This window comes from Stegostoma tigrinum, chromosome 16, assembly GCF_030684315.1.
Source record: "Stegostoma tigrinum isolate sSteTig4 chromosome 16, sSteTig4.hap1, whole genome shotgun sequence".
In the NCBI taxonomy this organism is placed as follows: domain Eukaryota; kingdom Metazoa; phylum Chordata; class Chondrichthyes; order Orectolobiformes; family Stegostomatidae; genus Stegostoma; species Stegostoma tigrinum.
In genome coordinates this window covers 27,997,360-28,141,538 of record NC_081369.1, presented here as the reverse complement: position 1 = coordinate 28,141,538, position 144,179 = coordinate 27,997,360, and the positions used below count along the sequence as shown (strand labels likewise).

At 40.2% G+C, this 144,179-nt stretch overlaps 3 protein-coding genes across 9 annotated transcripts; 2 read left to right on the top strand and 1 right to left on the bottom strand.

Annotated features, from left to right (window-relative positions):
- Positions 1–31,694: 31,694 nt before the first annotated feature.
- On the bottom strand, positions 31,695–56,909 carry LOC125459888 (nuclear receptor coactivator 5-like). 4 transcript variants are annotated; one of them, XM_048546870.2, is made up of 12 exons: positions 56,835–56,909; positions 55,904–55,961; positions 53,620–53,684; positions 53,241–53,288; positions 50,686–50,757; positions 45,270–45,346; positions 40,617–40,746; positions 37,361–37,560; positions 35,843–36,124; positions 35,220–35,285; positions 34,841–35,032; positions 31,695–32,530 (listed from the first exon to the last, which is right to left on the bottom strand). In XM_048546870.2, exons 3-12 carry the CDS (start codon positions 53,676–53,678, stop codon positions 32,490–32,492), a joined length of 1,167 nt encoding a protein of 388 aa, XP_048402827.1. In that variant the 5' UTR covers positions 53,679–53,684; positions 55,904–55,961; positions 56,835–56,909; the 3' UTR covers positions 31,695–32,489. The 4 variants fall into 4 exon arrangements, with proteins under 4 accessions (XP_048402827.1, XP_048402828.1, XP_048402829.1 ...); XM_048546871.2 differs by having other exon boundaries at positions 56,807–56,885; XM_048546872.1 differs by lacking the exon at positions 56,835–56,909 and adding an exon at positions 56,257–56,800.
- Positions 56,910–56,965: 56 nt separating this feature from the next.
- Positions 56,966–70,339, top strand: cnep1r1 (CTD nuclear envelope phosphatase 1 regulatory subunit 1). The gene is made up of 6 exons (XM_048546874.2): positions 56,966–57,147; positions 57,276–57,347; positions 57,989–58,062; positions 59,276–59,385; positions 66,105–66,159; positions 69,348–70,339. The coding sequence occupies exons 1-6, from the start codon at positions 57,123–57,125 to the stop codon at positions 69,387–69,389; spliced, it is 378 nt and encodes a 125-aa protein (XP_048402831.1). The 5' UTR covers positions 56,966–57,122; the 3' UTR covers positions 69,390–70,339.
- A 6,231-nt stretch (positions 70,340–76,570) lies between these two features.
- heatr3 (HEAT repeat containing 3) lies at positions 76,571–121,654 on the top strand. Of its 4 annotated transcripts, none has more exons than XM_059651671.1 (15): positions 76,571–76,674; positions 85,556–85,728; positions 87,086–87,173; positions 89,722–89,834; positions 90,680–90,789; positions 106,064–106,204; positions 107,031–107,320; positions 108,704–108,794; positions 116,413–116,558; positions 118,693–118,775; positions 118,864–119,000; positions 120,240–120,328; positions 120,524–120,670; positions 121,045–121,221; positions 121,418–121,654. In XM_059651671.1, exons 3-15 carry the CDS (start codon positions 87,126–87,128, stop codon positions 121,529–121,531), a joined length of 1,686 nt encoding a protein of 561 aa, XP_059507654.1. In that variant the 5' UTR covers positions 76,571–76,674; positions 85,556–85,728; positions 87,086–87,125; the 3' UTR covers positions 121,532–121,654. The 4 variants fall into 4 exon arrangements, with proteins under 4 accessions (XP_059507654.1, XP_059507653.1, XP_048402825.2 ...); XM_059651670.1 differs by lacking the exon at positions 76,571–76,674 and adding an exon at positions 81,085–81,185; XM_048546868.2 differs by lacking the exon at positions 76,571–76,674 and adding an exon at positions 81,100–81,316 and having other exon boundaries at positions 120,527–120,670.
- The last annotated feature ends 22,525 nt before the right edge of the window (positions 121,655–144,179 follow it).

Sequence of the window (144,179 nt, the reverse complement as noted above, 5' to 3'; positions counted from 1 at the left end):
TGGTTTGTTTGCAGGCAAAGGGACCTCTGACAAGTGAGAGACCTTTAAAAGTGTGATTGCTAGAGTTCAATGTCTATACATTCTTGTGAGGGTAAAGGGCAAGGTTGGCAGGAATAGGGAACTCTGCATGACAAGAGTTATTGAGGCTTTGACCAGAAAAATGAAGGAGGCATGGCCCGGGCACAGGCAGCTGGGATCAAAGGAATCCCTGGAGGTATATAGGGGATACAGGAGTTTACTACAGAAGAAAATCAGGAGGGCAAAAAGGGGACACAAGATAGATTTGGCTGAAAAAATTAGGGAAAATCTGAAGAGATTCTTTAAAAAGAAAAGGAATAGCAAGAGTGAGAATAGGACCATTCAATGACCAAAGGGGATATGTATGTGTTGAACTGCAGGAGATGGCCGAGACCCCAAATGAATATTTCTCCTCCGTGTTTACCACAGACAAAGACAAGACGACTTGGGAACTTGAAGTTAGTGGAGATATCTTGGGGACAGTCCATATTGCAGGAGAGCAGGTGTTGGAAGTATTAGAATGTATGAAGATGGATAAATCTCGTGGTCCTCATCAGATATACCCAAGAAGGCTAAGAGGTTAAGAGAAGAAATCGCGGGGGCCTCAGCTGATATATTTGCATCATCGTTAAGCACAGGTGAGGTTTCTGAAGACTGAAGGGTAGCAAATGTTGTGCCCTTATCTAAAAAGGGCTGGGAGAAAAAGCCGAGGAATTATAGACCAGTAATTTTAACCTCTGTGGTAGATAGGTTACTTGAGAAAATTCTGAAGGATAAGATATTCGTGTATTTGGAAAAATACAGTTTGATTAGCAGTAGTCAGCATGGCTTAGTGCGTGGGAGATTATGCCTCACAAATTTGTTACAGTTCTTTGATGAAGTGACCAGGAAGGTTGATGAGGGTAGGGCGGTAGACGTACTCTATATGGATTTCAGTAAGGCCGATGATAAAGTTCCACATGGTATGCTGCTCTGGAAGGTTAGAGCACATGTAATCCAGGAAGAGCTGGCAATTGGATACACAGTTGGCTTGATGTTTGGAAGCAGAGTGTAATAGGGGAAGGGTGCTTGTTGGACTGCAGGCCTGTGAATAGTGGTGTGCCTTAGGGGTTGGTGCTGGACCCATTGCTGCTTGTTACCTATAGTTAATAATTTGGATGAGAATGTACAAAGCATGATTAGTAAGTTTGCGGATGACTCTAAAATAGGCAGCATCATGGTCAGTGAGGGACGTTATCAGAAATTGCAACAAGATCTCATTTAGCTGGGGAAGTGTGCCAAGAAATCACAAACGGCGTTTAATATAGATAATTGTGAGATGATGCATTTTGGAAAGTCAAATCAAGGTGGGAGCTTCACAGTAAATGGTAGGGCCTTTAGGAGTGTAATGGAACAGAGGGACCTTGGCATTCAGTTGCATGGTTCTCTGAAAGTAGAGTCACAGGTAGACAGGGCAGGGAAGAAGGCTTTTGACACACTGGCCTTCATCAGTCAAGGCATTGAGTATCAAAATTGGGAATTCATGTTGCAATTGTACAGGATGCTGATGAGACTGCACTTGGAGGATTCTGTTCAGTTTTGGTTACCTTGCTATAGGAAGGATACTACTAAACTGGAAAGAGTGCAGAGGAGATTTACAAAGATGTTACAAGGACTCATGCATGGACCAGTTTGGGCTAAATTTATAGGGAGTGGTTGGAGAAGGTAGGACATTTTTTCCTTGGTGCATAAGAGACTGAAGGGGAAATCTTATAGAAGTGTATAAGATCATGAGAGGCTTGGATAGGGTGAATGCAGTCAGACTTTTTCCCAGGGTCGGTGAATGAAGGACTGGAGGGCTCAGTTTAAGGTAAGAGGGGAAAGAATCCATGGGAACCTGAGGGGCAACATTTTTACACAGAGGATGGTACACATATGGAATGAGCTGCCAGCGGAAGTGGTAGAGGCGGGTACATTCACATTTAAAAGGCATTTGGATGAATACATGGATAGGAAAGGTGTAGAAGGTAATGGGCCAAGTGCAGAGAAGTGGGGTTAACATGGATGGACATTTTGGTCAGCATGGACCAGTTTGGGCTAAAGGGCCTGTCCCCATGCTGTAGGACTCTTATGACTCAACTCTACAAGTGTCTTTTAAATGTTGTAACTCTAACTGGCATCTACCACTTCCTCTGGCAGTTCATGCCATACATGCGCCACCCTCTGTGTGAAAAAGTTGCCCCTTCGGACCCTTTCAAGTTTTTCTCCTGTCATCTAAAATCATGCCCCCTTGTTTTGAAATTCCTTACCCATCGGTAACAGGATTGCTATGTCATTTTGCATCAGTAATTCCTTTTGGAAAATATCAGTCCCATTGCTAACAGTCACAGCAGCTTTCAAAATGGAAATGGAAGAAATGGTAAAGCCCAAATGGTCAGCTGAATTGTTTGGATGCCCAGACAAGTTCTAATACCAGTTCTTAAGTTTGAGAGTTGCTTTGCCATGGATGATTTTGTGCTTCATGAGTGTTGTTCAAGTTCAACACATGCAGGCAAATAAAGAATTTTCAATTACAATCCTGACTTGTACTTGTACATCGTGGACAGGCATAGACGAGGCAGAAGATGAACTATTCAATGCAGAATTCCTATTTTCTGACCTGTTTATATAGCCATTCTATTTATATGGCTGGTCGAGTTAAATTTCTGGTCAATAGTAACCCTGTAGGATATTGATAGTGGAGGATTCACTGAAGATCAGGTAATGTTGATCAGATTCCCTTTTGTTAGACATGGTCATTGCCTGGCACAGTATGAGAGGAACATGACTTGCCACTTATCAGTCTCAGCCTGGATTTTGACCAGACCTTGCTGCGTGTTAGACATGGACATGTAAAGTACGTTAGAACATGTCAGGAAGGACATACTAGCCCTGGAGCGTGTCCAGTGGAGATTCACACGGATGATCCCTGGAATGGTAGGTTTAACGTATGATGAACGGCTAAGGATCCTGGGATTGTACTCATTAGAGTTCAGAAGGTTGAGGGGAGATCTAATGGAAACTTACAAGATAATGTATGGTTTAGAAGGGGTGGACACTAGGAAGTTGTTTCCGTTAGGCGGGGAGACTAGGACCCGTGGGCATAGCCTTAAAATTAGAGGGAGTGAATTTAAAACTGAAATGAGACGACATTTCTTCAGCCAGAGAGTGGTGTGCTTGTGGAATTCATTGCCGCAGAGTGCAGTGGAGGCCGGGACGTTGGATGCCTTCAAGGCAGAGATCGACAAATTCTTGATCTCAGAAGGAATCAAGGGCTACGGGGAGAGTGCAGGGAACATAGAACATAGAACATAGAACATTACAGCACAGTACAGGCCCTTCGGCCCTCGATGTTGTGCCGACCTGTCATACCGATCTCAAGCCCATCTAACCTACACTATTCCATGTATGTCCATATGCTTGTCCAAGTGGTGTTGAAATGCCCATCAGCCATGATTTAAATGGCGGAGTGGACTTGATGGGCTGAATGGCCTTACTTCCACTCCTATGTCTTATGGTCTTATGGCCTTATGGTCTTAACTCATGAATGATGTTGAACATTGTGCAATCTTTAGCGAACATGCCCATTTGTGACCTTATGATGAAGAAAAAATTGATGAAGTAGCTGAAGATGGTCGGACCTAACACAGTACCCTGCAGGATGTCCTTGAACTGAGTGCCCACCATCAACCACAACTATCTTTGTTGAGCTATGTATGACTTCAACCAGGAGAGAGTTTTCCCCCGATTCCATTGACTGTGGTTTCACTAGAGTTCCTTTGGTGCCACAGTCAGTCAAATGCCCTTGAAATTCAGAGCAGTCACTATTACCTCATCCCTGGAGTTCAGCTCTTTTAGTCATGCTGGGGCCAGGCTGTAATGAGGTCAAGTGCTGAGTGACCCTGGCAGAATCCAAACTGAGTGTCAGTGAGCAGATTATTCCTTTGCACGTGCTGCTTGATGGCATTGTAAATAACTCCTTCCATAATTTTTCTGGTCATCAAGAGGAGACTGATACAGCAGTAGTTGCTTACATTTGTGCTGTATTTTGTGGATAGGACGTAATGGACAATTTTGCACATTGCTGGGTAAATGCCAATGTTGTTGCTGGATGAGAATGGCTTGGCTAGGAACACAGCTGGTTGGGAAAACAAGTCTTCGGTACTACTGCCAGAACATGGTCAGGCCCATATCATTTGCCATATCCTGCACCATCAGCAATTTCACATGGAGTGAAATTTAATTGGTTGAAGACTAGCATCTGTGATGCTGGGGACATCAGGAAGAAGCTGAAATAAATCATCCAGTTCAGCACTTCTGGCTGAAGATGGGTTGAAATGCTTCAGTCTTATCTTTTGCACTGATGTGAGGGGCGTTCCCATTATTGAGGCTGGGGTTATTGGTGAAGACTCCTCCCCGTTTAGTTATTGAATTGTTCACCACCATTTCCAACTGGATGACAACATGGAGTACTAATTCATCAGCCAAGATCTGGAGCAATAATAGTAACTAGCAGGAGGTTTCTTTACTGGTGTTTGGTCTGATGCCATAAAACTGGGCTCTGAAGTTCATGTTGTGGATTCCCATGGCAACTCCTTCCTGTCTACATGCCACTGTACTTCCACCTCTGCTGGGACTGTCTTGTTGATGGGACAGGACATATCCAGTGATGGTGATGTCTGGGATATTGTTTGTAAGGTTTAATTCTGAGAGTATCACAGTGACAGGCTGTTGTTTGACTACTTTGTGAGCTAGCCTTCCGAATGGTTGCTCAATTTTCTCGATGTTAGTCAGGTGGTCTTTACAGAGTCAACCGGGCTGAGGTTGTGCTTGTTATTTGTGATGCCTAGTTCAATGTTAGGTTGGTTCTCCAGTTACATATGTTTCTTTAGGTTTTCTAGTTGTTTGATACAACAGAATGGCTGCTGGACCAAAAGAAAATGATGATATACACTGAGAAGGACTCCTAATAGCTCAGGAGTAAGATCTCTACATTTGTGAAAGTGGAAACAAAGGCTGTCATTCAAATAAATGAGGCTATTAAATAAAGACCATAGAATAGTCTTATTATAGAACTAAAAGCTGAAGTTGTCATAACCAGAAGTTTTGATTTATTGTAAATAGCTATTTGCTCTTAGTAACTGATTGCATGACCATGGGAGACAAATAATACAAAAAAGATCAAACAGGAATTAAATGTGGAGGTGATTAGGTTATTTAATGTGGTTCTGCATTCAAGGAGTTTTGTTTTAGGGTTAGGTTTCTGCTTAGAACAAGCTTGCTGCAGGAACCATCTCTTTCAAATAGAATTCTCTTGACATTTTGTGCACTATCTATAAGAGTTTCAAACTTGTTCACTGATGGTTTCCGAACAGTGAGTTTACTTGTGATATTGCCAAGCTGAGAAGAAAGACAGAGTTTTTGTTGCAAAACTCCAGAGTTAAAGAATTTTGGAACCAGAGTTAAAGAACTTTGGAACCAGGGTATTCTGCACCATAAGGCCTTTGTGATTCTGTGAAATATGTATCATTAACACAATCTGAGATGATGTAAGTATTTTCAGAACAGAAATTCTGCTCAAAACAAATCTGCAAAATCAAATCAACTTCGATACATTGTCCTGAGTTAGTTCAGACATCTTGAGAGAATCACAAAGATTTGACATTGTAGTTAGTGACAAGCAAACTCAGACTGATTTTGTGCTGTACCAAGTTGTCAATATCTGTGAACCAAACCTTTTCCCTGAAGTGTTGTTGGGTGTTGACAAATGACAATGATGCTGTTCACATGCTATTATCAATAATACATTCTTCAATGATCCTGGAAGGTCAATACCTTTATTGCATATGTGATCAGATGTAGTTGTAACAGAGAAGTTCATTTCAAACATTGTGAAGACCTTATAGTGTTTGATAGTTTCACTTGTGGATGGTCTTTGTTTCCATAGTTTTGTGATTCCATCGCCATCTTACATAGTTGTAATGCCTCAGCTTGTTTTGTTGCTGCTATGATGCAAACTAATTTTCACACCTTTAGAACTGCTATTAGGCTTACGCAGTTAAGATGTGTTTGGCAATCATTTCTTCACAACTCGTCCAACTGACGGTTGGCAACACATGTATAATAGTCCTCTAGGTTGAGCTTGTCTGGCTGATAATTGGCGAGGAACTTGTACTCTTGTAGTTTGAACATCTAATACTCTTGCTCAGTGTTGATTCCTATGTGGACTGTTAAACAAGCATATGAGTGGTCCATGATAGTTTCCGACTTCAAACTTGCTTCCATATAAAGAGAGATGAAAATGTAAGACATCCCATGCCATTGAGGGTGCTCGATTTTCTGTTTGTGCACAACATTACTCTACAGGTTTTAGCAATTAGCTTACCATTGCAATGATTAATGGGTTGTCCTTCTGCAACAGAATACACTGAAGCCAACCATGTTTGTACCTATTACCAGTTGGATGGCTTTCTCAGGGTCAAAATAGGCATTTGTACAATTTGCTGAAAACCATTATTTGATACGAAATACAGTCTGTTTATGTGATGTGGTCCTCTCCACATAATGGTCTCTTTTGTTAGACCATATTGACAGTAAGACAGTACAATGAACTCAGGAATGAAATAAATATGGAACAAAATCAGTACCAGTAGATTCTGGACTTGCTGTAATATTTGTAAAATGCAAAATATTTCCAATGGCTTCAACTGTCCATGGATTTAGTGATATGTCTCCACTATATAACAGAATTTGATGCTGCTTTTATTAAACAGGCTTTGTTCAAGATGAGGTTACAGTCTCTAAGGCTGTAGGGATGTTCCTTTTCAATTTGCTCATTGACATGAAAAGTTATTCATTGCTGTTGATGGGTGACTGGAGGCACATTGGCATCTACATACAATTTACATGTAACACCTTTTCATTTACCAATACTAATGAAGCAGTCAGCATAAAATCCAAGAATGTTTTGATTTGCTTGTGTCACAGCATGCACATTCAGATCTGTTGCTGTGTGAAAACTGATAAGCATGTAACATCAAATACAGCATTTATTCTAATGTCTTTGAATGAGCTTAGCACTTCTAAAAGTCTCATGAATTTGCATTGGTTTGTTACTTTGGTAAGTGAACATGTTCATGTTCACTTATTTGCAGAGAATAGAGCAATCCTGAAGTTTGTTGAGTGTTTGTTTTCACATGACATTGATAGATGCTCCTGGGTCTCTGAGACCAGCTACATCTCAACAGCCAGTGGTCATTCACATGTGGCTGGTTGCTGTGTCCAAAAAAATAGATCAGGTTCATCCACTCCAGCTTCGGATATATTCTTGCACCCCATTTTGCTGATGAATGGCAAACATGAACAAAGCAGTTGCGCTTTTTAACAATCTTTGCATTGTTTGTTGATAGCAAGATACTGTTCCGTGTGGACAGTAATTTGGACATGTCACAACTTGGTAAAACTGCAGTTGTTACTTTGCAGGTGGTTTCCTAGCATATGAGCCCTGGGTTGTGTTCACTGGAGTTGAACTTGAAGTTTGCTAGTTCCTTTGGCAGCCTCAGCTTTAGTAGCTCTGGCATTTAGAGTGATAGAAGTCTTGCAAACATTAACAGCTGTGGCAGTTTCCGGTCTATCCAAAGTGCTTTCTTGCCATATTTGGCTGGAGAGCTAACCTTTGGAGTTTTTTGTGTGTTTTTTGCGAGCCCATTTAACATGGTCAGCAGCATCAAAACCTAGTTTCTGACTGCCTCAAGTGCATGCAATATTGGTCAATTCACTTGTTTGTATCTTCCATCATGCATCAGAAGGTAACTGTTTAGTAAGTTGTATTTTCTGGAGTGTGAAACGTTAGTGCATTATTATCATGACTCAGCTTTGGATGCTTTGATAGAAAAACACTGGAAATCCTGCTGGTGCAAACTAGTAAGCGATTATTGACTATTTACGGAGACAGACTGTAGCAGGACTCCATCAGAACTTCCTTCTGTGAGGTTCTATTTGCATGTGATCTGGCATGACATGACATAATTGATGATGACTTGAGCTATTAGCATAATAGCTACTTACCACTTATACGGCAGATAGTACATTTGTAACTGACTATAGTTAAATTGTTCAGGCATAAGTATCACAAAAATTTCTTCTAATTCATCACTGCTATAGTGAAGAAGTAAAAACTTCTGTCTTTTGTCATGTGTGATTTGAGAGCCTAAAATTACACTTTTGAAAAATGTGATAGCGCATATGCCAATGTGGGGATACAGATGAAGGCTCCAAATGTACATCAAAAGCTGGTAGATTGAGTATATACCATGTCACATTCATCAGTGGCAGTGATGAAGCTCCTTCTAAGAGCTTTTCTGCTTGTGTACATCTAACACCATCTGACTGTCTCTGTAAGTCTGCAGTTTAAATTGCTGTCTAGAACTTTAAAATGTTGTTTTCTTTGTGAAAGATAGGGAAACCCACCAAATAAAATTCATACTTGGAAGGAATGTTATCCTTGTTGCCAATGTGAAGCTCTTTGGCCATAAAACAGCCAGGCACAGTAGAATTAAAATTTGCTCAAGCGTAATGATTTTCAAAACTAAACTCCTTCAGCAGACCCTAACAGACTCCCTCTACTGGTGCAAATGTATTTAGAACCTTCAAGTGAAGAAAATGTACATTGCGCTTTTCAATATATTGTACACCACAGAGTGCTATGCCCATTCATCTTTAGTTGCTTCATCAATGACCTTTCCTCTGTCATATAGTCATGTGCAGAGATGTTTCCTGAAGATTGCACAGTTTTCAGCTCCGTTCACATTTCCTCAGACAATGAAACAATCCTTGCTTGCTTGTAGCAGAGCTTACCCCATCTCACCCCCAACTACCATCACAAACACCCAACTCACACCACCTCACACTCACACGACACCCCCTCCCCACACACACTGAGTGGCACCAGACCTCCTTCCCTAAAGACTTCCCCAGACCCAAAACACTTCATCAATCTGACCCCGACCTAAAACCCAGTGCAAAACCTGATACCATCTCACCAAACTTCAATTACAACACCCCTGAATCTCCATGGGCCCACTTCCCTAACTCAACAGCTGTCAAGCAGCGGTGAGAGATTATGTTATCTTACCCAAAGAATCATTTACGTTCAGAAGTCAGAGCTTCATGCCCTGCAATTCAACAGTGACGTCCACTCAGGTACAGGCCAATTCTCAACCTGGTGACCTTTGGGCACACAGCAATGCATATCCAAGAAGGAAATAGGATCCTGAATATAGTATCCCTTTCTTGCCTTCCCTGCCACCACTTTGCCTCATCATCAAGGCATTTGGATTCAAGGCATGATACAGCCTGAGGGGCAGGTTATTATTTTGAATGATTGGTTGCAGGCTCCTCTCAGTTATTATCGTTAGTGCTGCCATTCTTCAAGGATAGTTTCAGAGTGTTTTGTAGTGTTTTCTACATCCTCCTCTAGAAAGTTGGCCTTTTGAGAGTTGAGGAAACTGGATCTGACAGAGGAAATATTTTCAACCATCCAGATACAGAGTCTAGTCCATCCTATTTGGTTTTGATATTTAACTATATGATGGTCAAACTAGCTTCAAGGAGGACACAAGTGTTTGTTCAATTGTCCACCAATAAAATTCAGAGAATGCAACAGAGGTATTGTTCGTGAAATTTCTCTCATGCTCTTACGCATTGCTAATACGCAGTTTCACATAGCCATTACAATACAGGAATTTATTATGTTTAAGATTTGTCTTTGGATCTAGGCCTTGAGCTGTTGGAATGCTGTCCTAATCAGGAAGCGATTCAAGGATCTGTTGAAGTTTCTTGTACACCCAAATCTCTGAACAATTCGGAGTCTCGCAGTTTACTGAATGAAACACTCCAGTCAGGCCAATGAATGCAGAATAAAGAGTTCCTAGTGTTGTTCTTGAGATTTTTCTCAGACTTGCCTGACAATAAAGGCCATGTCAGACATTCCTCGAGAAGCTCTAAGCTACATTCTGTCTCTGGCAGCTTTCCTCAGTCACAGGAAGTCAGCAATTCAGGAGAATGCTTGCCAAGATTTTCCCTGCTATGAGCCACAAGGAAACATTTCAATAGTTTCCACTGCATGACATATCTCCCAGTCTGAAGGTAGTTACAACCCACACATTCCTGAATTGAAGGCAAGTTCTTTTTTTCAGCCACACTTACCTGGTCTGCGCTACATTTGACTCCCCACCCAAAGCAATGTGATTGACTCTTAAACTTCCTCTGAAATGGCCTGAACAAGCCAGTCAGTTCAAATTCAGTTAAGGATGGGTAATGAATGCTGGCCCAGTCTGTGTGTAGCCAACATCCTATGTCCAAATAGTAAAGCAAAAATGGCCCTGATGGTTTTAAAAGTCTTTCCATGTCTTGGTGATCAGAGTCTTCTTGATTTTTTTGACCTTCCTATTCCCACAACTTCCCTTTATTTTTCTCCAGATTTGTCTTTGGACATCAACCTTGAGCTGTTTGAAAGCTGATTCTTTGACTTGCATTGTTCTGCCTGCCAATGAAGGTCACTTGTTTTTGCTAGAAGAGATAACATGCTCTTGCATGTTTTTTTACCAAACCAATCCAGGTGATGATGATGCTCAAACCCAATGGGCCGAGCACAGGTTTCTCATACATCTGACTTTATTTCATCGCACTGTTCATAAACTGCAGCTTTGTTGCAATCTTCGCAGACGATGGCTTTCCAGGGAAACTTTGGCATCCCACCGTGAAATGTCGGCTGGGGACATGAGTTCCAATTGTATTAGTGGTCACCTTATGCCTATCACATTGAAGGGAACAGTGGCCTTTAATTTCTTTATATCAGGGTTGTTCCAGGCATCAATCAGAGACCATTGAAGAATTTCACAAGCGTCAATATTTCATTGCATCAAGATAATGACAGATACAGTGTTCAGGTGAGCTAACAAATTTGTTTCATTCAGCGCAGATAATGATAATCCAGCCGAGAGAGCAAGAAGGTTTGCAAGTATAGCTGGATTCTTTAAAGTGAAAGGGGTTAGTGTTTGCATGCATGTAGCTATCAAAGGTCCATGGGGACAGCCAGGACCATTTGTGAGCAGGTTTCCATTCCATCAATGTTCAGCATGTCTGTGACTGTTGCAAGAGAATTATACAGCTGTGTGACCACTGTCCTGGGAATAGACACTCTGCCCTTCAGGGCTTTTGATCGTTGGCTTCTTGGAGACAAGGGGCACCCACTAAAGGGATCACTAATGACTCCAATGAGACGTCCTTGCATAGAGGCCACAATGCGCTACAATAAGTGGCAGACATCCACCAGAGCCATCAATGTACAAACTATCGGTCTACACAAATGATATTCTGACATTTTGACCATACTGGTGACTAGTCACAATTTTCACAGCATCTGTCTCACTCATCGTACTAATCTGCACTATTATTAAGGTCCTAGTTGATGGCAATAGTAGGACAAGTTAAATCCCAGTATAAGATCCAAACATTTGGCTACTTTAATTTCACAGATACCTTTTCAAATGAGGTAAAGTATTCTCCACCTCTACTGTCAGCAAATGTAGGGATTAAACACAGTTTTTTATTTGAACTAAATCCTTGATTGGAATTTGAATCATCCTTTGAACTATAATTTTACATTTCTCCCTGTACTCTAAGCTTTTATCTTGCCAAGTCATGCCTGATTTACCTCCCTTTTCACGGTTCAGGGTTTAACCTTAATCAAAAATTTCACATAATCCACTGTTACACTTTCTATTACAGAAAAAAAATTAGGAACAGTCAAAGTCATGTTGAAATTTGATGCAAGGTAGTACACCACAATTTTTTTTTGATGCACAATTCTTGTTTTTAAAAATTCACAGATCCCTTTAAAATGCAACAAAGTTTGCCCTGCAAAGAGCATCCAATTTGATATGTTCCCATTTGGTGGTAATTCTGGAGTAGTCAGACCCCCGAGAATGCCAAAGCCCTGGGGTGATGGACTTTATTGTTTTTCTTACTTTTTGGTTTCTGTGGAGGTCAGACATTGAACAACTTCACAAGAGGCTGTTGCTGTATTTTTAATGATAAGCATAAAATGAAAAGAATGACACACACAACATTGCATTAGACAAGATCTAATTGAAACTGAGACATTGCAAATATCAGAAAGAAAGATTAACCCTTAATCCCAACAACAGCCGTCCAGATATTAAACCTTAGTGAATAATTAATAATAATTCCAGAACCAGAGGACGCAGTTTAAAAATAAGGGGGAGGTCATTTAGGGCTGAGTTGAGGAAAAACCTCTTCACCCAGAGAGTGGTGGATATATGGAATGCTCTGCCCCAGAAGGAAGTGGAGGCCAACTCTCTGGATACTTTCAAGAAAAAGATGGATAGAGCTCTTAAAGATAATGGAATCAAGGGTTATGGGGATAAGGCAGGAACAGGATACTGATTGTGGATGATCAGCCATGATCATAATGAATGGTAGTGCTGGCCCGAAGGGCCAAATGGCCTACTCCAGCACCTATTGTCTATTGCCTATTGTCTATTAACCCTGTTTCCATGCTAAAGCTCCTTGTTTAGCTTGTATGTCATTTATCAGTTTCTTCTCAGCCAACTTCTGCGCTCATCTAATTATTTTCTTTGGTTAATGTCTCTTCACAGGATTCCTAAACAAGCTGCAAGCTTAACTTACTATCGGAGGTGAGTCCTTCAAACACATGTCTTTAACAGCCTTATAGACTATCTTTCCACTCTAATACTTCCACAGACTTCTCCTCTGGAGTTTCTTCTAAGTAACTCAGGGCACTTGTTCTTAGCCCTGACTATTTGGATTACTAATAACAACACATCTGCTATTAATGACTTCTTCTTTTTGAATCAATCTCCTGCTATTTGTCTATCTGTCTGACTCCCTCTCCAGGTTCTAAATCTTCAAGTCAGCAAAATTTATTCACAATTATCTCCCCAGGAGCTTGATAGTAATTTAGCTAAAATCACATGATTTCTTAGAAATGTTATCCTTAGCTCACTGTTCAAAAATGACTTTCTGAAGTCCAAACAAAAACCCAATCTTCACAGAAATAGAAACTAAAATTCATTTACTTCAGTATAAGCTTTCACCACATCCTTCATGGATGCACAAATGAAGTCAGAACAGCAAGTATGCATCATGTCATAATCAAAGTAAAATTGATCCAACTAAAAATGGATTGCACAACCATTCTTGTGAGCCCATGTGTGACTAATATCTTTTCTTAATTTATTTATGGGTCCTACACTGTGGTGCCACCCTCCACTGCACCCATCCACCCCCAATCTTCCCCTCAACTTTCCAGGAGATAGGTTACAGATTCCAATGCCCTTCAGCCTGGGATGGCCTTGACAGGCATCCTCCAGTGTCTGACCAGAAGGACCATGCTGGGGTTGGTGGGGGTGAGGTGTCTTCCTGAAAGCCACAGGCATATCATCTGTCACTGCAGCACCCTACGGCATTGGCAAAGAACAGGGTGGCCCCATTAGGAGCACCCTGAGAGGTGTGTTTTGATTAGGACAGTCACTGCTCATCTATCCTGGGGAGATCCAATTGTCGCTCCTTGCCTTTCTCAGAGGAAGCAGCTCTTGGTGCCTTGAAGCTGCTCCTCTCCCAAATCTTACTTTAGCTTTGGGCTTAGAGGCCAGAGGCAAGACAATAGAAAGCAGGTCAGAATACATAACCAGTATTCCCTCAGTGAGCTGAGCTACTAGTTTGGCCAACGAGAGACTGAAAGCCTTTCTTCAGTGCCTCAGTGGAGGAAGCCACATAACCTGAAGACCAAGTGGTCACAGACTTACAGTTTTTGGACTCTTTCCCCACCAGTGCTGTTGTGCTTTGGAATTTCTGTCATCTCTTCACTTTATGTCCTGCACGGACAAAAGACAACTCCAGAGGCAGGCTTGAGGCTCAGCTTTTAAACCATGTCCAGCACTCTTCTGGTTGAGAGCGGCTGCACTAATTCATCTCCAACAGCTGTTCCTGCAATGTGCTTACACCAACATGTGTAACTCTTTCCAGTGACATGAGGATATGCACAAAGGGCTGTTCATCTGCAGTTATGCTGGATGCTGCACAAGAATGTAAGAGTGCTCCCTTCCCCTCCTCAGAGAATAACATTGGGTCCTCAGGGCTGGTGACTGCTATTGCTGAAGTTTCATCTTTAGAGGAAGCCAACAGCAATGTTGAAGAACACAATAATCATTTAAGATTAATGCACGTACATTTGCCATGGGAAAATGCTAACCAGATTTTAACCCTCAGCTCCTTCTAATTAAGAAATTTATCTTCAAAGTAAGTAAGCTGACAAATAAACTCAGAGATGCTCCTTTCCCGCCTCCTTCCCAAATTTCCCTCTATAACACCTCCCTGCACACCCTCAACATAATTTTCCAGGAGAGAGCTTTTCGGCCTTTGGAATCTCACTGCCCAGGGGATATCCTCCAGCCCCTCTCCATGACCAATGTCTTGCACTTCAGAATATCTGACTCTATCCCAAGAAATTGCTGATGCCATGCAGTGCAGCAAGTCTGCTTCACATTGACTTCTGCATGTAACCCAGACATGAGTCAATCTCACATTTGGCATACACCACTCCCTTCCACCCTGTATTACGGGTTAATCTGCAGAATAGTTGCATCCTCACTCATTGCCAATTGTAAGTAGTCACTAGCTGTTTACAGCACTGCATTCAGGTCCTTTGTATAACTCCATGGCTGCCTCTCTTTGAACTACATTTAGGTTCTTTGTTCTATCTAGGAGGTATTTTCATGCCATCCCTTGGCATGAGACCCTCCAGCCTGGACAACAATTCACAGGAAGTCATTGTGGAACTCTAGGAATTGAAAAGCGGCTCTCTGATGTTTCCTCTTCCATGACAAAGGTCCTGAATGTGATGCTGTTGGCACAATTGTCAGAAAAATGTAACAACATGCTCTTATCAACTGCTGCTCCAAAACTTCCAATGGATTTAATAGTCTTCTTTCAATGTAGTTATCCCCACACAAGCAGCGCAGTAGGTGTGAGGGAGTTGTGTATTTCCAGGTCCTGCTCCCGCAGCCCACCACAGTTCATAATATCCAGCCCAATGTCTGAGATTCTCCAATCAAGTTTACCACTCCTGCCATGGCATTGAGGTGGTCCTGGTCCAAGGCCCAGTGGTATCCTAATTGGCAACCCCCATGTAGTCTTTGTCAAAGCAACCCACATTTGCTTCTCCAAAGCCTCGCTTCTGCTGTCAAGCTTTATGAAAGCGCCATCACACTGTTCTACCTTTTACTTATTCAGTAATAACCAGAGAATCTCCTCCAGTGACTTTCCTTGTACAGTTTTCCACCTAGCCCAAACACTTCCCTGTACTAACCTTTCTGAAATCCTCCAAGGACCTGGACTTGGCTCCTCTGGTTCCATTTGCATGTTCTGCCCCCAGACCTAACAAAAACACCGTATTAGTTTCCACATGTTTACTGATGACACCTAGCTCTACCTCACCATCATCTCCATTGACGCTTCCACAGACTCTGTTTTGTTGTACTGCTTGTCCAACATCTGGGTCTGGATTATTCACAATTTCACCTAATTAAACATTGAGAAGTCTGAAACATTATCTTTGCTCCCTGCCATTGGCTCTTGTCCCTTGCCACTCATCCAATTTCCCTCCTTTACCATTGGCTCAGGCAGAACTAGGTTTTCCACATCTTCTGCATCCTATTTGAGACAAGCTGAGCTTCCAAACCCATGTTGTCTCTGTCACAAACACTGTCAACTTCTCTTTCCGTTATATCATTCACCTTCACCTCTACCTCAGTTGATCTGCTGCAGAAATCTTTACACATTCATCTATTATGATAATCTTGACCATTTCAATGCACCCCACCCTCTGTAAACTTAAATTCATTCAAAAAATGTCTGCTCGTCTTTTAAATTACAACAAGTCCCATTCATCAACACTATCGTGCCAATTAACGCACAAACGTCACTGCCAATTTTTTTGTCGCATGTTCGTTGAGGCATTCTGCTATGGAATAAAAGCTATATAAGTGCAACTTGTTATCAGACTGAAACATGTGGCTTCTAACTCTTCACCAGCATTTGTAATCGTTAATATGTAGCAAAAACATCTTTCCATTGAACAAATGTAATACCCTCTTCCCTTCATATTTCAAATGATTGTTTGCCCTGTGTCCCAGTTTCTGTTATTTTCTTTCTAGTTGCTCACAGACAGAGATCAAAGGATGGTTGAATGCCAAGAATTGGAAGTACCTTTACAATATGTGAACAATTTCATTTGACAAACTATGTCTTAACTACAATTTTACTGTTACAAATTTTCTTTAGCATATTAAACATAATTCATCCATTTTTTTGTTTCAAATCAAAAGCTTGTAAGAAGACACTTTGCTCAAAAAAAATCAAAAAGATTTCCCTGGAACAAATAGTAAATAAAATTCTGACATGTGGCAGCCACTTCAACACTTGGCTGAAGCTCAGTACAAAAAGGAGGTTTCATTTCCAAAGAGTACTTGGATGTTTAACTCTTTAAAATGTTTTACACATTTAACAATAACAACAATTGAAATAAAGATTTTAGATTGTGCCAATCTGAAGGTACCAAGGCTCCAAAATGCTGAATTCTAGTTATTTATCGCAATAGGAATTGTCCTAAATCTTCACTTGGTGATCTCTCCTCATCCCCAACTGGAATTGCAGGAATTTTGATCCAGCTGTAGAATCTTACCCTTAAACAATTTGGGTAATGCGAGTAGGGATGGAGGTGATAGTGATGTATCACATTGTATTTATCACTCCGGAGGTTTCCTACTGATATTGAATAACCTTATTTCACCACACAGAATCATTTTGTCTACCTAAAAATGTCTCTTTGCATTGAAAACCATGACTTGAATTTCATCTGTATCTGATCACAGATACTCATAATCAAGGAACAAGTCAATTACATGCCCTGAAAGATTGTGGAATTTAGGGGTGAATGATTTACGTGTATAAGTAGAATATACTCGAGTCTCCTCAATCTTTTGCTGCTGTGCCAGCTATTGATATGATCATCTGTTCATAATACTGACTTGGTCTACATTTCCTGCATTTATGATTGCTCTGAGGGTTTGTTAAAATTACAGTCAGAATTACAGGCACAACAGGAAACAAAAATTGTTTTTCTGCTCTTTGTTGCATTCTTTGAGGTTTCTTTAAAAAATCCTCATTGGTACTTGCATCAGATTTTCTGTTTATTTTAAATACATTTTCATGGCATATATAAAAGTTAAATTAAAGCATTCATAAGCTTCCCAATTGTAAGCTGTTTAACATGCTGCACCTAATATTAATGAACAATGGTTGGGTGAGTTGAACAATGCATCTTAAGGTGAAAAAGAAAATTGAGAATGAGAAAAATACAAATAGGAATAGTGTAATTGTTTTCGGGCAAATAGTCCCAGACATGCGTGGAAATGTATGCACGATATGTCAGGCTCCACATCGAAAAAGAGAAATGACCATCTATACCCACAAATAATCCTTACGACGCTGCAAATGAATTGAACAGATTTTTTAGGTGATTCAAACAGAATGAATATGAGGACCACGTGACTTTTTTGTGAATGAGAAGGATCACTAGTTGCCATCAGCAAATGAGAGGTAAAGATTTAATTCATGTGAGTGAAACTATAGAAAGCATCCAGTCCACAAAAATTCTTGAAGAATGTGCTTCTCATTTGGCAGTTCCTTTCTCTCTGGTTTTTTAGAAATTGTTTGATACCCACATTGTTCCTTGCTGTTGGAAATCAGCTACATCATTCCGATTGCGAAGTAACAGCCTGTCAACCTGAATAATTTCTAACCAGTTGCTCTTACATTGATAGTCATGAAATGTTTCGACGGCTTTGTGTCAAAGCATCTTTCAGATCCTCTTGTTCAACACATTGATCAATTACAGTTTGCCTATGAATCTAGTAGGACAATGAGCAATAATGTTCTGATGCTGATCAATTTGATCAAACACCACTTTGATAGATTAGGCAACAATGTTTGTGTTCCCTTTGTTGATTTCTTTTCAGCTTTTAATACCATGCAACAACTCAAGCTTTTTAAGAAATTGGAAAACCTTGATGCCAATCCTACTCCCTACTTCGGATCAGGGATATTCTTCATGACAGGACCCAACAGGTGTTATTCTCTAAAATTCACTCAAAACATGTCAATAAATGCTGAATCTGCTAGTTTTATATCTTCTACATAGGTGATTGTTGATCAGAATACAACAACATAATGATCCTGAAATATATATTAATATTGCATCTGTGAGTCTCTAAAAGGGTACTGAATTGTTGGAAATAATTAAATAATTAAACAATAATTAAATACCAAATATTGGAACCTGGTGAAGATGTTTGTAAAATGGTGCAAGAACAATTCTCTTAAAATAAAAAGTAAGACAAAAGAACTACTGATTGATGAAAATATTAGTTAAAAAATTGTTCCATTAAAGATTTGTGATGCGAATAGTGAACATAAGAACATAAGATCCAGGGTAGGTGTAAGCAATTCAGCCCCTAAAGCCTGCTACATCTTTAGATACATTCATGACTGCGCCTCCACTTTTCTAACTGCTCCTAATAACATCCAACCAATTACTAATCAAAAATCTGTCTGTCAACTCCTTAAGTTCACCCAATGTCCTGGCATCCACTGCATTCTAGGGTAGTGAATGCCACGGATTCGACTCACTTTGAGAGAAGTAATTTTTCCTCATCTCTATTTTAAATATGCTACACCTTATCCTAAAACAATGACTTCTTGTTGTGGATAGCCCCACATGAGGAAACATCCGTCCTACGTCTCCTTTGTCAATCCCCTTTTACATCTTATACACCTCAATTAGATCTCTCATTCTTCTAAACTCCTGAGATTATAGGCCATAACTGATCAACCTGTCTTCATAAGACAAATTTGCTATTTTTGGAATCAATCAAGTGACCCTCCTCGGATCTGCCTCCAATGCAACTACATCCCTCCTCAAGAAAGGGGACCATAATTATACACAATACTCCAGCTACAGAGTTAATGATGCCTTGTACAGTTGCAGCAATACTTTCCCATTTTAACTCAATTCTTTCAGCAAAACTGAAAGAGCTAAAAGCACACAATCTTTACAAAAGTCATTGATAAGTTGAATTTCAGGGAACAGCATAAATATGTGATTGGCAAAGACATTCACAATTATATTACCTCAGAAAATTAAAATCCTTTTGAGTAAATGCCACAAATCATAGCGTTCTCACTTCATGGCTATAGTTGAGCATCCTATCCTTTTTTTGTATGGACTGTGTCTCGTTACTTTTAAGTTTTTTAAAATAACTATGGACTGATACGAAAAGAACTACTTTTAAAAAAGTTGATTTGTGAGGGTCCATCTTGTTTTGTAAAGTGGGTAACCTGATACTCATGGCGAGCATCATCGAAGGATATTTGAACAAGCAGTAAGTAAAGCTTTTAAAATCTCTCTTGGTAGTATTGTCTTAGGAACAAATGCACTCTCAGACACATAGAGATGACTGATTTAGTCAGGATGGGTATATGATGAGCATTTGTTTCTTGATAAAAACCCTTTCTTGAAGAATGTTGACAAAAAAAAGTGTCATGACCAATGAGAGCCACCCTTTATCTCAGTATTACTGTCGGATACGTTCAAGGAATAGGTTACATCCTGTCAGATGCAGGATACATCAGTTTTTGAACACATTTGTTTCTTTTTCCATTAGAACCTTTAACAGGTATTGCATGAATAGAAGAGAATATATACGCATGATGGAATCACTGACTGATTCCTTCACTGTACTGAAATGGTTTTCAAACATCTTAATGAGAATTAGACCTCCTATTATGTGCAATTTTCAACTTTTTTGTTGTTACACATTTACATATAATGTTGTAATTAATGAACAATTAAATTCTATCTGAAATTAAATTTTATATGGACAGTTAGATGAAAATAAGTTGAATTGAATTAAGGCATCTCAAATAATAAGCATCCAGTCCTTGAATACTTATGCTCTTGTGCTCTAATTTTCTTCAACCTATTTGATCTGTCTGCAGGTTTTGCCGTTGTTAACAATGTGTAGCAGTGATGAGAAGGCTTGAGTACCAGTCATTGTAGCTGGAGTGAAGAGCTGCCTGCCATCTTTCTTCACATGAGTAGTCTGGGAACTTACTGATATTCTGTGGTGAAGGATGAACTACAGATGTGTCTCCATAAAGGAGGCACTTATCTTAGCCAACAGATAATGTTTGTCACATTTCTGGAACAATAAACTGGTTACATTAATTTTTAGTTATATTAATGGGATGAAACAAAGATAGGTAAGATTGATACGTCATGGATACACAGGGCATCTGCGTTCTGCTCACAAAAGGACCCTGAACTACCTGTTGCCTACCACTTCAAATCACCACCCTGCTCCCTGGCCAACATCTCTGTCTCTGGCTTGTTGCAGTGTTCCAGTTTAGCCCAATGCAAGCTGGAGAATCAACAACTCATTTTCCACTTGGGGTCCCTACAGCCCTCCAAACTCAGTATTGAGTTCAACAATTTTAGGGCCTAAGGTCTTCCATGTCCCAGTGCCCTACCCCACACACCAGGCCTAGTTACCGCATAGCCTGCCATTACACAGTACCTATTGTTAGTCACGAACAGTCCCCATTAACAACTATTCACCCTCCCAGCCTGATCGTTAGCAACTCCTTTTTCTGTCCAACTGTATTTCTCTTTCTTTGGGCACTATCCTATCCTTTACTCCCTACCCCACCCAACTCCCTGTTTTCTGCATATAAACTGACCTTTTCCCAGCCACCATCAGTTCTGAGGAAGGGTCACCACACCCAAAACGTTAACTCTGCTTTCTCTTTCACAGATGCTGCCAGACCTGCTGAGCTTTTCCAGCAACTTTGTTATTGTTCCTGAGTAAACTAGGTCAGGCTCCAAGTACCTTCTGTCTAAAGTGTCTAAGACTACTTTAATGTCCTGACGTTCCATCTGGAAGCTGTACTATATATTTCAGTGTGGATAGATCCAGCTTAGGTCAGGTTGATTGTTTTTATACCCATGCCCTTATACAACAAACCACACCATCTTTCACCGTTGATTGTGATTGTTTTATTTGCTTCCACTCTACCTAATGTGATGAAGGCTTCCAAGATATTATCATAATTTGAGAAGGTACATTCTAAAGTAAAGTGAAATTGATTTTTGCCTTTTAATCCTGTGAAGGTGATTTGTTTATTTTAAGGGAATTCATTCTCTTTCAGCAGTGGATAAAACCAGCATTTCCAATAAATGCGAATTAAGCGAAATGACTGGATAAGATACCTTGCCAATTTCAGCCCAAGTTGCAATGTGCCGCTTGCATGGATCAACGTAGGAATATACATTATAATTTGATCAGTTTGCCAGGGTTGAAAAATATATTTATCTGGATATAAACTTTAAACTCCACTTTTTGAAACTGCAGAAAGATCACTTACAATGTTATTTTTGTTTCCTAATGCTATGAGGTGTGATAAAATCCAGTTGCCTTGGAAATAACTCTCACTTAGAGTTCTGCTGCACCTATAGTATATGAGTTGAAAATACATAAAGCAAGATTCTGCCTATATTCACAAATTTTAAAAGATCATATAAAATGCAGGTGCCTTGGAAACTTAGAACTAGGCGATTGACTGGTACAAAAGATGTTGGAAATATTAGACTATTTTACTGATAGTCTAACACCATGAGAACTGACACCACTTATTTAGGACATCTTTTGTGGCTGAGAACTTGTTTTTTACAGATGTGCTCAGAATTCATAACTCTTTAGAATGGTAAGAAAGATGGAAATATGAATTCTTTTACCTATTATTATTTAATTTGCCTATTTGGAATGCCTTCAAAAAAGTCTTCTTTATGCAGCAAGGTCTATTTAAGTTTTTAAATGTCTGTAAATCAAAATAAACTTGTAAATCTTTTTTTTCAAATCTCTGGGATTTAGGGGGTCCACAGTATGTTATAATTCACTGTTACTCAAGTCTATTTACGTAATTTGTTTCTTTGAATGTTTAATTTTTTGAATGTGCAACATTTTGTAAACATATCCAAGCTGCCTGCCATCTGATTTCGCTGTCTTTTGTACAGGTATTCCAGAATTTATTGCAGAATCAGACATTGAAGGGGAAACATATTTGCTGTTGGCTCTTCAGAAATTATGCATTCCTTCCTTGAAATGGGCCACTTTTATTGAGGGCACAGTGTAGGCACTGGGACAATGGACGAAGAGTCATGCACCATGTCCACTTGCTGACCAAGAAGACAAACATCCACACCAGAGAGTGTGTAGGCAGAGGATGTCTCAGAAATAAAGAATCTCTACAGTGTGGAAGCAGGCTATTCGGCCCATAGAGTCCATACTGACCCTCCCAGCAGTGGAAAAATCCACCAAGCCTGCACAAGTCGAGACATGATAGGCAATTTAGCATGGCCAATCCATCTAATGTGCACATGTTTAAACTGTGGGAGAAAACCAGAGCACCCAGAGGGAACCCACACAGACAGTCAACCCGAAGGTGGAATCAAACCCGGGTCCCTAGCATTGTGAGGTAGTAGTGCTAACCACTGAGCCAGTGTGTCACCCAGTATATCTTGGAAATGATATTGGACAAGTTGTGCTTCAGGAGACAATGCCACAACAAGAAATTGATCAGACATTTTGTGCTGTCTTGAAGAATGACCTGAAACTGACCTCAAAATGCCACACTGCCTTGACTGTGCCAGTGATAGTCACCTTTGCCCTGATTTATTTTGCACATGAGTCATTTCAACCTAGAGCTGATGACATTTCGAATATTTCTCAGACTACTACAAGGGCCTGGTAAGGTAACCAGGGATGTGAAGCTATTTATCATAGAGCGTCTGGTATGTACCTTCCCAATAGCACTGTGGTTGCATTGAAACTCTGAGGACTGCAGCAGTTCAAGAAGACAGCTCTAACCACCTTCTCACAGAGCAATTAGGGACGGATAATAATTTCTACTACTAAAAAATATCACTACTCCTCACCTACCAATGCCCAAAATCAACAAATGAATAAGGAAAAGGTCCCGGCTTTCATCTTTCAGGTATTTTAGTCTCTGGTTTGGGAAACCAGAGGAACTGGACTGTTGTTTCTTAGCAGACACTGGCTAAAATCTGTCTTCAAATCAGTCAAATTTGGTAAAGCAAATTTGAATTGGCCTGATTCCACTCACTATGTTGAACCTGGTCCTGACATAAAGGTTGAAGAAATATCAGACCATTTTTGTTTTGTTCATCACCAGCACGATACCGATGATGTCTATGTAACTCACGGAGTTGCTGAAGTTGCTGCTCCCAAAGTTGCAGGGTCCTCCCCTCCTAAAGATTCTGAGCAGCATCCTTCCCCACAGCAGCCATAGTCTCACAGCCTCCCCTTCCTCACAAGCCATTATATTTAACTTTACCATCACAGTTGCACCAAAACTCTGGTTACTCAGAGTTGTCATTCTCCACCCTGCACTCTAACTGCCATGCCACATTGCTGTGAGGTATTCACCTCCATCCCGTCGGCTTCAACCCCTTCCGGAATCTTGGATGCAACTGTCAACTCACTTCCGTCACCATGGAAACCAGCACATCCATCAGAGGAGAAAAGGTTTTTGGTCAAATAAATTAACTCTCTCCATAGTTTAAGCTGTCAGCTGATGACATCACCTTTTGTCAGCCCCCACATGTAACATATCAGTGAGCATGTGTTTGGCCAGCACTGATTATCATGGGATTGGAAAGGTGGCTGCACTGTGAACTATTCCTGCTTTGTCAGGCCTCAGGATATGGGTATTCTGCAACATTGTGGGCCAGATTTCCCAAAAGAAATAAATTAAAGTTGCAAAGAAAATATGTGCTGAGCTGTCTTGTGACATATATAATGAGAACTCGAGACAGCCTTTGACCTGCATCCAGGGAATGTTTTATTTTAAAATAGCACATGACATCAGCCACGCAGATGGAGGGGAAGAGGAGTGGAAGAGCAATAGTCATCGATGATTTGATATTATAAGGGAACTTTGATTAAGAAAGGATTACATAATAAATTTGCTTAAAAAGTAAACCTTCAGGGAATAGTGACGATATTATTGTTGGATTTTCTGTTAATTTTTAAGAAGATATGGCTCAGTCTGTAACTAGGATCCTCTATCTAAACAAGGGCAATTATGTTGGTATGAGGAAGAAGCTTGCTGCAGTGGATCATAAAATTACATTAAAGATTTGACGGTAAATAGGCAATGATTCAGATTTAAAGAATTAATACATGGTTTTTTAAAAAATGCATTTCTCCAAGGCACAAATAGTGAATAGGAAAAGTTAGAGAGCCCATTGCTAACAAGGGAAGGTAAAGATCGTGTTCACTGACAGGAGAAGGCTTCAAAAGTTGTCAAGAAAATTGTCTTACGGAAGAGACAGTTGAGAGAACTTTAGAATTCCCAAAGGACGACTGAGAAATTTTGAAGGGAGAATAGAATGTGTAAAATAGCAAGAAATATTTTTTAAAATTGTAAAAGTTTCTGTAGGTATGCAAAACAGAAATGTTTCAAAAAGAGGTTGTGAGCACATGGAATTCACTATCGCACAAAGCTGTTGGGGCCAGTTTGTTATATTCAAGAGGGAGCTGGCCATAACCCTTGTGGCAAAAGGGTTCATGGGATATGGAGAGAAAGTGGGAGTGAGATACTGAAACTGCATGATCAGCCATGATCATATTGAATGATGGGGCAGGGTCAAAGGCCAACGGCCTACTCGTGCACTTATTTTATATGCTTCTGTTTCTAAGGTAAATGCAGGTCCATTACAGTCAGGGGCAGGTCAATGTAGAATAACAAATAGAGAAGTGGCAGACAAGCTAAATAAATGTTTTGTCACGTATTGAAAGACTTGGCTACAGAGATAGTGGATGCATTGGTGATCATCTTTTAAAAATTTATTAATTCTGCTATGTCCCCACAGGATGTAAGTTGAAATATAATCCCGTTACTTAAGAAGGAGGGAAGAGAGACAAGTCAACAACAGACCTGTTAACCTGACATCAGAAGTTAGGAAAACACTAGAACCTATCACTAAGCATGTAATTACTGGATATGTAGACAATAGTTGTCTGATTGGGTCATTCTCAGGATGATAGGCTGTGACTAGTGGGACACCAGCTGTTCACAACCTACATCAATGATTTGGGTGTGGTGGGGGCTGCAGTTGTAATGTCTTCAAATTTGTAGATGATACAAATTTTGGTGACAAAATTAGTTGTGAAGAGAATGCAAGGAGGCTTCAAGGGGATTTAGACAGGGTGAGTGAGTGGATAAGAGCATCACAAATGGAATTTAATCATAAATTTAAGAAACAAAAACAGAAATTCTGGAGACCTCAGGAGATCTGGCAGTATCTGTGGAGAGAAAGCGGAGTTAACTCATTTCTGAAACATTTCCAAGCCTTTGTAACAAAAGGATTAGAGCACAGGAGGCAATAATCCTTGCTTCAGTTGTATAAAAGCTGGTGAGACAGCAGTATTGTGTGATGTTCTGGTCCCCCCTTGAGGTTTGGTGAATGGGAAATTTTGTACAACCAATTTATTAGAATTCTCTGAAGGAGTAATATGTGCTGTGGATTAAAGGGTTCCTGTTGATGTGTTATACTTGGTCTTCCAGAAGGTGTTTGAAAAGGTGCCAGATAAGAAGTTCTTGGGCAAGATAAGGGAACCCAAGGGACATGACTTCAGAAGAAAAGGGATGACATAAGAACTGAGATGCTGAATTTTTGCCCTCAGAGGATGTTGAATTTTTGGAATTCTCTACTACTGCGGAAGCTCAGTCATTAAGTCTGTTTAAATCAGAGATTAATAGATTTCTAGATATTAATTGCATTAAGAGTTATGAGAGTAGCATGAAAACATTGCATTGAAATAAATGATTTGCCGTGATGTAGATTGTGGAGCAGGCTCAAGGGGCTCTATGACCTATTCCTGCTCTTTTGTTCCTATGTCCAAGTAAACAACATGTTACAACATTCCATTAAACTAGTAAATTAAAATTTTCATGTGATACATCAGTGGTTTCAAATAAAAGGGTAGGATTTAACAATTCTAGAATTAACTTGTACTCTACATGTAAAATCCTGGCGGAATGTGACAGATCATTAAGTTTCTTCCTGCATGGATCCGTCATCTCTTCTTTGTGACCAGGGTGAGACATGATGGTCCTGACGCTGTTCAGAAGACCAGGTGGACCATGAATCTTTTCCTCTAACAGATGTGCAGGTATCCAGGGTGATGGAGGTCTGTTGGCAGCAGCATCCAAGATTAGGTTGATAAAGAAAGAATGAAACGTTACATCAATGAGGGATGGCAGCGACTGTGGAGGGAGAATATTAAGGAGGGTGAGACCTCTGATTTGAAGAGTAACCATTGTGTTGTAAGCCTCTGTGTAATGTTAAACATTACAGACTGTGAGGAAGGGGAGGTCTGTGATGCTGTGGCAGTTGTGGGGAGGGTTATGCTCAGAATCTTTGGGAGGTGAAAAACCTCCACTTCTGAGAGCACTGTTGCCTCCACAAACACATGAACAACATCGGCGCCATGATGGAAAACACAGCATTTTATGTTTTTTTTTCAACCTGATGCTGTCCTTAACTTTGTTGGTTAACTATGGCTTATCTTCTTTCTGTAATCCCTCTTTCTCACTGGGACATCTTTTTTATGAGCAATGAACTTTTTTCCAAACATCTTCCATTGTTACTCAATCATCTTTGTTGCTCATCTCCTTTCACAGTCCATTCCAGCCAGCTCTGTCCTCATTCCTTTACAATGGTCCTTCTCTAGGTTTAACAGTGTTGTTCCTGACCCAAGTTGCTCCTTCTGAAAATGAGTACTAAATTCTACCATTTTATAAGCCAATGTTTTCTTGGGGACATTTCAATTTGAGATAAATTAGGCCTTATTAAATCTTGAAATTCTTTCCCTTTCCAGAGTTTGAAACTTGTCTACAATCCTCTCTGATGAAGGGTCTAGGCCCGAAACGTCAGCTTTTGTGCTCCTGAGATGCTGCTTGGCCTGCTGTGTTCATCCAGCTCCAAACTTTGTTATCTTGGATTCTCCAGCATCTGCAGTTCCTATTATCACTGATACAGTCCTAGGTGGTTGATTTGTCAGAAATTATGAAACTAAAAACCAAGGTTTATGAAACTAGGAGCCCTATGATAAATAGTGTTAGGTACTTAGTAAATGCAGATTTTTGGGGCAATTGGAGAAAGGTTGTGTATGCCACAATTACCAGACTGAGATGATTCCGATTAAAAAATATGAATGCTGTGGTGATTTTTGTTGGCACTGCTAATGTACTGTCACATTTTGAAGTTGATTTCATTTCATCCTTAAACTTATTGTCAATGTATGATCACTTCCTTGCAGTAGCATTGTCTCCTGATGCACAACTCCTTCAACATCATTTCATGGGACATTCTCTACCTGTACAATTACTGCAATGCATAGTTCATCTGCTTGGTTAGCAAACAGAAATGTTACCTGACGCCTGATGATCCCACTGCATATATTGAACCCCCACCCCTAAATTGCACGGTTCCCGTAAATAATCCATAATTTCACGGTGTCAATAGTGAGGATATTTTGTGCTCAAAGTCTGATTCTGCAATAGATTCTTGAATACTAGTTAAAGGGCTAGCTCACACCAGCTTACAAGTGGCTTCTTTATGCCATTTATAAAATGTTGCATTCACACAAGATTCTAAAAAGCCAAATTACATAAATAGACCTCTAATAATGATGCATAATATGCTGCTCCCATGTCACAGTTGAACACCTCCGAAGATTGGTATTGAATAAATAGTCAAAAACTTGAATTTTCTGAAGAAGCATCCAGGCCCAAAATGTCAGCCTTCCTGCTCCTCTGATGCTGCTTGGCCTGCTGTGTTCATCCAGCTCGACACCTTGTTATCGCACATTCTCCAGCATCTACAGTTCCTACTGTCTCAAAAACTTGAAGGCATCATGTTTCATAAACAAATCTCTTTTAAAAGGCATCTTAGTGACCAAATTGCATGGAAAAGTTGCAAACCAATTCACATTTCCATTCTTTTAAGCATTCTTCAGAGTTACAAACAATTGAAATATCTCAATCTTCAGATAGTTTTCAATCACATCTATTAGTTCTCTGCTAAAGTGTTAGGTTATGAATGCAAGCATCTCATCAGATTCCATTAATTATTTCCTAATATCCAGTCAATAAGCCTGTGTCTATGACTGTGTGAGCTTTACAATGAAAACTCTCAATTTTCATTTTGAACAGTGGAAAAAATTGCATTGGTAAAAAACACAATTGGAAACTTCTGAATTCTTGCAAATCCTTTGTATCTATCTGCATGCTGCAATGTCTGCAGAGACCTGAAGATAACTGCTGACTATTCTACTCTTCAGCTCCAAAGATCTACTCCAAGAGCTCAGTTGAACCTGTAGCAGGTTTACTATAACCACCTCACGTTTGTATTCTGCACCTTTGTTTACGTATCTTATAATCCAATATACCTTATGATCTGCTTTCTCAATTTACGGCTTCAGTGGTTTATGTACATATACTAGCAGGTCCCTCTGCTCCTGCACCACCTTTGGATATTGTATCCTTCATTTTCTAAGGCAACTCCTCCCCAAACTGTATCACTTCAAACTTCTCTGCATTAAATTTAATCCAAAGGTGTCTGCCCAATAATCCAGCCACACTATATCCTCCTGAATATTATATTGATCCTTCTCACAGTTCATCACACTTGTAAAGTTTAAGTCAAATTTTACATTGCACAATTCTGAAGCAGGTGAAATTTTATCCTAGGCCTCCTGGTTTGGAGGTAGGGGCAATAGCACTGGACCACAAGAACTCATTTTTAAATCAAACATATTTGGACATATTATGACACACACTCCTGGAGTAGGTGGTACTTGAACTTGGGTCTCCTGTCTCAGAGAAAAGAGTATTACTACAGCATTCTGCCAACTGCGCACAACTGCTCTACATCCAGTGATTCAACCAATTTTGTTTCCAGGCTGTGATGGCCTCCTTTTTTCACCATACCTGCATACCCTTATCAACCTCTTCGTCACCAAACATGTTTGCCACTATACAATGCACATTTTTTAAACAAAAAAAAAATCAGGATACAACTTGGATAGCAAGTGTTGATAAGGACTCTGCTAAACAATTTATCTCTGCTTTGGATTTTTAACATAAAAATTCCCATTACCGCTCTTGGTCATTTAATTGCTACTGCCCTCCACAGCTGAGGGTTCATGCGTCTCAATGATTTAAAGTGGCAGGGCATTGTGGGAATCAATAACAAAGTGTACAGGGTCCTGTCTTTCAAATTGAGAAGGAAAAAAAAAGCAAATTTATGTTGAATCTTTGCAAAAGGACTAGTTCAGCCACTCGTACTGCGTGCAGTGAGGGTCACCATACATTAAAAAGGTGGCCAACTGGACAGATTTACCAGAATAGTTTTAGGGATGAAAGGAAGAATTGCAAAAGGTTAGGTTGGAGACATTGAGGGAAAGTTTGATATTGGTACACAAGATTATGATGGGTTTAGTCAATAACTTGTACAAGTAGATGACAACAGGAATTTAAAAAGTAGTGTGGAAGAGATTTGAAGCTATGAGCAATATAAACTAGCGGAACAGGGAAGCTAATCACTGACGGCTAGATGAAATTGAACAGACACTTTTTAGGGCTACAGGGATAAAAATTTCAGAAATGCTTCAGAACCTGACAAATCCCAATGGCTTCATTGTGTGCTGCAAACGACTTTGGCTTAAACATTAACTCCTCAGCATTTTTATTACTCTGCTTTTCACTCTAAATCTTTGAGATCGAACTTCCAGTCCTGAAGAAAGGTAGTTATTTATCCTGAAAAGTAATAGAGACTTATAGCATCCACAGTATTTCACCTTTACTAATGTTTGACAGTGGTGTTGTTCTCAAGTTTTTGTTTTTGCTCTACTATTGTCAAATAGCCCAAGTTTTATTAACCATACTTTCAAATTGCACGTCCCCAGTTTTCTGGTGATTACAAATCCAACATTAGTCAACATTTATAAAAAAGACTAATTTTGTGCATAATTACACTGTACTGTATAAACATAAAGCTAAGGAAAATCAATTGTTACCAACATCCAGTGCACATTTTCTGAAAGATGGTTTTTGTTTTCCCTTCTAGACAATATTGACTTGTTGATTTTGTAGTGGTATTACCAGCTAACACCTATACACTGCTCTCATTGGAAATTGAATGCTTTGATAAACATTAATTCATTGATTTATATTTCACACATCTCAGAAGGCCAATGATTCATGATGCAAGTTGGCTGAAGAGACCACAGTATGAAAACACAGGCATGATGTATCCCACTGTAGATTATAAAACAAAAACAATTACCTGGAAAAACAAAAGCCAGACTCTGAAATGCTAGCAAAAAGACCACATTTACCACTGTCAGGAATAGTTAGCAATTTGCAACCCCTCAAAAAAAAATCTTGTCTTTAAGCCTCTGCTTCACTTGTTTAACCCCTTGGGTAAATCAGATTCTAAGCTCATTTGCATTCATCTTAGGGCATTGGGAAAATTAATATTAGAACCCATCACAAAAACATCTTAGCAGGTTTAGTAAGTCATCTCAATAAAAAAAAACTTGAGGAAATTGAGCATAACAGGTTAGACTTCAACATTTAGTTTGAGGATCAAACTTGAGTTGGAGTCAAACATAGGAACCTTAAGGTAATTGGATGGGAATGAGGGCAGTGTTGGCTGAAGCAGACAATGAAGAACGTTAGCAGAAAAGATGGTTGCTGATCAATTGCAAATGGCTTAAAAAAAAACCATGATTAAAATCAAAGATATATCCACTGAGGAAAGATTCCAGAAAGGTGATAAGCCAACCATGGGTAAAAGTACAGCAAATTGAAATGATAAACATTCATAGTAAAGTTCAGTTGCAAAATTGGATGATTGAGAAAGTATTAAGAGATGAGTGATGATCACCAGCACCTCCACATCTCATGAAAGCAACTTAACTAATGAAAGCATTAGTTGTATACTTCCACAGGCATTTGTTAAAATTAAAAAGGTCTGAAGTAGAGCTGAAGTTCAGACTGCAAGACAGTAAAAGATGCAATAAATAAAGTGTACCGGGGAACCAAAACTATCTGCAAATTGTAGTAGAAAGGAAAATTTGAGACAAAAATTAGGATATTTTCCCGAAAGTTAGGAGGTGCCATAAGCGTTCATCTCAATTGCCAGAAATGGATAAACACTTACACAAAGTCTAGATCTTGCAGGGGTCAAAATCAAAATACCAGTCATATTACAAATGATTTAAAATATAGAGCGAATAAGAACACCATTAAACCTATCTTTTTCCTCCTTTCAACCAAAGGAATGTGCTTTAAAATTAAAACTCAGTGTAGTATACTGTAGTAAATGATTTACATGTGCAAACAAATGCATTACAAAGAAAAAGGGGAACCTTTATTAAGTTCAAACGCCTACGAATTCTTCAGTCGTTACAGAAGACATCCCTTTACTATTGTAACACACTGAGAACTAACTTCTGAAGTGATTGTGGAATTTTCTCCCTCCTCCTGCAAAATCATTAGAAACTTCATTTAACAGGTGTATATCAATACACTAAAAGAAATTTAATTACTTTAATTGGGATATACTGAACATATTGTTTGTCATCAAATCAATGCAGCACTGTTACAATGCTCAGTACAAAAAAAGCAGTTAAGTGAACAGTTGTACAAATCTGGCCAAGATAATACTGTACGGCGATTTTACTCAACTTGCTTTCAGCAACACAAAGGTGCGCATGTCAGAGTGCTTTGAGACTCCATAAAAAGGTATCACCATACAATAAAATCTTTAAAAAGTTCTCATAAAACAGAATGGAGAAATGTTTTAACAAGCATCTAACAAATGAAACAACCACTGTGAAAGATACATTTATCAAGGTTTTCCCAACCCTTCCAAAACCATTTATGGCGACATTTAAAAGTTACAAAAAAATGGTCCTTATACATGACATTGGGCATACACCTTCAAAAGGAACTTTAACTGACAATGGGATCTTTCTAAAATACTACAGTTCACAACTCAGTCTGAGAATATTCAAGGTGTTCGTTGTATTCATTCAGTACAATATCTTGGACTTCCGGTGCTTTTCAAACAATGTTTTGTCGGATATACAAACTCCTCTCTAAAGCAGTGTGCATTCTGATGTGTTAAGTTGTGCTCCTTACTGCAGCTGGAGTCTAGCACCTAGTTTTAATGGATGACCTAAAATAAAAGAAATAAAAATATTTACTTCCTGTAAAATAAAAATCAGTCTAGCAACAAGTTCAAGCTGCAGTTTAACAAAATGCTTATTTTGTTTTATTTATGTTTTTTTTTAAAATAACAATCTGACAAGAATACAAAGCAAGATTATCCATAAGAACAGACAAGAGTCAGCCATACAACCCATGAGTTAGATGGCAAGTGAAATATATATTAACCATCATCAACTTCTCCATGCCCCTCATCATTGCTTAATTCTTAGTGTCCAAAAGTCCAACCTTTGTTGTGAATATATTGGATGGCTGAACATTTACACCACTTTGGCGAAGAGAACTCCACAACACTCGGAAGAAATTTCTCATCTCTAACATGGAACGTTCATTTCACCTAAAGGCAAGTATATCCTTCCTTGTACAAGGAGACTAAACTAGCAAGTATTCCAAGATGTGGATCACCATCATTCTTTCGTAAACAGCCCAACGCTTACCCAAACTCCATACATCAAACATTTAATATTGCCCAATGCTGTAGTCCATTTGTCACCTCATTTAATCTGCCCCATCCTTTGCAGCCTGCATGCTGACAACTTGGTGTTCCACTCATGTTTGCATCATTAACAAAATTGGACATGTAACAACTCATCTCCTCAGCTAAAAATGATTGCAAACAGGTGGGGCACAAACAATTATTACTACCACACTCCTAGTGGTTATAGCCTGTTAGAGAAAATTTAAATGAAATCAAAAATGATCCATCTAAATTTTGTCATTGTTGGTAACCATTAGGAAAACTTTTATAGGTTCAATTCCAAACTTGAATTTTGCTGTCATGATTTCCTTTAGAGGTTCATCGTTTCATGAATCATTTCAATCTGTATCCAAATACATTTCCTCCTATATGCAACTAGTGAATTCTTTCTGGACGTTGTAAAAAGTGTGCATTGCCTCTATTCCAAGTTTGTGTGCTAATCCATTTATGGTCACATTTATTCAGTTCAGAATACGTATTTTTCCTGCATTTCTTTTAAAAAAAAGGATAAATTTTACTCTGCTGACACATTGCAGAATATCATTTGAATCACTTTGCTTCAGCTATTCCTTCACATTTCTAACTTTAAAACAGATGACCCCCAGTGTTTGGTACATGTAAATTAAAGATGTGTCCCAAATCTTCAGAAATAGGATGCAAGTTGGAGGTGCACATCGTGACCCCTCGTATGCCTTTACACACAGTGCAAATACCAAAAAAAAAATTTAAACTTCAGTGGGGCTGTTTTCCACTGCATGGGACTTGCTGCAATTATCAATGGCTTGAAACGGACAGACTCAAGTTACCTGGAAATACCTAGGAAACATACTGCTACAACCCAATGGCCTCAATGTGGGCTTTACTCGCTTCAAAATCTCCCCACCCCCAGCCTCATCCCAAGACCAATCCTCCCCCTCATCCCCACCTCCTAGACCTGTCCATTTTCTCTCCCACCTTACTCACCAATCCCTACCTACTTGCTATAACCATCCCACCTACCTTCCCCAGCCCAACCCTGACCCCTCTTTATTTCAGAGCTCCCTTCCGCTCCCCCATTTCTGAAGAAGGGTCACAACCCAAAACATCAACTTTCCTGCTCCTCTGATGCTGCCTGGCCTGCTGTGTTTCTCCAGCTCCACACTGTTGTATCTCTCTCTCTCCAGCATTGGCAGTTCTTTCTATCCTATACTGATGGTTAGTCCTTGCTCTAATCAGATTAGTTAGAGTTACTCAATGGAACACCAAAACTGATCCCTCCAAAATCAACCCCACAACCTGACTCAACACACACATTCATTCTCTTACTGAAAGACTCAAGACCTGTCGGAAACAGCTGTGAAGTGGCACTGTCCTTGAGCTTTTCACAAGAACTGGACTCTTACCCTGGCAGAAAATTTGACTAAAATAGCTCTACAAAGTGTTCTGACTTTTATCCCTTCCATGACACAGTAAAGGATACCATAAATACATTTTGGAAGTGCTAAGTTAATTATTCTGAACAAAATGGCTCATAAAATGGGATGACAAAACTGAAAATCTGAGCTCAATTTGCAGTTTTACAATCTTGCAATGCTTGAAATTACAGCAAGCTTTAGGCGGCACCTTGTGAACAGGCACTCTTGGATAAAGTAAACCTTACATATCCAAAATACAGGAAATTTGCTGTATTAGTTCATCTCCAAAACATCCAAGTAGTCAGTGAGGGGCCCAAGTGAGAATGCGGTGTGATCAGTTTTATTTAAGGCAAAAAGTTGCATATTAATTAAGTGAAGAAATGTTAACCTGGAGCAGGCAAAAGAGCCCTGATTGGTCGATCACCCAAAAGTGGAGGTTTTTTCTGAGCAAGAGGAGCATGACCCAAAAGGGGTGGTCTGCCTGGTGTTGGAAGGAGGGGTTTAGGCTTGCTAGAGGGCTGTGGAACACTGCCAACATCATAGTAACCTTCAGTTCCAGTGGGTTGTTGTGCCAGAGAAGCTGTAAAGTAAAAGTTTAAAACATTAGTGCATACTAATGGACAGCTTGCATTATCTTAATTCAGGCCTCTTAGAAACTCAATTCCACAAACGGTCTATTTCTGATCCTACTTTGTTTATCAAAGTATCAAAACTGAATAATAGCCATATCAAACATTTCACTAAAAGTTTGAAATATGGTCACTTACGATCATGTGGCCACTGATAAAGTTCAGTTCCTCCTTCCTGGTAGTTTTGCCAATTACTGTTAGCTTCTATGAAAACACAAGTACAATGTGTCAGACAACCAAATTCCAAATCACGTTTGTAACAATTATCAAAAGTAGCACATTTGAAAGTATGTTCATAAGTCAAATTCCAAAATTTTGAACCACATCCGTAAGGCTACATGTGGTGATCTTGAAGCCAGTGTGTTTTGGAGCCGTTAACAGAATTATGGATCTAGGCACTGAATATTGGTACTGTTCCATGGAATAAGGGCGTTCATAATTAATCTTTGCCTTAATTTTGAACATCAGATACACAAAGAGGCAAAATACCATTTTTGAAATTGCTGCTTTACGAATCTAGCAACTCCTTCATTGACAGTGCAATGGTCACAGTTGTAATCATTAGAAGTTCAATTAGTCAGATTCTCCTAATTTTGTATTTAACTATTGCTCAAAAACCTCAAGGTTAACAAACAAAATGCTTAATACTGATTTTCAGTTTAAATTGTAAATGCAAGAAATAAAACAATTTAAGAGATAGCTGATAAAGTGAGTTCCATCAGTATGGACTCCGTGCAGGCAGAATTATTAACTCAACTAACCTCCTTCAAGGGCCTCTTTCCTTTTGTTCAAATAGTCAATCACCTTTTGAAGCTCCTCAGCATACAGATGTTTTCCATCACCCAGCAGGAACAGGAGATGTCGAATGCTGCTGGGCACAACATGACTTTCATCGTAAGACTCACGATGAAGATAATCATCTGCCAAATTGGCTGCTTTGTGTGCGATCTCAAGACGTTCTTTTTCCAGAGTTTCACCAAAAATGCGTTGGTGTTCACGTGAAATCAGGTCCAAAGCATCTTCCAAAGGCATATTACGATGTTCTGTTCAAGATAGATAACTTAACTTTTCATCTGATATGAAAGCTCTTCATTATGTTAAGTAATGAGTCAATATATTCTTCTAACTTAAGAGAAACGGTTCAGTGGATAAGCCGAAGATGGTATTTTTGGGAGGAAAGAAAGATGAAGATGCAGAAAAGGAGTGAAACAATTAAAGAGGAGGAAGAGAAGAACCTAAATATGCATTTTGTGTGGTGGTGGTGATGGGGTGGGGGCGCACGGGGGAAGGGAAATGAAAAGAGTTTTAATGCTTTATGTAAAAGATTTAGGTTATATGCACCTTAAAAAGAAAAGGCAATTTGAACTTGAAGTTTTGGATCTGTGCAACCATACTCACGCCACAAGCTAGCTATGATATAATTGCTACATGACTCCAGCTCATTTAGGTTGGGCACATCAGTTGTAAATTTCAAGCCTGGCGCAGATCTCAGAAGCAAACTGAAGTGATAATTTGTGTATTGAAAATCAAAAGGATGTTATCTTGATAATATTTGAAACAAGTATGATTTATGAAACAATGATTTAAATACACATTTTTAGTACCTGTAAATTAATATTGATTTTTAAAGTATAATTGGAAGAGTTAAAGTTATCCTATAATCCAAGCTTTGAAGTATGAAGCTTAGCCTACAGGGAAAAAAGTTTACTGTCCTTCAAATCAGGAAAGACAAAACAAAACTAAAACTTCCTCTATTAACTGCCCAGTGATACCTAGCAGCCTGATCACATGAATACAGAGAGTCTGTGAACAATGGATTAGACAATTTAAACAGTCCGAATGCACTCACTCCTTAGTAAACTCCAACTTCAGTCAGGTCATCAAAAACCAAGCACCAGGAAGCATGCTTTACTGCCACAAGTGCCAAAGAATGGGGGGAAAATTTCCTACAAATTGAGGTATTCTTTCTTAAAAGCAAAAACTCAACAGCACTTGTTGCTTGCCTTTTGAAAAAGAAACAGTTGTAAAAACCAATCTCATATTTTTTACCAAGTTTACAAATAAACAATTCCACTAAAACACTTTTGAAGGAAATATTTCAATATGACCACACAACAACACAAACATTTTGGGAAAACATGATTTAGTTCATAATAAAACACGACCATCAAATTACCTAGGAATAAGACTATACAAAAGCAAAATGAAAGCAAAATACACTTTTGGGCCACTGCACCTCAAGAATTCGACAAGTATCTTTACGGGTATTGTATATGTACCTTTGTGACCAGCATACAAAATAATCACTGTGCAAGAAGACAGAGACTGGTGTTCTCCTCCAACGACGACACAAAACGGGGAACCTTCTTCTCGAACATCTTTCAAAGCAGTATCAAGAGCCAACTCTAATTTAAGGTACACAAGATCCACGAGAAGCCCCAGTTCTTGGACTCGTCGTCCTACCAGTTTGGCATAGTCCCTTAAAATTGAAAGAGTGGACATTTTCCAATTAGATACTCAAATAAGATCGGTAACACTTAAAGCTGCTAGTAATACACACAATTACAATTTTTCACAAAAATCAAAGCCACAGAGTAAGACCCTAAAATAAAAATACACGAAGATGAGAATTTTTTTGTGAACAAACATTAAAAACTTAGCTGCTTTTTATTCACCCTATTCATGCCCTCAATCGTGTATACACCTCTATCAGGTTTCCCCTCAACCTTCTCTGCTCCAAAAAGAAAACAACCACAGCACACCCAGCTTTGTGTTCCATCCAAGGCAACCTTCTGGTAAATCTCTTGTGTCCCCTCCAGTGCAATGACATCCTACATACAACTTCAACATAACGTTTCAGCTCTCATAATCCATGCCTTGACTGATCAAGGCAAGTGCCCCATATGCTAACCAGCTTACTAACCTGCCCCACCAGCTTCAGGGATTTGTGGACGAAGACTGTAAAATCCCTCCCTTCCTGAGGTCCTAGTGTCCTTCCATTCAGGCTTGCCTTATTATTTCTTCCAAAATGCATCACCTCACACTTTTCTGACAAAACATCTATATTCTGTCATCCATGACCTTCCTCTTCATTATCAACCATTCAACCAATCTTCGTGTCATCTGAAAACTTATCCCCCACAGACACAGCTGCATCATTTATACATGTTCATGATTATATATAAATCATGAACAAGTGACCAAGCACCAACTGCTGTAGTATGCCTCTGGACACTGTCCTCCAGTAATACAAAGCCTTGTACCACCACCTTCTGTCTCCTGCTAAGCCAATTTTGGATAAAAATTGCCAAGTTATCCTGGATCCCATGTGCTTTTACCTTCTTTGTCCCTCTCCTATAAAGGGATCCCATCAAAGGCTTTGCTGAAGTGGTAACCAATGCTTTCAGAAACCAAAATAATGTTCTTTTCTTAAAGAACAGCTTGATTACAAGGACAACGGAGGGCTATAGCTTCAACTTTGAAAACAAAGCAACGTTAAGTCGCTGGGCATCCAAACTCCAGAACAACATAGCAATGAATATCAAAGGTATGGTAAGTTGGCTAGTTAGCCAATTAAGATATTTTAGTCTAGAACAGACACTGTAGAAAACTGTTCAGAAGTTAGACAGAACAGAAGCAATGAAGATAGCAAATTCTGATATTTAGACTTCAAATTAAGGCAACTTTTTCTTCAATTGGCATGTACATGGAACAAACCGCCAGACAAAATAGAGGAGGGTACAACTACAACATTAAAAAGACATTTGGAAAGGTGCAAAGGTAGCAAAGATTTAAAGGGATATGGACCAAATACAGACAAATGGGATTAATTCAATTTAGGAAGCCTGCTTGGCATTGATGAGTTGGACTAAAAAGCCTGTTTCAATCCAGTATGACTACATGACTATTAGTGTCTGGCCTGCTTCAGCACAACTGAATTTAAAGCTAATTTCCTGCGCAAAAAGGAAGTTAGATGAATCGAGACAAATGACTTTATCATAATGGAGTAGATATGCCAATAGTATTAGAATAACGCTTCGACCGTTGACAGAAACCAAGGGATCCCAATTGTCCAGGTTGACCACTTTAACATTGTCAAATGTGCAAGCTGAACATTGTATAGTGAAATATACAACTGACAAGAACTGATTAGACATCAGAAATCTGTTACATTAACCTCCAAGCATCCAAAGATCAGAATATCTAGGTTTTGAACACTTCACTGTAGTTTCCTTCCCCAATCTAGTTTTCACAAAATCCAATTTAAACATGACTCATTTCACCATCAAAACTACCTCATTCTTCCAAGTCCCAGGTTACACAACATGCCTCAAAATTCCTGACAAATACCCAATTGTTTTCCAGGTCAAGTGATTGATAGGTTTTATCACAGCTGTCATTATCACAGATATCCACTTTAAAAAACTAAATCTTACTCCACGGCTCTGTAATTGTGAAATGCACCTGTACAATGCAGTCACTGAAATGAAACGCATCATGCCCTCATCACGTAACCACACCAAATCCCAAAGGACGCACAAATATTGGCCACAGACAGTACCAGCTATTGCAGAGTACAATGTTTTCTCAAAACAAAAAAGACAGCAGCCTCTCTTTGCACTAGTTGCAACCACAGCACCAAAGGAAGTACAAATAAATAGCTACTTGCAAAATTCAAAAAATCCAAATTCTTCATATTTATTGATCCAGATGATCAACATTACAAAATATTCTGTAATGTCCTCTATGGAAAAATTTGGTTTTCTGCTCTATCAATCTTGCTGTTTAAATACTGCCAGCCCCATGTGTCACCAAGAGACTCAGTGTTGATTAGTTCACAAACTTTGCTTCTAGTTCAACCTCATTGCTCAAACCATTACTTATTTGTCACTTAAGTCAACTAATCAACACTGCAACTTACAATATGAATATCACAGGAAAGACAATAGCCCAGAGTTAGCAGTCAGAATAGCAGTGGAATAGTTGGTATTAACCATCTTCATTACTTGATAAAAACTGACAGACTGTACATCTGCTATGCAATTAAAAATGGATATCTAGAAGTTTTATCAATGATTCCTTGCTTCTTCAAAATAACCAATTAAGTCTCGAAGGATGGAAACCTCAAACAATGTCAAGTGTTGTGAATTTCACCTTTTTGTGCTCTTGCTTTCATGGAGGTAGCCTTTCAAACATAGTTGAATGAAGTGTAACTGGATTTAAACAAGATATTAAATGCATAATTGCTGTAGAAGATCAGTGACATTCTCCCTGGAACCAAAATGCTAATTGTGGTCATGAAATAAGCCGCTTCATCATTAATTAAAATTTTTTCAAGTAGCATCCCTAACAATAATTAAGAAAAAGTGAACATGCAAATTCTTCAAATGAAATCACAGATAATTCTCTCCAGTTGAAGACTGGCATCAAATCAGTCTCAAATTGCAGTCACAAACCTGAGCAGGATAGAAATTTGTAGGGCATGAGTTTGCAATATCCAAAGAATAACAAAATAACAATCCCAAGGAAATTTACCCCTGTTGCTTGCTTAGTGCTATAACTACACAGTCAGCATGTTTTTCTTTATTGTAGTCATCCTCTATCTCTCTGTAAAACTGCTGATAAAGCTCATCTCGGCGACTGTCTTCTTGTCTGCAGCTGTCTTCTGTAAACAAAAATATACAATAGTTAAACAATTAAAACAGAACAGTTTCATTTGATATGAAAATTTAGTCTGACATTTCTATGTATTTTTTCTTGAGTAGTGGATACATTGAAGCATTTCACCAAGTATTTTCAGCTTAGTCATTCTTGCTACTCAAGAAATGTGGCAGCCATTTTGCACACCAAAAGTACTCTCATATCAGTATGTAAATAGCCATAATTTAATTTTTGTGTTGCCATTAAAGGGATACATATTGACCAGTACATGAATAACATGTCTTCCCAACAACACCACTCTTCAATATAGTCTAAAGGGATCATCTACTTTGGAACACTGGGCATTATTTAATCCCTTACCCAAAATACATTACCAGTGGCAGTGCAGAACTCCTGCAGTGCTGCAATGGAGTATCAGCCTAAATGGCTGCGCACAAGTCTTGGAACAGGACTTAAACCTGCAACCTTCTGCTTCAAAAAGGCAAGTGCGCTACTACGTGAATCATGACTGATGTCTTGGTACAAAAAGCATGCTGCTTCATCTTGTGGTGGGGAAGAATTTCTGTTAATTGCTTAGATTAATGCAATATTTAATGTTAATCTGATGTGCTTTGTGGTTCTTGGAGAAATGTTTATTTTTAAATAATATTCAACCTCTCGTTTGAAATATTTTCATGCCTCAGTAAGTTTTCAAAATAAAGCAAAGTACCTCTTCACATATTTACAGTCTGCAGTTTAATGAGCAAATCCAAGACAACTGTTAACTTCAAAAGGAGATGGCAATTAATCTATCTTCATGTTAATATCTTACCACCACCACTTGATTTCCTGCTGTCAGGAAATTATAATTACATACTGCTTATGTAATTATTGACATACAAACTTCATATTCAGGCAGCTTGGTGACTTTGTGACCAGACTGAACAGCGATAACACAAAAATACAATTGTTCTACATTATTTCTCTCCCAGGTTAGTTGTTATACTGTGACTTGTGGGCTGGTGAACATCACCACGATGACCAGTAGCTACAGCAGTTTGATAACCGACACCAATGAATACTCTTAGTAGCTTCATGTCCAGCACTTGTGGCAGAACTTCTCAATTTCAGTCAGCTGCAAAGCTGTTCAACACAAAGACACCCCATCTGAAACGGATTTGTTTGCCATATGCAAACCTCACAGAACTGGAAGGATGCTGGTAAATAATTAACTTATTGCATCCTCCTAACCTGGTTGTGTCCCAGTCACTATGTAATTAGCATATTTCCTTCTTTAAAAGGGCCTCAATATTTTCCTTCATTTGTCAGCAGAACTGACAATTCTAAGTTTCATGGACTTTTCTGCCAGTTAAAACAAATGCAGAGCCATTAAGGTACGAACAGCCACAATTTTAATCAATTTAGTCTCTTAAATCCCAGCCTCAATCTAAATTGCTCGATTCAGTGTGCAGTTCTACCAAATACTTGAAGCAACAGCACCAAATCGAAGCATATCGCTCTGAAACCAGTACAAATGGTACATGTTGTTTGATGCACCCTGTCTGGTAATCTAAGCAATACAGCTGACAGAACTTCATCATCTATATTAAAGGACAATGTCCTTTAATGAGTTCAACCCAGTGAAGTATTTTCTTTTCTAGGACCCCAAAACACCAACAATTCACAACATTGTTCCACATGCAGAAACAATTGAAACCCTGACACTTCAGGGAGCAGCAGTTCCACAAGCAGGTCAGTCAGTTCATTGCTCCAATCAGTCGATGTCCATGTTGGAAACTCTGTTCCACATGAGATCCAAAATCCCACTGTCCAAAACTACAGAACCCCCTGCACTGATGAGCACTCTAACCTTGCACAAACTATCCTCCCAATTGAATAAGATCATAAGAAATGAGAGGAGTAGGTCATTCAACTCTAACAACTCACTATGACAGCTCCACTGTACAATGAAATTGTATCTCCTTTTATGGTTGCTTGAACTCCAATTTCCTGCCTACTGCTCAAGTCCCTTGTAGATGAAAAAAATAGCTCATACAATAATTCATCAATCACCTCAACATGTATAGCTGTATCTGGCAGAAAATTCCAAACACTGAAAACCATCAACAGAAATTTCTTATCTCAGTCTGAAGAGAGAGAGGTCCTATTTATTTATATATTTATAAAATGCAGCTCCTAAATTTAGGTTCCCATGAGGAAGTGTAGTTTTTCATTACCCAGCATCGAACCCATCATCTGGAAAGGTTGCATCTTTCAGTAATGCTCTCCACAGAACTATTGTCCTTTTTCCTTTACTCACTGCAGATGTGTAAACAGATGTTTATTGACCTTTCTAAAGACTTGATGAAATCCTTCATATTGTTAGTTAGTCAAAGGTAATGGAATTGATGGCATATTATTGAACTGTTTAAGTAGCTGCGCAGCGAGAGTCTGATTAGCAGTACATTTAAAAAAAAAATCAACCTGGAAGATGTTACAATACACCCTGTGCAACTACCACTGGGCCACAACAGCCCTTCTGAAATGGGCAAGCATTCTAACTCGTCAGAATGTGACTACCGGTGTCTGCAAGGGTTTATGTTCAGACCTCAGCTATTCACTGTTTATTAACAGTTCTGATGAGATGATAAGAGCGTCATATACAATTGCTCAAATGCCACAAAGATGGGCAACATTGAGTCGTGTAGATGCATAAAACTGCTACAGCATAAAAAGATTAATAGGCAAAATCCTGGTCAATGCATTTCAAAGTTGGAAAATGAGAAGTCAGCAACTTTAGAAAGATTAGAACAGGGCAATTTCTAATTGAAAAGCTAGAGACAGTGGCATCCAAAGAAGCCTTGCGCCCGAGTACACAAAGCAATAGAATGTCACCAACAGATGTAGAAAATAACAGAATGCTGTCCTTTATGGAAATATAGTTCAGGGAGGCATCACGAATGGTCACACAGGTCTGGAGGGAACCATTTGATCAGCCATGTTTATGTTAACTGTCTACAGCAGCAACTCAGTTTCAGTCTTTCATTTCTTGGCTGTAGCATTTTCATTTTTTGTTAATTATCCATGTAAAGGTTGTGCTGCAGTTGGACAAACTCTGGTTATAACCAAACCTCAAGGAAGATATCTTGGCTTCAGAATTAGACTTGAAGACCAGGGGTTAAATTACAAGTGTTAGATAGTTAAACATTCCATGTCTTTAGAGGAACGAGTAGGTAGACGAAAACTAGTTTTCCAATTATGGAATCGAACACTTGGGAGCACAGTCTAATAACTAACCTTAGAGCAAAACAAGAAACAGTTTATCTGCTGTGAATGATAAAAGTTTGGGAACATGCTTTCCACAAAATGACAATGGGTTAACTGTTCCTTTTAAATCACGGCTTAAATGAGAGGTATTGGGGAGGGGAGGGCGAGCAGAGGTGGAGGGTCCTTGGAGCTGAATCTCAGCGAATGCTGCAAAAGGATTCAGAGGCTAAATGACCAATGTGGCAAAAACCCACTTGAGAAAGGTTATTTGCAGAGAACCCAATGATTGTAAATAAAACGCAGGCAAACACTCTTGGCTGCAGCTCATTAACAACCAGCTCAAAGCATAGGAATGGCAACAGAAAAGAGCATACAGGGAAGCAAAGGAAGAACTCTGTCAAGGGTGAAGGGGAAAGGCAAGAATGGGAAGGTACAATTGGAGGCACCCAGAGTGGAGAAATATCAATGACTGTTCCCTATTATTTCAGTAATCCGCTGAACCTCATCCTCCTCCTAGCATCTTCAATCACCCCCCCATTTCATCAGAAAGCTACATCTGGTAGTATCTTTCCATCTGCAACCCCCAATGGGTTACAGGAAATTGTTTTCAAATCTTTCCTCTGCATGGAACTCCTCTGAATATTTCACATTTATGATCGAAGTCAGCAAATGAAACTGGTCTCCTATCAATCCTTCTATAATGGTACATCTTTCTATCCAGTTCTGAACGTCATCCTGCGATGCCCCAACCTCCAAACAGTTGCTAATTCTACTCATCCATACCAGTTAAAAATAACAACAATAAAGATAATCATAAGCCCCATTTTGTCTGACAATTGCAACTCATCTTGACTTGAGTAAAAGGTCAGGGAATCTTTTAAGGAACATATTGTCATAACGAGGGACTACTAAAAGGCCCTCAAACTAACCCAAATAAAACATGTCAAAATAACACGTGTCAAATAAATGTCAAGGCAAGGATGTTTACCCACACAAGTACTTATATTCATGTAGACTTCACTGCTTTCATGTAATCAAACACCGTTTTTTAAAACAGTTGGAGAAGTCCCTCTGCAGTTTTGTATTCATTTGGGGACTCAATTCTATTGTTGCTTCCTAAATAATCCTAGCTGTGACATGAAATAAAACATTATTAGCAAACATTCTAGACAGCAGCCTTTCAACAAATATAGCTTTACTTGCTTTCAATCATTTTACAATGAGTTTGAATTTACAGCAAACATGTGCATGCTACAGGAAGCAGATGCTAATCATATATACCGCTCCAAGTGTAGTTGTAATCCTCTGTACTGTAAGGTTCAGTATAGCCACCATAATATTCCAACACTTCCTGAGTCCTGAAAAGCAAGAGAGAGAACAGCAAGAATAGATATCCAATTTGCACCGACTGATACAATCACCTAGTTTGTTTTCTTTTAGTGAACTTATTTTCAAATTTGTGTTAAAATGACAAAAACGTGATTTGGAACATCAGTAAAAAAACAATTTTGCTAATGCAGAACAATCATTTACAGGCTCCATTTCACTCAGGAGCAGGTATTCACTTTGGATAAAACTGCAAAAATGAAGCCATTTAATGGTTAAACATTTTTTTTGCCCCCTGAGGAATTTGGGGTTGAAACAGTAGTTGGCCAGAACAGTGAGATGGCCATTAAAATGGCCACTGGTATTTGCAGTGATGCTAGCCCAAAACCTCTTTTCCACACAGTCTACAACGCTCCTCTTCTCTTCCCACTGTCCTTTTCAAGGAAAGATCTGAGATCAAGCCACTGGAGCCTGATGGGATTGGATGCATGCAAGAACAGTAGCTGGTATTCAGATGTTTAAACTGCCCAAATGTTAGATAGCCACACACTTGAGCCTAGTAAGATGAATTCCTGCTTGCAGCCCTGTTGGAATGGAAAGATGGGGCCTGAGCACTGGATGGTGCTGTGTTGTTTCCTGCTCCTATATTTATGATGAGATCAACAGTACACAAAACTAAGATTTATGCTTCAGTCATATATGACATTGTTAAGATTACATCTCAAATACTGCCTGCAGTCTTGGTCTCCTGTTTTTAAAGGAAGGATAGAAACTCATGGGTACCATTCAAAGAAAGTTTGCAACTGAAATACTGGAATGAGCAGGTTATCTGACAAGGATAAGACAGACAGGATGGGTTTGTTTCTATTTGAGTTCAGAACATTGAGAGTGACAAGATCCTGAACATCTTGCTAAGGTCAATGTGGAAAGAATGTTTTCATCTGGTGGATCGGTCCAGAACTGGGAGCAGCATTTTAGCAGGTGCCTTATTATGGTAGAGGCATAGAAAGGTTATTAGCGGGTTGAGACACTTTGGAACCCTCCAAAATGGACAAGAGGTGGGGTCACAATACTTCTGAAGATGTAGATTCTTGTTAGGCGGGGAATCACAGGGTTACTTGGGGCAGACAAGCATGGAAAATTCCAAACAGAAACAGCTCAGTCATGATCTTGTTGAATGGTAGAGAACACTCAGGAGCAGGTACTCAATTTGGATAAAACCAAAGAAATGAAGATGTTTGGCGGTTAAACAATTTTTTCCCTCAGGAATATGGGGTCAAAACAGCAATTGGCCTCAACAGCAAGATGCTCAACTTCTGTTCCTATTTTGGTCTACTTCCAATTATGCATAAAGGTGGATTTCGATCTGGCTTTGCACATGTGCCTTCCTTGCACTGCCAAGGGATTTCACAGTCAGTTGGGAAAACAATAGAAGGCAGTTTACAGACCTAATACAAGCAAAATTTACACTAATGTGTAGCCGTTAGGAATTCCATTGCAATGCCTTCTGAAAACACTGCGGAACTTGTAATTAAAAAGGAAAGCACTTAAGTCGTCACAAGCAGCGAAGTGTAAACCTGGAAGTTTAAGTTAGACTATTTAATACCAAATCAAAAATGGAATAAAGAGAGGGGAAAACAGATGGAATTAAGACAGGTGAGAGAGATGATTGGTTCTAAAATTTTGTGGCTTTAGTTTTCAAGACTCCATCCAGAAATCTACTCCATCAGTAAACGATTGAGAGCTATTTCTTAATTAGTCCTAACTAGTTCGAATCTGATTCTAGAAGTCAAGAACCCCAAGGATAAAGCTCAGAATCAAGTATAGTCCCAAAAATCCCCGATCCATGTTATAAAAAGTAAACTGAGCTGCTAAACCATTTAACCACAAACCATTCATTAGTCTATTAATTATCATAAAATGGAGGGTGTGGTAGATAAAGTATGCTGACTTTATTAGATCTACTTAGAGCATTATAATACAATTTCTATTTGACATGCAAAGGTTGCAAGTGAAATAAATTTCGACTGCTATGTGCCTTTATGAGTAAAGTTATTGACACCTAAGACCAAAAATTAACAGGAAGGTCAAGTAAAATTACCTGCTCTGAAATGGATTGCAATGTTTCGTGGGTTTTGACTGGAGCAGCGAGGAACTTATATAAAAATCATTCCAAGTAGAAAATAGTGCTCCATTACTTACATGTGGAAATTACCAAAATTCACATTGAAGACAAAAAGCAAACAAGAATTCAGGAGGGTGTGTTGCCTCACAGCTGCCAGGGTCCAGGATGTCTTAGAGGGGCTGCAGAATGTTCTCAAGGGGAAAGGTGAGCAGCCAGAAGTCATTGTGCACACTGGCAGAAATGGGATAGGTAGAATTAAGGATGCAGTCCTGTAGAGTGATTATAGGCAGCTAGAGAAAAAAAAAAACCAGGGCCTCAATGGTGGTAATCTTCAGATTACTTCCAGTCCCACGTGCTCATGAGGGTAAGAACTGGAGGATAAGGCAGATGAATGCATGGCTAAAGACTTGTTGCAGGGATTCAGATTCTTCAAATCACTGGGATGTTTTCTGGGGCAGGGGTGACCTGGTCAAGAGGGACAGGTTGCACCTGAACTGGACAGGGGCTAATATCCTGGCAAGCAGATTTGCCAATGCTACAGCGGAGGGCTTAAACTGGATTGGTAGGGGTAGGACCCCCCAAAGTAGGGAGGCAAGTGGGAGGCTGGGAGGAGACACAGTAATCAGAAATAGCAAGTTGAAGAGACAAGTCAGGCTGGAACAAGACAGGGAATGTAGAATGCCTGTTGGATTATATTGTATCTATTTCAATGCAAGAGGGCTGACAGGTAATAGTTAACGCAAATTAGATGAATATGTTTGCATGGAGATTGCAGAGGCTTGGAGGTGCAACGAGGTTGTCAGAGTAGGACATTTTAATTTTCCTAACAGACTGGGACTGCCATAGTGCGAAGGCTTTAGATAGGGTGGAATTTGTTACGTATTCAGGAACATTTCCTCAATTAGTATATAGAAGGTCCTAAGCAGGGGAGGGGCAAAACCCGATCTGCTGTTGGGAAATCAGACAGGACAGGTAACTGGGGTGACAGTAGGGGAGCACTTTGGGACCAGTGTCCATGTGCCATTAATTTTAAAATACTTATGAAAGGGGACAAAACAAGTCTACAAGTTCAAGTACTAAACTACAGCAAGGCAAATTTTGATGGAATTAGACAGAAGCTTGCAGGAGGTGAATGGAGTAGTTTGTATGCAGGCAAAGGGACCTCTGACAGGTGGGAGACCTTTAAGGGTGTGATGCTAGAGTTCAAGGTCGATACATTCGTGAGGGCAAACAGCAAGGTTGGCAAGAGTAGGGAATATTGCATGACAAGAGAGTTATTGAGGCTTTGACCCAAAAAAAATGGAGGCACAGCTCAGGTACAGGCAGCTGGGATCAAGGGAATCCCTGGAGGTATATAGGGGATACAGAAGTTTACTGAAGAAGGACATCAGGAGGGCGAAAAGGGGACACGAGATAGAAGATTAGGGTGAATCCAAAGAGATTCTTTAAAAGGAGAAAAGGATAGCTAGAGAGAGAATAGGACCACTCAATGACTAAAGTGGACATGTATGTATTGAACTGCAAGAGATGGCAGAGGTCTCAAATGAATATTGCTCCTCTATTTACTGCGGACAAGACGACTTGGGAACTTGGAGAAGTTAGGGGGCAATATCTTCGGGATAGTCCAATTCACAGGAGAGGTGGTGTTGAAAATATTGGAATGTACGAAGATGGATAAATTTCCTGGTCCTCACCAGATATATCCAAGAACCCTGCAAGAGGCTAAGAAATTGCAGGGGCCTTGGCTGGTATATTTCCATCATTGTCAGCCACAGATGAGGTTTCCAAAGACTGAAGGGATAAGGGCACAACATGTGCTACCAAGAAGGGCTGGAAAGTGGAAATTATAAACCAGTACACCTAATATCTGTAGTAGGTAAGTCACTTGAGAAAATTCTGAAGGATAAGACATTCACGCATTTGGAAAAACACCGTTTGATTATCAATAGTCAGCATAGCTCTGTACATGTGAGTACAGAGCTCACAAATTTGTGACAGTTCTTTGACGAAGTGACCAGGAAGGTTGATGAGGGCAGGGCAGTAGACATACTCTGTACAGATTTCAGTAAGGCTGTTGATAAGGTTCCACGTGGTAAGCTGCTCTGGAAGGTTAGAGCACGTGGAATCCAGAGAGAGCTGGCAATTGGATACACAGTTGGCTTGATGGTAGGAAGCAGAGTGTAATAGTGGAAGGGTGCTTGTCGGACTGCAGGCCTGTGAATAGTGATGTGCTCAGGGGTCCTATTTGTGTGCTGTTTGTTACCTATATCAATGATTTGGACGAGAATGTACAAAGCACGATTAGTAAGTTTGTGGATGACTCTAAAATAGACAGCAAGGAAGGTTATCAGAAATTGCAGCAAGATTTGATCAGTTGGGGAAGTGGGCTAAGAAATGGCAAATGCAGTGTAATAGATCCAAGTGTGATATGTTTTATTCTGCAAAATCAAATCTAGGGGGAGCTTCACAGAGAATGGTAGGGCCTTAAGGAGTGTAGTGGAACAGAGGAATCTTAGGAGTTCAGGTGCATGATTCTCTGAAAGTAGAAGCACAGGTCAGACAGGGGGCTGAAGGAGGGTTTTGGCACACCGGCCTTCATCAATCAGGGCACGGAGAATAGAAATTGGGAAGTTATGTTGCGGTTATACAGGACTTTGGTGAGGCCACACTTGGGAGCATTCTGTTCCGTTTTGGTCACCTTGGTATAGGAAAGATTTTATTGCACTGGAAAGAGTGCAGAAGAAATTTATAAGAATGTTGCCAGGTACTGAATTATATAGAGAGGTTGGACAAGCTTGGACCTTTTTCTTTGGAATGTAGGAGACTGAGGGAGGATCTTACAGATGTGTACAAGATCATGACAGGCAATGGATAGGGTGAATGCACAATATTTTTTCCAGGGTTGGGGAATCAATGGCTAGACGGCATCAGTTTAAGGCAAGTGGGGAAAGAATACACGGGAGGGCAACATTTTTCCTTAACAGAGGATGGTAAGCAAATGGAATGAGCTGCCATTGTAAGTGGTTTAGGTGGGTACGTTAACAACATTTAAAAACCCTTGGACAAATACACGGATAGTAAAGGTTTAGAAGGATATGGGCTAAGTACAGGGAAATGGTACTAATATGAATGGATATTTGGATGGCATGGACCAGTTTGGGCCAAAAGGGCCCCGTCTCCATGCTGTCGGACTCTGACTCTATGACCATCATCACTGGGATCACCAGAAAGTTATTTATCTCACACCTGTAGGGATCAACTCTTGCAACGCCCAAAGGTGATCGGTCTTGTTCTAGATCTTGCCAAGTTGAAAGTATACTATGAAGAACATAAAACAATAACCAAAATAGTTAACTTTTAAAATAAAATCTTAAAACTAAATATCCTAGATATCAATACCCAAGAAATCTCTATTTAAAAACAAGACCTACAGATGACTCCAAAAACATCATGAAATGAAATTGTGCAGAAGTCGCAAGTTAATGAACCTCATTTGGGGTGGCAATGATGCACCTCAAACAAGTTCAGAGTACTACTGGAAGGTAATGTAAGAATAAGTCAAGCTTCCCTAATCTGTTGACCCTTACTGAAATTAAACTCATCCATGTTCAATTAAAAACAAGTCAAGTAGAGTTGCACTAGACTCATTGAGCAGGTCTAGATTTGGAGCAAAGCTGTGAATACTGTAAATTTGAGCCCTCAAGTGGAGGCATTAAACACCAGTAAAAATTGGTGGAATAAGCAAAGTACCATTGAAGGTTTTACTGAATTCAGTCGTTTCATAATACTTACAGTAATAACAATCATCCTCAAACGTGATGCAATACAAGTCTTGTGTGTTCCCGCAATGGGAAAGCAGAGGATAAGAATTATTATCCTCAATGTAGTTACAACAGAGTATTCACAGAAAATTCTTATGTTGCTAATTGAAAGATCAAGCTGCCAAGACAACCTTTACAAGGGCTTTTATGCACTATATATACACAAATGATTTCTGCACAACATCACAGTCACACAGCACTGAGCCAGTAAAACTTGTCCGTGCTGGCTATGTTTCCCAAACTAAACTAGCCCCACTTGCCTATGTTTGGTCTGTATCCCTCTAAACCCTTCCTTTGCATGTACCTGTCTGAAGGTCTTTTACATGTTGTAACTGTACCTGCATCTATTACTTCCTCTGGTAGTTCATTCCTCATTTCAGCCACTGTGTGAAGTAGTCGCCTCTCAGTTTACCTTAAAAATAAGCCCCGTAATTTTGAATCCCACACCCGAGGGAAAAGACCGTCACTATTTACCTTACCTACCCCACCTCATGACTTCAAGAAGCTCCACAGTCAGCCAATGATAAAGAGTCCCAACCTATCGTTATAGCTCAAACGCTTCATGTCCCAGCAACATAGAACAGTACAGCACAGAACAGGCCCTTCAGCCCACGATGTTGTGCCGACCATTGATCCTCATGTATGCACCCTCAAATTTGTGACCATATGCATGTCTAGTAGTCTCTTAAATGACCCCAATGACCTTGCTTCCACAACTGCTGCTGGCAACGCATTCCATGCTCTCATAACTCTCTGTGTAAAGAACCTACCTCTGACATCCGCTCTATACTTTCCTCCAACCAGCTTAAAACTATGACCCCTCGTGTTAGCCTTTTCTGCCCTGGGAAATAGTCTCTGGCTATCAACTCTATCTATGCCTCTCATTATCTTGTGTACCTCAATTAGGTCCCCACTCCTCCTCCTTTTCTCCAATGGAAAAAGTCCAAGCTCAGTCAACCTCTCTTCATAAGAAAAGCCCTCCAGTCCAGGCAGCATCGTGGTAAACCTCCTCTGAACCCTCTCCAAAGCATCCATATCTTTCCGATAATAGGGTGACCAGAACTGGACGCAGTATTCGAAGTGCGGTCTAACCAAAGTTTTATGGAGCTGCAACAAGATCTCATGACTCAAACTCAATCCCCCTGTTAATGAAAGCCAAAACACCATATGCTTTCTTAACAACCCTGTCCTCTTGGGTGGCCATTTTGAAGGGATCTATGTATCTGCACACCAAGATCCCTCTGTTCCTCCACACTGCCAAGAATCCTATCCTTAATCCTGTACTCAGCTTTCAAATTCGACCTTCCAAAATGCATCACCTCGCATTTATCCGGGTTGAACTCCATCTGCCACCTCTCAGCCCGTCTCTGCATCCTGTCAATGTCCCACTGCAGCCTACAACAGCTCTCTATACTGTCAACGACACCTCCAACCTTTGTGTCGTCTGCAAACGTGCTGACCCATCCTTCAATCCCCTCATCCAAGTCATTAATAAAAATTACAAACAGTAGAGGCCCAAGGACAGAGCCCTGTGGAACACCACTCATCTTGGTAAAGCTTTTCAGAATCCTCTCCAACTTAATAATATCCACCCTATAGGAGGGCATTCAGAACTGTACACAGTACTCCACAAGTGATTTCATCAACGTCCTGTACAACCTCAACACAACACCCAACTCCAATGCACAAAGGTCTGAACAATGAATGCAAACGTGCTGAATGCCTTAACCCCTTACTGTGCACCTGCAACGTAACTGTTGAAGAATTGTGTACCTGAACCCCTAGGTATCTCAGTTCAACACCATTATCCAGGGGCCTACCATTAAATGTCTAAGTCCTACCTGTGATTTATCAAACAAAACCTATCCCTTTTACACCAGTCTTGGGCAAACTGATGCCCCACATTCCAGAACAAAAAAAGTGTTATTGCAAATGCAATTGGACAATTTATTTTGTTATCCCAGAATTAACTTTTCATACCTTGGTAAGGATTCTCTCGGAACATTGTATTCCGCTGTTGCATAGGAACTAGAAAAGAGAACAAAAGAAAATACAAAGTTAATCTCTAGCCTTTTGTTAAAATCGTCTTCCATAAATTAGCTTAAAAACCTCATTCTTTGTGCAACTGGAGTGTAAAATTCAGTCAGAAATTCAAAGATACAGCTAAGTTAACAGTTGAAAATAGGTAATATGGATTCATTTTTCACAATATACGCTAATTAAATTTATAATTATCCTTATTAAACCAAGTTAGTTTAGTGATTTGAGTCCTGATCCAACCAACTTTCATTGCCGGACTTGTGCAGCACCAGCTATCAATATTAATCTAAACATCTACACCTTAATAAATCATCCTTACCTTCCATCTGGGCTGGGTCTGTGTGATGGACCTCCCCTCGGTTTTATCCAAGTAGACATCTTTGCCTACGGAAATAGTAAACCAGCTAATAAACTAACGCACTGTTTCAAAGATCTAACAGTCTATTGGCATATGCTTCATTTGGAAGTTATCCACTACCCTCAATTATTTTTGTTCCAGTAGAACAATACTATAATTGTAGGGGACGTACGCAATATCAAAATGAAGTTTAGCCAAAAGCAGGATATTAAGCAGCATAATACGTCCAGGGATGCAAAGGTTCCAAAACCAATTACAAAGAAACCCTCCCTGTTCCTTCAAATAAATTGAGAATATCAGACATAGCCAATACCTCTGCTTGTATTATATGGAAACAGTATGAAGTAGTTAGTGCTGCAACATCTTCACAACACCAGCAACATCATCCCAATCAAACAATTATATTTCTGTCTTGTGCAACTCTAGTGGCTGAGTGATCTAAGTGATCTAAAGTGAGTACGGCATCAAGCAGGATTTTCCAACTGCAAAATGCCATCTAATTATAAACCTAAACAGGATGATAGATCCTACAGATCACTGTGTAAACTTTTTGACATAACACTTGGTGTATCAAGACACATCTTCATTTTCCATTTTCATTCCGTGTGCTATATACTTAAAAGACGCTTGCGTAATACATAGGCCCTAAATTCCACGTGCTAGACAAGTTAAACTGTGGGATAGTAAGAACTGCAGATGCTGCAGTCATAGATAACAGGCGGTCAGGCAGAGTAGGAAATTTGTTATTTCGGGTCAGGGCCTTTCTTCAGAAGTGAAGAAGGGTCCTGGCCCCAAAACGTCAACTTTCCTACTCCTCTGAAGTGGCTTGACCGATTGTGTTCCTCCAGCTCTACATTGTTTTCTCATTCTGTATTAGTTTTGAACTCCCAGCCAAGAATATTTTGACAAATTTCAAACTTTGGGATACCACATAACTGGAAGCATTTGCAGCTTATTTTTGCATTCTATTTCCCCAATCAGTTTTGGTTTGAAAACACCTTCAGGTATTTTACTTACCAATTCCCAAAGTTTACATAAATCTCAGTCAATTGAACATTTATCAGTCTCTTAGCCCACTTAGCCCTATCCAAGATTGGTGTGTCCAATTCTAAACAATCTTCCCTTCTGTTTTTCTCCTCAAACCCAAACGAAAATGTTTTGAAAGCTGACTGCAGGCAGCCCTTAAATTTTGATGGCTAACAAATTTAGACTCAAGCTCTGATTTAAGCCTTCACACCCGTAGTAACATGGTGACCTGTCTTCCCACTTTTCAGATGCTAACTACCGGGATGTTCAAATAATTTCAAATTTAAGTTTTAAATATCCGGTTTCAGCTGATGGAAGAGTGGGAGGAAAGAAGCATACAAAACAGCCTAAGTTTGAAAATGAAAATTTTCATATCATGAACATAGTCGCTACCTAAGATTATTATCCAGAGTATAACACGTATTTGCGTGAGCATATTCGTGTCTTAGACATCATTTATGGTACAGAAGCCAGTTAAGCTGCTGCCAACTCCCCAGAGCACATCAGTCCGTCACACCTGCAGTTGATCCCACAGCCCCACAAGTTAATCTCTTTCAAGTGCAATTTTTTGACTGTTTCCATTTTCATCACCCTCTTGATTAATGAATAAGCCATTAACAAACTTCACCAGATATTAACAGATCACACGTGGAAAAACTATCCCACCACCCTTTTCAACCACCTATTACAGTGACAATTAAAAGTGTAATAAACAGAATCTTCAAACATGAAATGCAGTTTATAACTAGGTAAATATTTCGTTTTTTAAAGAAGCAAATCTCAATAAAACAATTATGTTGAAACTCTCAGGAAACTGATCCCCCTGATGATACTTATGCAGAATGGTACTTCTGAACAATTTTCAAGTGCTGAGGCAATCAGGTAACAAAAGACAATCCAGTGTACACATATTTAAAACTTCCTGCACCATCAAAAATCAACTTTAACTACTCAAAAAACATAAAAATCATTCAACGCCTTGTTTCAAAATAGTTGTCTTCATTAATGTATTAAATATCTTGATAACCAAACTTGAAGCGATGTCCAGGCAAGCACCTACCATTACCAGATTAAAATACAAGGTTAAATTTTGAATCCATGTGACAAGAAAATATTTCATTCGTCAGTATAATTTCAAGATTATCAAGGGTATTTCTATGCAACCTCCCAAAACAATTGGACACATTCTAAAAGATTAGAACTATAAATCAGAACTCACCCGTTAAGGTAATTAGAAATAAGGAGAACTTCTCAATTTATGTTGCTGATTCTTCAATCTTCAAACGATGGAAAAAGACGAGATTAACGTAGTCACAGAATGGAGAGTTTAATAATGCTAATTTACCATTTGCCCTAATTTAGACAGGCCCAAGTATTCCGAGTGTTGTGCGTTTTTATTTCAAATCACCAAAATTTGTAATTGTTGGACTTGTGAAAGTTAACATCGAAAGCACATTTCTACATCGATTACACATTTTAAATACGAGTGCGGAATAGTAGGAAAATCGTTGGCATTTTGCCCCTAAGTGTGCTAAGAGTCATATATTTTAAAAAAAACCGTGCAATGCAAACCGTGTGTAACGGCGCCGCTTTGGCATCTGTTCCTCGGTGAGTGTCGAAAACTGACCACAACACCGGTGGGGTGGGGGAGAAGGACAACCCCTGGGAAAACGGGCGACTTCACAACATGGCCTCCGACTCGGGGGCCAAATAAAAGTTTCGGATGACAGGCCCGAGTCTGCTTCGGCCAGGCGGATTTAAATTAACCGGAACAGGGGCCTACTAGGCAAGCCAGCCGCCAGCCAGCAAACTATCCGGGCGCCGACAGAACCAGCGGTCCCAAGGCCTCCCTCCGTCAGAGGCCGAACTGCTGCGGGAGGGGCCCGGAGCCTCACGGCCGCCCGAACCGAAACAAAGGAAAAGCCTGCCGTCAAAAGCAAAACCCTGTGCGGGCGCTGCGAAACCAACCAAATAAATATAAATAAATAAATAAATACAGCGATCAGAAAACGGATAGGCCGGTTGAAGAGGATCCGGCACAGAGATCCACTCTCCTCCCTCCCCGCCCGCCAACCCCGGGGCGGCACTATCCCATTCTCTTCCTCTGCGTCCCTGCCGTCACCTCAGATTAAAATGAAGCCGCAATTCACCTCCGTCTGCTTTCAGTCGGCTCGGTCAGCAACCCGGAACCGGAAACACCCAACACCCCCGCAGCTCCGCAACTGTTTCACCTGACGCCACCCCGCGGCCAATCAGGACCCCATTTACATGATGGGTGCGCAATCTGTCGCGAGTGACCAATCAGACGTGGCCTCTGGAGGCTGATAGCGGGGGGAGCGGAGGGAAGGCTGATGGTGAGCGTTGCACGGCGGCTGTCCAGGTGGTGTTGACTGGTTGTGTTGTTGCTGTTACGCCTGGTGGCGGCTGTAACTGTGGTGATGAATTCTCTGGAACAAGCTGAAGGTAAGTTGGGGTTGGGGATGGTGAGTTGTCACCTCGGGTTGGATCCTGGGTTGGGGGTGGTGCTGTGTCAGCTGTACTGTACAGAGCCTTCTCTGAATTAGACGTGTTGTTGCTGTCTTTTGTTGCAGATCTCAAGGCTTTCGAGAGGAGGTTGACCGAGTACATCTCCTGCTTACAGCCGGCGACGGGACGGTGGCGAAGTGAGTTCTCCGATTTGTAGTTGAGAAAAGGACTGCTCGTAACTGTGAGCGGTGCACTTCCCGATATAGTTCTGGTGGTGGGGATATTCCCTCCTCAATATCAACCGGCCTGTGAAACGCCCAAACCAAAACAAAAAGTGCTGAACTGCTGTTCCGGAAGCCCGAAATAAAAACAGAAAATGCTGGAAATCCAAAGTTTTAAAACAAAACTGCAAAAGTCTTACCTGGAACTTTTAACTCTGTTCCTGTTTGCCTGTATGCTGCCACAGCTGTTGAGTATTTCCAGAATGTTCTGTTTTTGTTTCTATTAAACACTGAATCGCTCCAGATGTGGGAAAACATGATGGATTGAAAGTGTCGTTGTGTTCACGTTGATTGCGCGCATCGTTATTTTTATGAACTGAATTTAAGACCCCAACAGTGTACTAATCAGGTATGACCAATAGCAAACAAAACAAAAATTTGTAGAGGGATCTGGCACCTTGCTATTCAGCACTGTTGACACATGCTAAAAATGCCATCACAAAGAATCTAACCCAATTATCTATAGAAAAGTTGCATTTTAGTTTCCTTGTTTCTGTTGTAGTAAACCACATATACTTTTGAAAAAGAGTAACTGAAGTTCAACCATTTGTTTGCAGTGATTCTCATAGTTGTTTCAGTATGTACTGCCACAGGTGCCTGGAACTGGTTAATAGATCCTGAAACACAAAAGGTAATTTGACGCTTTTATACATGTTTAAAATTGTCAAAACATTTTGTTTGGAGTCTTATAATTACCTGTTTGATTTTTAGTGATGGCAGAAGTTCACTTTCAAATGGTTCAATGGAACAGTTTGCCGTTTAATAACAGCTGGCTAGTTTTTCTTTCACATTCCTACAAGTTTGAGAAACAGTTTTTGTTAGGAGAAACTTTCCTCAAATAAAAAAAATTAGAATTCTACTCATTTTCTGGAACGGTTCTAAAGAACATTGCTAATCAAATGAACATTTCTGAAATGTCTCAAAATTATGGCTACACTGAATACTGGCTACTTAAGTATCTGTTATGGTAAGGTTCATTCTGAGAAATACAGAAACTTGGTAGGGCAACAAAAGAAATCAAACTTGCTAACTGTCAAATTTTGTAGCTTAAACATCTATCTCAAATCATTTTTTTTAATGAACAAACATGAGGCAATGTGTGCCTGTTGTATTCCTGTTGTTTAAATGTAGCCTCATTCAAGTGTGCATAATTCAGTGATTTTTACATTGGTATGCTATTCATAAGTCATTGCTTGATATAAAGATGTAACGTACAATGGATTTCAGTGTTATATGGCAGGAAATAATTGTCCAGGGTTTCCAGTTCTAATGACGATCCAAAAACTCTTGTTAGAATCTTGGATGCAGAGATGCTATCACAATCAGCAGAACTGAGATCTTGGTCAAACAAGTTATTGTGGCTTAAACACCAGCATGTTGTATTGAATGAGATACTAAACTGTGTCTGACAGTATGAAACCATAATGTAAAACCCTCAAAGGATAGAAAAATAAAAGTTTGGGGGAGGAGGGTTGGTTATTGCCAGAGTTCTTTAAGTAATTTTTATGTGGCCCATGGATAGAATGGGTTAATTTGTTGCATATTGTTGTCATGACATATTAAATAAAACAACTGGTGTTGTCGAATGGGGGTTTCATTTTGATTTAATTACTGTTTGCAAAATGGAAAATTCTTAATACAAGGAATGCGTGGAACATGAATAACATTTGTAATTAATTTTTATAAGTTACATAGGTAGCTTTGTTTCTGTAAATTGCTGATGTTACTGGCACTTCAAATTTGTTTGGTACGATTGCAGCCTTGCCCACTTGATCTCTTACACAATTTGTTATTTAGAAACAATGTTCTTAAAATTATTCATATCTGTTTTAAATCCTTCATAGGTATCTTTTTTCACATCACTATGGAATCATCCATTCTTCACAATCAGTTGTATTACTCTTATTGGTTTGTTTTTTGCTGGAATACATAAAAGAGTGGTTGCACCATCAATGTATCCTTTTTTTGGTGTGTCCTGCAAATTGTTATCAGTGCAATTTTCAGAATTCGGTGGCAAATAATGATTTCATAGGAACAAAGGAGACCAAGGGTGGGAGAAAGCCATTCAAGCCCTCAAGCCTGTTCTACTCTGCACCTTGGCAGATGATCCACCTAAAATGTCATATTCCCACAGTATCCCCACATCACTTAATGCTTTAAGTAACTCAAAATCTTGTAAATCTCTGTCTTGAATTTACTTAATGACTGAACTTCCATGATGCTTGCATCCAAAATTCCAAACATTCACCACCTTTTGGGCGAAGGAAATGCTCTTATTTCAGTCATGGGTGGTTGCCTGTCACTTAGACTGTTGTTCCCTAGTTCTAGACCCTAACTGCCAGGGGACACATCCTTTCCACTCTCTTCCTCTTTAAGAGTTTTGTAAGTCTTCTCAACATCAGGAAATTCAAGCCCACGCTCCTGAAACTCTCCTCACAGCACAGTCCCACAATTCCAGGAATCAGTCTTTCTGACAAAAATATCCTCCCTTGGGCAAGGGGACCAGAACTGCATTGAATACTCCAGTTGCAGTCTCATCAATTTTCTATACAATTGAAGCAAGACTTATTTGCGTCTATATTCTCATACTCTTGCAATAAAGGTTAATATTGTTTGCTTTTCAAAGTTGCTGTGCTTGCATGCTAATTTTCAGTGACTTATGACCAAGGATAGTTGGGTCCCATTGGACATCAACACTTCCAGATTTCTTACTTTTTAAAAAGACATTGTGCACCTTCATTCCTTCTACCAAAGTTCATAAACCTGAAATTTATATTCCATCTGCTAAGCTTATGTGCATTCACTCAGCATGTCTGAATCCCTTTGAGATCTCTTTGCATTCCCTTTGCAACTCTCATTCATTCTCTCAAAGTTTTGTTACATCTGCAATTTTCTGATATGTACTAAGTATGCCATGTGAATGAAGTTAGGATGCCAGGAGAGTCTGGTGTCAGGTGAGATTGGCTTAGGGGGTGGGTGTTGCTTGGGGAGGGGTGTAGGGTACAAGGGCATAAAGTGGCCAGCTAAGTGATGGAGTGTTTACAGTACCTTGAAGTGGGTGAGAGAAAATGGGTCCAGCAGTAGGGTGGGGGATGCTGTTGAATCCTGTGGTGGTGTTGGGCCCAAAGCAAGGAATTGCGCTGTTGTACACCAAAATATTGGAAATAGGTGATGAGCCAGGGGTGTTGACTGTGTAGCGGGGTCATTTCCAGAAGGGTGGGGGTTTAGTGTTTGCAAGGAGGTCGTCAGGTCTGGTCACTGGAAAGGGAGCTGTTGGGCATCAGGCACAGAGGAAATGTGTTAGGCTCTAGAGTATGAGGGAGTGTCATGTCAAGATCTGGCTGACTTGTTTTTTTCTGAATGTAAGGTAAAGTTTATTGGGGCCACAGTTTCTTAGTTGCACAGGAGTTAGACTACATAATTAATCATTTAACTCTTTCTGTGGATCAATTGCAAGGGATCAAGACAGGCAAGAAGGTTAGAGTTGTGAGCCATGACTATCCGCTCAAAGCACTTCATAACTGGAGGTCAGAGTCACCGGGCGAAAGTCATTGGGGTACACCGCATGAGTTTTTTTTTTGGCACAGGAATGATGGTGTTCTTCTTGAAGCAGGTGGGGATTTCAGGTTGTTTTAGAGACGTTACAAAATGTCAACAAGTAGGCACAGGATCTGAGTCTACGGCCAGGGACTCCATCCAGGCCAGTCACTTTCTGTGGGTTCACTCTAAAAGGGCAATCTAACATCTGCAGTAGTGACTGAGGGAACAGGTACATCCAAGGCGGTCGGGGCAGGTGACATTGTTTCAGTGACATCCGATGTGTGACATGTAGAATACATTGATCACGTCAGGGAGGGGTGTATCTTTGTCAATTTTTCTGTTTTGAAACTCTGTAGGCCTTGCCACAAACAGTTGGTTTATGTGGGGTTTGTTTGGTTCTCAAGCTTAGTCCTGTATTGGCTCCTGGCAGTTCTAATGGCCTTAAGGTTGGTCATGTCTGAATTTCTTGTAAAGAAACGTCTGACTTGGATGCCACATAACTGGACTTCAGGCGATAGGTCTCCTGGTTCATCCTTGCTTTGCAGTCAGGGAACATCCAGATTAACTTCTTAGCCACATCATCTTCTACACGCTAATCAAGTCTGTAACGATTGTGGCATGCTCATTTATGTTGGCCACTGAGTTCATGAACATAGACCAGTCCTCTGATTCCAAACAGTACCATAGAAACTCTTCCACTGCCTTGGAACAGCAGTGTACATAGCAGGGATGAACTCATTTGACAGGTAATAGAGATGACACAGGTGAGAATATCGAAAGCATGGTTTGTAATTTTACTGATGACAATAAGATTGGTATAGTGAATAGTGAGAAAGGTTATCTGTTTACAAAGAAAGCTTGATCAATGGGCTGAAGAGTGGCAGTTGGAGTTTAATTTGAATAAATATGAGGTATTGCATTTTTGTAATACAAACAAAGGCAAGACTTATGCATTTAAGAGTAGTGCCTTGAATAATATTGGAGAACAGAGAGGCTTAGGGGTTCAGGCACATAATTCTTTGAATTTTGCATCACAAAGGGTGGTTAAGAAGGTGCATCGCGTGCTTGCCGTCGTTGCTCAGACCAATGAATGTAGGAGTTAAGCTGTTATGTTGAGTTTATTCAGAATGTTTGTGAGGATTCTTCTGGAGTATACTGTCCAGTTCTGGTCGCCCTGCTAAAGGAAGGGTATTGTTATGCTGGAGGTGTTCAGAAGAGATGTACCAGGGTGTTTCTGGGAATAGAAAGTTTAAGGTATAAGGAAGGGTTGAATAGGCTGGGATTTCTTTCACTGGAGTGTACAAGGTTGAGAGGTGACCTTATTTCATAAACCTCTATAATGAGGGTTACAGATAAGGTCGTCGGTGTTTTTTCCCAAGGGCGGAGGTTTTCAAGATTAGGAGACATTTAGAGTCTTTAGAGCTGTACAGCATGGAAATAGACCCTTCAATCCAACACATCTATGCTGACCAGCTAGCTTTAAATGAATCTAGTCCCATTTGTCAGTATAATCTTAAATCCTTCCTATTCATATACCCATCCAGATGCCTTTTAAATGTAATTGGAGCAGCCTCCTCCACTTCCTCTGGCAGCTCATTGATACACACAACACCTTCTGCATTAAAAAGTTGCCCCTTAGGTCCCTTTTAAATCTTTACCCTCTAAACCTCTGCCATCTAGTTTTAGATATCCCATCCCGGGGAAAAGGCTTGTCTCTTCACCCCATCCGTGCCCCTCATGATTTAATAAACCTCTATCAGGTCAGCCTCTGACATTCCAGGGAAAACAGCCTCAGCTTGTTCAGCCTCTCCCTACAGCTCAAACCCTCCAACCCTGGCCACGTCCTTGGAAATCTTTTTTGAGCCCTTTGAAGTTTTGCAACATCCTTCCTGTACTAGGGAGACAAGAATTTAACGCTGTATTCCAAAAGTCACCTCACCAACGCCCTGTACAGCCATAACTTGACTTCCCAACACCTGTAGTCAATGCACTGACCAAGAACGGCAAGCTTACCAAATGCCTCCTTCACTGCCCCATCTACCTGCGACTCCACTTTCAAGGAACTATCAAATTGCACTCCAAGGTCTGTTTGTTCAGCAACACTCTGCAGGACCTTATCATTATCATTAAGTGAACTTATCGTGCCCTGCATTGCCTCTTACAAAATGCAGCACCTCACATTTACCTAAACTCCAACTGTCACTCCTCAGCCGTTGAAGTTTGGGGTAAGCACTTATACCATCCACTACACCTCCAATTTTGGTGTCTTCTGAAAACTTACTAAGCACTTCTCCTATGTTCGCATCCAAACCTTTGATATAAATGACGAAAAGCAGCAGACTCAGCACAAATCCTTGTGGCACACTGCTAGTAACAGGCTTCCTGTCTGAAAAAAACAACCCTCCACCACCACCCTCTGTCTTCTACCTTTGAGTCAGTTGAGTATCCCAATGGCTAGTTCTCCCTGTATTCCATGATCTGACCTTGCTAACCAGTCTGCCCTGTGGAACCTTGTCGATCGCCTTACGACATAGATAACTGCCACCACTCTCCAGTCATCAGTCCTCTTCATTACTACTTCAAAAAAAATCTGTCAATTTATTGAGACACGATTTCCCATTCACAAAGCCATATTGACTGTCCCTAACTAGTCCTTGCCTTTCCAAATCCATGTAAATCCTGTACCTCAGGATTCCCTCCCAACAACTTGCCCACCACTGATATTAGGCTCAGTAGTGCATAGTTCTCTGGCTTTTCCTTACCACCTTTTTTAAATAGTATTTTTAAGGTGAGAGGAGAAAGTTTTTCAAGACAAGGGGCAATTTTTATTTGCACAGAGTGGTTCATCTGTGGAAGAACTTCAAGGAAGTGGTGGATCTGGGTACAGTTACAATGTTTAAAAGACATTTGGATAGGTATATGAATAAAAAATGTTTGAAGGCATTTGCAGGCTGGTGGGGGTAGTTTATTGGGATTATGGTCAGTATGAACTAGTTGGACCAAAGGGTCTGTTGTCTCATTGTATGACTATCTCAACTTGTTTTCTGCAGTTTATCCATTTAATGTATTCTCAGCAATTCATTGCAAATTTTAACGATCCATTGGTACTTAATACTAAAATACTTGTAAACAAAATTATACTCCTTCATAAAAGTAGAGGTTTTATTATGATAGTACCTGAGTTTTTTGACAAAATAATTATTGATGCCTAAGATACAAAAGGTTGACAGTCACTGCTTCAGGTAATCCTGACATCTTGTTTCAGGCTGCTTTTCTCACCTGCTTTCCAGGTGCTGTTGACTATCTGTTGCAGGGTTCTTGATTCACCTGCGACTTTCTAATTTTATCAATTTAGAAATATATGTTCAGTTCTTTTGCCATTTCTTTGGACAGTCATCATGGATTTAGGAAAGTGAGATTGTGCTTGTCAAATTGTCGGAATTCTTTGACTCTGAGTTCGATCCTCAATGAGGGGACCCAAAGAGGCTGTACTTTCAGAAGACTTTAGCCATGTCCCACATAAAAGATTAGTATGTCAAGTTTAAGCACGTAGGATTGCGATAGTGTGTTGTCATGGAAAGAAAACTGGTTGGCAGACTGGAAACCATGTCTAATAAATGATGAAGGGTCCAGGCCCGAAACGTCAGCTTTTGTGCTCCTGAGATGCTGCTTGGCCTGCTGTGTTCATCCAGCCTCACATTTTATTATCTTGGAATCTCCAGCATCTGCAGTTCCCATTATCTCTAATAAATGGTCGTTTTCTGAATGGCAGGCAGTGACTAATGGGGTGGTGTAGGGATCAGTGCTGCGACTCCAGCTATTCACAGCATAAGTTAATTATTTAAAATAGGGAATCGAATGTAATATCTCCAGATTTGCAGATGAGACAAAGTTGGGTGGGAGGGTGACCTGTGAGGAGGATGCAGTGATGCTTCAGTGTGATTTGGATAAAATGAGTGAATTGACAAGTGCATGGCAGATGAAATATAATGTGGATAAATATGAGGTCATCCACTTTGACAGCAAAAATAGGAAGGCAGATTATTATCTTGTTACAAATTTAGAGGGGGGAATGTGTAATGAGACCTGTGTGCCCTTGTCTGCCAGTCACTGAAGGTAAGCATGCAGGTGCAGCAGAAGGTGAATGGTATGTTGGCCTTCAGAGCAAAAGCTTTTGAGTACAGGAGCAAGGGTGTCTTGCTAAAATTGGGCAAGGCTTTTGGTGAGACCACATCTGGAACATTGTGAGGATGAACGTTCTCGCCACAGAGAGAGTGCAGCTAACATTTACCAGACTGATTCTTGAGATAGCATGTATGAAGAGAGGTTGAATAGATTAGGATTATATTTGCCGGAGTTCAGAAGCATGTGGGGGTTCTCTCAAAAACTGATAAAATTCTAACAGGACTAGAGGAGAGATGAAGTATGATGGGGAGTTCAGAACCAGGGGTTGTGATCTAAGGATATTGTGTGAACTATTTAGGAGTCAGATGAGAAACATCCTTGCCCAAATCACGAGGAGCCTGTGGAATTCGCTAAAACTGAGCAGTCGAAGCAAAATGTTGTATAATTTCAAGGAAGATTGCATATCGCACTTGGGGCTAAAGTTAGCCAGTATATGGGGGAAAAAGAGGAACAGGCAATTGATTTGGATGATCAGCTAATGATCATAACACTGGTGGAGCAGTCTTGAAGGACTAATTGCTTGCTGCTGCTTTTAATTTCTATATTTCACCATTCATAAGGACTGAGGTCTGGGGAGACGAGGGGATTCAGTATTCAAATATGTACTAAAGTATTACAGGAAATACTTATGCTAAGTTGATTCTTGTTTTCATTTAGGGCACTAATATGGTGTAATGTTTTGTAATGTAAGTTTTAAAAAAATTCATCTGAAGTTTGCATATACTTGACTGCTACGAAAGTAATTGACATCAATATTAAATGTTAATTGGTACCAATATTAATTGGTAGACAATACAATTTTCTTTATTGTGTTCTCTTGAGAAATTTATCATTCTTAGAGTTAGTAACTGGTTTCTTATGCAGAACCGCTCAAAGAACAGGACCAATGTTGTGAATCTCCGGTTTTAATTGAAACATAATTGGCATTCCTTAACCTGTTTCTTGCAGCATTGCAGCAAGGTGTCGAACTGTTTTGGCGGAGTACAATATGTCATGTGATGATGTAAGTATCTGTTACTACAGCCAGACTTTCTGGAGAATGCTTAAAACCCATGGCATTTTATTTTTAAGTTGAAATCCTGACTGATTTGAGTCCAGCAATCATTTGCTTTTTCTTTAAAACCCGAATAAATGTTTGAAATTTGTTTGCTGCTGGTTTAAAACAAAACTGTTCTAAGATCTAGAAGCATTTTGTATTTGTTTGTATTTTCATTCTGAAAAAATGTTGACAATCTTTGTTTTAGTGCATGAGCAGTTAACAAATTATGGGGGCCCAGGAGCTAAAAACCAGTGTCGTGTTTAAATGTGTTTGAAATTGCCACTGATTTGGAAGTGATATTTTGCATCTAGAGTTTGGTGCCTGGTTGAAAGTCTTGATTTGTCATTGTAGCAAAAATTTTGCCAAAAATCAGATGTTTTCTCCTGTATTTTTCTGAAGGGAAGTCATAAATTTATAAACAGTTAGAAGTGTACTCTCACTTTGAGTTTACAAACATTTATATCAGAGTCATAGGGCCATGGAGATGTACAGTACAGAAACAAACCTTTTCGGCCAACTCACTGAAGCTGACCAGATATCCGAAATGAATCTAGTCCCTTCTGTCAGAATTTGGCCCATATCCCTCTTAAACCCTTCCTATTCATGTATGCATCCAGGTGTCTTTTGAATATTGTAATTGTACCTGCCTCCACCACCACCACTGGCAGCTTATTCCATACGCACACCACCCTCTGTGAAAGAGTTGCCCTTTAGCTCCCTTTTTAAATTTTTTTTTTCCCTGTCTCCTTAAACCTGTACTTCCTAGTTTTGGACTCCCCGACCCCAGGAAACAGACCTAAGCTATTCACCCTATTCCATGCCCCTGTTGATTTTTTAAATCTCTATAAGGTCACCCCTCAGCCTTCGACACTCCTGGGGAAAATAGCCCCAGTCTATTCAGCCTCTCCCTCTAGCACAAACCCTCCAACCCTGGCAACTTCCTTGGAAATCTTTTCTGAAGCCTTTCAAGTTTCACAACATCTTTACTCTGGCAGGGAAACCAGAATTGCACACACTATTCCAAAAGTGGTCTCGCCAATGTCCAGTACAGCCGCAACATGACCTCCCAACCTCTATACTCAGTGCACTGACCGATAAAGCTAAGGGTACCAAACGCCTTTGTCTCGACCCTGTCTTAAGTGCAACTCCACTTGCAAAAAACTATGAATCTGCACTGCGAGGTCTGTTTGTTTGGCCACGACCTTACCGTTAAATGTACGACGTCCTGTTCTGATTTGCCTTAGCAAAATACAACACCTCATATCAATCTAAATTAAATTCCATCTGGCTTTCCTCGGCCCATTTGCCCATCTGATCGTGGTCCCATTGTACACTGAGATACCCTTCTTCACTGTTACTTCCCTGTCCACGCTGTCTGCTATTACTTTGATTTGTTGAATTCCATCATGTTCACTCATAGCATAAGCATTAACAATGTATTCATGTTTAAAGGTAGCTGTTACTGACTTCAGGCTAGCTATAACAGTGCTGCAATGGTTCGCTTTCAAATTGGTCCAAGCCTCAAGTCAGTAGTTGTAGGGGTTTTAATGCAATTCAGAGTTTAGTATTTTAATTGTTTAAAACAGTATGAATCTGCCCTCTTGTCATCTGCGCAGGACGTGATCAGTTCATTTTGTGTTTTCCATGCATCTTATTCTTACACCCTTTAGCAAATTCCAAGCAGCCTGAATAGGAAAGGAACAATATCACAACCACTATTCATCAATGAGTTACTTCATTAGTTACTGAATAAGGCATCAAATTCAGACAGCGGTCCTTAATTTCAAATTCACGTATCCTTTCCAGAAATTTGTTTTTAAAATATCTCCCTGAAATCTGATTGTATTCCAGCAATCATTTAACATGAAATAAAATCTAAGTCTTGGAGAAGTTCAGGTCTGGCAGTACCTGTGGGGAGAGTGAGAATTAATGTTTCTAATCCAATTTGACTCTTCTGTTTTATTTCAGATCTCTAGACTGTAGAGTACTTTGCTTTTATAATCGTTAATGTGGGTTACTGACTCAATTCATCTTTGGCAATGAGACTATTTGTCTTCTGGTATCATTGGAAGATTGCTTCTGTTGTCTTTTGCCTCTCAAAACAGGGATTTCACTCTTTCCACATTTATTGTCTCATTCAGTGGTAGTGTTTTGTAAATGGATTTGTTACGTGATTTGTTTGAGTTACTGACACAACCACGACCCAGTAAAGTGCCAAACAACATTTAACAATAACTGGTCTGTCAGATTTTGAGCGCACATACCAGTAGCTGTACTGCATAACAATTTCCCATTGTAAACAATTTACCGAAATGCAACACCTCATATTGATCTAAATTAAATTCCATCTGGCTTTCCTCAGCCCATTTGCCCATCTGATCATGGTCCCGTTGTACGCTGAGATACCCTTCTTCACTGTTACTTCCCTGTCCACGCTGTCTGCTATTACTTCGATTTGTTGAATTCCATCACGTTCTTATTCAATTATAATGTAAATGGAATCTCATTCTGGAGCCAGGGCCAGCTCTGACCTAACAGTAAGGATAATGAGAGAAATTGTGGGGATTGAGTGAAACAGAAGCAGTGCGGATGGAGACAGAAACCAAGCAGAAACTATAAATAGAAAACAGAACAAATTTTTTGTTGCAGTTACCAATATGCAAATCCTTGGCCTGATGTGCATAAGATTTTTAGATTAAGAAACAAACAACTGTGGATGCTGGAGATGCGAAACAAAGTTTTCATTTGAAGGATCACTGGACCTGGACGTTAACTCTTTGTTCTGTCCACAGATGCTGCCAGACTTTCTCCAGCAATTTCTGTTTTTGTGTTGTAAATTTTTAGAAATATTGGGTTTCATCCAAAAAAGACAATTAATCCCATTTTCAGGAAAAACCTGAGGCTTGAGGGAAGGTGCATGGATGTGCTTGTGTCCCTCATGTTGACAGTAATTCATTAATGATTTGAGTCCTTTTAGCTTGCACAGCATTACCGTTAGTTTGGCTCATGAATCTGTTTTAGTTTGCTGTTAATTTCACATCATCATGCTTTTCAAAATACGAACTATTTTGTGCAGTAACTCTTTCGTTTTATTCTTATAAATGTTTGGAAACCATTTTTTTGTAACTTCAATATTTTTTTAATCCGTTTAGACTGGAAAACTAATACTGAAGCCCAGGCCCCACGTCCAGTGATGAATACATGTGCCACTTGTTCCATGGCATCTTGAAAACAGTGGAAGTTAACTTCAGTTGAAAAAAAAACTGCACGTCACTAAATGCACTGTTCCTTTTTCATGTCAAAATTGGAGTTTTCAGCTAAAGTTCCCGAAAACAGAATAATCTACAGCAATAGAAATGCATTTTGTAAAATCTGGTATTGCAGCTACCAGTTTAGAAATTTAGAATCACTTGGCATGAAATACAATATTGAACTTGTATTTAAACTGTGCCAGGTCACTTTAATTTATTAGCAACTTCTAGATTCTTTATATTTTAACTTTTGGGTTGGACTGCTCATTTTATTATGGATAAGCTTTTGTAACAATTTTGTGACTCAGATTCAAAGTACAGTATTCCGGATTTAAACTGTCACCAATTCTCATTGTGAATTGGGCTGGACTATATCAGGAACTGTTCCAACAAGATTGCTAAACCATTGTTGCATGCCTTTATTCTTTTAAATTGTTACCTTTCCTTTTTTTATATAAATATATAAAGTTGAGAAGTTTTGTCACTAAGTTACCTTTACTGTTCACCAATACAACTTATAAGGCATCTGTATCTTTATTTCATTCAGACAAAGTTGAATTAGAAATGGATCACCAAAGCTTTAGTTGAGAACTTGAATCCTTCAATCTGCTGAATTGTGTTATGTACAAATGTATTTATAGGAAGCGATCATTTGTCATGCAAACTTGCATATAAAGTTTATCATTTTCTCCTCAATTATGTATTACCATGTAGAAATGAACTTTACAATCTTGTAGTTGTTTGTTATCTTGCATTGCAATCCTAGATTCTATTGCAGTTCTATTCTTGCCTCCTTGTATTTTAATGACTTGATTGATTTAAAGTTTTACATTTTAAAAGCATCATGACTTTGTAAATGCTTTTCAGGCACTTAAATTTTGTAGGCCTGTGTACATAGCAATAAACGATTTATATGAAAAAGATTGCTCAATGATCATAACGCAATTTATTTCTTTAATTAATCCCAGTTAAATACATGAGAAAACTTAACCAATAATAGATTTTCACTTAAGATGAAATGCTAGTACTATTTTGCATGAACTACAATTAACTCCTGTTGGACACCAAGAAGACCAGAGCAATCGTTTGAAGTATTGATAAAAGCTCTGGCACCTCCTTCATCCTCTTTCCTTGGCTGTTCATCTTGGCTGTATGTACTCTCAGTCCGTTTGAGAAGATGAACTTCAAATAATAGATCTCATCCATTCTTCACCCTGGTTTCGTCTTACCATCTTTACATCGTTGTCTGTTTCCAACACACTGATTTCAAAATATACAATGATGCATTTAGGAACATTTCTCATCTTTTGAGTTTCACCAGTGCCTTTGCCAGTTAGTTGACTTCTATCCTCTTCAAATGCCAACTTAGTTAAAACTTCATCTGTTTCTTTCAGTTCAGCCATCACCCCTTGTTCATAGTGTAGTGATACTGTCTATGAAGCATTAAATGAATGTTCTCAACCTTCCATTCACATCTCTTTGCAGGGTCATCTTATGCTACCTCAGAAACTGTTTCGAGACTTCCATTCCCTCCTGTGCCCTCATCTTCTGGACTTCAAAGCACACCTGCTTCCCTTCAATCCACTCGTAGTAGCTGAGCCTCCTGCAGTTTTGGTTTATCATTCCATCTATGAATGTTCTCTGAAAATTAACAGCTCAGTTGTAGGAGCATTTTCCATCCTTGTTTGTTTGTATTAACAGGACAAAATAATCAACATTACAAATTTCAAGATTGTATGGCACAAATTTAGAAAAGAAAAATAGATTCTTAGGACACTATGAATCTATTTGAATCTACTTTTAGGAAGCAATCGTTTGTTTCATTTGTAATGCAAACTGTTGCATATGAAGTTTATACTTTATTCCTTTGGATATTGAAGCAAAGGTCACAGCAAAGTGGCAGTTGTTGCTAACCTTGTGCTGCACTGCATGATCAGCGGATTGTCTAGTTGCTGCCACTGGTGAGGGAGACCACATCTTGGAATTTACTAGGTGCCAATATAGATCAGCAAACATAGTGCCTTTGGGTGACAGGAGTTGTAAATAAGGACACATGCAGTAGAGTTTTGACTGAGTCAAGTTTGCACAGTGGAATGTGGGTCACTGGCGAGGAGTTCTTTGGAATATTCAAATCTGCAAGTCTATGAAGATTACAGAAGCAGGAGCCCCAATGGGTACTGTTTCAGAGGTGGCAGTAGCTGGTCTTAGTAGTGACACCTATGTAGTTGGAACCTCACATTTGTCAACTAATGAAAACATGGTTGCCAACAATCCAATTCAGACACTTAATCGCCATGGAGTCTGGGTGGGAGTTGTTTATAGTCAGAACTGAAAACCAGGATATAAATCCTCCCAATATTTTGTGTAACAAATTACGACTCCAGCACTGCAGTTTTGATGGCATTCACTGCGTGACTGCACATAGATGAGGAATCAGAGCAGGCCACAGATTGATCCTTGAGAGAAGTTAGATGTGAAGGTGTAGGAGTGAGAGGAAAAGCCTTTGCAGCTGAATATCTGGTTGCAAATAGACAAGTGAGAGAGGATTAAGGTGATCGACAAAACTACATCGTGGTGAAGTGACATTGAAGGAAATTGGTATTGTCAACCAAATCAAAAACTTGTATGTAACTTAAATACTTATATTATTTTTAAGTGACATTAAGTACAAAATAAAAATATCATTGATCCTGAAATAAAAACATTCCAATAGAAACACTCAGCAGGTTTGACCAGAGCTTTGGAAAGGGAAACAGTTTCAAGTCAGTCACCTTGCAAATAAGCATACAGAGGGCTTTGACATAACGAGAGATTCACAGCAGCATGATAAAACAAAATGTGGCGCTGAGCCAGGCAGAGATGTAGGTAACTGGAACCTTTGTCAAAGAGGCAGGAATAGCTTCAATGATCTGAGAGAGGCAGGGCGATGGTGATGTTTAGCAGCTGAATGCTTTATGAAGAATTAAATCAGTGGTATTGAAGAGGCCAAAATTACACAAGTGCAGGTTGCAAAGATGAGAAAGGGTAAGACCATAGAGAGATAAAAACTAAAAGGAGAATTTTAGAATTGAAGCATTACTTATTTGGGATTCCCACAGAGGTGATAGGTAATGAGGCATGCTGTGAATTAGGATTTGAGCAGCAAGAATTTTGGATGATTTCAAGTTCATTGGAGGTAGAGCATTGGAAACCATCAAGGCAAATGTTGAAATTATCAAATCCAGAGAAGGATGAGAACCACAGTTTACCATTGTCACAGTCACATATGACATATTTGATTTTACTAACAGTTTGGTACAGTGGCATGAATCTAAAACTGAGAGATTCAAACACAATCTGGGAAAGATGGGCCTGGAACTGAGAGGGAACAGCACTGTCAAGGACTTTGGAGAGGAAAGGGAGGTAATTTACAAGGACAAAGGATTCAAATTTTGTGTTTTTTTAATGAGGGAGGATTATGCTCCAATTAAAGAGACAACAACGCAGGGAGAGAGAATCAGATAACATAGAAGCCAGGGAGTGAAACTAGATGGTTAATAGTGCAAAGAGAATAAGAGAAAGTGAGCAGAAGGAAAGTCTCAAGACAAGGTGAGATTGCAGAGAGCTTGAGAGCAGAAAACACAGAAACTAGTGAAAGATATAAGTTCAGAGATACAGCAGGCAATCTTTGCAGGAAGTTTGCCCCTCTGGACTTGGGGGACAGGAGAAAAGCAGCAGAGACACAGAATTAGGTGGTCTCAATTTTTGATACATAGTACATAAGGTCCTCATGCTTCATGGAGATTAGAAAGAAGAAGACAGGAGAGAGCAGATTAAGAAAGCTATTTCCAGTGGAGAAAATATTTGGGCCTATTTTTTGCAGTCAGGAATGGGACAGCATAGCACTTTATGGGGACCAGTCAGAACTGATAGTGTATGGTTGAGCCAGTAACACACTATTTCTGCGTGCCTTGGAGAGCAGAGGTAAACACTGCACCAAGGCAGAAATAGGATAAGAGAGAGTGTTAATTTTAATGGAAATTATTCCATCAAAAATGGATGTATCATTAATCATGTTGGTGTGCAGCGGCCACTATCAGAGGCCGGGAATCCAGAATACTGGATAGCCCCCCTTGCTTAGTAATCTCCACATGTGCGCGCGCACAAAAATAGCTATGATCTTGAGGCCTACTGATATAAAAACGAGCATGGCAGAGAACACTGCCACAATTGTATTAATTATTATTATTAATGCAGCTTAAGTAATAATTTCCATTAAAAATTGCACTGATCACTTATACGAAGTGTGGTAATGAATAAATGTCCTCTAATGACCAACAGCCACATCAACAATTTCAGCCCAATTTACCAGCAGTGGGACAATTAACTACTTTTATCTATCTCTATCTCTGTGGCATCTTGTTCCCTAAGAGCTGAAGTCTATCAATACATATCTTTGCATTCTTCTGAGAAAATAGTGCAGATTTGGAGTTTTGCTTTCAGGCTGTCTGCTTCCAATCTATCCTTCCAGTTTCTCCAAGGAGTGATGATGAAGAAAATACTTTCTGTAAGAGCACCACCGCATGATATGGAGTGTGTAGGAGTTGATTTTCTTCATGTTCTTTTAACTTTCCAACCTGTTGCTGAAATGTACCTCTTCTTTCTGGTCTTGGCAACATTAAATTTCAGGGGAGGATATATAACTTTGCACATTGTCCAATTCTTTGTCCACCACATCCATGTTAATCTCTTTTGGACTGTACTCATGAACACACATTTGTCAAAGAACACAGCATTTCCAAGGGGCTGGGTGACTGGCAGGACCCAACTGAGTATATTATTGTTGTCTAAGTGCTGTTTGGTAGTGCAATTGACAACCCCTTCTATCACTTTCATGATGACTGAAAGTAGACTTATGGGTGATAATTGGCTGCGTTGGATTCATCCTGCTTTTTGTGTGTCAGCCACATCTGGACACTTCTTTAAACATCGTCAAGTAAATCCAGTGTTGTAGCTGTACTGAAAAGGCTCAGGGTGTGGATGGTGCCAGAGCACTGGTCCTCAATACGACAACCAGAATGTTGTCAGGGCCCATAGCATTTGTAGTATCTGGTACCTTCGGCTATTCCTGAAGAAAGGTCACTGAAAACTCCAAAACGTTAACTATTTTCTCTCCACAGGTGATGCCAGACCTGCTGAGTTATTACAGCAATTTCTGTTTTTCTGATTTCTAGCATCCACTGTTCTTTTTGTTTTTAATTTACTCTAAGCTACTTTTAATGTACTTTATTTATAAATTATCTATCAGTAAAAAAGTAAGTACAACTCAGGTTATACAGACTTTTCAGTGAATACAATGGAATTTTGACTTTCCTTGTTATAGCTTCAATGCAGTTGCAACCAAAGAGAATTTTCTAATCAGGAAAGGAACCGAGGTATCTCACTTTAAAGAAATCAAGGTGGTCTTGGGTGTTAATAGACCTACATTAAACTTCAGCACAAAGATTTTAGACAGAGGTTTTCCCCTACTACACCTTGGCAACAGCTACCCAAGCTTTACTTTGTCCCTCAGTACGTAGCCTTGGACCTTGGAATGTGCCAGTCGGCAACTCTCTGTTAAGGTCAGCTCTTTACAACAGTTCAAAGTTTCATGTAGTCCAAAAAGCGTCTTTCACTTACTTGACTGTCTTCCAGGTGCAGTCAATGGTTGTTCCTGTGTGCAGCTGGAAGAATAGCCCGTAGAGCACAGAGACTTGCATCTCAGAGCTGCTCTGCACAAACCTTGACAAAAACCATTCCATCTTTCTCCAAGCCTTCTTTGCAATGGTGCATTCATGAAGGAGATATGTGACAGTCTCATTAATAGTGCAGCCACTTCAAGGACAGTTTGCAGTGGTGCAATAAGACCAGTTGTGCATGAAGGATCTGACAGGCAGTGCCCTTCTCATTACCAGCCAAGTTACACCTTGGTCCTTGTTGGAAAGTTCTGGTGATGAGGCATTCTGCCAAACATCAATAACAGTGTGCTCAGGGAATCACATGACAGGATCCACCCTCTCCTTTCCCCGCAGGGTCTCAAAGACACTACGTGCTGACCACTTCCTGATGGAGTTGAGGTCAAAAATGTTTTCAGCAGCAAATGTTTCCACAAGGTACTCGGGATATGGAATCGCCCAACAACTTGGAGCATTCTGACCCATCCTCCACAATACTGGGGACAGGTAGAACCTCAGTACCATCATCACACTTGGTGTACCCAATGTCTAGCACAGCTTGATGCAGCCAACAAAAGGATGAGGGAGCAGTGTCTCCATTTGCCCAGTTTCTGCCTCATCTTGGTGATATGCTCCTGCCAAGTTTTTGCCTAAAATATACATCAGTCCGTCAGAGCCAAATTCCAAGCACCTTCAGATAACCTGTCCTGATGGTGAAGGGAATAAACAATCGTGCACCCAGTTTCCAAAGACCATAGCCTTGCTCTTGCCTCAATTTAGCTTGGCTCGCAATGTCAGTTCAAATGGACTACAGTTCTCATGAGTGTGTGCACTGACAGCAGATCTAAGCAGAAATGGCAACAACATCCATGTAGAGGGAGGCTTTGACCTGCAGGCCTCCATTGCCTGGAATAGTCACCCCTCTCAGGTTCACATCCTTACTGATGGACTCTGCAAAGTGTTCTATATTGCATAAAAACAAGAAAGCAGGGAGTGGGCAACCCTACCTGACTCCAAATCTATTTGGGAGGTTTTCTGATTCCCACACATTGATTGACACTGCACTACTGATGTTGGTGTACACCAGTCAGATCCAGTTGTGGATTTCCTCCCCAGAGCCCATTTTGGAGAACATGTCCCACATGTACGTGTGCAACATCTTGTCAGAGGCCTTCTCCTGGTCCAGGCTGATGAGGCAGATACCCACCCCCCTGTCCTGCACAGAGGCGATCATATCCCTAAGGAACATGAGGCTGTCAGATATCAACCACAGGTTTGGTCGGGGTGAATCACAAAACCAAGAGCAGACCTGACTCAGTTGGTGATGACTGTAGACAGGATTTTGTAGTCTGCATTCAGCAGTGAGATCAGTCATCAATTTCTAATTTCCTCTCTCTCCCCTTTGACTTGTAGGTGAAGGTGATGATGCCTTTCATCATGGATTTGCGCATGCGACCTAACAGAATCATACTCCCAAACACCTTTAGCAGGCCCTGGCCAATCAAGTCACACAGAGCTGAATACAACTCAAGCTGGTAAATTGTTATTTTGGGTGTTTTATTCTTCTGAAAAGACTTGAGAGTCTTAGTCAGCTTACCGAGATGTAATATCACATACACTGAGTTGTATTACGTGAAAACTAGTATCTGTGATACTGCAGACTTTGGAAGAGACTGACATAGATCATTCACTTCCTATTTCTGGTTGAAAAGTATTGCAAATGCTTCAACCCTGTCTTTTGCACTGATGCATTAGGCTGTCCCATCAATGACCACTAGAACATTCATGAAGCCTCCTTCTCCTTCTCTGGTTAGTTGTTTAATTGTCCACCGCCATTCTGGCTATGGTTAGACAGTAGATTCAATGGCTGTGAGAATCCTTAACTCTACCTACTGCATACTGCGTCCACTGTTCGGCATGCAAATTTCAATTGCTCTGCTCTCTTACAGAAATACTAAAATGGGCATATACCATAAGAATGATGTTTTCTGCCTTAACAGCTTGATTTCCAACACTGTATACCGATATGCATTGTGCAACATATGGGCCAAATAATTACTTCAACATGACTGTTTAAGCACCTTTCAGTTTTTGGTAAACACTTGTTCTTTCTGTAATTTACATGTGTGAGCTGAATATGTGGGAAGACTCTCTGAGCTCAGATTGAAGGCCTGAGTAATACTTCTGCCTTGATTGCTTCCAAGGTTTCTGAGCTATCATAGAAATCCACTGGTAAATCATGCAACTCCTTCTCGAAATTGAAATTTCTCAACACTCAGAGGATATACTTTGTTCCACCTTATTTATGGTACACAGAGAAAAGTCTAATCTGCTTCAATGTAATCAAACTGATTCTGTATTAATTTTGATGCCAGGACATTCTCACTCAGTGTATTTGCCTTTAATTACCTACATTTCAGGTCTCTCATCACAAAAGAATCACTGTCAATATCTTTATCAACATTTACAACACTCTCCATACTTCAAAAAGACTAGAGGTACCTCACAACAAAATAAACGATGAAATGTAAACAGAATAGACAAAATAAAGTTCAGCAGCAGTCGCTTTATCATTTTGAGGCAATGCTGCTGATTTAAAGAAACATCTCAATTATGATTTAAGACCATCGTAATAGGAGTAGATCATTCAGCCCCTCGGGTCTGATCTGCCATTCAATAGGATCATAACTGATCTTCACGTACACTTTTCTGCCCTTTCCCCATAACCCCCGATTCCGCTACTGATTAAGAATCTGTCTTTCTCAGCCTTAAAGAAACGCAAGGCGTGTACCCCCCAGAGCTCTCTGTTGCAAGGAGTTCCAAAGATTCACAACCCTCTGAGAATAAATTTGTCTTTAACTCAGTCTTAAATTGGCACACTTTATTATGGGGTGGCACAGTGGCACAGTGGTTAGCACTGCTGCCTTATAGCACCAAGGACCCGGGTTTGATTCCAGCCTCGGGCCACTGTCTGTGTGGAGTTTGCACGTTCTCCCTCTGTACGTGTGGGTTTCCACATGCCAAAGATGTGTGGGTTAGGTGGATTGGCCATGCTAAATTGCCTGTAGTGTTCAGGGCGGTGTATAGATTAGGTGGGTTATAGGGAGATGGGTCTGGGTGGGATGCTCTGAGGTTCAGTGTGGACTTATTAGGCCAAAGGGCCTGTTCCCACACTGTAGGGATTCTATGATTCTGACACTATCCCATTGAGTCCTAGACTCTGTCATAAGGGTTAATGTCAGGTGGTGATAAGTCAATACATTTATTCAATACCATTATTCTTGCAGGTAGTAGAGATGGTGGGTTTGGAAGGTACTTCAGAAAAGTTGTGGAGTTGCTGCAGTGCATTTTGTAGATGGTACACACTGCCACCTCTGTGAGTTGGTGAAGTGGGTGAATGTTGCAAGTGTTGAGAGGGGATGCCAACCAAGCAGGCTGCTTTGCTGTTGAGCTTCTTGAGTGTTGTTGCACTGTCCAGAGCAAAACTGGATTTCTGACCAGCCTGAGTTGGTGTAGCTGCAGAAATTATATGACTGAAGAAGGGCAGAAAGCTGGACAGCAGAAATTTTGAAATACAGTTGTGAATGAATTAAGAAACAGTTTTTTTCCCAGGGATATATACAAAAGTAATCAACCCTCAAAGGGGAAAGAGGGAATGTGGGTGGAGCATGATACAAGGTAGTGCAGATGTTGGTTTATCTGTGATTGATGCAGAGGAAGCAATATCGCCTGTGATGGCAAGTGAATGGTTGTGAGTGTAGTTTAGCTTGTTTATATGGAGGGAGATATGAAGGGAAGAAAGGAGATTAGCAAATTCAAGAAATGAATTAATGGAGATTTAAATTATTTGTGTATTGTCGCCTTCATCATAAAATGTGTATTGAAAACAGATCAGTGGACTATCATAGAAGATCATAGAATCCCTACAGTGTGAAATTCCTCCTATAACATTATTTACCTCCCTGACTGTCTATAATGTTCAGTTAAGTGGTTAGCACTGCAGCTCACAGCACCAGGGACCCGGGTTCAATTCCAGCCTTAGGCGACTGTCTGTGTGGAATTTGCACATTCTCCCCATGTCTGTGTGGGTTTCCTCTGGGTGCTCCGGTTTCCTCCCACAGTCCAAAGATGTGTAGGCTAGGTGGATTAGCCAAGCTGAATTACCCGTAGTGTTAAGGGATGTGTAAATTAGGTGGGTTATAGGGGATGGGTCTGGGTGGGAAGCTATGATGGTCAGTGTGGACCCTGTTGAGCCAAAGGGCCTGCATCCACACTGTAGGGATTCTATGATTTGCAAACTCCACCTTGGTTAGATTCCCAACTTTAATTTATCCAAACTTACTTTGCTGCTTTATTCCTGGAATATAATTTTTTATCCAACTGTGACACTACCCAAGAGTCCTAAAAATGTGCTGGCTACAGGGAGAAGCAGTAGTTTACTTGCTACTTCAGCAAGCTAGCACAGCCTAGACACAAGGTGCCCACTGCCTCCTGTGTTGGAATCATTTTCTCTTCCCCAGGCAGTGGTGGGAAAATGGATTGCAAAAGTTTAAAAAGGCAGCTCACCATCACTCTCTCAAGGGCAACAAGCAAAGGGCATAAGAGATAACAAGGTGTAGAGTTGGATGAACACAGCAGGCCAAGCAGCATCAGAGGAGCAGGAAAGCTGATATTTCAGGCCTAAACTCTTCTTCAGAAAATAGTCTGCTAACCCAGCTAGAGAAACTCACATTCCATAAATAATAATGATGATGATAAACAGGATCATTGAATAGTTCTAAGGATTTGGGTGGTTAGATTTGTGGCTAGAAATGAGTGAAAGGGTATGGGAGTGGTGGGATAGACAGGAATGTGGAGCTGATTCTGAAATCAGATCAGCCACGATCTTAGTAAAGGGCACAGAAACCCCACAGGCCAACTGGCCTACTCCTGCTCCCGATACAGCTCTTCTACATTGACACTGAAATGTGATATGAAATGCAAATAAAAATTTAGCTGCCTCTGCTCATAATTATAGAGGGTTTTAATGGGATCATTTGATTCTGCGTTGCAAACATTCTGGCTGTAACATCACATCTGAGTCATTTAAACCATTTTGACAAACATATTTCTCCCTCTTGCTGCACAAACAATGTAAGTGTTGGTCTTTTTGCCTCCAGTTACAGAAAGTACACACTTGGTGATAACTCTCTGCTGTACAGCATGAGGGCTAATACAAACAGCAACATTAGGGCAAACACCTGCACCAATGGCAATGTTAGAGCTAACACTAGCACCAACAGCAATGCTACGGTTAATGTGAGTACCAATAGCAGTCTTAAGATTAAGGCTAGTATTAGGGTTAACTCTAGCATCAACAGCAACATTAGGTTTAACTTTAAGATCCACAGCAACATTAGGGTTAACTCTAAGACTCACAGCTGCATTAAGGTTATCTCCAGCACTAACAGCAATGCTACGATTAACGCAAGCACCATCAGTAATGTTATGGTTAACTCTTGCAGCAATGACAATATTAGGGTTAACTGTAACACCCACAGCAGTGTTAGCATTAACTCTTAAGAGCCAGAGCAGTGTAAGCATTAACTCCGGCATCAATGGCAGTGTGGGGTAAACTCTAAGACTGACAGCAACATCAGGATTAATTCCATAACAAACAGTAATATTGGGTTAACTTTAAGATCCACAGCAGCGTTAGGGTTAACCCTAGCCCCAATGATAATATTGCGGTTAACTCTAAAGCCCGCAGCAGCTTTAGGGTTAACCCTAGCCCCAATGATAATATTACGGGTAACTCTAAAGCCCACAGCAGGGTTAGGGTTATTTCTAGCCCCAGTGATAATGCTGGGGTTAACTCTAGCCCCAGTGGCACTGGCAGGGTTAACGCTGAAACCTACAGGAGCTCCTGCCCGCATGCACGCTGTCTCCTCCCCGGTCGTGACGTTCACGCTGCTGCCGGTCCAGACTCGGTGTGCGGGTGTATGTGTGCGCGCTGTCCCACGTTGTGGTGCCTGAGCCCGGCTCAGCACAGACAGCCACGGCATGGGTAAGAAGAGAACCAACAAATTCGCACGGCCACAATTTTCTCCAATCGGCCCACAGAATAACATCAAAGAGGAGAAGGAGGCGGAGGAGGTTGGAGAAGTTTACTCGCCGGCCGGGGATTTGCTTGAGAAAGTAAATTTCGGATCTGTTTCTCCCGGCCTCTGTTTTTCCCAGCTGCTCCCTTGTTGGGCTTAATGTGGATCTACTAACTTGTTCCCGATTGTTTTAGGCGTCTTCTTAGGCTGTTACTTTGTTTATGAATGAAAACTATAATCTATGCCCCATGCTCTCCAAGGGAAACAGGCATCACCAGACCGAGTAAAACCACCTTTTAAAAAACGTTTCGTGTCGTTTCAGAGGGTGAAGGGAGTACCCATTAATGTAGATGAGGTAGATGGTAGCAAGTGAGTTTGATGGAGATTTTGAAAGACTCATACACGTTCAAAGAGAACCTGCGGGCATGTGTTCTGAGTTAGCTGAGTGACAACTCTGTAACGATTTGATGTGTTGACAGGCTGCCAAAGAAAGTTCAAGAAAAGTTTAGTGGAAGACTGAGTTTGGATAAATTACCCGTTATGTAGAGTATAATGTGGAAAGAGGAGCCTCATGGTGTTACCACTAGACTATTAATCTGAGAGACCCAGGTAATGCTCTGGGGACCTAGATTTCAATTCAGTAAAAACAAAATTTGGGGCTATGTGACCAGTGATGACCATGAAACCATTGTCAATTGTCAGAAAAACCTATGTGGTTCATTCATGTCCTTTTGGGGAAGGGAACTGCTGTCTCGGCCCAGCTGGGCCTATGTGTGTGACTCTAGACCCACAGCAATGTGGTTGACCCTCAGCTGCCCTCTGGGCACATTGGGAATGGACAACAATACTAGACTGCCCAGTGTTGACTGTGTTCCATGAATGAATTTTTACTGATCCAATCAGGACGCTGAGGGTTCTTAAGGCTTGAAGTAGGATGGATGATCCACTAGTTATGGACTGTTATGGTGGGATAAACTAATCTGCACTGGACCTGATGGGACATTAAAATGGTGCATCAAAATTTGGACCTGACCAAACTGGCAAGACACAATGGAGGAATTGGTGATCACTGAGCAACTTGTGCTGGGAAAGTGACAGGGTTGACTTATTTTACAAATGCTAAATTTGTGAAGACTTCTTTTTTCTGTAAGTTGCTGTTGGACAAACAATTGTCCAAGAATACAGTCCAGAGCAGTACTGAGGGGATAAACTGGAGGATATTCATACTGAAGCTCATCCCTCCCTGTAAATGACGTCACAAGTAACCAGGACGAGCCACTCAGATGCAGGAAGAGTGTTAATGATTGGGCTTTGGCCACACCCAATTCACTATTTTAGGACAGGAGGAGATGCCATTGCCAGAAGTATACCAACTACATTTTCAATTATGTGATGGTGAAGTAAGGATGGTGGTGTCCAGGCTGTAAGGGACTGAGTATATGAGGTTGGATTGAGAGTGTTGGGACGAATTGGAAAAGTAAAGCTGCAGCAGCCAAATAGGTATCCTTAAAGTTCAAGTTTAAAAAATGACATCTACATGCTTTTTATACTTGCCATTGAAATTAAGATGCATTTTAGCAGAAGAAAGGAGCAAGGTAGTTTACATTTGCCAGGAACAGGATCCTTTTGTTATCCTTGCCTTGCAAGTATTCTTGGAGTGTTAGAACAATTTGGTGATTGAGTGGATGGTACAGGATCACCTGAGGTGATCTAGCCAGCTCTGGCATTGATTGTATTGCCAGTTATATGCTTACAAGTCCCTGAAATTAAGAAACATAAAATTAGAATTTTCGAAGGCGGAATAGTGAGGAAGGTGAAAAGGGCACTGAAAATAAAGGAGCTGCTGGGGAGGCTAACAGAAGCTGCAGTGTATTAATGGTACTGGGCCCAACAGGCGGATGCTGGAATCGAGATAGTGGTTAGTTTTTCACAGCAGAAGTTTGTAGTTGGGTGGGAAGGTGCAGAAATTGAAGCATGGAATTGCAAGAAATAAACCTTGTGTATATAGATAGTGCCTTTCAGAACTTTTGCATGTCCCAAAGCACTTTACAGTTTGTTAGCTAGTTTGAAGGTTGTTGTTCGAAAGTGTGACACCCAGTTCACATGCAGTATGCGCCTGCAAACTGCCATGTGATGATAATCAGGTAATCTGCTTTTTCAGATGATTTTGATTGAAGAAGAAATATAGCAGGATGATGTGAGGTAAACGTGTGATAATCAATCCAGGCAGCATTTAGGAGGAAAGGAGCAGTCAATGTGTCCGGTGTTACCCTTCTTCAACCCAAAACATCGACTACTCCTTTCCTCCAGATGCTGCCTGTCTTGTGTTCTTCCAACTTTGTTTGTCTACTTTGGATTCCAGCATCTGCAGTTTTTCTTTGTCTCCAATTTGATAATCAATGATTTAAAACGTGTTTTTTTAAATGGGTAAAATATTTCAGTCAATTTCACTGGGTTCCATCATGGATAACCGTACCAGACACGTCCACTTGTTGGGAATTCCCTCGTGACAGCTGTTTAATGGGGTAGACGCAAAGATAAACAGATGCATTGTGACAGTCAGGTCTTAAAACTGAAATTTACTCAGACTTGTTGAGTACAATGCAGCAGTGTTGTTAAGGGAGTCACTTGCTTAAGGCTCAAAAGGTCTTCAATGGGGAAAATATATCATACTGCACCTCAGGAGTACTTTAGCCCCCATTTGCTCTGTGAATCTACAGCAGAAGCTCATGATCCACAGATAAAATTAAATAAACATTGTGATGTGCAGATTACGTAAAATCTCTGAACAAAACTTGTTGTGAAATTTTTTTGTTGTCCAAAGCTTTTGCTGAAATTCATTCACAACACATTTTTAGGTACCTACAAGCAAAGTAGAATTCATTTTGTTACACTTTGACCAAGCATTTCCGAACTGAGAGGAAGTATTTTAATTTGGCCTTTAATTTTGCTTTTCGCTTATTGCCTATATTGTAACATTATTTAAATTTTGCTCCTGGCCTTGAGCTAAGAATGCATTGTTTACATCCTCTGAGAGAAGCATGTTGTGAGAGCAAGTAAAAAGACAGAGTACCTAGTTGTCAAGAGAACATGTTGTATAAATAAATATGGCATTGTATCTGGCAATTTAGGAAGGTAAATGTGACAGAAGCAATTGATGGCACTGAACCTAATAAGGCTTGCATATAACAGATTCCTCCATTTTCCCAAGTTTAGAGACCATAGGCACGGATTGACATAGCTAAGTCTTTTGAGCCCTTGATTGTGTAGACAGTACTCTGGGGGTTATCATTGCTATGCTTGATCACCAGTTCTGTTCTACTCAATGAAGCATTAACTTCACTTATGTGAACTGGTAAAACTGAGTAAGAATCTCTTCAGTTTGGAGTAGTGACCCAATGAGCAGATCGTGATCACCCAGGGTGTGGAATACTGCAGAGCCAGTTAGCAAGTTATAAATGATTGATATGGATCTAAGTTTACTTCACTGGATTATTGCCATCCTTTAGCCACTTTGACTTCAAAGAGCTGACCAGACATTGTCTGAAATCACACCTTGTGTTCATATGGTACCTAAAATGTAATAAAACTTATTGAGTTCCTTCCCAAGAACGTTAGAAAAGAAGATATAACACTGAGCCACATAAGGAAATGCTATGTCTAATGACCCAAAACTTAGTGAAGGAAGTAGTTTAAGGAGTGTCGTAAAGAACAATAGTGAGGTAGAGAATTGGTGCAGTGTGGGATAATATTCCAGAATTTGGCATCATTGCAACTGAAAGCGGTTCCCAAGGGGGAACAGTGGTGAAAGATGAGAAGAAAACTGCGTTACGTTATTGAATTGAAAAAGCCCAGATGACAATCCACTTATAAGATTGTCTAAATTGGCGTAATCTTTGCCCATGACCACGTGTTTTAACCCTAACAGCTTTGCCAATCATTTTAAGGTGAGAATTTCTTATTTGTAAACTATAATTGCCGAGCTATGTTTAACTTTCGTTACTTGATGCACCTAATGACACAATCTCTGAAATTTACATGAACCAACATAATCTGAAAGATGCATTCTGTACATTACTCAACTTTAAGTTTTAATTATATGAACTGTGGATAGCTGTGCAAATTGTTTTGATTCACAAACTGCTTCTAAAAGACAGAGGAATGCACAATATCCCGTGTCAATGTCAAGGAGGATTACCACAGGAGCCTCCACATTCTGAGCACATTATATCAGAATTAACCAGCCCAAAATAACTTCCTGTTTCCAGGGTTTGTGTTAAATTACAGTAAATGATTATCCCCACAATGATTTAATGACAGTTTTATTCTCTGATAGTTACAGAGTGTGAATCCTGATATTCGTGAATTTGCCTGTGCAAGTATTTCAAAACTTGTCCAGGAGAAAAAGGTGATCCCTTCGTTTCTGCAGAAAGACGTTGTTCGGTGTCTGGGGCCTCTGCTGCTTGATCCAAGTGTTGGTGTGAGGGAGACAGCGGCTGGTGCACTCAGGTTAATCTTTTAAATGTCATTACATGTGCCAAAACTAACTTAATAACCTCATGTTCATAACTTAAACTTGGTTGATTGGGGCAGAATTTAAAAGTCTGCAGTTAACACTAGCCTTGGAAATGTTATGAACTGGTCAGGAGAATAGCAGTGAACACCAAGAGGATTTTGAAGAGCTGTTGGAATGAGCAGACATAAGGTAGATAAAATTTAATGCAAATAACTGCAAAATCAGGGATTAACGAATTAAGAAGAGGCAAAACAAAATAAGGGATGCAAAATAAAGAGGTTTTAAGAGCCCAGGACCTGGAAGTATATTTGCCCAAATTATTGAAGGTCTTGGGCAGGTTGAAAAAGTAGTTTAAAAAGGCTTACGGGATGCTGGGATTTATTAGTAGAGGCATTCAATACAATGGCAAGGAAATGAGGATGAATCTTTGATAGACTTGTTCCACCTTAACTGGATTTTGTATCCAATTCTGGGCACCACAATTTAGGAAAGATGTCATGGTATTAGAGAGGGTGCAGAAAAAAGATAGGAAATATTTTTGGTGGTGAGGAGCTTCAGTTATATGGATGCTTTGCACAAGCTTGGTCTATTTATAGAGAGAAAGGGGTTGAAAGAATTGGTAGAAGTGCTGAAAATAACAAGGGATCTAAATAAAAACAATTACCATTATTGGAGAGCCAAGAACCAGTGGATATAAATTTAATGATTGGCAAATGAACTCAAAGTAGTGAGGAAAATTTGGGGGCGGGGGGGAGGGTACGGTGCCTCAGTGGTTGGCACTGCAGCCTCACAGTGCCAGGGACCCGGGTTCGATTCCAATCTCGGGCGACTGTCTGTGTGGAGTTTGTACAATCTCCCTGTGTCCGCGTGGGTTTCCTCTGGGTGCTCTGGTTTCCTCCCACAATCCAAAGATGTGCAAGTTAGGTGGATTGGCCATGCTAAATTGCCCGTAGTTTCAAGGGTGTGTGGGTCATTGGGGGATGGGTCTGGGTGGGATGCTCCAAGGGGGCTGTGTGGACTTGTTGGACCGAAGGGCCTGTTTCCACACTGGATGGAATCTAATCTAATCTAAAAAAAAATTGGGTGGTTAAAATTCAGTGTACTTTCTGAAAGGATTGATGAAACAGGTTCAATTGTGGCTTTCAGAAGAAAATTGGATAAGCCTCTGAAAAGAAAAGTTGCGGAGAGCTGCAGGGAAAGAATAGGGAATGATAGCAGCCAATCTATTCTTGCAGAGGTCCAGCATGGACTAGTAAAGGCCTTTCTTGTAGCGTAACTATTCTCAATTATGTTTAGAAGAGAAGGTTGTAAATCTGAAAGTATCTAAAATGAATTGTTTGTTTGTAACAGAAACCTTAGTGCTTGTGGAGGATATGATGTTTGTGATGAGATGGTGAAGCAAGATGTTATGACTCCTCTTACTGCATTGTTGCGGGAGGTAAGCTATTGTGTAAAATTCAGATCAATACACTTTTATGTTTCATTTTTTTCTGGTAATTTCCTTCCTTGCATCTTTTTTCTCCAAAAGAACATAAATAGGAGCAAGTGTATGCCATTTGCTCCTTTGAGCCGACTTTGCTACTTAATAAATCATGGCTAATCTTTTCCCTTAGCTCCACTTTACTGCACAATCCCCACATCCCTTCATTCCCGTAATATCCAATGCGACATCAATCCCTTACTTGAACTGCATTGTACATTTACAGCTGTCTGCAGCCAAGAATTTCAAATGTTCACAACCTTCTGAGACTGTATCCCCGAGATTTTGACTCCACAGTCACAAAACATCCTCCTGACATCGACTTTGCTCTGTGTATTTTTATGCATTTCAATGAATTAATTTCTCATTCTTCTAAACTCTGCAATATATGGACAAAGTCTATGTAATATCTCCTTGTAAGTCACTACCCTTGTCCTAGGAGTCAACTAAGTGAACTGCTGTTGCACTTTTTCCAAGAGAAGCACATCTATCTAATTGTAACAGACCAAAACTATACACAGTACTCAAAACAGAGTCTCATCAAGGCTGTGTATAACTGCAGTCTTCAGCGATTGACTCGAAACCCTTATAATAAAGGTTAATGTACCACTTGCTTTTCTAATTGTTTGTCACAACTGCTCTTTAACTTTTTTTTGTGTATCCAAAGTTGGACGCAGAATGTTTTTTGAGCTGTTTCTGAGACATTGTTGAGGGATGCTGTTTGATTTTCAGAGGCTTTTTACATTTCCTGTGATTCCTTTATGACATGATAGAGTTGTACATTATTGCATTTTGCATTTAGTGTTCTTCCTTGAATGCCAGGGAGAGCACAGGTACCAAAGATTGTATACATACATTATTAAATCTTTTTAACTTGAACCATTAAGGAAGGTGCACTTGTGCTAATTTGTGAGAAATAAATCTTCAATACTCTGTTTCCACAACTGGATCATGGAAAAATCTGAACGGGTGCACATTTCATAGTTCATATTTGAAGTTTTGTAGTTGATGAACTAAGTCAGGAGTTTTCAATTTACATTTTAATTCATTATGAATGGAATGTTTCTAAGCATTTTCTTACTCAAGATATCAAATAAACATGTTTTGTTTGACGTAAACTGTGGCAGACACCTTGTAAATTAACCTGTTTCATCCCCAACCATAAATACATAAGCCTCTTTTCCAAAACCCCTTTCCCGTCTCTTAGCAGCTACAGGATCCACTGTCACCCCCACAAATCCCCTGCTGAAGCCCAACAATAACCTCCAGAAAACTGGACTCAACCAGATCTGCTGACAGCTCTGACCGATTCTACTAGGAAATGGATCCCTTCAATACAATATGTTTACAAAACTTCTGGGTTGAATTACTGACCTGAGCTAAAGACTGCCACAAAATGAGAGACTTGCTGTTATTTAACATTTTGTCCAACCTCGCACTGCCCCAACCTAGACCCTCCCAATACAACTAGCTCTTTGAGCCCTGCACTCCTCCCTGTGTCACTTGTGGACCACCACTATTGGGTCAGACAGTGCAGCTTCAGCCCAAACACAGTTTTGCCTTTTAGTGCCCTTGCTGCTATCACAGAATCTGCCTTTGGAATGAGAGAAACTATGTTTGGAACATGAGAAAACCAACTTCTGATTGGAAGATCAGCTGCTGACAGATTCTGAATCTGTCATGTGTGGGAGTGGCACTTTGGTCAGTCACGTGAGTAAATTTTCCTGAGTGATTTGCTAACTATCAGGGTGAATTTACCACCTGTCCCATGTATTTTGACCATTGATCCAAGAAGAGCCAAGCCCTTTAAGGTACAACATACTAAAGACACTGACTATTTTGTAAAACAAAAGCTGGTGTTTTTCTATTTTTCCTACATTGTCGATATCTTTACGTCGTACTCATTCTGCTGTGTTTGTGCGCACTCATTTCGCCTGTCTAAATCTTTTTGCAGATTCTTTGAATCCTCCTTACGGTTTACATTCCCGCCTAGCATTGTATCATCAACAAACTTGATTTTTTTTACACTCAGCTGCTCAATGTGTTGTCAGTTCTGGTGAAGGATTTCTGGACTTAAAACATTAACTCTGCTTTCTCTCTGTAGGTGCTGCTAGACCAGCTGACCTTCTCAGCAATTTCTGTCACGTTGAAGATTTCCAGTATCTACAGTTCTTTATTTTACTTTACCCAACAGATTCTGTTGGTATCTAAGGACGTGTGAAATTTTTCACTTTTTGGCCTCTATCAATTCAGTCATTATGACCAATTTCATACAGAAGAGGGAGGCATTTGGGGCAGCTTTTCTTAGCGAAAAATGCCTGGTATCTAGAACACTGGCAAAGTTAAGGATGGAAGCTCTCCCTGTGTGGAATTGTTGGAGTGTTATTCTTAGATGTTTGAATCCCCTGGAGCTTGCAAATAGTTAGCTGTATGCTTTTAAGTATGTACTGAGAAAACCATTACGAACTCCAATCTCTGAAGTCTTTCTGTTGTTTTGTGATTACAGTGTTGTGTGGAATTAAATGCATACAGGGTCACTTCACAGAAGCAGAAAGGTGCAGATAAACCCTATGTAGAAGACATTGCAAATGAGGCCATCAGCATTCTCTGGAACTTGTGGTAAGTTTACTTATCCTCAAGCACAAAATTTTCCAGAGTTGCCTGTGATGAATCTGTATTTTCAGAAGCAATTTTATGGCTAGCTCCTAATAAAGTTTGTACGGTAAAATCATTAATAATGGCTTTTCAGATGACTTGCCTGTGTTGTGGAAAATGCCCGCGGTACCACTCAGAATCAAGCAGAACTTTTCATTTCATGTCCAACAGCTACCTAGTAAATTCTTTGATCGTCTTTGGCAAAATACTGGAATATAGAATTCCTGAACTCTCGTGAGTGGTGCGTTGCTTACTGTTTCCTGTTCATTGATTTCAACAGAGATAAAATTGTGGGCAGCACACTCATAGTTTTCAGATCCCCTCCCACAGATAGGCACCTTGATGTGTGTAGGCTTTGAACATCAACCCCAGGAATTTTGGTTTATGTTATTGATTCTGCTCCAGTGGAATAGCTGAGTAATACCTCAAGTTAGATTGTGATATATGTTGTTTGAATGCAGCAGCTACAAAAATCGCTACTTCCTTTCAGGTTCCCACAAACATAATTGTCCTGTGAGCAACAACTAGGAATTGGTACTATTGATACGATAGTTGCTGTCAAAGTGGCTCACATCTTTATAAATTAATGTAAACAATGTATTGTTCCTCACTGTTTTCTGCAAACTACACTGGTGTTTTGTCAATGCATGTGCGTGATTTAGAAATAAGCCTGATGATGGGGTCTAATTTGGGAAGCTTGAAAAGTTGGCAAGTTTGTGGGTCTCAGCATCTCTAAGTGAAACTAATGGAGTGTACGATTATTGTATTGAATAGAAGGGTTGACTGATGTTTTTCTCTTGTTTTCTGAGTGAGAGTAGCAGCACAGCAGTGTCTGTCTTTAACAAAGAAGGGTTATTGGACGTCTGCATCCAGTGCCTGAGACGGTTTAAGGACAATGTAGAACTAGCCATTTCTGCAGGTAAGTAATCTTGAATTATTTATTCTGTGCTGCATCCGTTGGATTTATGCTAAAATTTTAAATTATGTTTTGCTTAATAATGTATTTTAAACAAAAAACTAATTGAAGGGACCTTCACTTGGAAACTCTTGTGAAATATAAACTGTCTTATTTGAGCCCCTGATAAATTTATTTCAGAATGAATCCTGATAACTGCTTCAGAAGCATCAGAAAAAAAAATTTGATCAGTAGGTGGCGCCATCATTGGTTCAATTTTGAGATTATTAACTAAAAAGTACGTAAGTGTATAAGATTGGAAAAACAGGTTTGATCAATCGTGTACCCTTCAAAAGTAGAGTATTTTCACTACTGTGCCTGATTTTTTTCACTTTCTTTTGAATGTAAGTTATTGTCCTAACTATTTGAGGAGTCTATTCTAAGCACAGCCATACTAAATATCTGATCTTTTCTTTCCTTTTCCTTCCTTCCAAATTCACCTTTCTCACTTGCTGTCAACCAGGGGGCCTGGTAAATATTAGAGGTCTTGACTATTCGGGTAAGATCCATTCCCAATCATTACCATGAATAAACTTAGATTTTGGAATCTCAGCTTGTAGCTAAGATGTCCGATTCTAAGGTCTAAATTTTCATGCAGTTTTCTCTTTTATTCACTCGTGGGGTGTGGGGTTCACTGTCTGGCCAACATTTATTGCCCATCACAAGTTGCCCTTGAGAAGGTAGTGGTGAGCTGTCTCCTTGAACTGCTGCACTGCATTCCACGGCGTCGTTGGGTGGGCGGTGGCATTCCAGGATTTTGACCTAGTGACGTTCAAGTAACGGTGCTGTATTTCCAAGTCAGGATGCAGGTGCCGGTGTTCGCTTTTTTGTGCTGCTTGTGGGTTAGAAAGGTGCTGTTGAAGTATCTTTGCTGAACTTCTGCAGTGAATCTTGGAGATAGTACACACTGCTGCTACCACGTGGTGGAGGGAATAGATGCTTGTGGATATGGGCTGCTTTGCCCTGGATGGTGTCAAGCTTCTTGAGTGTTGTTGGGCCTGTGCTCATCCAGTCACGTGGGGAGTATTCCATCACACTCCTTACTTGTGCCTTGTAGGTGGTGGACAGACCTTGGCGAGTCAGGAGGTGAATTACTTGCCACAGTAATTCCTCGCTGTTGTAGCCACTGTGTTAAAGTGGTGAGTCCAGTTGAGTTTCTGGTCAATGGAACCCCGGAATGTTGAAAGTGGAGTATTCAGTGATCGTAACAGTATTGAATGTCAAGGGGTGGTTGGTTTTATTGTCTCTCATTGATAATGGCCATCACCTGGCATTTGTGTGGTGTGAATGTTACTTGCCACTTGTCAGACCAAGCCTGGATGTTGTCCAGATTTTGTTGCACTGGAACATGGACTGCTTCGGTATCTGAGGAGTTGTGAATGGTACTCAACATGGTGTAATCATTGGTGAACAACCCCACTTCTGACCTTATGATGTAGGGAAGGTCATTGATGAAGCAGTTGAAGATGGTTTTAGAGGGTCGTTGGCTTAGCCACCATGCTGTCAGAGTCCTAAATGAAGAAATGCTACCTTTGAACTGTCACATTTTTGTTGGGAGTAATGGGAGGATTTTGGTTTTCGTAGATGTGGTTCATGGAGGCAGCTGCTTGTATAAAAGTTGGGCTGATTTCAATCAGCTGTAAGTTGTGCCACTAAGATGTCTGAAATACAGTTTGTGGGTTTTGCGCCTTTCAGGACAAGGTCGAAATTTACTGGAAAAGTAGAAACAGCAATACTGGAGAAACTCAGGCCTGGAAGCATCTGTGCAGAGAGAAAACAAGGACATTTTAAGTTGAAATATGACTCCTCTTCAGAACCCAGCAACTTTCTGTTTCACTCTTCACAAATGCTGCTACGTGGCATTTTCTATTTTTTGTTTTCAGATTTCCAACATTCACAGTATTTTTGCAGTATTTTCAATTTAGCAGAGATTTTTGGAGAGGTAAAGGATCTTTGAAGAAAGATCCAGGGATCCTTTTAGCTGAGGTTAAGTGCTTTTGAAATTATTAAAAGTAGTCATGAATCTGTTAAAAATGGATTAACTGATTGGAACTGTCAAGTCATTGAAAGCTTCTGTCCTTTAAATTTGAAACAACTGTGTACAGCTTGAAAAAAAGAATGCTTGCCATTTCACTCCAGTCTCTTGACAAAACTCTGAGGGCTGTGGTTGTCAGATGACTGCATTCAGAACTTTACTTCATCTCATTTTAACTCATGAGATCTTGCCTTGATGGTTACAGAGTGTGTTATGGAGGGCATATTAGCAAAGGGTAGTGGATGAGAGGGGTCAAGTGTTGACAAAACAGGGATTATAAGGTGGGCAAGAGGTTGGAGTGGGTATGGTTGAGCAAAGAGGGTATGGGGTGGCTATAAGTGTGGGTAGAGAGACGCAGTTTGGCAGAATTGAGACAAGGAATCGTGGCAGGGAGTGAGTGGGGCATGAATGCTTTGGATTTATATGAAAGGGGGGCAGAATATGTGGGGTGCTGGGTCTAGAGGGGTGTTTTTACTTGCACTTTTTATTTTCCAAGAGCTAGAACACTTAAGATCCTTTCACATAGTCAACAATCTGTGGGTGGTTTTGTTTTCAGCAGGAGGGGTTGAGGGTACGTGTTCGAGGGGTTCATTCCTGGATTGCATTCCTTGCTCCCATGCAAAGGGTGGGGTCGGTGTTGCTACATCTTTTGTGTGTAATATGATATGCTTCTGCAATACTATGACATGAAATGTATGGCAGTGGCATTTATGCTGTGCTTAATGCTGTGTGAAATTAAAGACCATGGCTTGTATGCTGTCTAGCTTTGTAAGGTCATGGAACCACCTTTTATTGTGCTGTTCATGCTATTCAAATCTATTCTCTTCTAATGCCAATTCTACCCATCCTGTTAACAGCTCATGAATGCTTATTTTGTTTAATTTAGAGCAGGAAGCAAAACGTTAAGGCTGTTGCTCAAAAAGTGCTGTATGAGTAATCATTGTAAAGTCAGTACACATGTACTTTTTCTTGTGGTCATCTTAGGCCTGAGTGCAACCCTCCATGGCTTCATTGATTCAGCACTGATATTAAAACTTGTTCCATTGGTGTAGTTATATTCAACTATGAGAAGTGAGAAGAAAGCCTTCCTTTTCTATAATGCATTGCCATGTCTTGTAGAAACATCCCAAAGTGCACTGCATTCCACTGATTACCTTTGCAAAACACTTAGTATGTAGGCAAGTGCAGATAACAAAAGATCCTTGACACAGTGAGATGAGAAATCAGTTGATTATTTTTGATGGTTGAGAGTCAAATGTTGACTCACTGGTTTGGCTGAGCTCACTGTTAAGCAAATAATGCTGTCCATCTGAACCACTGGAACAGGTATTCATTGCTTCAGTTTTATTCTGCTTCAAAGAACTCCAGAACAAGGTGGCACACTTTCAGTACTGCATTGAAGTGTTAATCCATGACTTTTTGACTCCAGCTAAAATGCTCCTAATGGAGTCACGCCGACACCTAATATATGCAAAGGAGTTAGGTTTTAATTCCCCTTGTGGGAGGACTGCCTGTACAGCGTGTGTAGGTAAGGTTTTATGTTTTTCTCTCCTTATTTGAGTTCAATTTGCATTTGAATGCTTGATGAATGAATTCTAGGATGATTTGTAAAAGGGAAGCTCCTTACTGAAACTACACTGGGGAATATTACTCACGTTGTTTCTGAGGTATCTGTTTGATTGCCTGATTACAATGCCAAATGGCTTCATCTGAATAGTCAGTACCTGATGACAGTAGCAATATATCTTCCACATTGTCCATATTGAAAAATGAGGTAGTTGGTTTTAACAAATGACAGTACATGGCTCCAGTTATTTTAGCAGTGTTTGACTCTCAAAGAGAATTGTAATCAAACAGATGAAGACATTCTTTTAAAGATTTTAAATTTTTAAAATTATTTTCGTTTGTACTGTGTTCTGGACAATTAAGTTCTAAAATGACTTGACTTCTTTGCGCTTAGAATCAGCGTAAGCTGTAGTTCAGTTGGTTAAAGTCCGACCTCTGAGTCAGGAAATCATTTGAGTTCAAGTTCATCTCTGGAGGCTTGTGGCATAACCTAGGCCAACCTTGCATTGCAGGACTGAAAGTATGCTGCATTGCCAAATGTACTGCTACTTTCAGGTGAAGCCCTGTCTCCCCTGTCTTGGACATGAACAATCCCGTGGCATTGTTGATGGAGGGCAGAGCTGCTAACTTGTCTAGTGTTTATCCATCAAATAGCTGCTGTCGTTTGCAGCTACCTCTGCCAGGAAATCCGCTGTCCTGTCATGCCACCCTTCTCTGTCTGGAGCAATTGACCATCTTCTTCTGACCTCAAGAAGGGATCGCTATCTTTTCAGCTCTGATTAAATGACTGAAACATTGACCATTTCTTGCCTGGTTCTCACATCCTTTTGCTCTTGCAATTTTAGTTACCTTTTCATGTATCTTAGGTCTTTGTCTTATGGTTGGTGCATGGACATTTGACATCTGTCTTGACAATCACTTTCCAAGGGCCTCTATTTTGTTCCACACATCTTTACTTCATGTTATCCAGGTTTTTGAGGCAGACAGGCAAGTGGATAGAAAGTTGCAGCTTACATTTTACTATATTCATGCTGTCTCTATCACTCAATTCATTTCTGCATCACATCTGCCATCTTCCTTTCTCATTTGTGTTAAATAGACAAACTTATCTGTTTGTTCCAGTGTGACTCCATTCACTTCAGTTTTCACTGTAGTTGCTTCTAATGTATTCCTTCTATCGTTGTTTTTTTGTCATCTTGGTGTTCATATTTCAAACTTCTAGATTTGATTTGATCCATGCTGTTTTGTAGGGGCTCTTCTAATTCTGTAAGTCACACTATGTTGTTGCTGTATTGCAAGTTTATTATCTTGCACACCTCTCTTCACTCGAAACATGTCTGTGTGTCTTTTAGGCCCTCTTAGTATTTGATGTCGCGATAATTTCTTGATAAATCTTGCAATCAATTTCAATGAAACAAATTGTCTGATCATAATCACATTGCTGTTTATGGAACCTTGCTGTGAGCAAATTTACATTGAAGTGGTTTCTTTTAGACCTGGGGATAGTTTATTTTCAAAATTAGTTGCTGTTGTACTGTTCAAGATGTTATGTAAAGCACTTTCACTCTTCTTGCAACTTCAAATCTACTCTTCAATGGCTTGCATTTCTAGCTATTCAAGTTGAGCACTTTGGAAAATGGGATCACTTCTGAATGTTAGCAAGAACTGCGAACTAGCCCTGCGCTTTTACAACCACTGCTAAAATGCTCTTTGTCACTTCAGATAATTATAGCTACTTGTCAATTCTTCAAATGAGTGTGAGGCCAGCATAATTTTGTTCAGTCTTCAGTTGTTTAGTTGGATTTGATTTTTCTTGCTGTGTGTGCTTCACTCTTCTTGATATACATGTGGGTCTGCTGTGACAATGGTGCCAGTCAGAGGCTGTGATGTGGGTGGGCTGGGGATCTGAGAAAGGGATGTGACTTTCCAATTGAAGAAATTGTGAAGATATTCGTGAGAGACCTGCCCAGTGACAGCAGTGTTTCTTTTATGATTCTTTCTCGGTAAACGAATAATTCTGTTTTCCTTGTTATAGACTGATTTTTGCAGGATAAATATAAATTGTATGAATATATTCAATTTTTAAAATTGTAAATGAACAAAGGTAGTTGCTGTCATTGTTCAGATTAAATTACAACATGTAAAGATTCCACTTTGAAACTAGGTATCACATGCAAAATGCTTGAACAAAACGCAAACTCGGTTTCTGAAGAAAATTTATGATAGTGAAGAATTCAAACATTTTAACATTTGTTTGCTGATTAATGGTAGGTAAGGACCAGGTAACCATACATAGCCATCCAGTTGCACAGCACAGAAACAGACCCTTTGGCCCAACTTGTCCGTTCCGACCAAATATCCGAAATAAATCTAGTTCCATTTGCCAGCATTTGGCCCATATCCCTCTTAAACCTCCTTCCTATTCATATGCCCATCTTGAAGCCTTTTAAATGTTGTAATTGTACTGGCCTTCACCACTTCCTCTTGCATCATGTTCCATACTTGCACCACCCTCGAGGTGGAAGAAGTTGCTTCTTTAGGCTAATCTTTCTCCTCTCTCTTTAAAGTTATCCCCTCTAGGTTTAGACCCCACCCCACCCTGGAGGAAAGACCTTGCCTATTTACCCTATCCGTGCCCCTCATGATTTGATAAACCTTATGAGGCCATCCCTCCGCCTCCAATGCTCCAGGAAAAATAGCCCTAGCCTCTCCCTATAGGTCAAACCCTCCAAACCTGGCAACATGCTTGTAAATCTTTTCTGAACCCTTTCAAGTTTCACAACATCCTTCCTATAGAGGGAGACCAGAATTTCATGCATTATTCCAAAAGTGGCCTCACCAATGTCCTGTACAGCCACAATATGACCTCCCAATTCCTATACTCAATGCACTGACCAATAAAGGCAAGCTTACCAAATGTCGTCTTCACTACCCTATCTATTTGCAACTTTACTTTAAAGGAACTATGAACTGCACTCCAAGGTCTTTTTGTTCAGCAACACATCCGAGGACCATATGATTATGTTTCGAGATAAATTCCCTGAATGATGCTCTGCTGGTCTTGGCTTTCTCCCTATTAAATGTTATCCAGTTAGCAATTATGCTTTGTATTGATTTCATATTCCAAAGCCAGAAAATATTTTTATTTTCAAACTTTATTAAGACTTTGAAATTGTTTCTTGTTTTGGTGTCCAAAGTATTCTGTCGTTTGGAATTGGGCTGAGGGAATCAGCTGATTATCTTAGAGAGTAAAAGCGAAATACTGCAGATGCTGAAAGTCTGAAACAAGTACAGAAGGCTAGAGAAACTCAGTAGGTCTGGCAGCATCTGAAAAAGAAAGAGTTAACATTTTGTGTTCAGTATAACTCCACTTTCAGAACTGAAAAAGAGTCTTATTGAACTCAAAAGGTTACCTCTTTCTCCTTTTGCACATGTTGCCAAATCTACTGTGTTTCTTTGTCTTTTATGCTTTTGTGGGATGTAGGCGTCACTGGCTGGCCAGCATTTCTTGCCCATCCCTATTGCCCTTGAAAAAGTGGTGGTGAGCTGCCTTTTTGAACCGCTGCAGTCCACCTGCTGTAAGTTGACCCGCAATGACACTGGGGAGGGAATTCCAGGATTTTGACCCAGCGACAGTGAAGGAACAGTGATATATTTCCAAGTTGAGATGGTGAGTTGCTTCGCGGGCAACTTGAAGGTGATGGCGTTCCCTTGTCCTTCTAGCTGGAAGTGTTCATGGTTTTGGAAGGTGCTGTCTGAGGACGTTTTGGTAAATTTCTGCAGTGCATCTGGTAGATAGCACACACTGCTGCCACTGAATGTTGGTGGTGGGGGCAGTGGATACTTGTGGATGTCGTGCCAATCAAGCAGGCTGCTTCGCCCTGAATAGTGTCAAGCTTCTTGCATTGTTGGAGCTGCACTCATCCAGACAATTGGGGAGTTTTCCATCACGTTCCTGACTTGTGCTTTGTAGATGGCAGATAGGCTTTGGGGATTCAGGATGTGAGTTACTCGCTGCAGTGTTCCGAACCTGTGACCTGCTCTTGTAGCCACTGTTAATGTGATGAGTCCAGTTGAGTTTCTGATCAAGGATAACCCCCAGGATGTTGATAGTGGGGTTTTGAGTGATGGTAACACCATTGAATGTCAAGGGACAGTGGTTAGATTGTCTCTTATTGGTGATGGTCATAGCTTGGCATCTGTGTGGAACAATGTTACTTGCCACTTGTCAGCCCAAGCCTGGATATTGCCCAAATCTTGTCGCTTTTGAACGTGGACTGCTTCAGTATCTGAGGAGTTGCGAGTGGTGCTGAACATTGTACAATCATTGATCATCCCCACTTCTGACCATATGATGGAGGGGAGGTCACTGATGAAACAGCTGAAGACGGTTGGGCGTAGGACCTTACCATGAGAAACTGCTGCAACAATGTCCTCGAGCTGAGATGACTGACCTCCCACAACCCCGACCAGAATCTCTCCAGAATTCCCTGGGTTTGTTTCAGACTTCTAGAATCTGCAGTAGTTTGTTTGTGTTATTGAAGCTTGTAGCAGATTCCCTCACTTCATTTCCAAACGATAGAATGATTGTACATCAAATCAAAAAATAATTTTAATGTTTTAAAAATGGCATGACTTGCTTAAATTTTAAGACAATTTTTATCTGGGATGAAGTTCAAAATTCAGCACGTGTGTTCTTTTGGGATAGTTTTGCTCTTATTAAATTTGTCAGTTTCATTACATTTTGATAAACAGTTTGGAACATGGAAAGGTTTCATTTGATTTTATCATGGAATAAAGATTGAAGAGCAATCCTGTAGAGCCACAAGAAAAACTGGCAGCTAGTTAGTGCAGTTGGTTAGAGCTAATAAGACAGTGATCATTGTTTCGATCCCTGTACTGACAACAAGCCATCATTGCCTGAAGCCTAAAGATGGCTTGCTACACTTGTCTGTTTCAATTGAAGCATTGCAAATAAATTCAGATGGTCATATTGAAATGGTACAAAGTGAGCAGCTCTTGTGGTGAGCTGGCATAGCCATGATGGATCACATAGCCTTTTTCTGCATAATTTAGGATTCTGCGAAGTCCACTGGATTGAGAGTAATTTAAGTGGGAGGGCATTGGGAGAGAAGAGAGGTCTGAGCATATTTTCTTATGTTTGTGTTTGATTTCACAAGCCATGATATCTAAATAATTCTCAAAAGCTTAAGGAGTCTTCATGAAGAAGAGAGCCAAGATGTAAAGCAAAGATGAGTCAAAGAGTGGTAAAAATCATGAATAATAGGATTGAATTTTGAGTTTATTGAATGGCTGTGTAATGCAAGTGTTTGAAACAAGGTTCTTTTTTGAACCTCCTAGAAATAGAATATAATTGGTAGCCAATTTGAAAGGTGCTGCAGTACTGATCTAAGTTATTTTTTTATTTCACTTTTTAAATGACAATTGCAGGACTAACAGTTTTACAGAAGAGTAGGAATCCGTTGCTGTTCAAGTCTTTTTTAGCTGCAGCAACCCTAAAACTAATCCTTCTGTTTGCTTTTCTCTCTCCATAGCCAGGTGCCTTTCTCTTGTTCAAATGTAGGCCAATGTAACTCTAACTCTGCACTCCCATGAATTTCCGACAAGGTAAAGTATGATCTGTATTTGTTTAAATCTCCATTTATGTGCGCTCATTACCTGGACTTCATTTCAGAGTTTGTTGATGACGGAGAACTTGGAAAATTGAAACTTTGAGAAGGAGAATGCTAAATTTGAACAAGCTCAAGGAATGGACAGATAAGTGGCAGCTGAAACTTGATGCAGAGAAGTGTGAAGTGATACATTTCAGTGGGTATAGTATTGAAAGGCGGCATAAAATAGAGCATGCAATTCCCAAGTGGGTGCTGGAACAGAGAGATGTTGCAATACATGTGCACAATTCATTGGAGATTACAGGGCAGGTTGAGGAAGTGATGAATAAAGCATGAGGAGGCGATGGCCTAGTGATATTATCAATAGATTTTTAATCCAGAAAGTCACCACAGCAGATGGTAGAATTTTGAATTCCATTCTAAAAAAAACTGGAATTAACAATGTACTGATTATGAAACCATTTTTGATTCTCCAAAAAACCTATCTGTTTCATTAATGTCCTTCAGAGAAAGAAATCTGCTATTCTCACCTCAATAGACCCATGTGTAAGACCCACATCGATGTGGTTGACTCACAATTACCCTCTGAAATGGCCCAGTATGCCTTGCAGTTGTACCAATTGCTACAAAGTCTCAACAAAGAAATGAACTCGGACCGATCACCTCGCGTTGACCTTGGCACCGGAAGAGACAATGGCAGAAACAGCTCTGTTGACCGTGCAAAGTCCTTCTCTCTAAAATCTGGGGGCTCGTGCCAAAATTGGGAGAGCTGCCTCAGACTGGTCAAGTAACAGCCTGACATTGTCATACTCTCAGAATCATAACTTAGAGACCATGTCCCAGACACGACCGTCAACATCCTCAGATAAGTCCTACTGGCACAACAGACCCAGCAGAGGTGATGGGAAGGAGTTGCCTTGAAAGTCCTCAACATTGACTCCAGTCTCATGGCTTCGGGTGAAACATGGTTAAAGAAAGCTCCTGCTGATTACCAGGTACAGTCATCCCTGAGCTGATGAATCAGCTCTCCTCAATGTTGACTAACACTCTGAGGAAGCACTGAAGATGGCAAGGGCACACACCGTACTCTGGGTGAGGGATTTCAATGTCCACCACCAAGAGTGGCTCGGCAGCAGTACTGCTGATCAAGCTGGTCAGGTCCTAAAGGACATAGCTGCTAGGCTGGGTCTGTAGCAGGTGGTGAGGGAGCCAACAACAACCTCATCCTTACCAATCAGCCAGCTGCAGTTGCATCTGTCCATGACAGTATCGCGAAGAGTGACCATCGCACAGCCCTTGTGGAGACGCAGTCCCTCCTTCACGTTGAGAATTATTTCCATCATGTTGAGTGGCCCTATCACCATGTGAAATGGGACAGACTTAGCACAGATCTAGCAACTCAAGACTGATATCCGTGAGGCACTGTGGGCCATCAACAACAGCAGAGTTTCATACTCTCTCAATCTGCAGCCTCATGGCCTGGCATATTCCCCATTCAACCATTACTGTCAAACGAGAGAATTAACCCTGTTTCAATGGAGACTGTGGGAGGATATGGTAGGAGCAGCAACAGGCACACCTGAAAGTGTTAACCTGGTGAAGCTACCAAACAGGACTATTTATGAGCCTTGTAACGGGAGCAGCAAATACTAGACCAAGCGAAGCGGTCCCACAACCGAAGGATCGGATCTAAGCTCTGTTGTTCTGCCACAGCCAGTTGTGAATGCTGGTGGACAATTAAACACACACTGATATCCCCATCCTCAATGATGACAAAGTCCAGCACATCAGTGCAAAAGATAAGGCTGAAGCATTTGCAGCAATCTTCAGCCAGAAGTGCAGAGTGGATGATCCATCTCAGCCTTGTCCACTGGTCCCAGCACTGCAGATTCCAGACATCAGCCAATTCGATTCATTCCATGTGATATCAAGAAAAGTTTGAGGCAGTGGATACTGCAAAGGCTGTGGGTCCTGACAACATTCTGGCAATAGTACTGAAGAACTTGCCGCTTTCCTGGCCAACCTCTTCCAGTATAGTGACCACTCTGGCATCTCTGTGGCAACGTAGAAAATTTTCCAGGTATGTCCTGTTCCCAAGAAGCAGAACAAATATAACCCAGCCAATTAGCGCCCCATCAGTTTACTCTTGGTCATCAGCAAAGTGATGGAAGTTGTCATCAACAGTGTCATCAAGAACCAGCTCACTGATGCCCCATTTGGGTTTTGCCAGGGCCACTCATTTCAGCCTTGGTTTGAACCTGCACAAAAGAGCAGAATACCAGAAGTGAGGTGAGAGTGATAGCCCTTGGCATCCAAGGCTACATTTAAGTGAGTGTGGCATCAAGCAGCCCTCGTCACATCTGGAACCAGTGGGCGTCAGGGGACAAACTCTCTACTGGTTGGAGTCATAAGAAGATGGTTATGGTTGTTGGAGGCCAGTCCCCTCAGCTCCAGGATATCTTTGCAGGAGATGAGTTGAGATGAGACTTGATCGAGGCATACCATGAGCCCCTGAGGGCTCTGGACAGAGAAACTGGTTTGGTTGGTGGACAGATAAAGATTAGGAAGACAATGATATAAGATGACTGGCAAATGAGATAATTCTTGGTGAAGTGGTTAGGATTTGGAGTCCATTGCAGGAAAGTTTGGTGAAGGTTGTTTAACTGGGGTTTTTAAAAGCAAACAGTGTCCTCAGAGGAGAGATTCGCAAGGTCACAGGGAGAAGGAGTGGGACTGAGTCGGTTGTTTTTGCAGAGAATAACATCCCACGCTAACTGAAAATATTCTGCTTTTAATGTGACATTAAAAATTCCATTTTAAATATTCTGCAATGGTTCCCCACGAACACAGTTGCCTTTATTGTGGTATCAAGTGGTACAGTAAGGAATTGAAATGTGACCTGACCACTTTGCTGCCATCTGGTGGTGTAAAGCACAATTCATTTGCGAAAGTTTGAGAGCAATTCTTTTAAAAAGTGGAAAATTAAGTACAGAAATTCTGAATGATGGCATAAGTGCTGAAAAATTCTGGTATTTAAATTAACTTTAGGTTGACATAGGATTATCATGTTAGCTTGTGATTGTATGTTTGTGGCACCAAAACAAGCTGTGTGTTTGATACTATAGACATCATCATGTGTGAGGTTAGCCTTGGTAACTCCCAAACAACATAGCTCCCTTTTTGATTGTCTCTGAAATCTGTCCATTTTGACACTAATTGCTTATTTGCTTGGTCCCTGCTGGGCATTTGCTATATCTTAAAATAATTTCGTATGAGAAGTGTTGCTTTTGATAGTGTTTAAACAAACAAAAAAAAGACGTGCTTGGGGTGGAAGGGGGAATGAAGTCATCATAGGTACAGAATACTTTATTACTGCTGTTCTGTCTCATTAAAAATAAATGCATGGTGGGGTGTGGGGGTTGATGTGTGAATTAGTGCTTACTTATCTGTTGTTGCTTGTTGTAACAACTCAGTTGTGTATTTAATAGCTTTCATGTGCTGTTATGATGATTAATGAACCACGAGTTGTTTGGATTGTGTTTCTAGGTCGACCTGAATCTGAATTCCCAAGAGTAACTATCTAAAGTACATTGCAGCATTTTATTACAATAATTTCAGTTGCTCACGGTAGAATGAGTTCCGCCTTCCTATTTCAATTACTAGTTAATGAATTGGTTGTGTTGTGCAAACCTTTGACAGAAACTTCAAAAGATCCAGTGCTAGTTGTTATACTGTTAGCCGTCAAGCTTATTATCTCCTGTTATCATCAACACTTTGGTTTCACCTTTTTGTTACAACTTACACCTGCTGAAAAGCTTTCAAAAATAGAACCATTTATTGAAATGTTTAAAAGCATTGTATATAGTATAAAAGGAGAATTTGGGAAGTGAAATACTATAAGCCCAGACTCTGGAAGTCCCACCCACTCCTGAGGTGTCAGAATAGATTGATTTAAAAATATCTATAAATGAGCTGCAGATTCAGATGACATTTACACATACTTGAAGCTGCCTTCTTGTGATTTGTGTTAGGTGAATCAGAGTTGTAATTCTTCAGATGTGTAGCTTCATTAACAAAGTAAGTGACTAACTTTAAACCAGTATTTTTCGGAAGTATCATAGTTACTTTAACTCAAGTGACCTCTCTACCTAGATGGTGTGAACCTGTATGTTCACAGAACTTTTTCTTTGTTCTGTGCTCTGAATCGATAATTCATTGAAGATCGATTTGTGTACTGGCGTTAGATATAGCTCCCTTTCCCTTGGAAAGATATTGATAAGGTTTTTCTTAAATCTAGCCAATGGCAGCAAGAGGGTTGAAAGCATTGATTATTTGTGTCTTTTGGGTTCAGTGGTCTCAATGTTTTAGCTGCTCCCAGTCATTAGCTTTGTTACAATCCCGATATCGAGATTTTACCTCTTTCTCTCTTGATCTGTAGGATGATGCATCTTCCAGTTGATCTTTTGGATCTTTTATGTCCTTTTTAATGTAATTAATGATAACAGAAAAGGAAAAGAATTCACAGGCCACAGTTTACATGACCATGAAATAATGGAGGTTGGGATGATTTATGTAGCTCCAAATATCTTGATTCTGCTCAACAAGCAGTGGACAAACTGACATGATACTCAAAATCCAATCAATAGTCAATGAAATCTAGTCTGTAATCTTGAAATCTTTTGTTTACTTGATCCAAAATCCCTCTTCTCATTTGGTTAATTTAGAACTGCACTTGTATTAGTCAAATATCCCAATAAGCTTTCTGGTGTGACTCCAGCATTTCAGCCTGAAAGATGTACTGCTTTAGCACTTCAAGTTCCATTTATCTTGCTTTTGCTGTACGCTTGTGTACTACTTGGCAGAAACTGCCAGTTGTTGCCTGGATAGCTTGGCACTGCTTGAGCTCACCCCTTCAATAAACACCTTTCATAGTTTGCCCTGTGTGGTGCCAGTTCCTAAGTGCTGTATATGATCTTGGCCAACAGTTGTCTCTGCTTGTTGACTGCTGCCTCACTGAAGCAGCTGTATTCTGGTGGGAATGGCTCTGTTTGTTGAGTTAGGGTGCTAGCTTTGAGGAGCATTGCACTTCATGTGTGAATAAGCAGAACACAAAGTCAGTCTGGATCTAGTATTGTACAACATGGAACGTCTGAATTGCCCCATGAGTACCACTGGGAGGTGCGCACTGCCAGTGTGCCTTTGCCTTTTCACAGGCCCCTTGGCTGGGGTGCAAGTGATTACTGAGTCGAACCATTTATAGTCCTGCTTAGTTTGCACAGCATGTGCTCTTGGACAGTTACACTGAATTTTTAGCAGGTGGTGTAGCACAGCCTCTCCCACCTCTGTTGGTTAAGCTCTAAGCAAAGTGGTCTCTTTCCCAGAAGCAGCCTGGATGACTCGCTTCAGGTGGGTGGAAAATGTCTGAAATTTAATGTAAGCAACATCTGCCACTGCTGCTGCCGCTGACATAGCGCATGATGGGCTTTGTTTAACAGCTTTGACCTCCTTTTTAAGTAGGTTATGCATAACTTGCTCATTTAGATCAAGTGATGCAGTTGGTAAAATGCTCATTTCAGAATGAGCCCAATTCTGTCCTCAGCAACACTGTCTTGCTGCAGACAGATGTATGCAATCACTGGCTGACAGTCAGAATGGAGACCCCTGATGGATTTCCCTCCTGTAATCCCGGAGCATTCCTACTACCACCGTCCATAGATCGGCACAGACTGGGATCAAACCTGGATCCTGGATGCTGAGTGGATATTTTTGCAAAGTTTTGGGTGCAGTTCTAATCTTAGATTATGAGCAGTCAGGGGTGGTGATTAACGGCAGCCAAGATGCAGAATATGACAGTAACAAACTGTACTTCCTGTTCTTATCAGATAACTGTAATGATGCATCAATTAGAGTGACTTTCAGTGGTATTAATTTATTCTGTTTGTAAGGTGAGTTTTTATGCATGAGGCTGAATGGTCTGAAGTGAATTTGCTTTTTCCATCCACAGCTTATTGTTTACAGACAATCAGTGAAGACAACGCCGAGCTTTTGCCATCTTTAATTCCCTCAGCGCTCCAAGTGTTGGAAATGGTGCTTCTGTCCTCAGAAGATAATATCGAACATAGTCTGTTGAGGACACTTGCTGCAGGTGAAGTGTGCAAAAGGAAAAACAATTCGAAACGCTCTGAAGGATGTCAGTCCAAGATGCGGAAACATTAATTTCATTTATTTCATTATAAGAAGTGATTTCTGGGTATCCACTAGGCTGCAAAAGCTTATTTTGAAATATATTTTTAAGTATGGCTGATCAAAATAAGTCAGTATTGTATTTGAAAAAAGGCTCTTTTATAAATGGCTGGAAGGTACAGGAATGTGAGGAGATGTATGTTTGTTTGAATTGTTTTTTTCTTTAGAAGTTTGTTTAGATCCTAGTTTTAGCTTTAATTCTGAAAAACGTTCAGGTAAGGCATCACCTACAGTTGATATTTATCAAAACTTTTAGCCAAACAAAGCAAACAAATGACGACAAGTAATATTATTAATCTATTGTTGAATTATATATAAAATATATCAGTAAAAGTTGTGAATTTCCAAGCGACCTGCCTTGTTTAATGTAAGAACACTGTGGAAATGTTTTTTTTAATTTTTGGTTTCGTAGCATTTGGGTAATTCCATTTGGTTAGTCACTGCTGAATAGTGCTAAGTGCATGAGAAATTTGCTCAATTCATTACCTGTATTTGTATGTTTCACTTCAGTGATGTTAATATGGTCCACAAGTGGTAAATTGTTATTAATGAAAGTAAAAAGGTATAACAGGATACAGTATACTGCTGTAGGCAATGTAATTGTTGTGAGTTGTGAATGGTAAGGGACAATGGTGCCTAGTGGTTTGCGAAGTTTCTAATCTGCTGTGACTGGAGTACTTTGGTTTACGATGTGCATATTTATGATTGTAAATGACACTTGCCTTTAGGTACTGTGTGGAATGTGAAGAGTGTTGTACCTCTCAGCAGTCAGGCAGACACAATAAATGCTGTTATAAGGATTCTATCAGAAACTTTGGAGCAGAACACCAATCAGATCATTCTGACTCTTGGGCAGGCTGCTCATGCAATGCCCAAGGTTGAGGCAGGGATTGAAATGGAAGAGGAAATGATCAATGCAGATGATGATATTTCCACCCTAAAGGATGGGATGCAGAAAACTGCACATCAAGAAAAAGCAGAGAACGTGAAAAACGGTGACATTTCTGACCTTCTGCCAGTAAGCATCAAATAATCCTAAAACGTTTTGAGCCACATTTTATTGTATCTTAAATGTTTTCAGTAATCACTTTTACATGTTTTAACTTGTTCTTGTTGAGTAATTGTTGAAATCATGGAACATATTGAGGTTGCAAATAAGCAGGATATCATAGCATCCTAGAATTCCTACAGTGTGGAAGCAGGCCCTTCAGCCCAGCAAGTCCATACCAACTCTCAGAGCATCCCACCCAGACACATTTCCCCATAACCCACATCATCTCCACGTCCCTGAATACTACTGGCAACTTAGCATGGCTAATCCACCTAACCTGCACATCTTTGAACTGTGGGGAGGAAAGTGAAGCACCTGGAGGAAACCCACACAGATACGTGGAGAATGTGCACACCCCACTGGGCATCAAAGTAGCACACAAACCCACATCAACCCTGTGCCAACTGCGAACCCGAACCAAAGACCCACTACGGACAGGACCGATGTCATCTACAAGATTCCCTGCAGAGACTGTGACAGACACTACATCGGACAAACTAGAAGGAAATTAACCGCAAGGGTACATGAACATCAACTGGCACACAGACAGTCGCCCGAGGGTGGAATCGAAGTCGAGCCCCTGTGACGCAGTAGTGCTAAGCACTGAGCCACTGCTGCTCCACTGAAAACATTTTATCCTCCAGTTGCCACAAGTGGTAGTTTTTCAGTAATCTGGTCACTTTTTTTGAAAGCACCGTAAAGTAGTTAATGTTGAGATGGATAGGAAACTGGTTTTAATTTGAACCCCTAGCTGGACAGATGTTATCAGAAGTCAGTCAAAAACAGTAGCTGACTTCTGACTCCAACATCTGCCTACTGAAGGCATTACCTCATTTGCAATATGTGTTTCCAAGATATTCTAGGCCATTTAAAACAGGCTTGGATGTTTTAAATAAATTTTGAACAATGTAAAATATCTGTGTATCATGCTAACCACACCTTCTAGAATATCTGTATGCAGTTCACTTGTCTGGGGATGCCTAGTTGCAATTACTGACTGGGGAGTGAATTTGATTCAGACCATTGCAGGACTAAGCTCATTTGCCTTGAGACTCGCTCAATGCAATGCCTTTATTTTCAGGCAGAGAAACGACAGGCCAGGGTGACTTTAAATGACTTCACTTTAGATAGTGACTGCCTGGTAATTTTCACTTTTGAAGCAATGAATCTCGGTTGGCCATTGACACTTTGTTAAAAATAAATCACATGCTGCACAGAACGTTGACGACATTGCCTTCAATCTACTTCATATTGTACCATTGCCAAATGTGCAGCTTCATTTGATTTCCAGCAGAACATCTAGAAGTGTTTGTAACATTTTGATGTTTTCTCATTATTATTTATATATAGTTCCGGAGTGAGGAGCTGAAGCATGCCACTGCCCTGCTGGCTGCTCAACAGACTGCCTTGGAGATCATTGTTAATATGTGTTGTTCAGAAGGTATGAACTGAAATCACACTCTTTGCAAAGATGTTTTCATTTTTAATGTGCTACTTGTATGGGATGACCATCTTGAGTGTATTCCTCCTGCAGCACTTGTTATTCGTGATACGGTAGGACCAAGTGTGAGAGCTGGATCTTTGTAACAATGAGATATCGCTAAGGGAGATAACAGCTGCTCTCTATATGAGATTCCTCTCTGGGCAAGAGTACTATTGGTATTGTGGTTGGTTGGCTGGCTGAGTTGGTTCGTTGCGTCGCAGATATTTCATTACCATGCTGGGTAGCATCATCAGTGCAGCCTCCGATGAAGCGCCATTGTGTTTTCCCGCCTGTTGTTTAAACTTTGGTGTCCGTTGAGCTGGATTACCTTGCTTCCGGTTTTCCTTCACAGTGGAGTGGAGATGGGGTCGAGTTCTATGTGTTTATTGATGGCTTTCTTGGAGTACCAGGCTTCTAGGAATTCCCATGCTTGTGTCTGCTTTGCTTGTCCCAGTTGAATTGGTAGTTCTCCTTATCCATGTGGATAGAGATGAGTGAGTATTGGTGGTGTTTTTTTTTGTTGCCAGTTGATGTTTGTGTACCCTTGTAGTTAATTTCTTTCCTGTTTGTTTGATGTAGTGTTTCTGCAAGGAATCTTGTATATGACATTGGTCCTGTCCATAGCGGGTAGTGGGTCTTTGGTTGGGGTGAGCAGTTGGTGAAGAGTTCATGTGGGTTTGTGTGCTATTCTGATGCGCAATGGTTGTAAGAGCCTTGTGGTCAGTTCAGCTGTTCCTCTTGATTTGTGTGTGTTACGGTGGTTGCTGTCGAAATTCAGTACTTGGTCAGTGTGTGTGGCATTGCTGTGCACCGTGTTATTAGAAGTTCTCCATTTGTCCTGTGTTCTACCATGATGTCCAGGAATGGGAGCTGTTTGTTCTTCTCACTGGTGAATCTGATCTCTATGAGGGTGTTGTTTATTAGATCGTGTGTCACAGAAGTTGCGTGAGAACATTATTTAAATAGGCAACAACACACTGCTGCAGCACAGAGCTAAGCCAGGAAGAAGAAGAGTACCTCTTCCAGGTACTCAAAGACAATGGATACCCGAAAAACTGGATCAAAAGATGCCTATTACACCAACGACACCAGGAACGTAGTACCTTCCCCGAAAACTCCTCATGCTACCTTACACCAAGAACACACCTGAACTGACCACAAGGCTCTTACGACCACTGGGCATCAAAGTAGCACACAAACCCACATCAACCCTTTGCCAACTGCGAACCCGAACCAAAGACCCACTACAGACAGGACCAATGTCATCTACAAGATTCCCTGCAGAGACTGTGACAGACACTACATCAGACAAACAGGAAGGAAATTAACCGCAAGGGTACATGAACACCAACTGGCAACAAAAAGACACGACTAATACTCACTCATCTCTATCCACATGGATAAGGAGAACCACCAATTGGATTGGGAAAAGCAAAGCAGAAACATGCAGAGAAGCCTGGTACTCCATGAAGAAAGCCATCAATAAACATGTAGAGCTCGACCCCATACACACTCCACTGCAAAGGAAAACTGGAGTTCAGGTTGTCCAGCTGAATGGACACCAGAGTTTAAATAACAGATGGGAAAACACCACCACGCTTCATTGGACGCTGTACTGATGTTACCAGCAGGGTAATGAAACATGTGCAAAACAACAAACCAGCTCAGCAAGCCAAGCAACCACAGCATTCACAACCTGAGCTACCAATCTGTTCTAAAATCTTAGTATTCTTGGTGATGTTTGGCGTGGCTGTCAGTGAGAAGAACATTTGAAATGAGTTGATTGGTTGTGATCAGTTGGCAGGATGCTCCTGAGGAGTTGGTTCTGCTGTCTTCTGAAATCATTGCAGAATATCCCTGGCGAGGCTGTGGGCTCCAGCAGGGTAGTACAAGAGATGGGAAGACATAACTGTAAAGATTAGAAGGTAACACGGAAAAATGGGGAAATAGCATTGTTTGGGTATGGATTACTAGCCAAAAGTACAGGCATATATCGGGAAATCTTAGACTATAGGTACTTGTGATAGAAAACAAGGTATGGGAAGGATTCTTCAAACTGGACATTGAGAAGAATTGACAGCCAATGTTATCCCAGGGATGAGATAATGGGAACTGCAGATTCCAAGATAATAAAATGTGAGGCTGGATGAACACAGCAGGCCAAGCAGCATCTCAGGAGCACAAAAGCTGACGTTTCGGGCCTAGACCCTTCATCAGAGAGGGGGATGGGGGGAGGGAACTGGAATAAATAGGGAGAGAGGGGGAGGCGGACCGAAGATGGAGAGTAAAGAAGATAGGTGGAGAGGGTGTAGGTGGGGAGGTAGGGAGGGGATAGGTCAGTCTTTCCGGATGAGAGTGTCGGTGGAGGGGGCCTGGTCGGGCCTGCGGGACAGGAAGAAGCGGAGCTGAACTCGTCCTCACACTCAACAACTTCTCTTTTGACTCCTCCCACTTCCTACCCTAGCTGAACTCGTCCTCACACTCAACAACTTCTCTTTTGACTCCTCCCACTTCCTACAGACTAAGGGGGTGGCCATGGGCACCCGCATGGGCCCCAGCTATGCCTGCCTCTTTGTAGGTTACGTGGAACAGTCCCTCTTCCGCACCTACACAGGCCCCAAACCCCACCTCTTCCTCCGGTACATTGATGACTGTATCGGCGCTGCCTCTTGCTCCCCAGAGGAGCTCGAACAGTTCATCCACTTCACCAACACCTTCCACCCCAACCTTCAGTTCACCTGGGCCATCTCCAGCACATCCCTCACCTTCCTGGACCTCTCAGTCTCCATCTCAGGCAACCAGCTTGTAACTGATGTCCATTTCAAGCCCACCGACTCCCACAGCTACCTAGAATACACCTCCTCCCACCCACCCTCCTGCAAAAATTCCATCCCCTATTCCCAATTCCTCCGCCTCCGCCGCATCTGCTCCCACGATAAGACATTCCACTCCCGCACATCCCAGATGTCCAAGTTCTTTAAGGACCGCAACTTTCCCCCCACGGTGATTGAGAACGCCCTTGACCGCGTCTCCCGCATTTCCCGCGACACATCCCTCACACCCCGCCCCCGCCACAACCGCCCCAAGAGGATCCCCCTCGTTCTCACACACCACCCTACCAACCTCCGGATACAACGCATTATCCTCCGACACTTCCGCCATTTACAATCCGACCCCACCACCCAAGACATTTTTCCATCCCCTCCCCTGTCTGCTTTCCGGAGAGACCACTCTCTCCGTGACTCCCTTGTTCGCTCCACACTGCCCTCCAACCCCACCACACCCGGCACCTTCCCCTGCAACCGCAGGAAATGCTACACTTGTCCCCATACCTCCTCCCTCACCCCCATCCCAGGCCCCAAGATGACATTCCACATTAAGCAGAGGTTCACCTGCACATCTGCCAATGTGGTATACTGCATCCACTGTACCCGGTGCGGCTCCCTCTACATTGGGGAAACCAAGCGGAGGCTTGGGGACCGCTTTGCAGAACACCTCCGCTCAGTTCGCAACAAACAACTGCACCTCCCAGTTGCAAACCATTTCCACTCCCCCTCCCATTCTCTTGATGACATGTCCATCATGGGCCTCCTGCACTGCCACAATGATGCCACCCGAAGGTTGCAGGAACAGCAACTCATATTCCGCCTGGGAACCCTGCAGCCATATGGTATCAATGTGGACTTCACCAGTTTCAAAATCTCCCCTTCCCCTACTGCATCCCTAAACCAGCCCAGTGCATCCCCTCCCCCCACTGCACCACACAACCAGCCCAGCTCTTCCCCCCCCACCCACTGCATCCCAAAACCAGTCCAACCTGTCTCTGCCTCCCTAACCGGTTCTTCCTCTCACCCATCCCTTCCTCCCACCCCAAGCCGCACCCCCAGCTACCTACTAACCTCATCCCACCTCCTTGACCTGTCCGTCTTCCCTGGACTGACCTATCCCCTCCCTACCTCCCCACCTACACCCTCTCCACCTATCTTCTTTACTCTCCATCTTTGGTCCGCCTCCCCCTCTCTCCCTATTTATTCCAGTTCCCTCCCCCCATCCCCCTCTCTGATGAAGGGTCTAGGCCCGAAACGTCAGCTTTTGTGCTCCTGAGATGCTGCTTGGCCTGCTGTGTTCATCCAGCCTCACATTTTATTATCCCAGGGAAGGGCCTTTTTATAAATTAAACACTGAGATTGCTGATGCTGCATTTCAATACTTCAAACAGTGCTGCAGTCAAGAAAAAACATGTGTGGATCATTTCATTTTCAGAAATGAGCCAGTTTTGAATGTTACCTCAAGTATTTCCTTAAATTAAAGAGAAAATGTTACGAAATAGTGTGTTGCATTATTTACAAAATACTATAAATTATTTGGCTTGGTTCATCTTTGTTTGAACTGAGGGTGATTATCCAGCAAAGATGAATTTGGATATTGTTCTTGCTGTAGTGTTTTAGTCAATATGTTACTGCCCATTTTTATTCTGAAATAATACTACACCCTGGTGGACAGATTGTTGTTAGCATTCAGAGGCTCAAATTTTTTTTGTTACATTAATAAGAAAGGTTGGACATGGACTGTTTAAAGTGGATTCTTCAAATCCATTTCTACCTTTAAAGTTCTAAATTTCCTTGTGTCTTATCTTTTTTGGCAGAAATTAACGTCACCTTCGTGTATGTAAATGTCAATTGTCTTCCTGTTTTTTTTACACGCCAATTTTCACAGTTTGCATTGTTAGAAACCGGAAAATGGTTGAGATTGCATGAACAATTGAAAAGCCAAAAAGACACTTTTTCATCCATTTCAAGACGTAAGATTTTTTTAAAAACTGCTTTTAGTAAGGAGAGAATAAATTGTTGTCTGGAATTTTATTCACAATTTGTGCATAATCCAGGAAGCCCATTAATGTTCCAAAATCCTCTTCCTCTTTCCATTTTGGAACACGTATTTTTCTTCCCTTCTATCATATAGAATAGATATCATATATTGTCTGTATCATAAAGAGTGTTATGTTAGTTGTGTTTTTTATTGCTTGTAAGATATTTTTAAATTAGGAGTCAATCGCAGAATGGTTTACATGAATTCTCTTTTAAATGTTGAATTGAAATTTGAGATATTGTTCATTTTCCCTTTGAAATCAGTAGTGTAAAATATCTTGAAGATTATAACTTTTTTGATGTTTCCCTCTTGGCTAGTAGTTAAGAATAGTCTATTCTTTTGAAGGATCCGATATAAAAATTCAAGATAAGATCACTTTTGTTTCTATGTTTGAACTTGTACATGAGCAGTTTAGTCATGTGTTTTCTGGAAGCTTGGGTGCACTGTGTCTTGAGATTTATCATGGTACAATCAATACATCCCTCTTGGGTCCTCGCTCCTGCTGTCTAATCCTATCAGCAAATCCTTCCAATTCTTTCCTTGTCATGTACCTATTTAACATCCTTAAATGCATCTATGCTAGTCAACTCAACCAATCCACATGGTAACAAGTTTCACATACTTATCATCCTTTGGTTAAAGTTTGAACTACAGTCTCTACTGGATTTATCTTGCATTGATGGCAACTAGTTTTAGCCACCCCATGGATTGAAACTTCATTTTGACATACATGACCTGGGGTTGGTATGCTGGACATAATGTCAAAGTTTGCAGATGACACAAATCTCGGAAATGTAATTAACAATTAAGGGGACAGGAACAGAGATTAGGACATAGATTGGTTAAATGGACTGACATTTGGCAGGTTAAGTTCATCTCGAGGGGTGTGAAATGATACTTTTTTGGAGAAGGATGCGGTGAGGCAATAGAGACAAACTGGTATATTTTGAAGTCGTTGCATGCAAAGAGACTTGGATGTGTATGCACATACCTTTGTTAGCAGAGCAAGTTGAGGAAGCTATTCAAAGATATGGGATCCTTTGCTTCATAGATGAATGAGATACAAGAGTAACCAAGTTAAGCCAAATAGCTGATAGAATACTGATTAGGTCTTAGCTGGAGTCCTGTGTTAAATTCCGGATATTGCGTGTTGGGAAAAAAAAATGAGGCTTTAAAGTTGATGCAAAATTTGCTAGAATAGTACCAGAGATAAAACACATCAGTTGCCAGGAAAGACAGGCGAAGTGGGATTTCCTCCGAACAGTGTATGGCAGAAAAAATTTAAGAGCAAATTTGATAGAAGTTTTTAAAAACAATAATGATTTTGGTAGAACAAATAATGAGAAATATATTCCAATGGCAGAAGAGCCTTTAGCCAGAGAACTTTGATTTAAGGAGACTGACAGAAGCATTAGAGCTGACATGAGGAAACGTTTTCTTGCTGCAGCAAATTGTCATGATCTGAAAGTGTAATGGAATTTGTTTCCGGCAATAGCAATGAACATAAAGTTGGATAAATACTTGAAAGGGAAAACGTTTGGGCTATAAGTAGTGGGGCTAATTCGATAGTTTTACCAAAGATACACGATGGGTCAAATGACTTCCTTCTGCACAAAGCTTATGTGATTTTCTCCTCATCCTTTACAAAAATCTCTTTTATCACTTTAAATACCTCTTTTTCAGGTCTTTCAATTCAGAGGTTTGTAAAGATTGTTGTTTTGGGACTGTATTTTTAAATTTGGGATGTCTTCAAGGAGGGAGTGAAATGGAGAAATTAGGGAATTAATCCAATTAGTTGTGGCCCAGACATTTGAATGCATGACCATGAATGGCAGAGTGTAAGATTCCAACACCACAGTTTTCAGCATCCTCAGTTTAGCCCACACTCCATACTTTGGCCACTGATTACAAATCCTTTTTCCCAGCTCCCATCTTCAGCTAGAAGTTGCTGTTTGCAAGCTGTCTATCTTTCACACTCAAGCTGAAATTGTGATCCCACAGTTCCTGTAACAAAATTATGATTACCTCCACCTACTGCGAGATGGTCTGCATATATCCCATATCAATCCAGGTGATGCTGAAGCCCTCGTCCACAGATTTATCCATACTCGACTATATAATTTTTCTGGTTTCCCATCCTGTGACTGTGATTCACGTTAAATGAGAAGTCTTTCACAACTATCACTTGAGACATGAACTGTTTCTCTCTCAAATTTCTCCTGGATAAGTCAGTCATTAGAGATTCAGCTTATGAATAGCCCAAATCTGTGAGCTAAAGTAAAACTGTATTTCAGAATATACCCTTATTGTTACTTAATCCTATTAATTTATGAAACATTAAGTCTCTTAACCAAATATGTGGCTAGATCTTGACATATTAAAATGGATACATTTAACTGAAAGTGTTTTAAAATTATACTATTTCAATCTGATATTGCACAGAACAATACAAAAACCTTATGAAATTTCACCAGACTGTAGTTTAAACAACCAATATATTTTGCATTATATCAGAATTAATCATCAGGTGAATGTAATTAAATCATCAATGTAACAGTCTTCAGTTAAGTATCCAACAAAAATATGCAAAGCAAAACATGACATACTCAATAAGTACACACTTGATTGATCTGAATGTTAATAGTAGAACCAATGTCCTCTGTGTTAACATTATGGTTTTGACACTTCAATTTCTGTTTGTACTCAGATCCTTCAGATGATGAGTGGGAGGAAATCTCAAGCAGTGATGAAAGTGATAACTCTATGACTGAAGGGGCTGGGATGCTGTTTTCTCCTCCCTGTCTGTCTGCAGAAGTCCTCTCTGCACTTGTGATCTACCTTATTCCAAAAAGGGTAAACATGCAAACTCTTTGGTTATAATTTTTAGAATGAACAAAATTTTCTTTTTCTCAATGCTCTCTGGCAATGAGTTAAATGGTGTTTGCCGTGGAATGTGTAGGCTCTACTTGTTTGTCACAGTTCTTTTGCAACTTTGTTTTCTGGCTATTGTATTAGTGCCTTTGCTTCATGCTAAAATTCTCAATGGAGATCAGATTTTACTTGATGCCATTGTTGAAAGCACGAACGGATAATGCTGAAAACAGTAGCTCCATGAGCATGTCTAACAGCAGCTACATAATTAGCATTGACAAAAACTGTTACTGGTAGCATTCCATAATCTTGTTCTCATTTACAACTTTGTAGAATTTGTTTTAATAATATTATGGGATGAAATTAATTACTGAAGAGAATTATGCCAGTTTCAGTTAGGGCTGATTGATGTAATTAGCGTTAAAAAATTGCTTTAAACCGGCAACTAACATTCATGTATTTTGCTACTTATCGTCTTTTAAATCGAAAGAACTTACTCTGGGGTTGCGTGGTAATTATCTGACAATAATGTTGGTTTCCAAGAGGGTGGAGAAAATTTCTTTGTTTCAGAATCAACAATTTCCAGCCTATGATGCTCAACTCATGACTTCAGGATTATACTTGAAGGCAAATCTACATAACACTCAAAAAAAAAATGTTCAAAGAGTTTCCAATCATTCGAGAGTCCGAACCTTTTCTTTCCGAAACAGGTTTGCCTTTTGAACATTTTGAATGACATCAGATGTTTGCCATTTAGCGATGCAATTTTAGAGGTCTAACTGACCGCTTATATCATTCATAGAGTCATAGAGATATACAGACCCTTCAGTCCAACTTGTCCGTGCTGACCAGGTATCCTAAATAAATCTAGTCCCATTTTCCAGCATTTGGCCCATATCCTTTGACACCCTTCCTATTCATATACCTATCCAGATGCCTTTCAAAATGTGGTAATTGTACAAGCCTCCACCACTACTTCTGGCAGCTCGTTTGATACATGTACCACACTTGCTTGAAAAAGTTGCCCCTTAGGTTCCTTTTAAACCTTTCCCCCTCTCATATTAAACCTATGCCCTCTAGTTTTGGACTTCCCCACACTGGGAAAAAGACTTTGTCTATTTACTCTATCCATGCCCATCATGATTTTATGATCCTCTTTAAGGTCGTCCTTCAGCCTCTGTTCCAGGGAAATCACCATAGGAAAATATACTATTCATTTGTTAAAGCATATAAAACTGTCCAGGTTAGGGTTTAGTCAATCTGCCAATTAGCTAGATTTAAAGATGATAATGGCACATTGAGTACGGTTTAATGAAAATGGTTTAATAAAATGTCTGGTGAGTAACTGTGCAACTGTGTTTGTCTCTGAAGTGGTTGGTTTAGAAAAAGGCAGATTTCTAAAAAATCGAAGCTTGAAATTGGGAAATTAGGATATGTGTGAAAACCACTGCATGCAACTGCAGTGTGTCAGGAAATCAGCCTTACTGGCAGTAATGAAGCCATCAACAAGGAACATTGATTAGTTCAGCAGTGTAGTCAGGCAGCACCATCTGTCAAGTCCATCAGCTATTGCTGATCGATAACATACCTATCTGCAATCATAACAAAAACATTAAACAATTAGGTTTGTACGAGTGCTAAAGAATAATGTACTTTAATAAGGATTTCTTTATTGAATCGTTATTGATTCCTATATCCTTGCCTTGAGTTTGTGTTGTCAAATTACCCTTTGCAGAATATGGCAAGTTACTCCACAACAATTATTGTGCATGCTATGTAGCTGGCATGAGTTGATGTGTTTCTCTTCCCTGGGGTGAATCTTCTACCAGTGTAAAAAATCAAACTGTTATCTTGTTAGTGTTTCTCACTTGCTGTGTTAAGTGTGAATCTTCCAAACGTTCACACAGAACATTAGTTAGGTTAATGTGGTAAAACTTTTTACATCACAGCCGTGAATCTGAAAGTAAATTGCATGTACAGATTTGTTAAATATTTGGCCTAATAATGAATTAAGACCTGGCACTGATGGATGAAAAAGAGATATCAGTGGATGCTTGGGAGCTGATAAAATGCTTTTTCTTTTTAATAATGCTTGTCTTAACTGATAAATCCTTAGGTTCTGGAGAAGACAGAGTTTCCAGACAGTGTAACTGTGGACATATGTATGAAATATCCATCTTGGCAACATTTAATTGCAAAGTAAGTAAAAGAACTTCTATGTGCTGTAAATTAACAGAGCCAAAGGAAGTTTGAACATTTTACAATCTTTTGTCACATTTCGCCATAGAATGAAACGAATACAATGCAGAGCCCTGACCTGTCTCCATAACCTTTTATCAGTATTGGATATAGAGGAGCTTGGAGGACCAGTTGCACTTCAGGCTCTTTCACAGCACCTTGCAAAGCTTGTTTTCTCCCAATCAGGTGAGTTAATTGGATATAGTTAAGCACTTAGTATTTTCCACATTTTTCTTTTCCATGCTATTGCCGTAGAATATCAGTATTATGCATATTTCCCAGTGTAGAATTCTGTTCAAGTAAAACCGTTAATGTCTTCATGTGAGTCAATATTGTCACTAGCTGTCATTAAAATTTCATGACAGTAACTAACCGGAATTCATAGTCTTACTTGACTGCTGAATGTGTTGCTAGCTTTTGACAGTTTTTTTAAAAAATGTGTTTATAAGGGGGATGTACCAAAGAAGGGTCGTCTTAGACTCAAAACGTTGACTGTGTCTCTCCACAGATGTTGCCAAACCTGCTGAGTTTCTCTCTCACATTCTGCTTTTATAAGGTGGGACTGTAGCAATTAGCAAGGAATAATGGGTAGTATAAAACATTTTTAAAATAAATAAAATATCAAAAATCACCATAAAGAAGATGTTTTTGCTTTTCGCACAATTGGCAAAATGGGAGCAAATTGTGAAGTTAAGTGCAAACACATTTATGCAATCATAAAATATCGTTGTGCATGAACCAGCACCATAATGCAGGACAAAATACAGAATTGTTACTTTTTCTTACATTAAGATGTTTTTGTTGAAGTTTAGAGTGGTACTTTGCTGAATTATATGTGCAATTTAAAATAAACACTTTTGTTAAGTGTTGAGTCTACCATCTGTGAGTAATCTGGTTTTAAATCACTGAAGAACTTTTCATAAAATTGTCATGGACTGAACCATTTATGAATTTTATTGCATAGCCTAGTCAGTTTCTTAATTATTTTTAACATTTAAAGATGTTTAAAAACGTACTCATGTTTTTACTTTATGTAATGCATTCAAATTTAAAGTGCTCCCTTGAATGGACACACGTGTATCATTCACAAAAACTCACTGTGCTGTTGGCTTTGATTCGAAGGGGTGGCCAAAGGAGAATGCTAACCAGCAGCACAATACTGGATTAAGAAACATTAATGATCAAGAAAACGTTATTTGTTCTTGCATACCTTGTATTTAAAATTCCTTAATTTTTGATGCTAGTTTAGCTGATTTCCAGATACCAGTATGAACTGTCGGCCATACTATCAATGTGCTCTGTGATATAAGAGCCAGGCTTGAGTGAATTTATTAGGTGAGGTTCAGAGTTCAGTAAAGGCCCAGTTTGTTTGTCTCATGTAATAACTGTGTTTTGTAAATTTCTTTTCATCTGCTTTTGTTGCAGAGCTGCCAAAGGATTCAGAGTTTTTAGAGGCTGTGACTAGTGCAATAAGGTCTTTGTTGCAGAGAATAGCTTCCCAGAATCTTCCGCAAGTAAGTTCTGTATTGCATTTGAAATTTCTCTCAATCAATGAAATCATATTTATTTTATTCTTTAAACTATTGGTTTAAATGCAAAACTAACTGCTAATTGCATTTAACAAGTGGGAAAGACAAATGATAGCTAATACATTCATTGCTCACTTTCTTAGTGTTAGCTCATTTTTGGCTGTCTTTTCTATTACAAAGCAGAGCCTGACTGCACAACAGCTAATGATATTGTGTGAGGCAGGAGCTCAATGTGAAAACACCAGTACACGAGTGAATGTGGTTGCCATTATGGGAATTAGCGGCAGTGCGCTCGCCAAAGAAGATAACACAGCCGAGATGCTCAAGGTATTGGCAAAGAATTATACTTTTTTTTTATACCTGTGCACTGAACTCTAACAGAGTTTGAACTAAACGTAGTGACATACTGAATAAAGCTAAAAATAGTGAAAGAGGTTTGCAAGCTTACATTGCTTGTGTGCCAGCAATATGGCAGAGTAAAAATTAGCACTTTACTACATAATTAAAAGTAAATACATTTATGCAACTGAGAATGTATTAACATCCTTTACAAAATATATTGAACCGAGTCCATAGTTCTGCAGAGCTAGCTTACAAAATTATTTGAAAGGTTTTTCAATATTCTCTCTGTATTGATCATACTACAGTTTACTTAGATCTGTGTGTATTTTCCATCTTTCCATGTGTTTTATTAATTCCAGACGATAGGAAACTTTTTGCTTCAAGTAGCCAAAAAGGATTCCTCACTCGTGGTAGTTGGTGAAGCCCTGGATGCCCTTATTGATGTGTTTGCTGATGGGAAAGAGGCAGAGAAGGTAGCAGACCAGATGAAGCTCGTCCAGGCCCTGAAGTCCTTTCAACCAATTTTCAAATCCAGGGTAATTGACATAAAATATACTGTAGTAATAATGCAGTGATTCTTTCAAGTTTTTAACCAAGGCTTTGCAAGTTAATGAATTAAAAGCAATGTTCTGTGAAGTGGTTCTAGTACAGAGGTTCATAAAGGTTTTTCTTTTCATTTAAAGTTATGCTTGAGAGTCTGCTTCTAATAGGAAACCTCTTTTGTTTTATTAGATCCAAAAGGAAGGTAAAGGTAACATCACTCCAGATCAACGACTGGTCCTTGACAATGTGAAGATTAATCTGAAGCGATTTATTGCCTACCAAGAGGCTTTAGCAAAAAAATAAGCCGATAACCACGAAGGTTGATTTTAAAGGAAAGTTGAATTTTATATTTCCAGTTGAGACTTTCTTATTTTGACACACGCAGTTGTGAAATTGTTGATGTCCAGTAAACAAATTTTTAAAAGATTTTGAATTATGCCGTAATTTATTACTCAAGACACTCCGTAAAACCTGGGTTGTTACAAAATGTTTTGCTTTCAAACAGTGCTGTTTAATTACGTTAGTACTGAGGCTATTAGCATAAATATCATTTTTTTGAAAGCCATACCAAATTGTTTATTTTATTGTAGCCAGTCAGATTTTTTTTTGGGGGGGCGCACGCGTTGGGGAAGAAAAGCAACAAAACCATGCCCTACCCCTTAAGAATCACAATAGGTTATTGTAACATTACACATGATGCATTTGATGTATAATTCATGTGGATGACATAGTTATAATAAGAAATCTTTGAAGTAAAGCTAGAAATAAGACTGAACCCCAGGATCAGCTGCAAGATCCATGCTAGTTTCTATCTACCATTTTTGCTTCACTTATGCTGCACTGATTTGTTGCAATTCCATTTCATATTTTGTAATTTTTTTTATTCTTTAGATCCATTTGAGATACAGTTTGCCAACTTGCTGACTAAGGATATTTTATCAGGAAAATACATTTTTTGAATAGATCAATTAGAACTCATCAAAGAGTGCATTCCTGAAATTCCAGGGTGTAGGAATATTCAACTGGTCGAATGCCTTGGCATCTTTCTCTTGATAGACATCAGAATATCCAAAGGATGAGAGAAGGTTAAAGTATAAACCTTAGCAAGAACAAACCCCTGTATGGTGTGCATGTCTGAAACTGGTTTCCAAGTCAAATTATCTAGCCATTCTCTATTCCTATCACTTCAACTAGTGTGTAAAAACCGAACGAACTGTGGGTGCTGTAAATCTGGAACAAAAACAGAAGTTGGTGGAAAAGCTCAGCAGGTCTGGCAGTATCTGTGAAGAAAAATGTCAGAGTTAACGTTTTGGGTCAGGTGACCCTTTCTCTGAGAAAGCGTCACCGGACCCAAAACGTTAACTCTGATTTTCTTATTCACAGGTGCTGCTAGACATGCTGAGCTTTTCCACCAACTTCCGTTTTTGTTCCTGTTTTACTTCCATTATTGCCTTTTATGGCCCTTTCAGAACACGCTTGTAACAGGAACGCTGCACCCCATCATCTTGAGGTGTTATTGATACTTCTGCTTTACAAAGATGACATTTAGTTTGTGAAAGAGAGCTCTGCTCAGTAGGTGAAGTATTATTTCATGCTCTTAATGGACATTAGATACATTGGCATCCTGGAATCCCAGCTGTATTTGGATCCCTGGGAATTATTCCAAGTGGCTGTTTGCCTAACCTGTCAGTAGAGCTGATGGTCTCTGGCCAGGTGCAGTACTGTGTAAGCAAATCACATCCACCAGACTTTGACCAGCTGGGGCTAATAGTAGAGTTGTCTTAATTTTTTTTTAAACTCAGTGGGTGTAGAATGCTTTGTAAAAATAAAACAAACTGTAGTTGCAAAGTCACCTATTGTGCTCTTTTGCACAAGAGCTTTGGACCTAAGGCAACTAATGAATAAGACTGGAGAAATTTCAACTGAGGGTGAGCTCTTTCCCTTTGATAAGTTATATCCAACTAAAATTTCCCAGAAGACTTGATTTTCAATTGGTAAACATTAAAAGCAGAACAAAATGGCTTTGCCTCTCGCATCCTTTCATTGACAAATATTTGTAATTAATATGTGATATTTAAGAGGATCATTTCAAGATTTTATTTATTAAAATACAGATAATGTCTTCAGCTAGTTCTTCCAAAATTATATCTAGTCATGGCTGCAATTCCCAGTCAGGTTCTAGGTGAGTATTGGAGTATTCCTCATGCAAGACTTCTGAGATTACTGACGGAATTCAGTATCATGTTGTCATTATATGAGTTGCACTTAATTGTTGTGTCATGCCCAATGCTGAAGTCTGCATTAGTGATATCTAATTGAACTCCCTTTTTGTAGTAGTCAGGAGGTTGAGAGGAAACCTGAGGGAAGTTTCTGTAACAGTGAGAGGTATAGACAGTTAACGTTAGTTACCTTTTTCCCTAGTTTACGGGATTTCAAGACGAGATGGCACATTTTATTAAGGTGATAGGAGAGAGATTAAAGACATGGGAGACAAATTTTCTTAGAGGGTTGTTCACATGTGGAATGAACTTCCTGAAGAAGTGGTGGATGTGGGTGCAGCTACAACGTTTAAAAGACGTTGGGATAAGTATATGAGTAAGAAAGGTTTGGAGGGATATGGGCTAGGTGGGACTAGTTTAGTTGGGGATTATGTTTCAGCGTTCACTGGTTGGACCAAAGGGTCTGTTTCCGTGCTGTATGACTGAATAGATGCTATGAAAAGTCACTATTGACAAAAGTTGTCTGGATGTCAGACTTCTATGTGTAACAATGTGGATTGTGACAAATGCTGTCTGAGAATATAATTTAACTTCAAAACAATCTTTTGTAAATCTGATTGGAAAGGTGCTCACTAAATTCCTGGACTGAAAGGTGCCTTAATCTTGTTTTGAAAAGTCATTCCTTATGAACATAAGAACAAGGAACATGAGTCTGCTGCTCTGCCATTCAAAAGGTCATGGTTGCTCTGATTGTAAGCCTCAACTCTTCATTCCTGCATGCCCCAATAATCTTCAATCCCTTTGGTAATCAAGAAACTATCCATGTCAACTTGAAATTTTTCTGTACTAAAATTTACTATGAGTTCATGTAGAATAGCGGTGACCAACCTTTCAAAATATATAAACAGCGCAAAACACTGGGGTGTTTAAATAGGATACTAGTACACTCCTTCGTATTCTTATTGCTACACATTTAGCCTTCTCAAACTGCAAAAGTACAATTTGATTTTTACAACGAAGAACTGTGGGGAGAAAAACTGAAACAAACAAATTGCCGGAGAAACTCAGCATGTCTAGCAGCATCTTCAGAGAGAAAGCAGTGCCAACGTTTGGGTCCAGTGTCCCTTCATCAGTACTCAGTTTCTTGTTTTTGTTTCTTTGCTTCAGCAATTTTTTTTCAAACTTGTTCATTTGAATTGTTGGCTAATTGTAACTTGAATTCTCTCTCTTAATTGCTGCTAAGCATTTGAGCCATATCTGGCTGAAGCAGGACACTGCCTCATCTTCTTGTCCAGTCTGTGCCAGGTCTTACTGGAAGAGGCAACTTAAATTGTCTCTGCACTTGTACTGATGTTTGTGATACAAAGCAGATGCATAGTGGGTCAGCTGCTTCAAAGACTACATGCTATCAAGCCAGATCTACACTACTATTTATGCAGCCTGCCCTCTGAAAGTGTTAAGTTGATGACATGATAAAATTGTTGAACATTCACTTCCATAACCATATGGTGGAGTTTGTCTTTCTTGTAAGACACCATTGTGCAAAATGCAGACTTTTGTTGCCTGCTGAGATGGAGAAAATGAGTAATTATTGTAAACTTTGCTCGTGAGAGGGTGGAGGATGGTGAGGGAGAGAAGGCATCTCTGTATGTTCCAGAAACGCAAATAAGTTCCTCGTGGTATCCCTCTGCTTGTTTGACTAAAAAGATGGTGGACTGGTGCTATTTTTCTGAAGAATGACTGCACCCCTTTGACAAATGTGATTTTGCGAAGTAGAAAAAAAATTGCTTTTGTAGTTGACCACTGAAATGCAGTGCCCAATATGTGAAATATCTGTAACTGAAAACAGAATGCATTGACAACTGCATTATGAATCCATAGCAGCAAAGGCAGCTGCCACTGATACAGGCAACGCCAGCTAATTTTTGAAGCCATAAATATCATTGAGCACATGAGCTTTCTTTGGTGACAGCCAGCAGATGTGAGTTTTGAATCCATTACTGGTGCTGATGAGGAAGGCCTGACATCTGGATTGCTGACCAACACACAAATTGCTGCTGTGCGGAGGGATGGTAGTGCTAGTTGGAATGAGTGTGAGAAGAGGCCAAAGCAAGTTGATTCAGCAGGCAGATGGAGGTAGACAAATCAACTCCCGCCAAGGGGCTAAGTCCAATTCTGTGCGATTGCTGGGGAACCGACTGACAACTAAACCAGATGTCCCTGTGCCACTTTTGTCTGTGCTAATTATTTTGCAGACAAATGTGCTGTCAGCAGGAAGCAAACCACTATCAGATTATTTCAAAATGCCTGGACTTTGTGCTGCTTGTACAGTGTTCAAGTTTCTCGCGTGTGCACATTGAAATAGTTGTTTGGTGTTTTATGATGCATTTTAATGATTTTTGTGATTGTTGTTTTGCTTTTTGTTTTACTAGCATTGCAATTTTGGTAACTGCAGAACTTTATTAATCAGGTCAAAACAAATAAACAAAAATAGATTATGATGGCAAGAAATGTTGAAACCAACTTATTGATGTAAATTCTGAGATGATGTGCTCAGATATTTAGATTGAGTAATTTGGAAAGCATGTTCCAGGATTAGTGACTGAAGAATTGGCCGCTGTTGTGGACTGGATGAGGTAAACACTAAGCAGTTTCAAGAGATGCCAATGACATGTCTTAGGACATAGTTACAGGATTGGATAGAGGAAATCATTCAGACACAGAGGTAAGTCTCCAGTCGGATTTGTATGAGGACAGGGAACTTGAGATATCCTGTGCTGTGAAGCAGAGAAGCAAAGGAGTTTGCATGAATAGGGTTAATGGAAGTGTATGATCTGCCCTACACAAGGACTTGGGCTGCAGCTATTTGATTTCTTGAAGTTTATGAAGCGCAGATCTGTGTAGAAAACATTTGAGAAGTCAGTCATCAACTGTATAGGGAGAGAAGTAAAGATGTGAGTCAATAACTGCAATATTGGAAAATGACCAAATACATGTCAGACCAGATTAGCAAGTTCCTGACCATCTGAACCGGCCTGAGCAAGAGGCATAGACAGTATTAGAAGCAGTGTCTGATTGTCGGCTTGATAGTTTTAAGAACCTTGAACTGAAAGGAAATGATAATCCACTGGAGCTTGGTATTAGTGAAGCAATTAAATCGAGCTGTGATATCCTTGTCAGGAAAAGGTTGGTATTTATCAATGAACAGGTGAAAGCTGTTCTGTTGTTTTCAGGTGATGTTGCTAAGGTTTAGAATGCAAATTATAAACCAAAGGAGTTCAGGATAGAGGGCTGGGGAGCAGCACGAGAGACCGTTCAGGCATTGAGGAAGAAACTAAGTGAATAAAAATTGTTTATAACCTTACTTTCTCAACTTGCTGTCTTACCTTTTATCAAATTCAAATGCCTTCAAATGGTACAAAAATACACTTCAGACAATCGTTTATAAAGGCCATAATAGCAAAGTTTTCTCCTAGTCCCTTGCTGCCTGCATGTAAGACTGATGTTTCAATTAGTACCTTGTAGTGTAAGTAAAAAAAGCTGCATTTATTTAGCACCCAGCAGAATGTGACCTCATTGAAACAGAAGATGCTGAGTGGGCTTGACAGGGATAGATGCTGAGACAGTGCTTGTCCTTGAGGGAGAGACTGGAACCAGAGGGCACAATTTCAGAGATAAGGGGTGACCTAGTTAGGACAGAGATATGGAGAAATTTCTTCTCCTGAAGTAACACATCTGTGGAATTCCTTAGCACAGAGGGCTGTAGAAGCTGCATCATTAAGTATAATATTCATGGTTAAGACTGATTTTTTTTAAATCAGTAAGCGAATGAAGGGTTACGAGGAAAAGGCAGAAAAGTGGAGATCAAGATGATCAGTTCAACCATGATCTTATTGAATGGCAGACCAGACTCAATGGGTCAAATGACATACTTCTGTTCATACATCCTAAGGCCTCCTGGAATGTACACATGGTGGGAGTTAAGACATGGGCAGCAGAGTCTTGATGACCTCAAATTTATGGACTATCAAGTGTGGGAACGCATTTGGAAGTGCGTGGCAGTAGTCACATTGAGAGATAAGTGGGCAATTATGAACATTCCAACAAGCAGATGATCTGAGGCATTGCAAAATCAGCAATTCAGTGATAGATTAAAGATAATCTTTGTAATGATGTAGTCAGGAGCTCATCTCAGCTTCAGATATGACATTAAGATTGCAAACTGGCTGGAGAGGGACCTAATCAGTTGCTGGAGAGAATTTGTGATAGCGACTTGAGAGAACAGCTTAAGACTTAGTATTATTTAGTGGGAAGAAATTTCTGGCCACCCAGTGCTGGCTGTCTGAGCATTTTGACAACTTAGTCATGAAGGAGAGGTTAAGAGAGGTGGTGTTGAGAGAGTTAGCTATAAGCAAACATTTGGAAATTGCTGTGTTTACAAGTCACTGAAATGCAGCACGTACATTAGAAAAGGAAAAGGAGGATAACAGTAATCCTGGAGAATAACAAGGGTAGTGCTGGGGAGGAACCATAGCAAATGATTTTTGCAATGGTTATGTACATAAAATTAGTCAATGCAGTCGAGGATGACTGTAGAGAAGCAATGGCCTAGATTGGTGTGGTCAATGATGTCAAAAGCATTTGTAGAACACATTTAGTTCAAGAATACTCTGAAGGGTCTAGGCCTGAAACATCAGCTTTTGTGCTCCTGAGATGCTGCTGGGCCTGCTGTGTTCATCCAGCCTCACATTTTGTTAACTTAGTTCAAGAATAGCAATGGGCGATGTTGCAGAGTACAGTTTCATAACCTGTTTTAGTGCTTTTACAGAGATGACAATATGTGAATGAGGTTTTAAATGACAAAACAACATAGAAAACAAGAACATTGACATCAAATTGTTTGTTTGTAGCAAAATCTCATCCATTGAACATTCAAGAAATCCTGTTCATCATACATTTCTTCTTCCTGTGAATTGCATGCTGACTGTTTTGAGTTGTTCAAACGACATTGTAAGAATCATTACAAATTTGAGATGATACATCAAAATAGTTGATCTTATGGAGAATGATTTATAGTTCTATTTTTCAGATTTTTGATCAGTAACACATCTACCTGGTAATTTACTTAATAGTGAAAATGTTTTCACTGAATATTTGTAATTGAAAAGTGTGGTCTTTCAAGTCATGTCAGATATGGAAAAACTGTTGCACTGTAGATAATGTAGTCTGGAGTTGGAAACTAGCTGATTTAGACAAAACATGACCAAAATTCACCAAAAAGAATAAATAACTGTCTGACGCTAACATTGCTGGGATTTAAGAAATTCACCATTCCATGACAGTCGGTTTAAACTCTTAATGCTGAAGGGGAACCAAGCTATTGCTATAATCTTCTAGCAGACAAAAGAAACCAATATTGAGTTTGTGTTCTACCAGAATCTGTTGGTTCCCAATATTATTAAGTAGCCTTGGTCCAAGGTGGAGAAAGTTCAATTCCAGAGATGAAGGGTCAGATTTTCTTCAGGGCAAAACTTGTGCTGTCAAAGGTGCGAAGTGACCCAACTTTAGACAGCGGTGGAGCCAGGAAGCAGATTGATTTTGTCCAATTAAATGACCTTGTGAAGCAATGACATCTGGCTATAAATAGTGGAGTCAAAATCCTGGAACTCCATTTCTAACAGCTGTCCATCTGTTCCTGCATGATAGATACTGGAATGGTTCAGGAAGTCAGCTCACAAGCACATTCTCAAGGCGGATTGGGAACAAGCAACAAATGTTGGCTTAGCCAGCAATACCGACATCGAGAGATTATTTGATTTAGTGTTGAAGTGGTTATCACAAATTGTTTTGATAGATACTAATGTTTACAAATTTAATATAATGTAGAATCAGCTTCAGGCCCAGTTCACACTGCATATATTTTGAGACAGGCAGCAACCAAAATAGCAATATAGGGAGTCATTTTAATTTTGTTAACCTTCAGAAAGTGAAGAGGATACACTGCAAGAACAAACTTATTCATGCTGGAAAAAAGCTACAGGTAAGAATACATTCTTCCAATATATCACGGCACTCCAGTAGCAATGCTTGACTAAAAATAAATCTCTCCTTCTGGCAAGCTTCTAGTACTGAAACCTAAGGGAGTAGCCATTGGTGTGTAACTTGTAAAGCATTGTAAGTTTTGACTTAGGATGACAACATGGATCAGCCAAATCCTTTGCTCATCTAAAGTACAGACAGCAAGAACATGCTGGAACTACTCTGCAGGCCTTGGAGCACCTGTGCCACAGACGTGAATTGTTATCTTTATTTTCTCTCCATAGTTGCTGCCAGATCTGCTGAGTATTTCTAACACATTCTACATTTATTTTAGATTTCCAGCATCACTAGTATTTTGCTTTTGTCCTCACCTGATTGAAAGATACCGGTTGGGTCCCTGAGTAAAAGGCTAGATTAGGAAATGAGCTGATTTTTTTTTCCTGATGATCCAGATTTCCTGACTGTGCCCTGCTTCAGCTCAGCTGCTGCTGACACACTCATCAATGTCTTTATTACCTTCAGATTATTTTAACGAGCCATTGGCTGGTCTCCCACTGTCTCATCCTCTGTCAATCAAGGTCATCCAAAAGCCTACTGCTTATGTCTTAGCTCGCACAAAGTACGGTTCACCCACTAGGCATGTACTTGGGTCTGCATAAAGCTCCCAGTCAAGCGACAGGTCTGTATTTTAAAGCTTTCATTATTTGCATGGTTATTTGCCATTTCCTACCTCAGCAGTCATCTTCTCTTCCCCCTCCCGTCAGTGGTTATCATTTTTTCAGCCACCCCCAAACATAAACAGTAGCATTTCCTCATTGAATCTCTATCCCATTATTTTGATATCCTCCCTTTTAACAGAGGTTTTCAAATATATATCTTTTGACCAAATTTTTGGCAATTAGCCCTAATTTGCCTTGCATGGCTTAATGTCAAAAAGTGCTTTATAAGATGAGGCACCTCGGGTGCTTTATTGTTACAGGTGCTATATAAATACAATTTATTTTTAATACCTCTCCTCCCAAGGGTGCTGACCACGGTTGTCACAGCCTGGCTGAAAGCAGAGAACTCAGGCCAGACAAATCAAAGAGCTTCTTGTTCTGCACAGTTCAGGATTCATAACATGTAGTCATTTACTCAGTTGTATTTTCTATACCTTTGAAGTTTCTAAGAAAGGAAGAATTTTATTGTACTTTCAGATCTTGAATGCCAGCACTATAATGAGATGTTAGAACCAGGCATTCTGTTTGTACCAAACTCTACTTCTAATCACTACTCGCAAGTCTGAACTGTTTTAGAGCAAGATTGCCTGTATTCTACTTGTGGCCGAGGTTTTAATTGTTGTGATTCTCCCATATCAAAATTTCTGCTTAAACTTCTCCATTGCTTTACCTTCATCTCTCCTTCAAAAATTACTCCTCAAACCCATCTCTGACCAATTTTTCATTTGTTCCTTCCTGGTTTGGCATCTGTTTTATTACCCCTGCTTCAAACATTTTCATACCTTATTAGACATTTTTTAAATGCATATTGCTGCAAACAGTAAGCTCTGCCTACTATTTTCAGTGTTATAACAATGTTCCCCTAAGTAGGGCTGTTCAGAATAGTTCGCTAAAAGTGTTGTTCAGTAAAAATCACTGATTTACCACAGGTTTAGCTACAGCAACACCATTTTGGTTGTTTTCTGATCAACCGATTCAGAAATGTTTCTGGCCCTCCTGGCCCAGAGGTAGAGACACCAACTCTGTGCAACAAGACCCCAGCAACACCATTTCTTTTCATAATCCAGATATGCTCGTACACACAACTGAGCAGTTTTATTTCCCCCAGCAGTGGGGCAATGCCATTTTGGGCCATATATTTACCCACATATACTTCACAAACACCTACCGACTGGAATCAAACCACGAATAATTGCTTTTCAACTCACCGTTTTATTCACATAGATGTTTATTATTAATTTACTTTGCCACGTGCCTCGAGGTTGACAGAAAAAATGTTGTACATTCATATTATTGATCTACTTAGTTTTAATTATTTTAATCTGACCTTTCTGCTTGATTTTAGTTTCCTCAATCTGTTTTTAAAGCTCAGTGATCCAAAATCTGCAAACATTTATGGACTAAATCCATTCATTCCTCCAGTTTACTGGACATAAATACAGTTATTCACATTTTGTAAATAGTTATGATCTATGTTTACTTGAAAACAAAATGGTTTGTTTGCAGCCTTGCTCTTTTCCAGCTGCTTGAATGAGTTTTGGATCTTAACAGGCTGTTTTACAATATCACCAGAAATTGTGCCCAACTTGAAAGAGAAAAAAAGGAACACTTGCATATGTACCTTTATCACATTCCCAGTACGCGCACAGATTTTTAAAAAAAGTGATCCATTGTTGTCACTATATTGATCAGTTGTCAACTCCTATGGATTCACTACTGAATATTGTGAAGCTAGCCCCAAGGTGAAATTTTGCTAAATATTTCCACCAGCCCTCATTCTCCACAAATAGATTTCCTCCTCAGTGGGTGAGCTAGGTAACTAGCATGTGTTGCAGAGTAAAGCCAAGGGCATGGGTTGGTTCACCCCTGTTTTGGCTGTGGTAATTCACGAGTTCTGCCTCCTAATCTTAATCCATACTTGCGATCTGGTTGCCCTCAAGCTGTTGTCAATCAATTGTCTCTCTCTAATGGATAGAGATACCTATGGTCCTTTGTGGACTATGGCATCTTATTTACATACAGAATTGGTTCCAGGCCAAATTTTTAGCAAAGCAATAATGACATCTACAAACTCAGAACTTGAATGCTGCACATCTTGCTTATCCTTTTATTCGGCAGTGTCTTGAAGCCAAGGATGACTTTGTTCCACTCTGGAGTTGTGGGTCCTGATGAGCCTTTTTTTTTCTTTATTTCATTCACGGGATGAGGGAATTGTTGGCCAAGCAGCATTTATTGCCCATCCCTAATTGCCCAGAGGGCACTTGAGAGACAGCCACATTGCTGTGGGTCTGGAGTCACATGTAGGCCAAACCAGGTAAGGATGGCAGTTATCTTCCTTTAGAGGACATTAGTGGATCAGATGAGTTTTTCCGACAATCAATTCATGGTCATCATTAGATTCTTAATTCCAGATATTTATCGAATTCAAATTCCACCATCTGCTATGGTGGGATTCGAACTCTGGTCCCCAGAATGTTAACTGGGTCTCTGGATGAACAGGCCATCGCCTCCCCACTTTTTGTTTAATGGTAAATTCTCACAATCTGCCATAAGTAGGGTGTGTGAGGTTTGAAGAGGTGGAGTGATGGGATGCTTGGGATTTGCACAGTCCTTCTGCTGTTTGTTTGTGTTTGGCTTCTGCCTGGACCTGACAGAAATGATTGAGATGGTAGATAATTTTGTAGATGCTTCTCCAGTTTGGGCAGTCTTAGGCCAAAGATTCCCAGGAGTAAGTGGGGATGTTGTATTTATTACAGAGGTTTTGAACATGTCCTAAGGCAATCATCAACAACTACTAATTGGCCTGAATGCTCAATGCGTTGATTATTTGATTGGCTATGTTGCCAATTGATGCCTGTTTAAAAATCGTTGCTATTACAAACCTTCTTGGAGAATTTCAGCAAAGAAATGTCAGGAAGAGAAGAACAATAGGTAGAAGTTGTTTGTGATCTATGCAAGAATAGCTAGTTTTCCCACACAGAAAATAGATGGCTACCCAGATGGTGTTACAGATGGGGGAAAAATGTCCTCTTGGCTTAGAGTTTGAATGAAGCTTTTTTCTGTGGTGAGTATATTCTTCCCAATGGAGTCTGAATTATGCTGATGCCAGAGACTACAGATGTCAGTTTATACCCAGGGAACAAGGAGATAATTTCTGTTGCTGTCAGAAGATTGAAGCCTCAAGTCTGCCTTTGGGTCTCTCTGGGAGTTAATAGAAAAGCAAGAGTAAGATATACGAGAGAGAGAGAGGGGTATTTAGAGAGGAAAGAATGTGAGAGTGAAAGACAAAATAAAGAGATATGCATACAGGAAACAAAATAGAGAGAAAAGAGTTTTGAAGGAAAAAGAACATAAAGAATTGAGACAGACAGGCAAAAAGCTACACAAATGGATTCAAATTCTTTGTTTAAATTTTTGGGGTTGGAAATTTCATAAGCCACAACCTTTCTAAAATGGAAAATCTACATATACCACAGAACAAATTGGAGCAATATTGAACTTTGGTGCTTGGGTGATGAACTGAGGAAGTTGTTAACCCTCCTTTCATAGGACCTGCCTGATTCCAATCCCATTGATTATAGATATCCAACTAAAACTGAACAGGTCTAACAGTTAGCAAACAATTGATTCTGCCAGCACACTGGCTAAGAATTGATGCTGAAAGTTACTCCATTAAATCCTCAGAATGATTCATTAAATTGGTCTTGGCTGACCAAAAAAAAACCCTATGTTCTCGAATTGTTTATTTGAAACAGACTGAACCACTGAAATACGGATTAGCAAAGATTCACAAGTACAGAAAGACGGCAATTTCATTCAATCACATCATTGGACTGAGGTTTTCAAAGTGGTTGCTACAAAATAAGCATGAAAAGATTATTGACATAAATGAGATATGAAACCTAAAATGCTGGAAAAACTAAGCAGGCCAACAGCATTTAAGGAGGGATGCACAGTTAACAGTAGAGGTCAATCAGCTATCATCCCAACAGGCTTGGCTCACTTTGTAGACTCTCCAATATCCTGTTAGCACTATTATCGTACTTTGAGATTAATTGCAATATAAGGATCTGAGAAGGTGGCCAAGGGGCTCATGAGGAGACATTCTACAGATGGTATGGCAGCTGACCATGTTGGCAGCATTTACCAGATTAGTGATAGACCACCAATATTTTGCTCTGCAAACAATCCTGCTCTCTTCTCAGTTTTGTTAATGCAAAGTGAAACAATTTTTTTCGAGGAAGGGTCACTCGACCCATAATGTTAACTCTGATTTCTCTCCACAGATGCTGCCAGAACAGCTGTGCTTTTCCAGCAATTTCTGTTTTTGTTTCTGATGGACAGCATCTACTGTTTGAGTATTGTTCCATGTTAAAAATGACAAAATAGTCTTAGATTCCATCCTTGTTTCCAGTGTGTGTGCCAGCAAAAAGAGGCAAAGAATAATGAAGGAGTGAGAATGAGCACGAAAAAGAACAGCAGCAGCTTACCTCTCAGTAATTTTCACAATGAGAAAGAAGGTATTAGCAATCAAGTATGTTATTTCAGAAAGCCAAGTGAGGGATAGATTTGTTGCCAAATCTTTACGAGTTCTTGTAGATGTGCGTTTACTGAGTAGGATGTGCAGTGCCAAACTAAAGGGTCTGCTTTTATTTATAGTGGTACAACAAATCTCCAATTGATTCCACCACCTGCATTCACTTAAACGGTATTAATTTACAATTTGAAAAGGTCGGATAGGAGGAAAAACAAGCCGTACAGGAGTTCTTAGAATGTCATCCTACCCGTGCTTCTCTGCCCAGTCCCCCTCCTGCATCACTTAATTCTTTAATTCTAGTCATTTGTTCAGTTATTTAATTCTCCATAAGTGGAAATCATACTTGAAAAATATAACACCAGCTTGTTGTGAGTATTCAAGGGCTGACGGAGTGGAATGATGGCAAGTCACTATTTCAGTAGAAGCATTGGAGAAAACTGCAAATCCTGAATAGCATGTTCAAGGGCTATTATAACTTCCTTTCCTGACACATAAACCAAAAGCTACCCTATTATATTCACAAGGGTATAGAAAGGTACTACATGCAAGCAAGTTTTGTTTTTTGTGCTTCCACAGAACCAACGACTTGGGGGTAAGAGAGTAATATATTGAAAGAAGTTTGCATTGCACCTTCCAAACCATGGTAGTTACTAGCCCCCAGTTTGCTCTGAGTATTTTCAAGAGCTAGACCAGCCATTTCATCACTTGCAACATTCACTCCCTCCTTCACCATTAGACAGCAGTAGCAGTGTGTTCAAAATGCACTGCACCAACTCCCCATCCTTCAATAGTACCTTCCAAGTCCACAAACCACAAGGACAGCAGCTGCAAGGAGGCAATTGACACCATCTCAAGTGCAATTAGGAATGAATAATAAGTGGTGGTTTAGCCAGCAATACCCAGGTGCTGTGAACTTCTTTCTTAAAAAGATGTTTTGTGTAACACTGGCAGCAGTGGAACCACAACCTGCTGAGCAGCAATGGCAAAGTTGAGAACAATGGCCTGTAACTATTAGTGATGCCTGATGTATTGGCATGCTGCAGTTCCCTTTCTAACATGTTTCATGGTCGTAATGATGATCAACTCCTGCCAATAAACCAGGACTGGCATTTACATAATCCTCCAATCCACTTTGGACCCATGATAAAACAAAATAACTAGATGCGTGTGCATGTAGTCAAGAGTTCAGTTTGAAGATGTGTCTTAGAAGGAAGTGGAGAGGTGTATGATACAGATTCCAGACATTAATAACAAGAGAGGGAAAAATGACAGAAGAAGAGACTTGGCTATCACGGCATTCCTACCTTTGTATGACCTTACTTTCCAATTGTGTGTTTTGCCATCTCGGACACAGATGCGAGACTCACAGCACTGCTATTTAATACAAAGCCAGGAAGCTTGTCGTGGTTGTCAGCAGTCCTCAGTCAAGTCAAGGAGGATAGCCTTTGCGCAGGGGACCTACAGCAGTCCTAGGGGCTTGGCCACAGTTAGTGAGCATTCAAGGTGGTCGGAGTCAGGATGCACTCCACATCAGGCGCAAGGGGCTTAATACCTTGCAGCCCACCACCAAGAGCCTTGACTCTGTCTGTCCTGGTGGCTATTTTCCTCCTGGAATGAAAGAGGGGTGGGTATTAAGATGGCGCAAAGTGTGTGGCAAAGCTGTTGCTGTTAGTGCAGGTGGGCGTGTGCAAAAATCCCTCTTGAGTTTACAGTGCAACAGTATGGAAATATCTGCATTCAATTCCAGAGTATTCCTCTTGGAGTTAAGCATGTGATTACATCTGAGGATTTAACTATTCTGAATCTCGGACTGTTAAAAGTCACTTGGGATTGGAATTTCACTTGAAAATCTGAAATTTTAAAATGGTTGGCCCACAGAGAGGATGATGAAACGCGAAGAGTTATGGTGGACAGATTGAAATTAGAGCAGTAATAGAAAACGAGAGCAGGAGAAATGGGAAGTGCATGAAGTTTGTTCTCTTCTGCCTGAGAATTCTGCACCTGATTATAAGATAGTATCAAGATTACCTTAAGTATGTAACAGATAGTGTAGGAGGGATACTGCCAATAATTCCATTCTCTCAGGAAACTGCCTGAACAAGCATACGTGGAATTTGAAGGGATTAAGCAGCTTGCTTTGAACCAGTGAGTCCAGGCAGTTAAGACAGAAGACATTTACAAGAAACTCTGTGAAATAATTTTCTTTGTTAAGTTTCAAATTTCTATCTCCTTCCCAATAGGAAGGGCTCTCGAGGACAGAGGCTAATGGGCTTTGGGCAAGCTGCTTTGCACTGACTTACAATTATCAGCTGATTTCCAAACCTTGTTCCATAAGAAACTTTCCCCATATAACTCCCAATGAGAAAGGATAAAGGTTGGGAGAGTAATAGGAAACTGACCATCCATGGAAGAATGGAAAATGCTGACACCCTCTTCAAGGCGTAAAGGATGGTGCTGAGATGAATGGTGAGGCCAACAACCTGGTGCATTTTAAGTGCCCAAAGGTCAACTACTGCAATGGATCCACTATTTTAATTCCATTTGAATTAACTTGTGGGCACCTTGTGCAAGGTCTTCTGAAACTACTCAAGGGGACATTATTAAAACAAAGGAGAAAGAATTCATGATTGACTCCACCAAGTCTTCACTGCCTTGAGCATCTGAGGCTTCCTAAGAAGACTTGAACATCTCCTTGTGATGAAATGAAAAGCAGACAAATATGTCATGGACTGAACCTTTCAGTGAGGAGACTGTTAATGCTTCTACCAATATGAAGTGAACCCTTAAAAGCTGGTTCAGTGGCTTGGAAACAGCAAATAAAAGCAGCTCAGGGAATTGGATTATCGAATTCAAGACACCAGTTTGAGAAAAAGAGCAAAAGCTGTTTGCAAGAACCGGATAGAGCAAAACCACTGCCAAGAAGGAGATAAGCAGGTGTTGGCATGTCCCATTGCCATCAAAGCAGATGATAAGAGTGGCAGCAAGAATGATGTGGAGGGAGAAGTGCATGAAGCCCACCTTGATCCCCTTAATATCTGGGTAACCAATTCAGAAATCCTTCACCCACTAGACTTAAGGCTACTCACTGCATTTAAAACTTGTGCAAAGACAGCCCACTTTCACGACTCTAACTTGACATGGTGAGCATGTGGAAGCAGCCCCTCCCTTAAGGCAACATTCCTTTTGGCTAGGCTATAACATTTGGCCAGGTTTGGCAGAAGATTAACTACCTACTGGAGCACTAAGTAGTAGAGTGTAGCTGTGGCTGGAGCTCCCCCGTTGTGCTCAGGTCCTAGCTGCATGCTGTTTTTAATGAGCAAGTATATGGTTGCAGATTGAAATTTTACATCTAAGCATTCTCAATGAACAAATCTACGGAAAGGAAAAGAGGCAAGTCTAAACAGACTGGAACGAAATGTCATGACTACAAAGATAACGTGGGCTAATGAACCATTAGTCAAGATCAAGCAGCCCTCTGCAGATTATGTCCCAAACTGCAGACAGGTTGCGTACACCTCTTCGAAGTATACAGCCGAAAGGGTTTGCAAAGTGGGTTTCAATTCTGCTGGAGTGTGCCTGTTATAGCCTACATGTGCCTCCAAACTGACAGAAATGTGGTTGACTTTTTAATTGCCCTTTAAAACAAACAGTCTGGAAAGAGTTACAAGTGGTGTGTGTTTAATGGCTCAAAAAGACTGCACACAAAGGTCCTTAAAAGCAGAGGTAGAGGTCATGTGTGGATGGTAAGCTAACTAGTGTAACAAGTACAACTGTGTTTCTCAAACCTGTACTTTTTATTTAAAAAGTTGCTTGTAACATAATTTGCAGTTACAAGTTAGCCTGTACGCACAGCCACAAAGGAGAGCATTCATTAACAAAACAGTGCTAACTCAAATCATTTCCACTTTTGTCAGTATCTGTATGTGATTTGCATTTATATTCTTTAAATCATGCATGTCTCCTAATGATAGACACGTGCATGATGTTTGGTTGTCTGTCTTCTGGATTCAGTGAGAAGCAACAGCTCATCAACTGTTGAATTCATCAACCCTGTGGAGACATTGAATCTGAATCTGAAAATTCAGCATCTTTCTCAAATCATGCATCAAAATGCAACTCTCCAAGAACTGCAAAAAATAATGAGTAACGATGAAAGGATGGCCTGAAAGCATCAAGGACGTATCTGTTCCAATACAGGAGTATTGGACATTCACATGAAATGGCACCCCAAATACCACTTCTCTTGCCATCTTCAAACTAGAGTCATAGTCATAAAGTAATACAGCACGGAAACAGGCCCTTTGGCCCAAACTGGTCCATGGATCATGGCACCCACTCAGCTAGTTCCAATCGCCTGCATTTTGTCCATATCCTTCTAAACCCTTTCCATCCATGAACTTATCCGAATTTTTTTTTAATGTTGCTATTGTACCTGTCTCAGCCAATTTCTCTGGCAGCCCATTACGTATATGCACCACTCTCTGTGTGAAGAAGTTGCCCCTCATGTCCTCCTTAAATCTTTCCCCTCTCATTTTAAACCTATGCTCTCTAGTTTTCAATTCCCCATCTCTGGGGGGTAAAAAAGACTGTATGTATTCATTATATCAATGCCCCTCATGATTTTATACATCTCATTGTCCTACGTTCCAAGGAATAAAATCCTATCCTGGCCATCCAATACTGGCCAACCTCTCCCTATAACTCAGGCCTACGAGTTGTGGCAACATCCTCATAAATCATCTTTGCACACTTTCCGGTTTAACTAATCTTTCCTATAAACAGGGTGACAAAAACTGTACACAAAACTAGATTAAATTCTTTTTGATTGCATGGATGTGTTTCAGCAACTTTTCTTCTTAATCATTACACTGTTCCCTCAACTTCTTCTGATCAGGAAGTTGTGGTCTCTGAACCGGCACAGAATACAAAACAGCCATAAGTCCCGGAGAGCCGCCATTCCTCAGCAACAGCACTTTTCAAGGGAACAATAACTCCTGGAGAAGAAACATCACCCTGGGGTTGTTCCAAGCCCTGATTAATTGTCATCACATTGCAAGGTGACATCATTAACAATGATCTATCAGCAATGGCACTTTTATCACTGGTTGTTCGATCTTTGTGAAAGCTGCTTCTTGAACTGTTCCCCAGCATCTCTGAAAATCCTTAGCAGTGAGTTTCTGCAGAGAAACACTAATGCAAAATTAGGCAAGAACTTTGTTGAATACTTCACAGGTTGTCACATGCTTTCACGTCTTGTTGGTCACCATTTCTGCTCAAGCAGAGTGGATGGAGTCCTTTCACTGCAGACACGTGAGCTATGTATTTGACTTCTGGCATCTTCAATTGCACCTTTTCCTCTTTATCTTCAGCTTCACCTGGAAGCTGTCTGCAGCAGTCGTGCCAGCTTCTGATTGGCATCTGTACTGGTCTCTTCCCTTGTGTTGCAATATTCAGAGACTGGCAGATCAGCCACAACAGCTTCCACTCTGGGAACATTATAGACTATCCCCTGCTGTCTGTGATAATACTCTTCTAGAGCCAAAGCAAGGTCAGACAGCTAATGGAATAAAACGGGTTTGGAGTACAAGAGTGAGGAAGTCTTGCTGCAACTGTAAGTGGTGCTGGTGAAACCACATCTGGACTACTGTGAAAACATTTGGTCCCCTTATTCGAGAGAAGATAAAAAATATAGAGAAGTTTAACAATGATGATCCTCAGTATAGAGGGACTGTCTTATAAGGAAAGATTAAGCAGGTTGGGACTCATCTCATTGGAATTTAGAAGAACAAGGGATGATCTCACTGAGACATAGAGTATTCTTAAATGGCTTAACATGGAGGGTGTTTGCCCTACGTCTCAGAATTAAGGGACACCAATTAAAGAGTGAGGTGAGATGAACTGTTTGCCACAGAGAACTGTGGGGGGAAATCCTTGTGAATATTTAAGGTTGAGATAGATAGATTTTTGATCAGAAGGCAAATCATGAGTTAAGGGGAAAAGGTAGGAAAGTGGACTTAAGGAGTGTCACTTCAGCCAGGATCCTATTGAATGACACAGCAGACTCAAGCAAGCTCTACTCTTGTTTATTACGGTCTTAATGTGGAACTATCTGTAACTTCTGAATGGTGTCCAGGATGTCAAACCTGCTGCTTTATCCACCTTCACATGCCAGTAATCATCCTTTGCGTTGAGAGTAGTTAACTCCTTTGTCATCTTGTTAAGCCAAATGGCAACATTTCTTTCCCCCACAGGTGACAAGAGTTAAAGAATGTTCTTCAAATCTTTATTCAATTCCTTTGGATTTGTGCAGATTATCATATGTCCAGGTTTTTCTTACTGCTAGCATGCTGCCAACACAGTCTGTAGGAGTTGTGACTTCCTCTATTACCCCTATCTTCTCCAGCTCTTGTCTTTCTGGCTGAACTGGAGAGGAGATGAAACTCTCCTCAGCAGATGCTAAATTGGTCTCTCAATCATCTATTTCAACATGATATTTGTCAGGAAGATGTACAAGACCTGTGCAAGTATTCTTGGTAATCTTTAGGATTCTGTTCAGCCGTCAACAGCTTATCAGACTGAAATGCAACAAATCTCTCCTGGCATTTTTAGGATTACTAGTCTGAGCTTCTGACTCACTTTAGCTGTGATGAGTGGATTTTGCTTAAAGCCTGCTGTCTTGAACAAGATTCTTCCCATTGCATTTGATCTCAGCTTCATTTGTCCAGTTGGCATAACTAACATGATATCGCCTCAAGCTTATCTGTGAGGGCTCTATTTTCAGGTCACCGTATTGAGCCACTTCGCACAAGTCTGCAAAGCGCTTGTGTCTGGCACTTTATGTCCAAGATGCTCTCCTTCTGTGGACACCATTTTAACAGTAAAACCTTTGATCACTCCTTGATCTGATGATGCAATCTGTAAAATCATTTGTCAGAATCATCAGATGGTATCTATTCAGCAGCCATTTTTGTAGACTTGTTGCTTCTTTCTTGCCTGAAGTCTTGTGTCCAAAGTGATTCAGGTTTCACAGTTAGAGCATCGTTTTCCCTCTGTTGGACACGGTTCGTTTTCTTGTGAAGTCCTCCATCTTTCTGCCATTCAACTGCAAACATTTCTTCCTTTTCCTCCAAACTGTTGTTTTCAGTCAGCCTGGAATATTTCCCAACATAATGTAGCTGATGATTCCAAACTCAGGTCTTCGACGTAAGTCAATAACTTTGAGCAAGTTTCTCCTTTCTGCTGACATACCATAATGCCCATCTCAGATTATATTTTCGTCGTCCAAAATCACAGGATTCAGCTGGATGCATCAGTGTGGTCACATACTGATCAATAGTTACCCTCTCCCCTTTAGTCTTGATGTTGAATAAATAACATTCATCAGTTACATTACTTAGGGCTCAAAACAATGTATCCGAAGCTCTAAAAACTCTCCTGTCTGGCTTTACTGCTCCTCAGTGAGATTGAGATTGCTGCACAATTTATTCCACTCTTTCCCCAGCATGGCAAGCAAGGTTGCAAATCTTGTATAATCGGGTTTTTTGTTTAAAAACGTGTATTGCTATTTCATAGCCTTGCCATTTAGAATGGAAAAGTTCCAGCTGTGTCTCATACCTGCTTTCATTTCCGAAGCAGAATGAGTGGAAAACGCACAGCAGTTCTAAGTTGTTGAGTAATTCAAAGTTGCAGACTGTTTTCTTTAAAAACTTCTTCCTTGCTGTCGTTTCCATAGTAGTTGGCTCTTTTACAGGTGGGAAAATCCACACATTTCAACAACACCACCCTGACACCATGTTCCAAGTGATGCTTCTTTAATGGCTCCCATTGGATGCACAAATGCCCTTAGAGCAGAGATTGCAGTCACATGACTACAGTAAGCTTGCCAGTACAGTACATTCAATTATATTTGGCCAAATAGGTATGTCTGTAGGAAATACTGTGTGTTCTCTGGAGAAGCTCTTCAGTGAAAATCTGATTGTGCTCTGTTTATGTCAGACCTGATAGTCCTGAGAGGCAAGGCTCAGGTGTCTAAGTAGAATGGAAAAAAAAATTCCTTCGTGTTTCCCGGCTGAAGAAACAAACAGAAAATGCTGAAAATAACTTGGGTCTGGCAGCATCCATGGAGAGAGACGCAGTTAGTAGAAGCAGTTAGAAACAGTTAGTAGAATGGATGATTCTTCAGAATTGAAGTCTGGAACTATCATTCATTTTATTTCACCAAAGGATGGGAGGTGCAAAAGAATGATTGGATAGAGAGTGGGAGACGTTCCATGACGAAGATGTTATGGGACGAAAGGAATAGAGAGTGGTAATGGTCATCGTAAAGGCACAGAATATGTCCAAAGTGAATGTAAATGCCATAATAATGAATAGCTCTTTTACAGTACAAAAAAAAATGAAAAATACATTTATAATCATTTTGGGCAAATGCTTTGTCTCTACAATCTCAGGGCTACCTATTACAGACAGTTCATGTGCCTTATTAATTATAGCCAGGAGTTGGTAGAAGAAGTGTAAGAGAGCTCAGTAGAAATGTTTTACAGTGAAGAGTGTACCTGGTAGTCTTATCAGAAAAAATACCTGCATTTTATATATACACACTATTAACCAGTCAAAAAACATTGTGGAAATCTATTGCACAGCATCTCGGCCTTTATATTTCCAAAATAAGATGCCGCATAAAAGTTACAACACAAGATACAGCTGATATGTTGGAGATGCTCTTAGCATGGTCATAGTATTTGCTAACTAATAGGAAACAGTTATGTTAAATGGGTCATTTTCATATCAACAAACTGTCACCAGTGGAGTGACACAAAATTTATTGAGAATTTATCTCAGTTCTAAAGTAGAGTTAATGTAAGCTAGAGGTAAAGTCACCATAGTCCTACTAGACCATAGGGCTGCTCTCTCGTTATAGAGAGTCTACTGGTGGTGGTTTAAATTGAAGGTCACCATGTCTCAGGTGAGGGGAGAGTTTGAGAATGTGATTCCATCATAGTAGCCTTAGATGATGTGGGAATTGAATCCACGCTGTTGGCATCACTCTGCACTGCAAACCAGCTGTCCAGGCAACTGAGCTAATTGACTTCCTACGCAACAATTTACAGTCAGTAGGATGAAGGAACCAACTATATTATAACTAAATTGGCAGATGATTTCAAGGTAGATAGGGAAGCAAGTTTTTAGAAGTACACAGAGTGGCTGCTTAGGGGTATAGATAGGTTAAGTCAGTGGACACAAAATTGTCTGGTGGAGTATAATGTGGAGAAATGTGAGCTTACACATGTTGGCAGGAAGATTGGAGGGATAGAATATTTCAAAGAAGATTCTAGAATGTGGCACTGCAGAGGGATCTAGATGCCCTTGTACACAGATCATAAAAGGTTATGTATAGGTACAGTAAGAAATTAGGAAGACAAATGGAATGTTGTCAT

Excerpts from the sequence above, each read along its gene's own strand:
- LOC125459888 (XM_048546870.2), bottom strand. The coding sequence starts at position 53,678 with ATGTCTACTTGGATAAAACCGAGGGGAGGTCCATCACACAGACCCAGC. Across the intron at positions 53,289-53,619 it reads AGACCCAGCCCAGATGGAAG|TTCCTATGCAACAGCGGAAT; the intron begins GTAAGGATGATT and ends TCTCTTTTCTAG. Across the intron at positions 36,125-37,360 it reads TTTGTATGCTGGTCACAAAG|AACATCGTAATATGCCTTTG; the intron begins GTACATATACAA and ends TATCTTGAACAG.
- cnep1r1 (XM_048546874.2), top strand. The coding sequence starts at position 57,123 with ATGAATTCTCTGGAACAAGCTGAAG. Across the intron at positions 57,348-57,988 it reads GGCGACGGGACGGTGGCGAA|TGATTCTCATAGTTGTTTCA; the intron begins GTGAGTTCTCCG and ends ATTTGTTTGCAG. Across the intron at positions 66,160-69,347 it reads ACAATATGTCATGTGATGAT|ACTGGAAAACTAATACTGAA; the intron begins GTAAGTATCTGT and ends TAATCCGTTTAG.
- heatr3 (XM_048546867.2), top strand. The coding sequence starts at position 81,182 with ATGGGTAAGAAGAGAACCAACAAATTCGCACGGCCACAATTTTCTCCA. Across the intron at positions 107,321-108,703 it reads ACATTTCTGACCTTCTGCCA|TTCCGGAGTGAGGAGCTGAA; the intron begins GTAAGCATCAAA and ends ATTTATATATAG. Across the intron at positions 118,776-118,863 it reads TGGCAACATTTAATTGCAAA|AATGAAACGAATACAATGCA; the intron begins GTAAGTAAAAGA and ends ATTTCGCCATAG.